Source organism: Arachis ipaensis, chromosome B8 (genome assembly GCF_059453495.1).
Source record: "Arachis ipaensis isolate K30076 ecotype BB chromosome B8, ASM5945349v1, whole genome shotgun sequence".
Lineage (NCBI taxonomy): Eukaryota > Viridiplantae > Streptophyta > Magnoliopsida > Fabales > Fabaceae > Arachis > Arachis ipaensis.
Window position 1 is genome coordinate 8,781,815 of NC_142443.1, and position 137,875 is coordinate 8,919,689.

Here is a 137,875-nt window from a genome sequence, read left to right on the forward strand (position 1 = left end):
TATCAGAGTCATGTATCCTCTTTAAAGAGAATAAGTTATTTTTCTTCTCGTGAAATCACCGTATTTTTAACCTATTTTATCTATGCCATTTTTTTTTTTTTTTGTCACTACTTTGATGTTTTTTCTCTGCGTCTATGTCTTTCAGAGTCTAATGAACCAACCACCATTGTCATTCGTTGCTTACCTATTTTCATGGATGTATTTTTCGTCACCTTTCAACACTTCATCATCTCCTGACATTTTATCATCTCTTCGCAGTTTGCCACCTTTTTTACAATTTTCGGGAAGTTCGCCATCTTAACTGACAATTTTCTTTGCGTTTTTCTTGTGACAATTTCATTTGGGCTTTTCTTGTGGTAATTTTGTCTGTGCTTTTTTGCGGCAGCTTCATCTGCACTTTTTTGCGTCAGCTTTGTCGCAGTTTTATCTGCGTTTTTTTTGTCTGCACCATATCTATCCGTTTATGCAGCTTTTTTTCTTTATTTTGTTATTTTAAATAAATTTTAAATTCAACTTGTTACTTGAATCTGAGGGAGATATTATAATATATTAAGATCAATTAGCATTATTAAAATTATTTAACATATTTAAATATTTATTATATGATATTACATCTTTCTTAAAGGGAACTAGTATCAAATAGCATACTTATTTCTGGTTTAGTTGTGGTAGAAACGGGCTAATTTTTTTTAATATGAGGTTGAGACGTGTGTTATGCTGAGTTATGGAGTATTGGGGAAATATACACAGTTGTGACGGCGTTCAATTTTTTGTGTCAGTGTGATACGTGCTTCAAATGTTCGTGATATGAAGAGTTCAAGTGTTATTTAGAAGATATTAGTTTACATTTTTAGAATATTTTAATTTAATGTATTTTGATTTTGTTTATTTAATTACTAGATTGGGCCTTATGTTTATGGGTTTTAGGGTTTTTCTTTGTTTTAACCTAATAAGAGGTTATAAATACATCCTTAGCTATTGTAGTCGTAGAATAGAATTTTTAGAGGTTTGAAAATTCCTTTTTGGTTTTGTGATGAAACCATGGTGTGGATAATTGAGGTTGAGGAGTCCCTCTCTTGTTGCATCGGGGAATTGAGTAGAAGGTTGAGGAGTCCCTTCGATTCAATTCCCAAACTATGGCGTTGACAAGTTAGGTTGAGGAGTCCCTTTCTTGTTGCGTCAAGAAATTGGGTAGAAGTAGAGTGATTCTCTTTGTATTCAATTTCAATCTATCATTTTTATTTCTATTTCAATTTTAATGTATCTTTTCATTCAGTTTGAATCTTTATCTTCTTGTTTTGTCACGGCCCAAAATGAGCCATGATCGGCGCTCAGGAAATAATCCCAAGCAAGCCTAACCGACTCATATAAGTTGAATAAGAAAATTACAAATATTTTAAATAAATTTACAATGTCTAAAATGAATAATTACATATTTTTAACAAACAAAAAATAAAATAAATATGGGTGGATCCTGCCTGTGACATATGGAGCAGATGACGTCTAAGAACTCAACAACGAATAGATACCCATTGCAGATCATTACTCTTGAATAGAAAGACTCACATAATCAAATATTTATTCCTGAAAAATATTTTTAGAAAAACGGAGTGAGTTTTGCAACCCAGTGACTAGATAGTACATCTATAATTCACATGAGACCATATAAATATAATTTTAGTTAGAAGATAATAATTTATATAAATAAGTGAATCAATAAGGGAGTTCTCATACAGAAATCAAATCAAAAGTCCACACTTGGGCGCCTCCACCTCTATGGGTAGCCCTTTCCTTTTGTGTGTCCTAACGGAATATCAGATCTAACGTGTGGCCTACACGTTAGGCTAGCAACACCCCTGCTAGCTGGAGTCTGAGTCAAATGAATCTAAGTTAACGTCATAACCGCCGTTAACTACGGTTTTCTAATACGAGCCAACCAATTCAAAACATATAGTTTCAAATACAATAAATCTTTAATCTCTCAAATATATAAGGTATCGAATCAAATCAATCAGATAATACTTTCTTATCAGAAATATTTTCAAATCATACTTTTTCAATCATAGAAATATATTTCATAATTTCAAAGTCAATAAGTACTAACAAATACTTCAATGCTTCAAAAGTATATATTCGAGTAAAATCAAATGTTCTAAAATAATATAAAACTTCATCAAATATATATATAGTCTCATGTAAAATTTCTAAGATATAAACTTCATAAAAATATTTTTTCAATTATAATAAATTAATTATTTTAATCAAATCAAAGTTCTTCAACAATAGTTTTATAAATGTAATTAGAAACTCAGAATAGCATAAACCAAAAAAATTAACAGTTATAAATGTAAAGCTTACTCACAAATTGGTCCCAAGGAACCGAAGAAACCAAACCAGAGTGCCAAGGAAGGTTGAAGTAGAACGGAATGAAAGAGCACGAAATTTGGACCGAGGTAGTAGCAACAACTTCGATTTCTCACTGCAGCAACCTCAACAACAGCCCTAGTATCTGTCACGACCCAAAATGAGCCATGACTGGCGCTCAGGGAAATAGTCCCCTAGCAAGCCTAGCCGACTCAAATATAAGTTGAATAAGAAAGTTACAAATATTATACAAGTTCTAAAATAAATAATTATACACTTATAACAAAACTAAGATAATTAAAATAGTTGGATCCTGTCTGTGTCATATGGAGCATATATACATCTAAGAACTCGTCAACAAATAAGTACTCATTGCAGATCGTACATCTTGAATCGAAAGCCTCACATAGACAAGTAATTGTTCCTGAAAAATGTTTTTAGAAAAACGGGGTGAGTTTTGCAACTCAGTGACTAGACAATACATCTATAATCGACATGAGACCATATAAACATTATATCAAAGTAATTTTAATTAGAAAATAATAGTTGATAATAATAAATGAATCAATAAGGGAGTTCTCATACAGAAATCAAATCAAAAGTCCACACTTGGGCGGCTTCACCTCTATGGGTAGCCCTTTCCTCTTGTGTGTCCTAACAGAATAACAGATCTAACGTGTGGCCTACACGTTAGGCTAGCAACACCCCTGCTAGCTGGAGTCTGAGTTAGATGCATCTAAGTTAACGTCATAACCGCCGTTAACTACGGTTTTCTAATACGAGCCTCCCAAACCAATTCAAAACATATAATTTCAAATACAACAAATCCTTGATCTTTAAAATATATAAGATATCGAATCAAATCAAATCATATTATACTTTCTCATCAGAATCCTTTCCAATCATACTTTTTCAATCAAAACACATTTTAAATATATTTCACAATCTTTAAACTAAGTAAATACCAACAAATACTTTAATGCTTCAAAAACAGATGTTCAAGTAAACTCAAACATTTTAGAATAATGCAAAACTTCATCAAAAATATATATGGTCTCAAAAACAGATATTCAGATAAGATCAATCAATTTAAAATAATGCAAAATTTTATCAAAAATATATATGATCTCATGTATAGTTCCGAAAGTATAAACTTCATAAAAATGAATTATTCAATTTTAATAAATCAATTATTCTAATCAATTTAAAACCGTTCTAGACAAATATAATGAGTATAATTCAAATATCATAATAGATATATGTCAAAATAATTATAGATGCACAATCAAACAATTATAAATGTAAAGCCTACTCACAACTTGGTCCCAAGGGACCGAAGATACCGAACCCGGGGTGCCAAAATCCAAGGTGAGGAGGATTGAAGTAAAATGGAACGAATGAGCGTAGGGTTTAGATTTGGGTAGCGACAAGGTGGAGCTGCGATAGTTTGGGTTATTGGGTTATTGACAGTAACGGTTCCATTACCAACCAAGGTTCACTCGAACGGCGACCGGTGACGGAACAGCCCTCTATTCACAGCGGCTCCTCTCGCACATTCTGTTTCTCTCTCTTCGAGCTCTCTCTTCTGTCTCAACAATGGCGACGCGACTTGGCATGGCGGCGGTTGAAGCTCAGCAGCAACGGAAGCAAGACGCGGCGGCTGTCCTTCCTCGTCTCCTCTCTCGCGCTCGTCCCCTCTCTCGGACGCATCTCTCGGTTCTGGCCTCTGAGGCGACGCGACGGCAGCGAGCTGAACGCGGCAGGCGGCGGCGCGACGGGTCACGAATGGTGAGCTCCAGGCCGGCGGTGACGAGGCGTGGCTCTCTCTCTCCTCGTGTGGTAGCTCGGCGTGGACAGCTCCCTCCTCCCTCCTTCCTCCTCCCTTCTCTTCTCGCGACCTCCCCTCTTCTCTCTTTCCCTTTTCTTTCTTTTTCTGTTGAATCTGGGTGTGTGTTGTGAGAAAGAGGGTATGAGGTGAGTGAAGGTGTGTGCGGCGGTGAGAGGTGAGTGAGTGTGGGGCTAGGGTTAGAGAAGGAAAAAATATACTTAGGAGTGGGTCCCACGTCTTATCTATTTTTTTTTCTGGTTATTACATTCTTCCCTCCTTTAGAAATTCGGTCCCCGAATTTCAACCAATATACTATGTAATATCGCGTGAGCAGTACAAGTTACACATATTTCATAGAATTATACATTGTTGCAATGAATAACAAATTTAGGAATAAGAGAAAAAGCAACATTGTGACAATCATGGAATTAAAGGGGGACACAGTGAATACACTAGCGACAAAGGAAAATCATTTTAATGATCATCTTTCTCAGACCTAAAACATTGTTGTGATAACTTGCTTATCAATTACTATAGAAGTTCAACTAATTACAACATAACCACACAATGCAACATATTCCTTCCGGTTAAAGAGATAAATACATTTAAATAGCTAATCTAAAACTCAAATCATATATCCAAGCTTCGTGAAAATCATATGATAAAGATAAATTTGCAAATTTTGGTATAAATTTTCTACTAAGATCAAAACACTTGTCATTCATCATGAAAGTTTTCCCATCAAAGAAGTACTTTGGAATTTTTATTTATTTATTTATTTGAAAATACATTTCTAATATCAAAACTTATTAATTAGTTAGGAGACATGGCCTAGATAAACAAATACATACAAAGATCGCTTCTAATTTATTTCTAATTTGAAAGGACACAATTTTTCAGTATCAAAAAAGAGAAAGAAGATACAAGACCTAAAGTCTATATCATGTATAGATCAAAATTGGAACATTAGGATCAAGAAAGTCACAAAAAAAAAAGAAAAAAAAAAGAAAGAGTGGCATCACAAGCAAGAAAACGAAGAGCAACACTCTTATAACCTAAATGAAATATTCACAACATTCATAAATCAAAACCACAAACAATAAGATAGAGATAGTAATAGAGAAGCAAAGTAAGACAATAAATTCAAGGCTTGACACCACATTTTAGAATATATAATTAATTAGTGATAAAAATGAAAACATTAACTGTCACAAAAATTAACCTGCTCTCTTTTCCTAATTTAGAAATCTCTAACTAAGTCTCTCGGAAATTGTTATTATTATTATTATCATGGCTTTAGTTATTAAGCATACTAATATAAAAATGGAAATTACTTGACTATAAATGAGATAGACAGTGTAAAACATGACAAGATGTTATTTAAGTACATTCAACTCATTTAAGTACAAAATCTTAGTTAAACCATCCAAGAAGAGGTCCTTCAATACTTCACATGCAAGAACAATTTAAGGCCCGCACAACAATTCATAACAATTGTAACATAATTCAGACCCCTCACAGCGTTCAAGCAAAATTCTCCAATTATGGTTAGTGTGACCAATTATGGCAAACACGTATAGAGAAAGGTGAAGATAAGTGAAAGAAACAGCTTGTCAAACTGACGTAAGACTAGATCAAACAAAAACACAAGGTGAGAACAAAGGCAAAGTTGAGTTGGAATATATATATATATATATATATATATATGTGTGTGTGTGTGTGTGTGTGTGTGTGTGTAGACAAAATCTTGCTCCTAAACCCCCAAAGTTAAATCTCCAATACACTCGATCGTTTAACTGCACAAAAACATGTTCGCAATTTAATTCCAATATCTCATCCAAAGAGAACACCACCAAAAAGTTAAAACTAAAATCAAATCCTCTTATCCTTGATAACCCCCGACAACCGATGCACCGCGTGATTTTGGTCAAAGATAGCTGGAAGCATAAACAACTATACCATTCATGTGATCAATTCCAATAACTTCTATGTGCTCGGTCAAAAATAAAAAAACAATAAAAAGCAAAATTGAGTATATATAATACAGTCAGCATATATGGTAAACGACGACCAATAAGTGTTCATTAAACACTTAACTCTCCTATCTTAAAAGTGTGTCAACAACTAGGATGGGGGAACAACAGGTTGGGCCTATCACCATTCTCAAAGCTACCAGTCAAAATCATTAAGAACAAAACACAAACTGCTGTACCAAGTTAGAAGTCACCATATATGAGTATGGTAGTCAAAAGTATCGATTGGAAGACAACACTGCAAAGGAACAAGAATTGACATGTTCATATTAAATACATGGAAAGAAAATAGAAGAGACAAAAGAAAAGATCTAGGGCATTCAAACTCCAGGTAAAAGTCACCAATTCCACATCTAAGTATCTAACTCGATTACATGGACAATGTTACTCAACCAACTCAACGAACATAGCGCTACAAGAAAACAACTTTAAATTGAACTTTGCACCAACTATTAATGCTAGAAAATGAATATGGCAGAAAAATTCAATAGAAAAGACAAATTTAATTTAGATCATGAGCCTGTATTATTTTTTGTAGAGCTTCTCTCTTTTTCTTTTTTTTTTTTTTTTTTTTTTTTTTTTTTTTGAAATCATATCTTCTGATAAAAAAAAAATTTTAATTGTTGCAACCAATGAAAAGCATTGGAGGTCATAACAAAAGTAAAATGACTACATAATCAAGTTATTTTTTTATAATATCTAAGGGGTAGAAAGTGAAAGAATAATATAACAAGGACATATCAACCTCGGAATCTTGAAAACAGTCTTGGTGCAATCCCATACCCTTCAATTGGTTCCCAAGGAAAAGAGAAACAAAAACCGATTTCCAACCACGAGAGAATAACGAAGGAAACAACACAAGTAGCAAATTTAAAATTGAAAAAAAGCAAAAATTAAACAAATGAACCAGGCAAGTACAAAAGCATATCACTAGGAAGCACTCAACACCCACAATCAGACAACACTACACGGGAAACCAACGACATTTTAATTCAAATGCTGCTAGCACAGTAGGTTGGAATGATCAAAAAGGAAAGAAGAGTTTGGAAAAACTGTTTTAGGAAACTAGATTCAATCCATTGTATTCATCGTGTTCAACAACCAGGCTACAATGCTACATAGAATATAACTACATTTTGATTCACATGCATTGCGAACCAAGCAAAACTTAAGCTAAATCCCTCTACATAATAATGATAAGAACAGTTGAAGAATAGAAGTTTCAGGGGAAAAGCAAGGGTAAGGAGTTCTCGGTTTCTTTGGATCTAGGCAAAAGCAGAATTCATCATCCAATCCCCAACAAAAAGCAAGCATTCCGTGGAAATAAAAAGGTCATGTTCAACAACACAGTACCGTAATAGAACAGATCATCAAATTAAAAGAATTCAACCAAACTTTCAGATCGAAAAAGATTCAATTCAGCTAACAGATTATCCAAAAAAAATCGCCACACCAAAGCAAAGAAAATCACAATTCCAATAAAAAAAAAGAAACAAGAATAACACTCCGTTCAAATGTTCATTGCGTAGTTCTTCTCCTTGAGCAACTGAATAACAGTTCAATTATTGTTTTGAAAGAAAGAATCACGAGTGGTTCAAAATTATGTAAGCTTTAAAGATCATTCACAAAAGAAGAACAAACTCCTCGTTTATCGAAATCCAAAAGAAAGCACCTCAATTCAACAACTAAGCAAATCCACAATTCACAAATCCGAATACAGTTTTACAACAGGAATCAGATAGTAATTCACAGCAAGAACATATCGAATCTTCTATATCATGAATGAAATCTTGAAATCGAGAACCATAGAGAAGATTAAAGCAAATATTCACAAAAGCGAGAAAGGGCAGAACCTGCTAAAAAAATAAGAGTCGCAAACCGGAACCAAAACTAAAATCATTGGAAAAGCAAGTTCAAGAAAAACTACCAAAAGATAACTCAAGGTTGGGTACAAAGAAGAGGAAAAGAGTGGCAAGAAGCGGCAGAAGTCGCATGATAACAACCAAAAGACAACAACGACATAACGGACAAAGATGACATCGCTATAGGCCTTTGATAGTGCCACAATTTGTACAAATAGGCGCGCTTCTATTTATACAATCGTGATCCTACCATAGGACACTTGCTCCACATTACACAGATTAAACCTAAGCTCTGATACCACTTTGTCACGACCCAAAATGAGCCATGACTGGCGCTCAGGGAAATAGTCCCCTAGCAAGCCTAGCCGACTCAAATATAAGTTGAATAAGAAAGTTACAAATATTATACAAGTTCTAAAATAAATAATTATACACTTATAACAAAACTAAGATAATTAAAATAGTTGGATCCTGTCTGTGTCATATGGAGCATATATACATCTAAGAACTCGTCAACAAATAAGTACTCATTGCAGATCGTACATCTTGAATCGAAAGCCTCACATAGACAAGTAATTGTTCCTGAAAAATGTTTTTAGAAAAACGGGGTGAGTTTTGCAACTCAGTGACTAGACAATACATCTATAATCGACATGAGACCATATAAACATTATATCAAAGTAATTTTAATTAGAAAATAATAGTTGATAATAATAAATGAATCAATAAGGGAGTTCTCATACAGAAATCAAATCAAAAGTCCACACTTGGGCGGCTTCACCTCTATGGGTAGCCCTTTCCTCTTGTGTGTCCTAACAGAATAACAGATCTAACGTGTGGCCTACACGTTAGGCTAGCAACACCCCTGCTAGCTGGAGTCTGAGTTAGATGCATCTAAGTTAACGTCATAACCGCCGTTAACTACGGTTTTCTAATACGAGCCTCCCAAACCAATTCAAAACATATAATTTCAAATACAACAAATCCTTGATCTTTAAAATATATAAGATATCGAATCAAATCAAATCATATTATACTTTCTCATCAGAATCCTTTCCAATCATACTTTTTCAATCAAAACACATTTTAAATATATTTCACAATCTTTAAACTAAGTAAATACCAACAAATACTTTAATGCTTCAAAAACAGATGTTCAAGTAAACTCAAACATTTTAGAATAATGCAAAACTTCATCAAAAATATATATGGTCTCAAAAACAGATATTCAGATAAGATCAATCAATTTAAAATAATGCAAAATTTTATCAAAAATATATATGATCTCATGTATAGTTCCGAAAGTATAAACTTCATAAAAATGAATTATTCAATTTTAATAAATCAATTATTCTAATCAATTTAAAACCGTTCTAGACAAATATAATGAGTATAATTCAAATATCATAATAGATATATGTCAAAATAATTATAGATGCACAATCAAACAATTATAAATGTAAAGCCTACTCACAACTTGGTCCCAAGGGACCGAAGATACCAAACCCGGGGTGCCAAAATCCAAGGTGAGGAGGATTGAAGTAAAATGGAACGAATGAGCGTAGGGTTTAGATTTGGGTAGCGACAAGGTGGAGCTGCGATAGTTTGGGTTATTGGGTTATTGACAGTAACGGTTCCATTACCAACCAAGGTTCACTCGAACGGCGACCGGTGATGGAACAGCCCTCTATTCACAGCGGCTCCTCTCGCACATTCTGTTTCTCTCTCTTCGAGCTCTCTCTTCTGTCTCAACAATGGCGACGCGACTTGGCATGGCGGCGGTTGAAGCTCAGCAGCAACGGAAGCAAGACGCGGCGGCTGTCCTTCCTCGTCTCCTCTCTCGCGCTCGTCCCCTCTCTCGGACGCATCTCTCGGTTCTGGCCTCTGAGGCGACGCGACGGCAGCGAGCTGAACGCGGCAGGCGGCGGCGCGACGGGTCACGAATGGTGAGCTCCAGGCCGGCGGTGACGAGGCGTGGCTCTCTCTCTCCTCGTGTGGTAGCTCGGCGTGGACAGCTCCCTCCTCCCTCCTTCCTCCTCCCTTCTCTTCTCGCGACCTCCCCTCTTCTCTCTTTCCCTTTTCTTTCTTTTTCTGTTGAATCTGGGTGTGTGTTGTGAGAAAGAGGGTATGAGGTGAGTGAAGGTGTGTGCGGCGGTGAGAGGTGAGTGAGTGTGGGGCTAGGGTTAGAGAAGGAAAAAATATACTTAGGAGTGGGTCCCACGTCTTATCTATTTTTTTTTCTGGTTATTACATTCTTCCCTCCTTTAGAAATTCGGTCCCCGAATTTCAACCAATATACTATGTAATATCGCGTGAGCAGTACAAGTTACACATATTTCATAGAATTATACATTGTTGCAATGAATAACAAATTTAGGAATAAGAGAAAAAGCAACATTGTGACAATCATGGAATTAAAGGGGGACACAGTGAATACACTAGCGACAAAGGAAAATCATTTTAATGATCATCTTTCTCAGACCTAAAACATTGTTGTGATAACTTGCTTATCAATTACTATAGAAGTTCAACTAATTACAACATAACCACACAATGCAACATATTCCTTCCGGTTAAAGAGATAAATACATTTAAATAGCTAATCTAAAACTCAAATCATATATCCAAGCTTCGTGAAAATCATATGATAAAGATAAATTTGCAAATTTTGGTATAAATTTTCTACTAAGATCAAAACACTTGTCATTCATCATGAAAGTTTTCCCATCAAAGAAGTACTTTGGAATTTTTATTTATTTATTTATTTGAAAATACATTTCTAATATCAAAACTTATTAATTAGTTAGGAGACATGGCCTAGATAAACAAATACATACAAAGATCGCTTCTAATTTATTTCTAATTTGAAAGGACACAATTTTTCAGTATCAAAAAAGAGAAAGAAGATACAAGACCTAAAGTCTATATCATGTATAGATCAAAATTGGAACATTAGGATCAAGAAAGTCACAAAAAAAAAAGAAAAAAAAAAAGAAAGAGTGGCATCACAAGCAAGAAAACGAAGAGCAACACTCTTATAACCTAAATGAAATATTCACAACATTCATAAATCAAAACCACAAACAATAAGATAGAGATAGTAATAGAGAAGCAAAGTAAGACAATAAATTCAAGGCTTGACACCACATTTTAGAATATATAATTAATTAGTGATAAAAATGAAAACATTAACTGTCACAAAAATTAACCTGCTCTCTTTTCCTAATTTAGAAATCTCTAACTAAGTCTCTCGGAAATTGTTATTATTATTATTATCATGGCTTTAGTTATTAAGCATACTAATATAAAAATGGAAATTACTTGACTATAAATGAGATAGACAGTGTAAAACATGACAAGATGTTATTTAAGTACATTCAACTCATTTAAGTACAAAATCTTAGTTAAACCATCCAAGAAGAGGTCCTTCAATACTTCACATGCAAGAACAATTTAAGGCCCGCACAACAATTCATAACAATTGTAACATAATTCAGACCCCTCACAGCGTTCAAGCAAAATTCTCCAATTATGGTTAGTGTGACCAATTATGGCAAACACGTATAGAGAAAGGTGAAGATAAGTGAAAGAAACAGCTTGTCAAACTGACGTAAGACTAGATCAAACAAAAACACAAGGTGAGAACAAAGGCAAAGTTGAGTTGGAATATATATATATATATATATATGTGTGTGTGTGTGTGTGTGTGTGTGTGTGTGTAGACAAAATCTTGCTCCTAAACCCCCAAAGTTAAATCTCCAATACACTCGATCGTTTAACTGCACAAAAACATGTTCGCAATTTAATTCCAATATCTCATCCAAAGAGAACACCACCAAAAAGTTAAAACTAAAATCAAATCCTCTTATCCTTGATAACCCCCGACAACCGATGCACCGCGTGATTTTGGTCAAAGATAGCTGGAAGCATAAACAACTATACCATTCATGTGATCAATTCCAATAACTTCTATGTGCTCGGTCAAAAATAAAAAAACAATAAAAAGCAAAATTGAGTATATATAATACAGTCAGCATATATGGTAAACGACGACCAATAAGTGTTCATTAAACACTTAACTCTCCTATCTTAAAAGTGTGTCAACAACTAGGATGGGGGAACAACAGGTTGGGCCTATCACCATTCTCAAAGCTACCAGTCAAAATCATTAAGAACAAAACACAAACTGCTGTACCAAGTTAGAAGTCACCATATATGAGTATGGTAGTCAAAAGTATCGATTGGAAGACAACACTGCAAAGGAACAAGAATTGACATGTTCATATTAAATACATGGAAAGAAAATAGAAGAGACAAAAGAAAAGATCTAGGGCATTCAAACTCCAGGTAAAAGTCACCAATTCCACATCTAAGTATCTAACTCGATTACATGGACAATGTTACTCAACCAACTCAACGAACATAGCGCTACAAGAAAACAACTTTAAATTGAACTTTGCACCAACTATTAATGCTAGAAAATGAATATGGCAGAAAAATTCAATAGAAAAGACAAATTTAATTTAGATCATGAGCCTGTATTATTTTTTGTAGAGCTTCTCTCTTTTTCTTTTTTTTTTTTTTTTTTTTTTTTTTTTTTTTTGAAATCATATCTTCTGATAAAAAAAAAATTTTAATTGTTGCAACCAATGAAAAGCATTGGAGGTCATAACAAAAGTAAAATGACTACATAATCAAGTTATTTTTTTATAATATCTAAGGGGTAGAAAGTGAAAGAATAATATAACAAGGACATATCAACCTCGGAATCTTGAAAACAGTCTTGGTGCAATCCCATACCCTTCAATTGGTTCCCAAGGAAAAGAGAAACAAAAACCGATTTCCAACCACGAGAGAATAACGAAGGAAACAACACAAGTAGCAAATTTAAAATTGAAAAAAAGCAAAAATTAAACAAATGAACCAGGCAAGTACAAAAGCATATCACTAGGAAGCACTCAACACCCACAATCAGACAACACTACACGGGAAACCAACGACATTTTAATTCAAATGCTGCTAGCACAGTAGGTTGGAATGATCAAAAAGGAAAGAAGAGTTTGGAAAAACTGTTTTAGGAAACTAGATTCAATCCATTGTATTCATCGTGTTCAACAACCAGGCTACAATGCTACATAGAATATAACTACATTTTGATTCACATGCATTGCGAACCAAGCAAAACTTAAGCTAAATCCCTCTACATAATAATGATAAGAACAGTTGAAGAATAGAAGTTTCAGGGGAAAAGCAAGGGTAAGGAGTTCTCGGTTTCTTTGGATCTAGGCAAAAGCAGAATTCATCATCCAATCCCCAACAAAAAGCAAGCATTCCGTGGAAATAAAAAGGTCATGTTCAACAACACAGTACCGTAATAGAACAGATCATCAAATTAAAAGAATTCAACCAAACTTTCAGATCGAAAAAGATTCAATTCAGCTAACAGATTATCCAAAAAAAATCGCCACACCAAAGCAAAGAAAATCACAATTCCAATAAAAAAAAAGAAACAAGAATAACACTCCGTTCAAATGTTCATTGCGTAGTTCTTCTCCTTGAGCAACTGAATAACAGTTCAATTATTGTTTTGAAAGAAAGAATCACGAGTGGTTCAAAATTATGTAAGCTTTAAAGATCATTCACAAAAGAAGAACAAACTCCTCGTTTATCGAAATCCAAAAGAAAGCACCTCAATTCAACAACTAAGCAAATCCACAATTCACAAATCCGAATACAGTTTTACAACAGGAATCAGATAGTAATTCACAGCAAGAACATATCGAATCTTCTATATCATGAATGAAATCTTGAAATCGAGAACCATAGAGAAGATTAAAGCAAATATTCACAAAAGCGAGAAAGGGCAGAACCTGCTAAAAAAATAAGAGTCGCAAACCGGAACCAAAACTAAAATCATTGGAAAAGCAAGTTCAAGAAAAACTACCAAAAGATAACTCAAGGTTGGGTACAAAGAAGAGGAAAAGAGTGGCAAGAAGCGGCAGAAGTCGCATGATAACAACCAAAAGACAACAACGACATAACGGACAAAGATGACATCGCTATAGGCCTTTGATAGTGCCACAATTTGTACAAATAGGCGCGCTTCTATTTATACAATCGTGATCCTACCATAGGACACTTGCTCCACATTACACAGATTAAACCTAAGCTCTGATACCACTTTGTCACGACCCAAAATGAGCCATGACTGGCGCTCAGGGAAATAGTCCCCTAGCAAGCCTAGCCGACTCAAATATAAGTTGAATAAGAAAGTTACAAATATTATACAAGTTCTAAAATAAATAATTATACACTTATAACAAAACTAAGATAATTAAAATAGTTGGATCCTGTCTGTGTCATATGGAGCATATATACATCTAAGAACTCGTCAACAAATAAGTACTCATTGCAGATCGTACATCTTGAATCGAAAGCCTCACATAGACAAGTAATTGTTCCTGAAAAATGTTTTTAGAAAAACGGGGTGAGTTTTGCAACTCAGTGACTAGACAATACATCTATAATCGACATGAGACCATATAAACATTATATCAAAGTAATTTTAATTAGAAAATAATAGTTGATAATAATAAATGAATCAATAAGGGAGTTCTCATACAGAAATCAAATCAAAAGTCCACACTTGGGCGGCTTCACCTCTATGGGTAGCCCTTTCCTCTTGTGTGTCCTAACAGAATAACAGATCTAACGTGTGGCCTACACGTTAGGCTAGCAACACCCCTGCTAGCTGGAGTCTGAGTTAGATGCATCTAAGTTAACGTCATAACCGCCGTTAACTACGGTTTTCTAATACGAGCCTCCCAAACCAATTCAAAACATATAATTTCAAATACAACAAATCCTTGATCTTTAAAATATATAAGATATCGAATCAAATCAAATCATATTATACTTTCTCATCAGAATCCTTTCCAATCATACTTTTTCAATCAAAACACATTTTAAATATATTTCACAATCTTTAAACTAAGTAAATACCAACAAATACTTTAATGCTTCAAAAACAGATGTTCAAGTAAACTCAAACATTTTAGAATAATGCAAAACTTCATCAAAAATATATATGGTCTCAAAAACAGATATTCAGATAAGATCAATCAATTTAAAATAATGCAAAATTTTATCAAAAATATATATGATCTCATGTATAGTTCCGAAAGTATAAACTTCATAAAAATGAATTATTCAATTTTAATAAATCAATTATTCTAATCAATTTAAAACCGTTCTAGACAAATATAATGAGTATAATTCAAATATCATAATAGATATATGTCAAAATAATTATAGATGCACAATCAAACAATTATAAATGTAAAGCCTACTCACAACTTGGTCCCAAGGGACCGAAGATACCGAACCCGGGGTGCCAAAATCCAAGGTGAGGAGGATTGAAGTAAAATGGAACGAATGAGCGTAGGGTTTAGATTTGGGTAGCGACAAGGTGGAGCTGCGATAGTTTGGGTTATTGGGTTATTGACAGTAACGGTTCCATTACCAACCAAGGTTCACTCGAACGGCGACCGATGACGGAACAGCCCTCTATTCACAGCGGCTCCTCTCGCACATTCTGTTTCTCTCTCTTCGAGCTCTCTCTTCTGTCTCAACAATGGCGACGCGACTTGGCATGGCGGCGGTTGAAGCTCAGCAGCAACGGAAGCAAGACGCGGCGGCTGTCCTTCCTCGTCTCCTCTCTCGCGCTCGTCCCCTCTCTCGGACGCATCTCTCGGTTCTGGCCTCTGAGGCGACGCGACGGCAGCGAGCTGAACGCGGCAGGCGGCGGCGCGACGGGTCACGAATGGTGAGCTCCAGGCCGGCGGTGACGAGGCGTGGCTCTCTCTCTCCTCGTGTGGTAGCTCGGCGTGGACAGCTCCCTCCTCCCTCCTTCCTCCTCCCTTCTCTTCTCGCGACCTCCCCTCTTCTCTCTTTCCCTTTTCTTTCTTTTTCTGTTGAATCTGGGTGTGTGTTGTGAGAAAGAGGGTATGAGGTGAGTGAAGGTGTGTGCGGCGGTGAGAGGTGAGTGAGTGTGGGGCTAGGGTTAGAGAAGGAAAAAATATACTTAGGAGTGGGTCCCACGTCTTATCTATTTTTTTTTCTGGTTATTACATTCTTCCCTCCTTTAGAAATTCGGTCCCCGAATTTCAACCAATATACTATGTAATATCGCGTGAGCAGTACAAGTTACACATATTTCATAGAATTATACATTGTTGCAATGAATAACAAATTTAGGAATAAGAGAAAAAGCAACATTGTGACAATCATGGAATTAAAGGGGGACACAGTGAATACACTAGCGACAAAGGAAAATCATTTTAATGATCATCTTTCTCAGACCTAAAACATTGTTGTGATAACTTGCTTATCAATTACTATAGAAGTTCAACTAATTACAACATAACCACACAATGCAACATATTCCTTCCGGTTAAAGAGATAAATACATTTAAATAGCTAATCTAAAACTCAAATCATATATCCAAGCTTCGTGAAAATCATATGATAAAGATAAATTTGCAAATTTTGGTATAAATTTTCTACTAAGATCAAAACACTTGTCATTCATCATGAAAGTTTTCCCATCAAAGAAGTACTTTGGAATTTTTATTTATTTATTTATTTGAAAATACATTTCTAATATCAAAACTTATTAATTAGTTAGGAGACATGGCCTAGATAAACAAATACATACAAAGATCGCTTCTAATTTATTTCTAATTTGAAAGGACACAATTTTTCAGTATCAAAAAAGAGAAAGAAGATACAAGACCTAAAGTCTATATCATGTATAGATCAAAATTGGAACATTAGGATCAAGAAAGTCACAAAAAAAAAAGAAAAAAAAAAGAAAGAGTGGCATCACAAGCAAGAAAACGAAGAGCAACACTCTTATAACCTAAATGAAATATTCACAACATTCATAAATCAAAACCACAAACAATAAGATAGAGATAGTAATAGAGAAGCAAAGTAAGACAATAAATTCAAGGCTTGACACCACATTTTAGAATATATAATTAATTAGTGATAAAAATGAAAACATTAACTGTCACAAAAATTAACCTGCTCTCTTTTCCTAATTTAGAAATCTCTAACTAAGTCTCTCGGAAATTGTTATTATTATTATTATCATGGCTTTAGTTATTAAGCATACTAATATAAAAATGGAAATTACTTGACTATAAATGAGATAGACAGTGTAAAACATGACAAGATGTTATTTAAGTACATTCAACTCATTTAAGTACAAAATCTTAGTTAAACCATCCAAGAAGAGGTCCTTCAATACTTCACATGCAAGAACAATTTAAGGCCCGCACAACAATTCATAACAATTGTAACATAATTCAGACCCCTCACAGCGTTCAAGCAAAATTCTCCAATTATGGTTAGTGTGACCAATTATGGCAAACACGTATAGAGAAAGGTGAAGATAAGTGAAAGAAACAGCTTGTCAAACTGACGTAAGACTAGATCAAACAAAAACACAAGGTGAGAACAAAGGCAAAGTTGAGTTGGAATATATATATATATATATATATATATATGTGTGTGTGTGTGTGTGTGTGTGTGTGTAGACAAAATCTTGCTCCTAAACCCCCAAAGTTAAATCTCCAATACACTCGATCGTTTAACTGCACAAAAACATGTTCGCAATTTAATTCCAATATCTCATCCAAAGAGAACACCACCAAAAAGTTAAAACTAAAATCAAATCCTCTTATCCTTGATAACCCCCGACAACCGATGCACCGCGTGATTTTGGTCAAAGATAGCTGGAAGCATAAACAACTATACCATTCATGTGATCAATTCCAATAACTTCTATGTGCTCGGTCAAAAATAAAAAAACAATAAAAAGCAAAATTGAGTATATATAATACAGTCAGCATATATGGTAAACGACGACCAATAAGTGTTCATTAAACACTTAACTCTCCTATCTTAAAAGTGTGTCAACAACTAGGATGGGGGAACAACAGGTTGGGCCTATCACCATTCTCAAAGCTACCAGTCAAAATCATTAAGAACAAAACACAAACTGCTGTACCAAGTTAGAAGTCACCATATATGAGTATGGTAGTCAAAAGTATCGATTGGAAGACAACACTGCAAAGGAACAAGAATTGACATGTTCATATTAAATACATGGAAAGAAAATAGAAGAGACAAAAGAAAAGATCTAGGGCATTCAAACTCCAGGTAAAAGTCACCAATTCCACATCTAAGTATCTAACTCGATTACATGGACAATGTTACTCAACCAACTCAACGAACATAGCGCTACAAGAAAACAACTTTAAATTGAACTTTGCACTAACTATTAATGCTAGAAAATGAATATGGCAGAAAAATTCAATAGAAAAGACAAATTTAATTTAGATCATGAGCCTGTATTATTTTTTGTAGAGCTTCTCTCTTTTTCTTTTTTTTTTTTTTTTTTTTTTTTTTTTTTTTGAAATCATATCTTCTGATAAAAAAAAATTTTAATTGTTGCAACCAATGAAAAGCATTGGAGGTCATAACAAAAGTAAAATGACTACATAATCAAGTTATTTTTTTATAATATCTAAGGGGTAGAAAGTGAAAGAATAATATAACAAGGACATATCAACCTCGGAATCTTGAAAACAGTCTTGGTGCAATCCCATACCCTTCAATTGGTTCCCAAGGAAAAGAGAAACAAAAACCGATTTCCAACCACGAGAGAATAACGAAGGAAACAACACAAGTAGCAAATTTAAAATTGAAAAAAAGCAAAAATTAAACAAATGAACCAGGCAAGTACAAAAGCATATCACTAGGAAGCACTCAACACCCACAATCAGACAACACTACACGGGAAACCAACGACATTTTAATTCAAATGCTGCTAGCACAGTAGGTTGGAATGATCAAAAAGGAAAGAAGAGTTTGGAAAAACTGTTTTAGGAAACTAGATTCAATCCATTGTATTCATCGTGTTCAACAACCAGGCTACAATGCTACATAGAATATAACTACATTTTGATTCACATGCATTGCGAACCAAGCAAAACTTAAGCTAAATCCCTCTACATAATAATGATAAGAACAGTTGAAGAATAGAAGTTTCAGGGGAAAAGCAAGGGTAAGGAGTTCTCGGTTTCTTTGGATCTAGGCAAAAGCAGAATTCATCATCCAATCCCCAACAAAAAGCAAGCATTCCGTGGAAATAAAAAGGTCATGTTCAACAACACAGTACCGTAATAGAACAGATCATCAAATTAAAAGAATTCAACCAAACTTTCAGATCGAAAAAGATTCAATTCAGCTAACAGATTATCCAAAAAAAATCGCCACACCAAAGCAAAGAAAATCACAATTCCAATAAAAAAAAAGAAACAAGAATAACACTCCGTTCAAATGTTCATTGCGTAGTTCTTCTCCTTGAGCAACTGAATAACAGTTCAATTATTGTTTTGAAAGAAAGAATCACGAGTGGTTCAAAATTATGTAAGCTTTAAAGATCATTCACAAAAGAAGAACAAACTCCTCGTTTATCGAAATCCAAAAGAAAGCACCTCAATTCAACAACTAAGCAAATCCACAATTCACAAATCCGAATACAGTTTTACAACAGGAATCAGATAGTAATTCACAGCAAGAACATATCGAATCTTCTATATCATGAATGAAATCTTGAAATCGAGAACCATAGAGAAGATTAAAGCAAATATTCACAAAAGCGAGAAAGGGCAGAACCTGCTAAAAAAATAAGAGTCGCAAACCGGAACCAAAACTAAAATCATTGGAAAAGCAAGTTCAAGAAAAACTACCAAAAGATAACTCAAGGTTGGGTACAAAGAAGAGGAAAAGAGTGGCAAGAAGCGGCAGAAGTCGCATGATAACAACCAAAAGACAACAACGACATAACGGACAAAGATGACATCGCTATAGGCCTTTGATAGTGCCACAATTTGTACAAATATGCGCGCTTCTATTTATACAATCGTGATCCTACCATAGGACACTTGCTCCACATTACACAGATTAAACCTAAGCTCTGATACCACTTTGTCACGACCCAAAATGAGCCATGACTGGCGCTCAGGGAAATAGTCCCCTAGCAAGCCTAGCCGACTCAAATATAAGTTGAATAAGAAAGTTACAAATATTATACAAGTTCTAAAATAAATAATTATACACTTATAACAAAACTAAGATAATTAAAATAGTTGGATCCTGTCTGTGTCATATGGAGCATATATACATCTAAGAACTCGTCAACAAATAAGTACTCATTGCAGATCGTACATCTTGAATCGAAAGCCTCACATAGACAAGTAATTGTTCCTGAAAAATGTTTTTAGAAAAACGGGGTGAGTTTTGCAACTCAGTGACTAGACAATACATCTATAATCGACATGAGACCATATAAACATTATATCAAAGTAATTTTAATTAGAAAATAATAGTTGATAATAATAAATGAATCAATAAGGGAGTTCTCATACAGAAATCAAATCAAAAGTCCACACTTGGGCGGCTTCACCTCTATGGGTAGCCCTTTCCTCTTGTGTGTCCTAACAGAATAACAGATCTAACGTGTGGCCTACACGTTAGGCTAGCAACACCCCTGCTAGCTGGAGTCTGAGTTAGATGCATCTAAGTTAACGTCATAACCGCCGTTAACTACGGTTTTCTAATACGAGCCTCCCAAACCAATTCAAAACATATAATTTCAAATACAACAAATCCTTGATCTTTAAAATATATAAGATATCGAATCAAATCAAATCATATTATACTTTCTCATCAGAATCCTTTCCAATCATACTTTTTCAATCAAAACACATTTTAAATATATTTCACAATCTTTAAACTAAGTAAATACCAACAAATACTTTAATGCTTCAAAAACAGATGTTCAAGTAAACTCAAACATTTTAGAATAATGCAAAACTTCATCAAAAATATATATGGTCTCAAAAACAGATATTCAGATAAGATCAATCAATTTAAAATAATGCAAAATTTTATAAAAAATATATATGATCTCATGTATAGTTCCGAAAGTATAAACTTCATAAAAATGAATTATTCAATTTTAATAAATCAATTATTCTAATCAATTTAAAACCGTTCTAGACAAATATAATGAGTATAATTCAAATATCATAATAGATATATGTCAAAATAATTATAGATGCACAATCAAACAATTATAAATGTAAAGCCTACTCACAACTTGGTCCCAAGGGACCGAAGATACCGAACCCGGGGTGCCAAAATCCAAGGTGAGGAGGATTGAAGTAAAATGGAACGAATGAGCGTAGGGTTTAGATTTGGGTAGCGACAAGGTGGAGCTGCGATAGTTTGGGTTATTGGGTTATTGACAGTAACGGTTCCATTACCAACCAAGGTTCACTCGAACGGCGACCGGTGACGGAACAGCCCTCTATTCACAGCGGCTCCTCTCGCACATTCTGTTTCTCTCTCTTCGAGCTCTCTCTTCTGTCTCAACAATGGCGACGCGACTTGGCATGGCGGCGGTTGAAGCTCAGCAGCAACGGAAGCAAGACGCGGCGGCTGTCCTTCCTCGTCTCCTCTCTCGCGCTCGTCCCCTCTCTCGGACGCATCTCTCGGTTCTGGCCTCTGAAGCGACGCGACGGCAGCGAGCTGAACGCGGCAGGCGGCGGCGCGACGGGTCACGAATGGTGAGCTCCAGGCCGGCGGTGACGAGGCGTGGCTCTCTCTCTCCTCGTGTGGTAGCTCGGCGTGGACAGCTCCCTCCTCCCTCCTTCCTCCTCCCTTCTCTTCTCGCGACCTCCCCTCTTCTCTCTTTCCCTTTTCTTTCTTTTTCTGTTGAATCTGGGTGTGTGTTGTGAGAAAGAGGGTATGAGGTGAGTGAAGGTGTGTGCGGCGGTGAGAGGTGAGTGAGTGTGGGGCTAGGGTTAGAGAAGGAAAAAATATACTTAGGAGTGGGTCCCACGTCTTATCTATTTTTTTTTCTGGTTATTACAGTATCAATAACATAGAGCAACCACAATAACAATGGCAGCGAATCTAATAGCCTACGGTGGTTTAAAACTAAGCAAAGACAAAAGGGACAACAAACATGATAGGACAGAGTCAATAATAGAACTTTATGGCAAGACAAGATAGAACAAGTTTAGTCTTACCAAAGGAAATAAGAGGATGGAGCATCAGCAGCTCTGGTGACCCCCCACTGGCAAGAACAGAACAGACAGAAGCAAAGCTGAGCTAGGACAAACTTGCAGAGGTTCCAACAGCGGCTTCCGGCGACGTCAGCGCGATCCCCGGTGACCAGAGGCGCGGTGGCGCAGCTTGCGACAACGGCGGAGGTGTACCAGCTCCCCCTCCTCGCGAGACTCTCCTCTCTCTAGTCATTGTGTTTCTCTCTCTTCGAAGCCCCATACCTGCAACCGCGACAGTAATAACGAAGCTCCACTTCCAGCGGCAGGGACGGTCTCCAGGGGCGATGGCGAGGACGGCGGGACAGCACCTCCTCTCTCGCGCCTCTTCCTTTCTCCTTCCCCCATTCCCTATTTCGAACTCCTTCTCCCTCTCCCTACTTGATCCGCGGCAGCGACGGCGACGTCTAGCCTCACCGGTGTCACCCCCTTCTCGCCCTCTTCTTCCTTTCTTCTCCCTCTCTGTTTTCTCTCGCTATTTTTTTTTCTTTCATTCTCAGCAGGGTATGTGTGTGTGTTAGGAGAGGGTTAGGGTTTAGAAAAGGGGTAAAGGGTAGTTTAGGTATTTTAATAAAATTAAAGGGTATATGTAAAATATTTTAAAACAAATTGAGATGTTACATGTTTATTTCTTATTTCTTTATCATTTGGTATCAAAGAGCTTAGGTATTAGATTAATTCTTTTTAATCTATATTTGTTCTTCTTTTATCATAAAAAAAAGAGCCTAGTGTTTGTCGCGTCTTTCTTTTTGTTCTTGTGTTATTGTTTTTGTTTGCGTTTCATTATTGTTTAAAAAAAAAAGAAGCATAAAGTGAAAAAAAAAAGAAGAAAAAACAAAAAAAAAAAGAAATTATCTTCTTTGTAATTATTGTCCTTTTCATATATTATTTTTTTTCACCTACAAGATTCGAGGACGAATCTTTTTGAAGAGGAGGAGAATAATACGTGCTTCAAATGTTCGTGATATGAAGAGTTCAAGTGTTATTTAGAAGATATTAGTTTACATTTTTAGAATATTTTAATTTAATGTATTTTGATTTTATTTATTTAATTACTAGATTGGGCCTTATGTTTATGGGTTTTAGGGTTTTTCTTTGTTTTAACCTAATAAGAGGTTATAAATACCTCCTTAGCTATTGTAGTCGTAGCATAGAATTTTTAGAGGTTTGAAAACCTCTTTTTGGTTTCGTGATGAAACCATGGTGTGGACAATTGAGGTTGAGGAGTCCCTCTCTTGTTGCATCGGGGAATTGAGTAGAAGGTTGAGAAGTCCCTTCGATTCAATTTCCAAACTATGGCGTTGACAAGTTAGGTTGAGGAGTCCCTTTCTTGTTGCGTCAAGAAATTGGATAGAAAGTAGAGTGATTCTTTTTGTATTCAATTTCAACCTATCTTTCTGTTTTTATTTCAATTTCAATGTATCTTTTTATTTAATTTCAATTCTTGTCTTGTTTATCCTATTATTTTCGTATCACAGTGGGAAGAAATCGGACCGTCCGATTTCATTGGAGAGAGAGAGGGACACAAATTGGACCCAGGGTTTTCTGAAATCGGATCCAGGGTTTTCATTGCAAAATTTTTTGGATACTGAAATCGGACCCAAGATTTTCTGCCAGTACACAAATCGGACCCAGAGTTTTCTGGAGGTACACAAATCGGACCCAGGGTTTTCAGTACCTCCAATCGGACGGTCCGATTTCTCTTAAACAGTCATCATACACCAGTAAATCACCATACACCCCCACATCCCAGCTATACACCATTCCTTTCATCATATTAAAAATAAAAAGTTCGTAGAAACTAGGCTTCTGCTCCGAAAATAAGTTGGTTGTTTTGGATATGAAATGGTTGCATTCTCACTGACAAGAAGTGTCACAATATCAGACATGCTTGGTCGATCATGTGGATCATCTTGTACGCACAGCAGTCCATTTGTGCACACCTGATGAACTGATTTGATTGCAACTTTCTTTTACAGATATGTCCATTAAGTCAGGCAACTTATCCTCTATCAATAGTCTCCATGTCTGCATTGATTTTTTTTTTTGGAAAAATTAATGACGAGAAAAATAGATTGCTGAAGAATATTGAAAGAAAGAAACAAAATAAAATAAAATAAAACAAACTAAACATATATACATAACCCATAAGGCTTAAAAATTGGTCGGACTGAGAATTCTTTGTTCTTTTTTCCAGTGATAATAATCTCAAGCACGGCTACACCAAAACTGAAAACATCCTAATATCCTATTTGGTTGAAAAAAATTCATCCATTGCATATTTAAAGATATATATCCACTGTAATATATTGATGAGTAATGATAACAACATAAAATTTTCAGTCACGCTATGGCGTATCTAGTCAACTTACTAAGCTTCCACTATTCTTTCTGTATTTGCTTCGTTTTCTTTGTCTCACAGGTCAAAAACTGTTGTTAAAGTGTTGTTTAAAGTTTTAGAAACAATTTTTCGATTTATGACAACGATTTTTTATCATTATAAAAATCCTTATTCATTGTAGTTAGTATATATTATTGAACACGATCTTTCGACATTTGTCCCCCACGTTACGATGATCTCCTGTACTTCCATACAAAATGTGGCTGTTAGTGTCTTATCCTCTTCTGAGAGCAAAAGTTAGAGAATGATTATGTGAAATTAGAATACCTATTAGTAAACTTTAGTCGTTAAGCACATTGCCGATGACTCTTTTGCCACACATTACTACTGTTATTACTTATTAGTCCTTCCAATGTTTTCCACGTAATTCTTTTTCATTTCACTTTTTTTTTCTTTTTTCAAAGAGAAAAAGAAAAAAAGTAAGGTCTTTAATTTCTTGTTTGGGTAGGTGCATAGGATGATATGCTTGTGTGATCAATCATCAATCATTCAAAAAGGAATGCAAATCCATCCCTTGAAAACTAATGTATAAGTAAGGAATGAAAATAACTGATTCTGATTGATGAGTATTGTTCATTCATCTGCTTAATAAAGTGTTAAAAATTTAAATTTTATTTTATATATACAATATTTTATTGACTAGCAGTAAATCTTAAAGTTCTAATTCGCGACAGATTAATCATTAGTTTAAAAACAGTTTTATACACAAATGATTAATTTAACCAGCAAAATTATTCTTGTTTTATTTAATTTAATTATTTTATATTTTATTATCAAGAGCAATCCCGAGAACAAACTAATCAAATAACAAACATTTGTTCCTTTATTATTATTATTATTTTGTTTAATAAACACAAACGTGTTACTTTCCATGTATATCCTGAACAACAAGGACTCTATATATTATGACTCAACAAATGAAATAAAACATACGTGATAATGATAATAAAGCATATCATGGCCAACGAATTATAGTTCAAATGGCATATTTTCTTTATACTCACTTAGAAATAGCCAGTTTCACTCCTAACTTTGGAAAAAAAATAAAATAAAACATATCATGAATATAAGTTTGCATAAAAACGCATGCCTAGAAAGAAGAAGAAATACGAAGCCACGCACTGTGCACAGAGCAAACTAGAAAGAAGAAGAAATAAACGCCTTGATCATCATGTTCTACCGACCTTCTAGAATGCTACTAGTACTATCAAATTGAATACTTGTTATTTCTGGTCTGCTGGAAGTTGTTTCAGGTTTACTTGAAGAAGTTGTGGTGGAGAGGGCTCTTCTGCCTCCAAAAAAAGTTGGTTGTTTTGGAGTTTTAATGGTTGCAGTCTCACTGTCAAGCAATGTCACAACATTTGACATGGTTGGCCTATCACCTGGATCATCTTGTACACACAAGAGTCCAATATGTGCGCATCTAATAAATTGATTCGCATTGCAACTTTCACCTAAAGACTTGTCCATTAACTCCAGCAACTTGTTCTGTGTCCATAGTGTCCAAGCCTGGAACAATTTGTTAGCAAAATAATCATGATACTAATTAGCTAGATTGCATAAAAGAAATTAAATGGAAAGAAAACAAAGACTTCAACATGTGAAACACAACTTACATAATCCAAAAGGCTTAGATATTCGTCGTATTGGGAGAATTTTGTATTCTTTTTTCCACTGATAATCTCAAGTATGATTACACCAAAACTGAAAACATCAGATTTGGTCGAGCAACGTCCATCTCTTGCATACTCCGGTGACATATATCCACTAAAAAATTTAGAATAAGTTGGTATAATTTATAAAAAAAAAACTATTTATTTTTGTATTGGAACTAATTAAAATTGTTAAGATTCTCAATAAGATGAATTAAAATTAACTTACTAAGTTCCTACTACTCTCTTTGTGTCAGTTTCGATATCTTTATTTGTGACTATTTTCGCCAATCCAAAATCTGAAATTTTTGGTTTCATCTCCTCATCTAATAGAATATTACTGGTTTTTAAATCTCTATGGATTACTCGCAATCTAGAATCTTGATGAAGATACAGCATTCCTCGAGCAATTCCAACAATGATGTCGAACCGGATTTGCCAATTCAAAAATACACTTTGTGTTGGATCTGCTTAGATGTTCATTTTCGATAAAAAGAAATCATGCAATTAGTAAACATGATATATTTGAAATGCACCATAAATAATGTTAATAAATATATTTGTAAACGAACACATATAGACACTATTTTTAGATTTTCATTGTCACACCATTTTTTTTCTCATTTAACTGGCATGATGTCAAAGAAATTAAGTGCAAAATTATGATATATGAAACTATAAATGAGTATTTATGTATTGTAATACTAACCGAATATAATCGAGTCTAAACTCTTGTGCCGCATATACTCGTAAATTAGAATTTTTTCTTGTCCTCTAATGCAATAGCCCCTTAGTCGAACAAGATTTCGATGTTGAAGTTTAGCGATCAAAACAACTTCATTTTTAAATTCATGTAAGCCTTGTGATGAAATACTTGAAAGCCTCTTTATCGCAACAACTTCACCATTTTGGAGCTTACCCTAAAATTAAAAATCAATAGATGACATCATCAAAATTTTGGTGAGGAATTCCATAAAAACAAATGGTTAAGAAGAAACTAAAGTAACTAACTCAAACAGAGATATATCGTATATTCACCTTATAGACAGGTCCATAGCCTCCACGTCCAAGCTTATTTGCATCTGAGAAGTTATCTGTTGCTTCTAATATACTTTCAAAATCAAAATAAGGCACCTCTATGCCTTCATTGTCTTCTTCTTCTAATCCCTCCTCCTCAATCAAATCCTTCACATCCTTTTCATTGTCAAATAAGCGCCCTCGATTTCTCTTATTGCTTTTCTTGTCTGAATTGAAATAGTAGTTAAATAGGCAAATAAAATATCCACTGTATTTGTGCTGATAAAACAAAAGTTTTCCAAACCTATTCAAAATTCTAAAGTAATTGAAACAGTTACCTTCCTTCCTTTTTCTGTTGCATAAGTAAGCAAAGATAATTGCACATGCCAGAGTAATCACGCTTGTAAGAGTTATTCCAAGAATCAAATATGTTTTGCCACTTGAATTTCCTTTACTAGGAACTACAGAAGAAGAAGAAAGAGAACGAACACCATATTTAAAAAAAAATGTAAACTACTTATCAAACAAACTTGTTTTCTTGTTATTTTAAACTATATAGAAACTTATATGTTATTAGTTTGATTACCTTGCTTACAAGTTAGAGAATCACCATCCCAACGATAATTGACATCGCAAATGCACCTCGTTCCATTTCTTGTTGCTTTGCAAGTTGAATGATTCCATCCCTCACAATTTTGTGAGTGAGTGCAGATTGGTTCATGTGGCGGTTCCCAAGTGACCTCTATTTCATCTTCGTCAAGGCAATCATTGGTCACACTAAATGGAGATCCAATGTGGAGACTTTCATCGCTGCTAAATGTCTCATATGTGCAGTAAGTGACTGAGGGGTCAACTTGAATAACGAACTTTTTGGATTCAACATCCATGCTAGTAACTTTATGATGGATAGTAGTGCCACTCGTGGAAGTTCTAGTAATGAATGTAAGCTGATCTGTTGAGCGGTTACAACTGAAGTTGAAGTAACTGGGGTCACCACAATTTGGCCCAGTGCTTAACGGATAAGGAACTGTGTTTATCCCACAAGGTTCACAGGTTCTTGTAGTTGGCTCTGCGAGCAGTGGTTAAATAACAATTTAGTTAAACATATCAAATCATCTGAGAGTTCTCAGTTAGACAAATATATACCTATATCTGATTTGTCTAGGCGGACGAAGAGGTTACGAAGGTGATCATCTTCAACATCTTGAACTGTATCTAATTCCTGTGTCCATATCCAACACCTGTAACCGTTGACATCAGCTTCAACATAGGAATACGCCTGGCAGTGACTACAGTTCTGAAGGCATCTTTCTTTGCATTCTGATTCATTCTCTGCAGGGTATTTTCCATCCGGGATTCCAGGTTTCACCTTAACTAACTCCAAGAAAGCACTTCTACCTTCTCCTCCGCCGCCACCACATGATTCTTCTGTGGCTGTCCTTCTAACACATCCGTTGTTCTCATCGCTAACTTCTGCTCTCTTGAAGCCAGGTAAGCAGTTACAAGGTTTGTAGTTATTACCGTTACAGCTTGTGAAGTGGCCGCAAAAGTTGTACTGGTCGCAGGGGCTCGCCGGAGCCTTCCACCGAACCAACCAATCGTGTCCGAAGCTGTCCCAAACCAGAAGCTTAAGCTCTCCGGTATTCTTCATCACCAACATGGTGTTGTCAAAGTTGTCAGAAGTGTTTGTTCCGGTGCTGAAGTTGGTGAGCATGTAAGATATTATGGCATCGAAATCTGAATCCAAGTGCTTCCCACTCTCCCAATAGCGTTGCCAATTCTTTAAGATAGCATAAGAAGGGTTGTACTTGTACTTGTAGCTGTAGTCATCACCGTCCCCGGCGATCTGAAAAGTGAATGATCCAGTTCTAGGATTATCATCGCTGCTCCAAGAAGTTAGTTTCACCTCCGAGTCCATTTTCATGCCGGCGAGAAACGTGTCTGTGGGGTGAAGGAAGCTTTGGTAGATGATGGCTTCGTCAAGTACCATCATCAGCACTAGGTTCCCAGAATCGAATAGCTTCACTGTCCTGTTTCTTGACGTAGAAGCTTCATTCCTTGAAGACCAATAACATGTTTGGCCAGAACCTGATGTATCTGTTACAGTGATTCTTCCATCATTGGCAATTCGAAACACTCCAACGTTGGGATTTGAAATAGGATTGTCTCTGTTGGCAACCCATATTACTGTTTGCGGTCCTGGATACTGTGATTGATTGTACCATATTCCTAGGTAACTTCTTGTAGGGCTTCCAGGAGGAGAAAAGAAGCCTAGTACGAATTTGTTCTTGGCTGAAGAAAGAACACTTGTTGTTCCGGTTATGTTTTCACCAACGTTCAAGAAATCTTTTGCTAAACATGAATGGAAAGTGCACAGCAAACAATGGAGGGAGAGAAAGGCTGTTCTGTATTTCATGTTGTTATTAATTATTAGCTAATAAGATCAGTAGTGACCAAATTTGTTGTAATTGTGATCCTTTTAAAAACTACTAAAACATTATGTGGATGCTTTATCAATCATATCTATGCATCTTTTAGTTTTTTTCAAAAGAGAAAAACTTTTGTTTTCAAAAAGTCAGAAACTGAGATTGAGATTGGAGAATTGGAATTCAGTATTGTATTTGGTGGTTAGATATTAAAACTAAAATTTCAGTCATGGGATACAAAATTTTAATCTCTTTAGTACCTCTAAAGAATAGTGATACAAGGACTAAAATTTATTAGGACAGAAGCTAAAACTTTAATAACATATCTTTTCAAAAATACTTTCATTTAATTTTTTAAATTCTAAATCTACCTCTCAATCTCCATATTTATCTTAAACTAAACATAATATTGAGATATAACTCAGTCTATTATATTTTATACCAAACACAATACAAAGACTTAATTTAATCTAAGTCTCTCAATCTCAATCTCTTTTCCAAATGCAGTCTAAAAGCAATGCTTCAGCTATTGACCGAGGCAAATTAAAGTGACTGCTGCAAGCACCGCACCAAACAATAATAATATTTCAACTCAAAAACAAACTTTTTACATTTTCTCTTTTCCTAACTTTCACCTTAAACTCTAAAAAAGATGTGTACATGCATAAGAGTGTAATTACACAGCTAACATTCATCTTAGAGTTTACATGTTACGTTCTTAAGGGGAAAAAAAGTCTATTTTTTACAGCAGAGAAGATTACTTTTTTAGTTTTTTTCTTTTTTATATATTTGAGCATTACCAACTTCAATGTTATTAAGGATATGCATAAGGAAAAGCCTTGTTTCTTCATGTTTTACCCTGTGAATAGTCTCAATACAATTTGAATAAAAATGCACCCCTTAGCAAGGCAATAGTTACGTCAAACATTGATCAATTTGGAGGTTAGGACTTGCTGCAAAGAAATGCAATAAAAATGAACCAAACGCTTTAGAAAGCAGATTCAGATCCACGGAAGACGCAAAAACATATCATTTGATGCCTTGAGCCTTCTTACTCTATCGACCTTCCTGATAATGAGTGGTACTCTCAAATTGCATATTTATTTCTGTTGATTTACTGGAAGAAGTTGTGGGTTGGCCTCTACTGGCAAAAAATGTTGGTTGTTTTGGGGTTGGAAGGGTTGAAGTCTCACTATCGAGCATGGTCACTACACTTGACATGCTTGGTCGGTCACCTGGTTCATCTTGGACACACAAGAGTGCAACATGTGCACACCTAATAAACTGATTCTCAGTGCAACTTTCTACTAAGCTCATGTACATTAAATCTATCAACTTATTCTCTGTCCACAGTTTCCAGGCCTGCAACAATCTTGAAAGAAAATAATAATAAGTAATCACACTTACATAGCTAAAAGAAATTTGAAGGGAAATTATTGGACTAGGGTGAGACTTACGTAGCCTAAAAGGCTTGGAACTTGGCTGGATTGATAAAATCCAGTGTTCTTTTTTCCACTTATAATCTCTAATAAGACTACACCAAAGCTGAAAACATCAGATTTGGTCGAAAAGAGTCCATCTAATGCATATTCAGGAGACATATATCCACTGTAAAAAGAAAAAATCGTCAGTAATTAACATGAGAGCAATCTTTAACTATGAATTAATAATATCATGCCAAAACATATACAAACTATCAATTTTCCAATCACTGGCTTCAAACTTACTAAGTACCCACTACTCTCTCTGTGTTCGTCTCAGTTTCTTTGCCTCCTACTATTCTTGCCAAGCCAAAATCTGAAATTTTAGGTTGCATCATTTTATCCAAAAGAATGTTGCTAGTTTTTAAATCTCGATGAATTACTCTTAGTCTGGAGTCTTGATGAAGGTATAATATTCCTCGAGCAACTCCTAAAATGATGTCAAACCGTATTTGCCAATCCAAATGTACACTTTGTTTAGGATCTTTGCAGAATTCCAAATTTGCATGCCAATGAAAGCAGTTACAGTTAGTAATTGAACTAGATATATTTGGAATGAACTAAATCATGCTGATAGATATACTTTGGGACTAACCGAAAATAAATGAGTCTAAGCTTTTGTTAGGCATATACTCATAGAGTAAAATCTTTTCTTCTCCTTTGATGCAATAGCCTCTTAGCCTTACAAGATTTCGATGCTGTAATTTGGCTATCAAAACAACCTCATTCTTAAACTCAAGTAAACCTTGTGATGAAATACTTGAAAGCCGTTTTACTGCAACAACTTCATCTTGAAGCTTACCCTGAAAAAACAAATAACATGTTATGTCATTCTCCGAAACTTAATTAGCTAGAAAGTAGAAAGTAACTAAACAAAAATGGACAGATAGATCTATATATATATGCCTCGTTGATCACCTTGTAGACCGGTCCATAACCACCTCGTCCAAGCTTATTTGCATCAGAGAAGTTATCTGTTGCTATTAGTATGCTCTCAAAATCAAAGTATGGTACTTCTATGTCTTCATGGTCTTTTTCTTCAAATCCTTCAACCTCCATCAAATCCTTCACATGTCTCTCACTGTCATAAAATCTCCCTCGATTTCTCTGAATTTTATCCTTGTCTGAAAATTTGTAAACAGGCAGAGATAACAATGGGCTTTTTTTTTTTTTTTAATTAAAAGCAGCTGATACAACTTTATGTGAATGAAAAATTTCTCAAATAGAAAAAGAGTTTAATTTTGATGCTACAGGTTCATTCAATCATATTCCTATTTTTTGAGATAATCATTCAGGCGATGATTGTGAAAAGTAATTATTTTTTATCCTATGACGATACATAATTAAATGCAATGCATTTGTAAAACTATTCTTATAAAGAAAGTTACCTTTTTTGTAAGTTATTTTCCTTCTACATAAATAAGCAGAAACTACAGCACATGCCAGAACAACCACACTTCCAAGAGTTACTCCGATAATCAAAGACTTTTGGCTTTTTGAGTTTTCTTTTCTTACCTTTTGTTCTGTACCACCAGCAATGGCTATTGCTTCTGCAAAAGAAAGATCAAGTAGGATGAATGCTTGAGTGAATTTTATACATAGTATGTTGAGTGAATTAGCAAGAATGAGTGATCAACAAAATAACATGCTTACCGTTACTATCACAATTAAGAGAAGCGTTATTCCAACGATAGTTTGAATTGCAAAGACACCTGTTAGAATCTCCTGTTTTTTCACAAGTTGAGTGGTTCCAACCCTTACAATCCACTGATTCATTGCAGATGGGTTCAGAAGGTGGTAGCCAAGTAACCTCTACTTCATCTTCTGTGCGGCACTCGTTAGTCACGTTAAACGGAAAATGAATTTGCAGAGTTTTGTCGTTACGAGTTTGCAGATTACAATAAGTTTCCGCAGAAGTGACTTTGATGACGAACTTTCTAGAATCTGCGTCAATGCTAATAACTGTGTAACCGTCACTTGTCGTAGTAGGTACGAAACTAAGGTCTCCTGTTGAGCGGTTGCAACTGAAAGTGAAGTACAGTGGATCACCACAATTCCGTCCAGTGCTCAACGGATAAGGGACTATGTTTGCTCCGCAAGGCTCACAACTTCTTGGAGTTGCTTCTGCAATGCCTCATCAAAACATCATAATTGGTTGTTGGAAATTAATGTATGAGTAAGAAAAAGCATGATATTGAAAGTATACCTATGTCTGATATATCTACCCGGACAGAGAGATTTCTGCCAAAGTATCCTTCTTGGAGTGTAATTAAATCGTGTGTCCAAATCCTGCAAGTAGAGAAACTAAGGTCACGCCTTGTAGTGTCCTGAGGAACACTATAAGAGTAGGCCTGGCACTTGGGGCACATTTGAAGGCACTTGTTCTTGCAATCACTTTCATTTGCTTCCGTGTAATATATATCCGGGTTTCGCACTTTCACCATCACCAAATTCAAGAACCTTATGCCTTCTCCACACCACGATGATGCCGCTGATTTTCTAGCACAATAGTTACTTCCGCTAACTTGGTTAAATCCCGGTAAACACTTGCATCGCTCCCCGTTGTTGTCTTTGCAGGTGGAGAAGTTGCCGCAAGCATTGTATGAGTCGCAGAAGCTCTGTGGAGCTTTCCAGAAAAAGGACCAATCACCTTGGAAACCCTCTCTTGTTCGAAACTGAAGCTCCCCAGTTGAATTCATCAATAGCCTTTTATTCTCGTAGTTCGTAGGACTCAGATTACCTTGTTTCGTTGAAGAGCTGAAGTTGCTCAAAAAGTAAGCTACAGCATCAAACTCTGAATCTGGATTCAAGTCTTCGTTTTGTCCACTACTCTCCCAATAGAGCTTATTGTTTTTCAAGATTATGTAACGAGGGTTGTCCCCTGCTGTTTGAGACATGATCTTGAAGGTGAAGTTCCCAGGTCGTGGATCACTGTCACCACTCCAACAAGTTAGTTCCATGGTTGTGTCCATTTTCATACCCGGAAGAAACGTGTCTGTGGGGTGTTGGAAACTCTGCCATATATTCTCATCGTTTTGGAACAATACTAGGTTCCCTGAATCCATTAGCTTCACTGTCCTGTTTCTTGATGAAGACCCTTCAAGTTCAGAGGACCAGTAATAACTCTTGCTTGATGATCCGTCTTTGTCTTTGACCACAAGGTTTCCATCACCTGCAATTTGGAACACTCCAACATGGGAATTCAAGATTGGTTTGTCTCTATTGGCCACCCATACCACTGTCGGCAGTTCTGATGAGAAGGTCTGTGATTGGTAGTACCATATTCCAAGGTAAGTCTCTGTTGGGTTTCCAGCAGGAGAAAAGAAGCCTAATACAAATCTTTGTCCAGCTGAAACAAGAACACTTGTAGTTCCAGTTATGTTTTGGCCAGGATTTAAGAAATCTCTTGCCAAACAGGACTTAAAGGAGCATGGCAACTGCAGATAGAAGAGGAAGAGGAAAGTGATTGTTCTCATGTTACCTGTTAAGGTCAATAATGGAGGTTTGGTAGTTTTATGCATGTCATGACAAAAAATGGGGTATGCTATAGAACATGTGGGTATTATTAATTTGTTATCCTCCTTCAGCTGCAATTTGCACACAAACTGCTAGGTTGATACAATTGTCCTTCTCCTACTACCACATTGGGTATTATTAATTTGTTATCCTCCTCCATCATAATATTCCGGTATGTACTTAGCTTTAGTTTCAACATGAATATATAAATAAAAAGTAATACTCCCCACAAGGACTCGTGACTTGCTGGCTGCCATGCTAGTCCAAGTCGTTGTAAATCTATGAAGCATAAACACGGACACGGACACGGGACACGACACGACACACGACACGGCGACACGCGGATTTTAAAAAATTGTCGGACACGGGGACACGCATATACTAATAATATAATATATTTAAATAGAAATATGTCTTAATAGAGATATTTTCAAAAACAACCATATGATATGCATTTTTTCTAAAGTGTATAGGTATTCAAAAGATAAAATTCTAAACTCCTATGTCTTAATAGAGATAGTAAGAATTTTGTACATCACATGTACACAAAAAAAAAAGTTATCTAAAGTCATTATTTCTCCATCATATATGGTTGATATCTTCATCATTAGAAAAAGTCACTCTTTCCAACTTCGGTTCATCAAGAGAAAGGTGAGCAACTTCAAGAACACCATTTTCTTCATCAATTGGTGAAAAAGCATCTCCAGCAATATCCCACATCATAGTTTCTCCTTTATTATATTGTGGAGTTTTTCTTGAAAGAAGACGAAAATTAGTGTGGACAAATACTAAATTTTCTGCACGATTAGGCTTTAACTTGTTTCTTTTTAGGGAATGGATAAAAAAATATGTGCTCCAATTCCTTTCACAACAAGAAGATGAAGATGGTTGCCCTAGTAGCCTAAGAGCAATTGGTTGAAGAAATTTTGCTTTACTACCATGAATTAGCCACCAAGACTTTGCATCAACTATGCCTCTATCATTCAAAGAGTCATAATCATCAAAGACACCTCTACCATCAGAAAAACTTGCAAATTCAATGTTTACCTTTCTCCTCTCTTCTTCATTAGGAAAATACCTCTTCAAGCATTTAACTCTCTCATTAGTGATCTCAATATCTTGATGAGGAGAAACTCGTGTAAGATCTTCTCTCAACCATTGGTGGCTATAATACCTATATAATTAGTGTTTAAGCATAAATTAATAATGATTCAATTATCTTTACTTATAAATAAAAGTTATAAACAATAAATGTAAAAAGTTACCTTGGATTCAATGAATGTGCTAAACAATGAAAAGGTGTGCTACTTTTTGTCCATCTTTGAACTAATATTGAGTGCACAACATCGTAGAAGGACGATGACTCTTGTTCATCTTTTCTTTCATAGAGATATATAGCACTTTTTACTTTCTTGATCATTGAATCCCACATCTCATGGACTAAATGAAGAGTAGGTGCATCTGTGTCTGTACTTCTTAAAACATCATAAATAGGATTTGTGAAAGCAAAAATATAATCAATTTTTTGCCACCAATTTTCACTCAAAATCTTTTCTGTAACAACCTCAGCTCTGCCAATATTACCTTCCTTGTATGAAGACCACTTCTCACTTATAACCATCTCTTTGAGGCCTTACTTTAACAACCTAAATCTTTTGAGCATCACAATAGTAGAAGCAAATCGAGTAGGAGCAACATTAAGCAACTTCAATGTATTAAATTCATTGAAAATAGATAACCTCATATGATGATTAACAATAAAATTTTTTATAAAAGAAGCATCGTCAGCAATTTGAGTAATCCATGAGCGTTTTTATAGACAAAATTATTCTTCTCTGTATGCTTAGCTGCACAAATGTCCTTTAAAGCAAGGTTGAGGGTATGAACAACACAAAGAGTCCAAAAAACAGATGAAAATTCAGCTTCAATCAATAAACCAGCCGCTTTACAAACCGGCGCATTATCAGTCACAATCTGCACTACATTTGAGAGACCGACTTCTCTTATCACATCTCTTATTTGCTTTGCAACATAATCCTTGTCTTTGATCTCATCTGCACAATCTACAGCTTTCAAAAACATAGGCCCACTTTCAGTTACATCCATAAAATTAAGAAGAGGCCTCCTTTGGAGATTGGTGTACGAATTGTAAATCACACTTTTCACATCTCGTACCACTAACCAGCAAGTGCACTGGGTCGTCCAAGTAATACCTTACGTGAGTAAGGGTCGAATCCCACGGAGATTGTTGGCTTGAAGCAATCTATGGTTATCTTGTAATTCTTAGTCAGGATATCAATTATAATTATCAGTTTGGATTGCGAAAAATAAAAGAGCATGAATTAAATACTTGTTATGCAGTAATGGAGAATATGTTGGAGTTTTGGAGATGCTTTGTCTTCTGAATCTCTGCTTTCCCCCTGTCTTCTTCTTCACGCACGCAAGGTTCCTCCTATGACAAGCTGTGTGTTGGTGGATCACCGTTGTCAATGGCTACCATCCGTCCTCTCAGTGAAAATGGTCCAGGTGCGCTGTCATCGCACGGCTAATCATCTGTCGGTTCTCACTCATGCTGGAATAGGATCTATTGATCCTTTTGTATCTATCACTACGTCCAACCCTTGTGAGTTTGAAGCTCGTCACAGTCATTCAATCCCTGAATCCTACTCGGAATACCACAGACAAAGTTTAGACTTTCCGGATTCTCAAGAATGCTGCCAATGGATTCTAGCTTATACCACGAAGATTCTGATTAAGGAATCCAAGAGATACTCATTTAATCGAAGGTAGAACAGGAGTGGTTGTCAGACACGCGTTCATAGATTGAGAATGGTGATGAGTGTCACGGATCATCACATTCATCATATTGAAGTGCGAATGAACATCTTAGATAGAAACAAGCGTGTTTGAATAGAAAACAGACATAATTGCGTTAATTCATCGAGACACAGCAGAGCTCTTCACCCCCAACAATGGAGTTTAGAGACTCATGCCGTCAAAGAGTATAAAGTTCAGATCTAAAAATGTCATGAGGTGCAAAATAATTCTCTAAAAGTTGTTTAAATACTAAACTAGTAACCTAGGTTTACAGAAAATGAGTAAACTAAGATAGATAGTGCAGAAATCCACTTCTGGGGCCCACTTGGTGTGTGCTGGGGCTGAGACTTGAGCTTTACACGTGCCTAGGCTGTTTCTAGAGTTAAACGCCAGGTTGTAACCTGTTTTTGGCGTTTAACTCCAACTTGTAACCTGTTTCTGGCGTTTAACGCCAGAATGCAACATGGAACTGGCGTTGAACGCCAGTTTACGTCGTCTATCCTTGAGAAAAGTATGGACTATTATATATTTCTGGAAAGCCCTGGATGTCTACTTTCCAACGCAATTGAGAGTGCACCAATTGGAATTCTATAGCTCCAAAAAATCTATTTCCAGTGCAGGGAGGTCAGAATCCAACAGCATCAGCAGTCCTTTTTCAGCCTGAATCAGATTTTTGCTCAGCTCTCTCAATTTCAGCCAGAAATTACCTGAAATCACAGAAAAACATATAAACTCATAGTAAAGTCTAGAAATGTGATTTTTATTTAAAAACTAATAAAAATATAATAAAAAGTGACTAAAACATATTAAAAACTACCTAAAAATAATGCCAAAAAGCGTATAAATTATCTGCTCATCAGGAATCACTCCATCCATCACTTACAATGCTCACTCCCTTTCCACTCCATGAATTCTTAGTAGGTTCTAACATTCTCTCCACATGTTGCTTCTCTTTCTCAAACAAAGTTGTCCTCAATTTATTATATCCAGGAGGAATATAACCATCAATATAATTATTGGCAGCATAAGAAAAAGCTTTGACAAAATACGGATTTTTTGCTAGATGAAAAGGTAATCCAAATGAAAAAAATATTCTAGCAATATGTAAATCTAGAGTCTCCCTTGCATTCACATTAAAAGCTTTCTCTAAAGGTCCAGTAGCTCTTCTTTTTCTTGAATCAAGTTCACTTGCATTAGATAAGGGTGGAAGAGGAATTGACTTAGCCTTTTTACTTTCATGCAACAATGTACTTTCACTATCAAGTTTCTTAAGTTCTTCAAGCTTTGTTGATGTAACTTTTGCACAAAATCTAATTTCTTTTCCTGAAATCTTCAATAAATGAGCACACTAGTCATAGCTTAAATTTGTGTGATTCCATTTTCTTTACATTTTATCTTTCTTTCTTTTTCTAACGTTTATTTAGCTTAAACCTTACACGATAATCAGCGAAAAGGATCATATCAAGATAAATTTCATGATCCAAAGAGCATCTTAAATTAATCTTTCAAAGAATTTTCTATCATATTTTAGTCTAATCCACCATGTACTATATCTATCTTCCTTCTTGATAACTGCTCTCAACTGGCATAGTTGTCTCTGGTTTGCTTGAAGAAGAAGCAGTAGTGCTCCTAGTCCTTCTAACTGCATAAAATGTTGGTTGTGTAGGAATAGGGATGGTTGCAATCTCGCTATCAAGCATTGTCACAACATTTGACATGGTTGGTCGATCACCTGGTTCATCTTGCACACACAAGAGTGCAATTTGTGAACACTTGATAAATTGATTCTCGTTGCAATTTCCACTGAAAGATGCATCCATTAAATCCGTAAGCCTATTCTCTGTCCATAATCCCCATGCCTGAGATAATGTCCATTATTGTAATCAAGTCAGCATAACAACAAAACAAAAGAACAATAACAAAGAGTACTGTAAGATACGAAAAACATACATATCCCAAAAGGGTAACAGTTTGTTTGAATTGATAGAATCCTGTGTTCTTTTTTCCACTTAGAATCTCTAATATGACTACACCAAAACTGAAAACATCAGATTTGATTGAGAAAAATCCATCCAAAGCATACTCTGGTGCCATATATCCACTGAAAAAAGATTTATTGTAACATGTCACAAAACTAATCTCCATGTGTAAATATCTTCTGATAAAATATGTTATGATTACAATTGCATAGTCTTGGAGAACTTACTATGTTCCCATGACTCTCTCTGTGCTTGCTTCAGTTTCTTTTCCTCCAAATATTTTTGCAAGTCCAAAATCTGAAATCTTTGGTGTCATATCCATGTCTAAAAGAATGTTGCTAGTTTTTAGATCTCTATGAATTACTCTTAGTATAGAGTCTTGGTGAAGATATAGCAATCCTCGTGCAATGCCCAAAATTATGTCAAATCGCATTTGCCAGTTCAGGAGCAGAGTTCGTGTCCGATCTACCACATGGATGTTCAAAGAAACAAGGTTAATAATTTATGAAAACAAAAATTAAGATTTACTTCCTGTAAGTTACATAATGGACCATGTGAGATATACCAAATATAAATGAGTCCAAACTTTTGTTTGGCATATATTCATAGAGTAAGATTTTTTCATCCCCTTTTACACAGTAGCCTCTGAGTCTAACAAGGTTCCGATGTTGGAGTTTGGCAATTAAAACAGTCTCATTCTTGAACTCCTCTAACCCTTGAGTAGAAACACTTGAAAGCCTTTTTACTGCAATGTCTTGACCTCCAGGAAACCTTGCCTAAATAACAGTTAATCCATGCATATGTCATGACAAACTCTTGCATAGCTTGATTGCTTAGTTTGCAAGAAATTAAAGTTAAATGAACTAACTAAATTACCTTGTAAACTGGTCCATAACCTCCTTGTCCAAGCTTGTTTGAATCTGAGAAATTATCAGTAGCTGCTACAATGCTTCCAAAAGTGTAAAATGGCACTTCAATCCCTTTACTGTCTTTTTCTTCTAAACGTCCCAAACCAATTAAAGCTTTAACATGCCTTTCAGTGTCATACAAGCTCTCCTGAATTTGAATGTTTTCCCTGTCTGAACTCAATACAGAGATGAATTATGATCATTATGAAGATGAGATGTGTGTGAATAATTGAAAGTGCAAAACCAAAAATTTTTACCTATCACTTTTTTTCTCCTCACATAAGCAAATACCATTGTGCTTGCTAGAAAAATCACACCAGCAAGAGTTACTATGAGAATCAAATGTACTCGGTCCCTCAAATGATTTTTTGATTTCTCATCTGTGCAATGAAGTAAATAAAATGCATAGAATAATTATAATGTAGAACCCCAAAATTTCTGGACTAATGTCTTAGCCTAGCAGCCTAGCATAAATGATTCATCTAACCTTGAGATTACATAGGATAGAAACCTAACCTTGCATACAATTTGAAATTGAGGAATTCCATTGATATTTTGGATCACAAAGGCACTTGTTTTTCCCTTCAATTGTTGGCATGCATCTTGAATGGGGAAAACCCCTGCAGTCATTAGGCTCGTTACAAGGTCGTTCGAGTGGCGGTTGCCAACTGATCTCTATTTGATCCTCTTTAAAGCACCAGTTAGTCACATCAAATGGAGGATCAGGTTTTTCATTTTGATAGATGTAATCACAATGATATGTATCATCCGTTTCGATGTAAAACTTTCTGGCATTTTCGTCGATCCAAGTAACTCTTTTCAATTGTCCTCCGGGCATCATGAAACTTACCTGCCCTGTTGAGTAGCTGCAATTGAACTTATAGTATTCCGGGTCTCCACAGTTTGGCCCTGTACTTAGCGGATAAGGAATTGTATATATTCCGCAAGGATTACATGCCACTGTTCGCCCTGCACAGAAATATATACACTTCAGGCTCAGTTCAACTTGTTACAATTTTGGTTGCCAAATCATGTAAAATTTACCTATATCTGAACTCTTGACAAGAACAGCAAGATCACCACCAGCGACTTGGTCTACTTGAAGAGTAGTTAAATCATTTGTCCAAATCTGACACGAAGAAGAAGTAACGACACGATAGTTGTTAGAAGTGTTGTATGCATAAGCCTGGCACTGTGGATGAGACATGTTAAAGCACAAAAACTTGCATTCTGCTTCAGTCTCTGTGTTATATTCCTTTTGATCTAACTCATCGAGTCTTATGTTAGGTAAATTGAGGAACACCATGTCTCTATTGTCGCCATGGGATTCTGACTTTCTCACACATCCTGGGAATTTCATCCCCATTTCATAGCTCTGAGTTTCATACTCTGAAGCGAGCCTAAACCCTGGCAAACACTTGCATGGCATCCAATCATGGACGTTGCAGCTGCTAAAGGTACCACAGAAATTGTGTATCTTGCATATGCTTGAAGGCTGCTTCCATTGCATGATCCATTCAGATTTTTCCCACTTCCAAAATTGTAACTCTCCTGTAGAGTTCATCACGATCCTTGTGTCTTGGTATAAATAGTACAACGATTTCGAAGTGTTTGTGTTGACATACTTGGATCGACGATTTTCTGCACCGGTGAAGTTTGTCAAGTAGTCAAGCACATCAGGGGACAAATCATCGGAATTGAGTCCATCATTCTCCCAGTGAAGTTGGTTTTGGCCATCCATGATTCTGAAACGGTTGTTTCCTGTTTGAGACATCTTGAAGGTGAAGAAGCTCTCTCTTCCACCGCCAATGCCGTCGTATCTCCAAGAAGTAAGTTCCATGGATCTGTCTATTTCCATTCCGGGAAGAAACGTGTCTGTTGGGTCTTGAAAGCTTTGCCAAATTATGTAGCTTGTTCCATTGCCATCATCATCATGCTGGAACAACACTAAGTTCCCAGAGTCGGTTAACTTGACTGTTCTGTTATTGGAACTGGATTTATCAAGTTTAGAAGACCAGAACGTTGACCCTGATTCATTTGTGACTAGAAGATTTCCATCTTGTGCAATTTGGAAGACTCCTCCACCATTGGAACCCAGAACAGGATTGTCTCTATTTGCAACCCAAACCATTACTGTTTTTCCTGGGTAAGTTCTGTTGGTGTTGTACCATATTCCGAGGTAACTTTGACTTGGGTTTTCCAGAGGAGAGAAGAAGCCTAGTACGAATTTTTCACCAGCTGAAGCAAGAACTTTTGTAGTTCTAGGTATGCTTTGGCCGGTGATTAGAGTATCTTGTGCAGAATGCGCCTGCAAAAAATCATAGAGGAGGAAGAGTAGAAGAAGAAGAAGAGTGATTGTTCTCATGTTAGTTATCATCATTTCATTTCATTCATTGATTGTCATGGAAACTACTTTGTTTTTAAACCTAACAGCACTCAACTGGGGGGACATTCATCAATGGTTGAAAAAATACTATTCAAAGTTCAGAATCTCTCATTATTTATTGGTCATTAATAATTATTTTCCTCCTATTATAAGTTTGATTTGTATATTTGTAATTTGTTTTCCACCTCATCAGTTAAGTATCTAACAAAGTATAATAAGTAATAACAATGTGGGAAAAGGTTCCATTTTTTTCTCTCCAAAATATCACTTTCACAATTGACCCATGTAGAAACAATAAGATACATAATCCTCAGTTCCAACTTTTCATATAATAATAACAAAATATACTTGTGACTTCTGAATCCAAGAAATTGTCTACGACATGTGTCTTTACTCCTTAGCTTTTTGCTGCCAATATAAATAAACAATTCAACAAGTTGACTTAGTCAATTATGACTGATACTATGCCTTACCTCTCTTGGTGCTATACAAATACAAGTCAAAGTCGTCGGGTGAGATGCTAGCAGCTAGCAAGTGTAGCTACAATATTTTATGGAGTAGTAAAAAATTAATTAGCTAAAGAAAAAGAAGAGATACTATTTAAAACAAGTATGCTTGCAGTGGCTAATCGGGTACCTAAATCTTGATAATAGTCTCAATCATTGATATATCTTAACCTTTGTAAAACCTCGTCTCTAGAGAGCTCTTGTTACTCCTTTGGAACTGTGCAGTTGACTAAGTTATGCTAGAAAAACAATGGTTTCGGTGTTCCTTGGTGAGAGGTTTTTCGTTCGATGAGTGCTTTTAACTTTCTGTTTATTTGAAAAAAGTTTAAGTGGCTTCAAAACTAGTCAATTTATTGGTGTTTACAACAAATTACTTGCCAAAAAAGATCTTACAATAGTATATATAACTTGAACCTGTGTTCTTGTACAAAATATGTTTTGAACCATTATACACAAACTTCCATTAGCTTATTTTCAACTATCTTATTTCACAGGACAATGAATCTCTTTGTATTAACACGTTTCACATATTATATTTCGGCAAATTCATACTAAAAGTTGATATTTAACCAATTACAGTTTGTTAGTATTTGCAGAGATAGAAGAGAAATGGCACAATGTGCCAAATATGTGGATTTCTGCACCTCCATAGGTTCCTTGCAGAGGAATCAACATTGCTCTTCTTATAAGCACACAGCTATAGCTTAAATTTTTCATGATTCTATTTTCTTTAAACCCTATATACCATAACTTTTCATGATTCTATTTTCTACCATATTAGAGTCTAATCCACCATGTACTATCTATCTCCCTTCTTGATAACTGCTCTCAATTTGCATGGTTGTTTCTGGTCTGCTCGAAGAAGATGCAGTAGTGCTTGTAGTCCTTCTAATTGCATAAAATGTTGGTTGCGTAGGAATAGGGATGGTTGCAATTTCGCTATCAAGCATTGTCACAACAGTTGACATGGTTGGTCGATCACCTGGTTCATCTTGCACACACAAGAGTGCAATTTGTGCACACTTCGTAAATTGATTCTCATTGCAAGTTCCACTGAAAGATGTATCCATTAAATTCATAAGTCTATTCTCTGTCCATAGTCCCCATGCCTGAGATAATGTCCATTATTGTAATACAGTCAGCAAAACAAACAAAACAAAAGAACAATAACAATGAGTTAGAAGATATGGTAAACATACATATCCCAAAAGGGTAGCAGTTTGTTTGAATTGAAAGAATCCTGTGTTCTTTTTTCCACTGAGAATCTCTAATAAGACTACACCAAAGCTGAAAACATCGGATTTGATTGAAAAATACCCGTCCAAAGCATATTCTGGTGCCATATATCCACTACAAAAGAAAAAAAAATCGATTGTTATATGTGGCAAACTAATAATCATGAGTAAATATCGGCTAATGAACAATATGTTTACAATTGCTTAGTCTTAGAAAACTTACTAGGTTCCCACAACTCTCTCTGTGCTTGCTTCGGTCTCTTTCCCTCCAAATATTTTTGCAAGGCCGAAGTCTGAAATCTTTGGAGTCATATCCTCATCTAGAAGAATGTTGCTAGATTTTAGATCTCTATGAATTATTCTTAGTCTAGAGTCTTGGTGAAGATAAAGCAATCCTCGTGCAATGCCTAGGATTATGTCAAACCGCATTGGCCATTCAAGGAGTAAAGTTCTTGAACGGTCTTTAATTTCAGTGTTTGAAAACACATCAAAAGGATCAAGGTTAGTACATTTATGATAACAAAAATCAAACTCTACTTCTTGAAAGTTACAAAATACAATATGTGAAAGTGAAACATACCAAATATGAAAGAGTCCAAGCTCTTGTTCGGCATGTATTCATAAAGTAAAATCTTCTCATCTCCCTTTATGCAATAGCCTCTGAGTCTAACAAGGTTCCGATGTTGGAGTTTGGCAATCAAAACAATCTCATTTTTGAATTCCTCTAAGCCTTGTGTTGAAAAACTTGAAAGCCTTTTTACAGCAATATCTTGGCCTCCGAGAAACCTTCCCTGAACAACAATAATCTATTGTCATGAAAAAATCTTGCACAGATTCATTGCTGAGTTAGCAAGAAATCTAATGTTAAATGAACTAAGAAAAATTAAATAACCTTGTAGACTGGTCCATAACCTCCTCTTCCAAGCTTGTTTGACTCAGAGAAATTATCAGTAGCTGCTACAATGCTTCTGTAAGTATAAAAAGGCACTTCAATGCTTTCACTGTGTTTGTCTTCTAAACCTCCCAAACCTATCAAACCTTTGACTTGTCTTTCACTATCATGCAAGCTCTCCTGTATTAGAATGTTCGCCCTGTCTGAATTCCATAGCTCATTTTGATTAGCATCTAAGAAGAATATAGTTGTGTGAGTAATTCAATGTTCAAAACCAAAATTAAAGTTCTTACCAATCTTGGGGTTTGTCTTGATTCTCCATACATATGCAAATATCACTGGAAATGCTAGCAAAAGCATGACTGTAAGAGTTACAACCAATAGCAATTTGTGGTTTTTTGATTCCTCTCCTGTGAAAGCAAGGAAAGAGGATAAAGATCATCAAAATGATGCAGCCAAAACACCTTCATTGACACGATGTACTACTTAACATTTTAGTTAAGCCGTTTCTCCAAGAAACATGAAAATTTCTTTCTGAAATTCTAAAAAGTGAAAATTGCCAGAGTTAAGAAGGGTGGCTAACCTTGAGTACAACTAAGAGTTGAGGCATCCCAGTGATATTTTGAATGGCAAAAGCACCTCTTTTCCCCTGGATGAAATTTTTGTCGGCATGTTGAATGAGGCCAACCATTGCAGTCTGTGAGGTGATTACAGGGGGGTTCTGGCGCTGGATCCCAACTGACCTCAATTTCATCTGCTCCGTAGCACCAGTTGGTGACATTAAAGGGAGGATCAAGGACTCTATTTTGACTGCTGGAATCACAGCGATAAGAATTGCTGGTTTGAATGTAAAACCTTCTAGTATTTTGGTCTACCCAAGTAACTCGGTACGATTCTCCACTGGGGATTGTGAAGTTAAGCTGCCCTGTTGAGTTGTTGCAGATGAACTTGTTGTAGGTGGCATCCCCACAGCTTGGTCCAGTGCTTAGGGGATAAGGAATTACGTATATACCACAAGGCTCACAAGATTTTGCCTTTGGTGCTGCACAACATAAATTATAGGAAGAGACACCCGTATGTATAAATCTTAACACTTTCTCTAACACAAAAACTTAAACTAACAGGATGAGACACATGAATAATTATATACCTATATCTGAACGGTTGACCAGAACAGAAAGAGAAGCAGTAGCAGCACCATCATCTTGGACCACTTGAAGAGTAGTTAAATCCTGTGTCCAAATTCCACATGTGAGAGGAACACGATCATAATCTGAAACAGAGCGATTATACGAATAAGCTTGGCACCGGGGAAGATGCATGTGAAGGCACGAAATCCGGCATTCATCTTCGCTTTCTGCGGGGGATTTGAAGTCTGGTGCGGTCACTCTCACCATGGTCAAGTTAATGAACATCATGCCTCTGCTGTCAGACAGTGATAGTGTACTTCTGTTACATCCTGGGAATCTGGACCCTCCCTCATCGCTCTGAATCTGATTCTCCTTAAACCCTGGTAAACATTTGCAGATCCTCAAATCATCTGCAATGTCGCAGCTACTAAAGTTGCCGCAAAAATTATATATATGGCACTTGTCCGATGGCTGGTTCGATAACATCGTCCATCCTGCACCTGTAGAGTCTTCCTCTTCCCACTTCAGATACTGTATCTCCCCTGAAGAGTTCATCACAATTCTTGTGTTCATGTATTTCTTATAAAAGGTTTCCCAGGTCCCAGTGCTGGATTTGTTCATAGTGGCTGAAAGTTTCATCGTCCGATTCACACCTTTCGTACGTGAAGACGTAGGGATATCGATCTCTGTCCAGTTAGTTAAATATTCGAGTTTGTCAGGGCTCAGTGCATCTGAATTGAGTCCATCATTTTCCCAATAGAGTTGATCATTCAAGTAGATGACATAACGCTTCTTCCGATAATTTTGAGTTGGAACCATCTTGAAGGTGAAGTTTCCACTCCTTAATTCCATGCCATCCATGTCCATCTGCATTCCCGGAAGAAACGTGTCTGTGGGGTGTTGGAAGCTTTGCCATATGTAATCTCCATCTTCTTCTTCATGGAACAATACCAGATTCCCAGAATCCATTAGCTGCACTCTCCTTGTTTTGTTCGTCGCCGTGGATGCAGAGCTTATTGATGTGGACCAATAGCGTCCTTTACTCGATGCATCTTCTAGTACAAGGTTTCCATCATCTGCAATATGAAAGACTCCAACATTGGAACTCACAACAGGAATGTCTCTGTTGGCAACCCATACCACTGTTTGTTTTCCAGGGTATTGTGTTTGATCACTGTTGTACCATATCCCCAGGTAACTTTCTGATTTGTTTTCGGGACGAGGAAAGAAGCCTAGTACAAATCTCTGTCCAGCTGAAACAAGAAAGCTTGATGAAGATTCTGAAGTTATGTTTTGGCCAGACTCCATAATATCTTTTGCTACAACCACTTGAGAAGTGCATTGCAGCAATGAAACAAGGAAAACTACAAGAGTAGTTCGCATGTTACTGCTAGTTCTGCTAGGAGAATAATGGCGAAATTTTTTATAGTGCTTGTGAGTTGTGATCCTTCATTGCTTATTGATTCTCTGGTGAAGAAATTATGACACAATGTTAATGATCCTTCCTAATACAGATGATGTATGGGACCACTTTTCAGTTTGCATGAAGGAAATAACAAAAAAACAAAATCATATTTAAGGACTTATTTGTAATTTCAGTAAGTTCAGTGGTGGACTAATCTATCACATGATCCAAGACATATGGAAGACTTGCTAGTAGACCTTGTTCAGCCACCCAAATTTATACGTGATGATAATGCATATATTTTCCACAGGTTTGAACGAATGACATGTTATGTGATGCATGCATGCCTGGCTGCTCACATTCAAATTATTTATATTTGAGACTAACTTTACATTGTAAATGTCAGCATCATACCTGACTATGTAGTAATTAATGACATTTATTGTATAATAATACTAGAAAAAATAATATATATTAATTATAGTGACAATTAATAAATATCAAATAAAATAAATTTAAAGTGTTTTGACAGAATTTTTTTTTCTCAAATATTATTGTTCATTTTATTTCTTACTGCATATTCCTCTAACGCAATTCTTATTCTTAATTAATGCAACCGCGTTGGACATGCACTAGTACTAGTCTTCGTGGGTCATATAAAATAATTAATAAATTGCCGCGACATTTAACCCCTGCATGCTTATGTAGAACTCATGCAAGCCCGAGTCAAAGTCTTCGTTATTTGTCAGCTTCTACTTGTTTATATTTGTGGTCTCTGTCTGCACTTCATATATTTACAATTTTCTCTTCTATTACGTACAAGGGTTTATACTTTATAGTTATCACTTATCATGGGAACCAGCTGGAATGCTATTGAGTAGTAATATGGAAAATGGCATTCACTATAATCGATCATCACCGTAACATAAACATCAATGGCTGCAAGCCTACAACCTTGATATTATGTAACAATTGAACTAGTCCTCTTTCAGAGAAAAATAAAATAAAAGCCAATGAAATGGTCCTTCCTCACAAATAGACAAATGATTTTGCTCATTATTGATCCATATTTTGGAGGAGCACTAAGTTTGTGCCTTTGTGCCTTTGTGGGGTGTAGTGAAAGGGTTGGGTCTAGCTTTTTTATTTGAAGCAAAATAGGTATTAAAATCGTGATTTGGCTAATTTGGTTAGAGACTAGGTCGATCCATATTTGTATTTACAATTATGCTATCTTGTTTACCAAAATCAGACCTACTAGTATAAAATATATGTTAAAATATAAATACACGTTGAAAATAAATTAAATCACACATATATTTATACATAAATATATTGGTATGTGATTTTAGTAATTGATTTTAGTATATAAATAATAATGAGAGGCAAATTCATAAAAAATCGGCCAATTCGACGCAAACCGTATGCAAAATCCAAACAATCCACGGTAGGTACACCAGCAGTCCAAATAACACATAGAAGGACGGCTCCTCCACCAATGCTCCATACGATTATTTTTTTTATCTTTATTTATTGATAACGTCGAATTGTATATTTGGTGAATGGTGAGTGTATGGCGTTCCATGTGAATTGCGTTGAGGTATATCATGGACTATCAAGAGCCCATTACATATACATTTTTCAATTTTTCTTTCCATGCTATTAGAGTTTTTTTTTTTTTGGTATTGTTTTTTTTTTTGGTATTGATGCTATTAGAGTATTAATTCTGCCTTTATGTGCAATGTTAGGCCTAGTTGCTCTAGTTTTCAAGCCCACAAACAGATTGGTCTAAGAAGGGAAAGAAGTAATGACCGAAAACAAAAACGGAAACACGTACAAGTAGAAGAGAGAAGAGAGGTATTAGAAGACTAGGAACCCACCCTATCCAAAGAAAAATACTATGAACCCCCAGAACTCCAGTCCAAAAAAAAAAAAATAGTAACCAGATTAGATGATTCTCTGATTCCAATGTTGATTATTGTCAATTCCCAATCCAATATGTGTGTGTTTCACACCCTGTTCTCCAATATAAAATAAAAAATCGATAATATTATTCTACTTTATTTATTATTTTCTTCATATTTTTATAACGTTAAAATACGGCTTCGGATCGGAGTCGGGACTTTACTTTGGCCATATTGTCATGTACTAAAAACTCATCCATGCTGAGAATTCAAATTAAAAGAAAATGACCCAAAAATTTGTGAGACACTATTCATACAAATGTATGCATCAGAAACTATCATCCTTGATTACGAATTTATCGATCATGATTTAATAATACGAGACATAGTGATACGGAAATAAAAGATAAATAAGAAAATAAGGATTCAAATCGAATAAAAAGATACATTGAAATTAAAATAAGAACAAAAAAGATAAGTTGAAATTGAGTACAAAGAGAATCACTCTACTTTCTACCCAATTTCTTGACGCAACAAGAAAGGGACTCCTCAACCTAACTTGTCAACGCCATAGTTTGGAAATTGAATCGAAGGGACTCCTCAACCTTCTATTCAATTCCCCGATGTAACAAGAGAGGGACTCCTCAACCTCAATTGTCCACACCATGGTTTCATCACGAAACCAAAAAGGGGTTTTCAAACCTCTAAAAATTCTATACTACGACTACAATAGCTAAGGAGGTATTTATAACCTCTTATTAGGTTAAAACAAAGAAAACCCTAAAGCCCATAAACATAAGGCCCAATCTAGTAATTAAATACACAAAATCAAAATACATTAAATAAAATATTCTAAAAATGTAAACTAAAATATCTTCTAAATAACTCTTGAACTCTTCATATCACGAACATTTGAAGCACGTATCATTCTCCTCCTCTTCAAAAAAGATTCGTCCTCGAATCTTGTAGGTGAAAAAAAAATAATATATGAAAAGGACAATAATTATAAGGAAGATAATTTTTTTTTTTTGGTTTTTTTCTTCTTTTTTTTGTTTTTTTTTCACTTTATTCTTCTTCTTTTTTTTTTAAATAATGAAACGCAAACGAAAACAAGAACACAAGAACAAAATGAAAGACGCGACAAACACTAGACTCTTTTTTTTTTTTGATAAAAGAAGAACAAATATAGATTAATAAGAATTAATCTAATACCTGAGCTCTGATACCAAATGATACGAAAAGAAAAGATAAATAAGAAAATAAGGATTCAAACTGAATAAAAAGATACATTGAAATTAAAATAGAAACAAAAAAGATAAGTTGAAATTCAGTACAAAGAGAATCACTCTACTTTTTACCCAATTTCTTGACGCAACAAGAAAGGGACTCCTCAACCTAATTTGTCAACGCCATAATTTGGAAATTGAATCGAAGGGACTTCTCAACTTTTTACCCAATTTCCCGATGTAACAAGAGAGGGACTCCTCAACCTCAATTGTCCACACCATGGTTTCATCACGAAACCAAAAAGGGGTTTTCAAACCTCTAAAAATTCTATTCTACGACTACAATAGCTAAGGAGGTATTTATAACCTCTTATTAGGTTAAAACAAAGAAAACCCCAAAGCCCATAAACATAAGGCCCAATCTAGTAATTAAATAAACAAAATCAAAATACATTAAATAAAATATTCTAAAAATGTAAACTAAAATATCTTCTAAATAACTCTTGAACTCTTCATATCACGAACATTTGAAGCACGTATCACATAGTCATTATAGAGTGGCTCAAAATTAAAGTGTCCGGCCTCATAATTGAACACGTTAGGACAAATTTGAATAAAATTAAATGTTATAAATATTTTTTTTAAAAATCATAAATATTAGAAACAAAAATATATTTTATCAGAAAAAAAAGTATACTATATATATATATATGTAAAAAATTAATCATCTATATAAAATATAAAATACATATTAAAAATACTTAAACAATACATATACTTATAAACAAATATATGATATAATTTAGTGATATTTTTTTGTGTATACATAACATTCTTTTATATATATATATATATATATATATATATATATATATATATATATATATATATATATATATATATATATATTATTTTTGCTTTTATGAATTTAAACCCATAATTATTGATTATAAAATAACAAATTTTACCGTCCAAAAAAATGAAAAAAGATCTTAGTGCCTTAAATACTTTGGTTAGACATTAAAATATCAGTGCACATTTTTTTCTTTAGATATAATTTAGTGCATACTTTTTCCTTTAAATATATTTTTTTTATTTCAATCATATTATATATATACTGTACTATATCCCTGTAATCTCGGACAAATTGACTCATACCTTGGTACGACTTATCATGAAAACGGCTTCATCTTAACTTATCGCTTCCCATAATCTTACTACCAGGATCTTGGACGTAACCAACGACTAATTTCACACTGACTGGGCTATAAATCGGGCACTGTACCGACGACATAAGACAAATAAAATTCATTCCAGTAACATACTATCAAATAGACGTCCCGATCATACGCACATTTTTGTTTTTAAGTAATTCCTTTACTGACTTGGGCATCGGAGTCCTTTTTGCAGGTACCACGCTCGGGTCTGAGTTCACGAGGATATTCCCGATTCGGTTCAATCTATTAGACACACTGGGATTGACGTGAGGCCGACGTATAGCTCGGGAGGAGTATCCTTACCAGAACATTTGGCGCCCACCGTGAGACCCTTGCCTCGCTTTTTTATTTTTATAACACCCTTATATCCGCCTTGTACTCTCTTTCTTTTCCGGAACTGAAGCATGACGGATTTCTCAGTGTCTTAAACTCCTCGAACCAACATTGAACTGATGGCTGCCAACGCCGTTCTACTAGCCGAAAACCAACGAATGGCCGAACTCTTGATGACAATGCAGAAAAATGGCGAAGGAAATGACTATAATAAGAAGGCAGACAACAATCAACACGAGAAAAACCTGACAGAATCAAATGCAAAGACAGGGAAAACACCCCCCTAAGACAGGAAGACGACGAACCAATCCTTTCTCGGAAGAAATAATGAGTTTTAAAATGCCTAAAAATTTTACACTTCCAATGACTTTGGCACCGTACAAGAGGATCGGAGATCCTAAAGTCCATGTCACAAAATTCGAATCCATGATGTTTCTTAATAGTGACTCTGATCCCATCTTGTGCCGATCCTTTCCGACCTTTTTGGATGGAGCTGCATTATTATGGTTTTCTAATTTTCCTGCAGGTTCCATAACCAGTTTCGACAAATTTACCAAGTTATTCAAAAATCACTTCGCAACATCCAAAATTTATGTGCGAGATTCAGATTACCTCAGCACGATCAAGCAAGGACAGCACGAAAGCCTAAAGGGTGACATGACACACTTTACAACGGCAGCTATGGAGATCCCTGACTTCAATCCAGAAGTACAGTTGCATGCCTATTAAAAGTGGTCTCTGACTTGGAAAGTTCCCGGAAGCTATAGCTGTGGCAAAACCGAAAACATTGGAGGAGTTCCGGGACAAGGCCACTGGACAAATCGAAATAGAGGAGTTACGTGAAACTCGGAGAAGTGAGAGACTACCATCGCGAAAAGAGGAAGACAAGACATACAGGCCCCATAATAAGGACTCTAAAAAATCTTTTAAACTAACTCCAAAATTTGATTCATATACCAGGTTTAATACCAAGAGGGAGGACAACATTAAAGAGATACTACACAACAAGCTAATAAAGCCGCTGAGCAAAGCAGGAACGTATCAAGACCAGAAGTACGTCGTCAAAAACAAGCATTGTGTATTTCACCAAAATTTCGGCCACACCACTGATGAGTGTGTGGTAGCTAGAGACTTGTTAGAAAGATTAGCAAGGCAAGGCTTACTGAACAAATATGTTACTTCCAGAAATAAGAGAGAATCAGACAGGGACATAGACAGGCCAAACTATAGTTCCGATCGTAAAGAGAAGGGGATATAGCGTGGCCCAGTAGAGACCCCTGCCTCCAAAGGAGTCATTAACTACATATCAGGTGCTTTGCTGGAGGCGAAGTCACTAACGCAGCCATGAAGAGGAACTATCGGACTATGTTGACAATGGAAGGATCTCATCAAGGCCCACCGGTTCCGACCTCAGCTACCCACATCAGTTTCAATACTGACGACTTCAAATCGCAGACGCCGAATTTAGACGACCCAGTGGTGATCTCGGTGCGCATGGGAGAACTAACCGTAAAGAAGGTCTTGCTCGATCCAGGAAGCAGTGCTGATGTCTCGTTCTACTCCACGTTAAAAAAGATGCAGCTAAGCAACAAGGCATTGCAACCATCAGGAGGAGAATTGGCAGGGTTCTCAGGTGAAAGAGTCCCTGTATCAGGTTACGTATGGTTATAAACAACACTGGGGAACCGCTAAACTTAAAAACACTAGACATCCAGTTCCTGGTAGTCGATTGTGTTACTCCTTACAATGTTATTTTAGGATGCCCGTCCCTCAACTATTTCGGAGCTATTGTCTCCACCATTCATCTATGTGTCAAGTTCCCTTTGCAGGATAACACAGTGGCGACGGTACATGCCGACCATAAGAAAGCCAGACAATGCTACAACGCAAGTTTGAAAAAAATCACAAAGGAGACCATTCCGAGAATCAATTATGTATACAATTCGGAAAGCATTCCCACCTTGGCTGAAATGGACCCTAGGGACAACAACAGTCGCCCCTCCCCAATGGACGACCTAGAAAAGGTACAATTGGGTGAAATAAATCAATATACTAACATCGGTTCGGCTTTCTCTGCAGGAACAAGACAAAATCTGGTAGGAATATTGAAGGCCAATGCCGACCTATTTGCCTGGACCCTTGCTGACATGAAAGGGATCGACCCAAACTTCATATGCCACAGGCTGGCGGTCAACCCTAATGCCCAACCTATAAGGCAAAAGAAACGTAACCTGGGCACATAGAGAAGAAATGCAGTAGCGGCAGAAACGTAAAAAATACTTGATGCAGGTTTCATCCGAGAAATCCGCTTTTTCTCATGGTTAGCAAACGTGGTCATGGTTAAGAAGAGCTCAGAAAAATGGCGAATGTGTGCATATTTCACAGATCTGAACAAAGACCACCCGAAGGATTCCTACCCGCTGCCGAACATTGACAGGCTAGTAGACAACACCTCTGGATATCAAGTGCTGAGTTTCATGGATGCCTACTCTGGATACAATCAGATACTAATGCACCCAGACGATGAGGATAAGACAGCGTTTGTAACCGATGAAGGTAATTTTTGCTATAAGGTAATGCCTTTCGGACTAAAAAATGCAGAAGCAACTTATCAGAGACTGATGGACAAAATCTTTAAAAATAAGCCGGACGAAACATCGAAATATACATAGAGAAACAGCACGAAGCCGACCTTCAGAAGATTTTTCAACAACTCTGAAGATACAACATGAGGCTGAACCCAGAAAAATGTGCATTTGGTGTACAGAAAGGGAAATTTCTCGGATTTATGCTCACAAACAGAGGCATAGAAGCCAATCCCAACAAATGCCAAGCCATAATGAACATGCAGTCCCTGAAGACAGTCAAGGAAGTACAACGTCTCACAGGTTGCTTAGCCGCCCTATCCAGATTCTTACCAGTTGCAGGCACCAGATCTATCGTTTCTTCAAAATCATGAAGAAGTCAGACAAGTTTGTTTGGACAGAAGATTGCAAAAAGGCCTTTTCTGAATTCAAATATATCCTGGCATCATCGCCTATACTTAAGAAACCGGAACAAGGTAAACCACTTTTTATATCCCTTTCAATTTCCGCTAACACTATCACTTCCGTGCTTGTAACAGAAGCAGGGAATGAGCAACACCCGGTGTACTTTGTAAGCAAGGTCTTACAAAATGCCGAGAAAAGATACCCGATGATAGAAAAGTTGGCATTCGATCTAGTCATCATTGCTCAACGGTTGAGGCACTACTTTCAAACACACCCAATTATAGTTCGAACCGGTCATCCCCTACGACCTAGCAGGTCGATAGAGCTCTCTGAGTTCGACATATCATATCAGACACAGGGATCACCTAAAGCCCAAGCATTGGCCGACTTCATCTCGGAATTCACGATTAAAGAGGAGACAATCAAAACATGGGAATTATACGTGGATAGAGCATCAAACGAAAATGGATGTGGAGCAGGAATCCTCCTGAAAGACGATACTGGAGTCCAGGCCGAGCAGTCAATAAAGTTTCTTTTCAAAACGACCAATAACCAGGCAGAGTATGAAGCTCTCTTAGCCGGCTTAAGGTTAGCCAAGGAAGTAGAGATCTCCAGCTTAAAAGTACACTGTGACTCTCTCCTTGTAGTACAACAGGTAAACAGTCATTTTCAGGTACGAGATTCGCTCCTGAAAAAGTATTTGAAATCAATCAAAGCCATGGTGAAATTTTTTAAAAATTTTGAAATACTACATATACCTAGAGAATAAAATTGTAGGGCCGATATTTTATCCAAATTAGCTACATACAGGGTAACCAACCAAATAGACAAATTGAATCATCTCACACTAATAGAACCAAGTTTAGATACCAAATCTGTTCTAAGTGTGTCACAGGAAAAAGACTGGCGAAGACCATTTATTCCCTACATAAAAAGTGGAGAAACACTGGAGGGAGAAAGCCCGAGGATATTCAGATACAAAGCAAACCATTATACCCTATTGGGGGAGGACCTATACAGACAAGGTGTTTCTAGGCCTCTGCTGAAGTGCGTTGGTCAAGCAGAAGCGGAGGCTGCCATGGAAGAAGTACATAACGGGGTCTGTGAACACCATACCGGAAGTAGGAGTTTGGCTACAAAAATACTCTGAGCAGGATACTATTGGCCGATATTAAGGAACGATTGTAGAAGTAAGGTACAAAGCTGCGATGCATGTCAAAGATATGCACTGCTCATCCACAACCCGGCCAAGCTACTACATACCTCAGATGTAAGTTGGCTATTTCACAAATGGGGGATGGACATACTCGGACCGTTCCCAATTTCAACAGGTTAGGTAAAGTTTCTTTTGGTAGCAATTGATTATTTCACAAAATGGATAGAAGCACAGCCTCTTGCAAAAATAAGAGCAGAAAAGGTACAAAATTTCATTTGGAAATCAATTATATGTAGATTCGGTTTACCCAGAGAGATCGTATCTGATAATGATAGACAATTCACGGATAAGAAAATTGCTTCATATTTAACCGACCTGCATATCAAACATCGTTTTTCCTCTGTCGAACACCCACAAACTAATGGGCTCACGGAGGCTGCTAACAAGGTTATCTTGCAGGCCTTAAAAAAGAAATTAACAAATGCTAAAGGACACTGGGCCGAGCTTATACCAGAGGTGCTGTGGAGCTATAACACAACACCCCAAACCACAACAAACGAAAGACCATTCCGACTAGTCTACGGCGCAGACTGTATGATACCTATTAAGATCAGCCAGGGATCCACTCGAACCGAATACTTCGACGAGCAAGATAACTCGGAAGCCAGAGCGGCCAAACTTGATCTGATAAATGAAGACCGAAGCCTAACTGAGCTAAGGCAAAAAGCCATGCAGGCAACAATGCAAAAGCAATACAATAAAAAGATGCGACCAAGAACCTTAAAAGAAGGGGACTTTGTATTAAGGCAAATGGAAGAAGTTTAGAAACCACCAGGACACGGGAAGCTAGATGCCAACTGGGAGGGCCCTTTCCACATCTCTAAGGTAATCGGAAAAAGAGCCTACTCTCTCGAGACACTAGAAGGAACAACTCTCCCCAACACTTGGAACATTTCATCTTTAAAGATTTATTACAGTTGAATACCCATTTTAAAAACGAAGTGGCCAGGTACTCTTTTTCCTGATCACGAGATTTTATCCGTAAGGAGGGTTTTACTTGGACAGGTTTTAACGAGGCCGACCATTTCACATCCTTCCAATCACTCTTGAAGGCAAATAAATTTATTACTATCACTCAGACTTTATACTTTCCGAAAAACGACAACATCAAACCAACAAAACAAAGTTGGAAATTGCATAAGCAGTTATTCAAACACTAAACCCGACTTTACATGTCGAGCAAGAGGAGTTCAAAAGACCGACTTCAAAATTGGTATCCAAGAATAAATCAAACAAAAATAATTCGGGGTCAAAATTACAAACAACGATACCCAACCTACCAAACAAAAACCTATTTTTCGAATACAAACAAACTCTAATAATGAGTTCCTATCCGTCAACATGCGCATCAATTATCACTATCTAATCAACAGCATAAAAGTTGGAATCAAAACATTCATCCAAAAGAAATTCATAACTTAAAACCGACGTAAAAAGTTGGATAAAATAAGTTCAAAATACTCCGAACAAAATCGGACAGCCACATACAGTACCAAAATACATACAGCAACAAAAAATTTTTCAAAGGGGGGTGGAATGTTCTCGGCATGCCCCTCGCTAGCTTCGTCATCTACAAGCTCACCATTAACAACTATCTTAGTCACGTTGAGTTTCCCCACATCAAAATTCGGCGAAAACAATGTGACTTGGCTAATAGCACGATCAAAACCAGCTACGAACATGTCCATCTTCTCCTCTTCAAGCTCAGCAAGCGGGAGATTATCTCACCCTTGGTCTTATCATTATCTTTAATCTCAGCTTGCAATAAACGAGTTTGTTCCTGAAGATGACAAACCTCATCTTCCTTCTCCTTCATCTTCGAGGTAATGCCTATGACGACCTCATCCTTTTCTTTCAAGGAAAGTTCAAGTCCTGAAACTTTATCAGCCATCACCTGCTGCTCTGAACCTAATAGCTCGGTAGCACGCCCAACGCACATCAAGCGAGATGTGACAATCTGTATGCACACAATGAAAAAATTCAGAGAAACAAAACAATTAAAGAAAGTCGGTAGATATAAAAACCAACCTGAATAAACTTCCCCATCCCTTCAACTCTAGTCCGACGAGTCAGGAGCATATCTCCAAGATACTGAGACACGCGATTAGCAAGCTCGGATATTGGGAATTGATCACTCCATACGGACTGAGAACTCGTCCCAGGTATAAAGCCATGCAGCCTCCTCTGCCTTTCAAAAACAGACTTCGCAATAGCACCATGATCACCTTCAGAAATCACCTCCAGAGACCTCTCCGACTCAATCCTCTTCCTTTTTGGAGAAGGAGGAGGCTAAGCAGAAGAATAAGCAACATCACCTCCTGCCTCTTTCACAACCGCAGAAGCGCTACTACCTTTTTCAACCTTCTTTTTCAGATAAGCTTGAAATTTGTCCGAACTCAAATTCGGAACCCTACCACCTGCAACAAAGAAAAACAGAAGATGAATAAACACAGCCAAACAAAGATTAAAGTATATAAAACCAATATTGCCTATATACAGTTCAAGCCCTTCTTTGTCATTTTTCTCTTCAAATCTCAATAACTCGGGAATGGATAAACATTCCCCATCAGCAAAATTATCAATCAAAAAGTTTAAAAAGAGGTCTTCCTCTTCACTCCTCTCATCGGATTTGAGGATTTGCAACGGTTCCAAACACCAATATATAGGGTATTTCTCTATCAGTTCACTATCTAAATAGAATGGATATACAGACTCCAAAGAGTGGACTTTCACAAACATGGATTTGAAGTTTTTAAAAGAAAACTTATAGAAAAGGAAGATGGAACGGCCCGGAAAACTACTCAGAAAGACCTAAAGCCCTTTCCGTACCCCTTTTGATTGAAACAAAGAAAAGAAAACATTAAGAGAATTAGGCAAATCCAGAAAATCCATCAGACATTCAAATGCACGCAAAAATGCCCAGGAGTTAGGATGTAACTGCGATGGAGTACAATTTAGCTGGGTTAAAACCTTACATTCAAAATCCGAAAAGGGAAATTTTACATACAACTCAGTCAGACAGGGAATATACATATAAAAATATCCCAAATCCCCCCTCCTCTCACAGACCCTCTCCTCACTAGTACAGGGAAGAAATTCCACACGAACACCAGAACCTTGCCTAACAAACTTCGAGGCTTCTAGCTCACGAAGCGACCCAGTATCGCAATAAGATGACGCATGAGTTTTTACATCAACATGAACCCAATGGTAAGGGTTCTCTTTGTTCACTTCGACAACTTTTAACTTCTCTTTCTCTTTTTCTTTAGCCATTTTTTCAGAATAAAACAAAGTAGACGAGAAGGAAAAAAGACGAAAAGACAGCACAAAGTCGAGAAGACTAACCTCTGGAAGACATGTCTTTTACTTATGAGATTTTGCAACTGAACCTGTATTTTGTGTCTTTCCAAAAAGAAAACGGTAAAGGCTTAATTACAACCCACTACTTTAGTGGGAAGTTGAAATAATAGTGGCACACCCAAGAAGAAACGATCCGCATCCAGCTTAGCTAAAAAAATTATTGTGGCCCAATTAATAAGGTAAAATTTTTTAACCATTTCTTACCCACTTATTTCATTTAAACCTAACAAAAGACATTTATTTTCTAAACCCAAGCTTGAAACGCACGTTGAGCTTGGCGGCTACGAGTATTTCACCTCAAAACACTGAGGTATAACTCTACAAGAAGAAGCTCAACTTGCTGAAACTACAACAAGTCAAGCTTGGGGCTGTGTACTGTACCCCTGTAATCTCGGACAAACTGAGTTATACCTCGGCACGACTTATCATGAAAATGACTTCATCTTAACTTATCGCTTCCCATAATCTTGCCACGAGGATCTCGGATGCAACCGACGACTAATTCCACACTGACTGTGTTATAAATCGGGCACGGTACCGACGATAGAAGACAGATCAAATTCACTCCAGTAACATACTATCAAATAGACGTCTCGATCATATGCACATTTTTGTTTTTAAGTAATTCCTTTACTGATTTAGGTGTCGGAGTTCTTTTTGCAGGTACCACACTCGGATCAGAGTTTACGAGGATATTCTCGGTTCGGTTCAATCTATCAGGCACACTGGAATTGACGTGAGACCGACGTATAGCTCGGGAGAAGTATCTTACCAGAACATATACTAAATAATTAGTCACTCCATATAGAATTATAGAATTATGTATTTAACTCTCATAAACTTTTTATTATACTATTGTATATAAATTTGATTACTCATCTATTATATATTTGATTATTTTGTTTGTTGGTTATTTAATTAAAAAAATGTTATAAATCAATATGCATGATAAATCTAAATTTGGTGCATTGTTATTATAAAATAATTTTATACCTATATTTAATTACATATTATAATATCAATAAAAATAATTATCATTTATAAAGATTACGTGAATAGTTTATCTAAAAGAAATAGTGTAATTAGATATTTATGTAAAACGTTTTATACTACCAACAAATCAAAATTTATCTCTTAATATATAAGGCTGATTTTTTTTTTATCAAAAATAAAGAGATTTAAATTCGTGACCTCTTAAATGAGTATGAAGAGATTATGTCATTTGAATTATAATTCATTGGAATAAGACTGATTGTTATATACTTGAAATATTCTTGTTTTCATATATATATATATATATATATATATATATATATATATATATATACAAAATAATTTTGGTATTTCTAAAATTTAAATGTAAGGCCATTTAATTAAATAATAATACTATATACATAGTAAAAATTAATTATAAAATTAGTTATTATATATTTATCTATAAATATATATTAATTTATTTTTTTTATATTTTATATTTTAAAAGATATTTTATACGAATGGTTGATTTCGTAGTCGTTTTTTTTATATATCTAATAAGATTGTAATAAAACAGTAGATAAATATATAGATACTATTTTATGGTGCTTGTTATTGTACATAGAAAAAATAGTGGCGAAATAAAATTCTCTTTGATATATTTTTCAAGATTCTCTTTGACTTATCGTTGGTCATCTCTCAACGTACACTAAGATTATTTTAAGCAATTCACTCACATAAAAATATTTCAAATGTTTTTTTAAAATATTTTTTAATAATTAAAATTTAATATATATAACTAATTAAATTGTGTTATTTTTATTAAAATTAGACCAGACAAATCAATTTAGTCGAATAACTAAAATACTCATATTATATATGTATATTGAAAATTCTAAATCATAACCCTATGACCATAGAGAAGAAAATGACTAAAACTTAAGATTTTTAAAATTAATATATATAATAAGAGTATTTTAATTATTTTATATAATAAGAGTATTGTAGTTATTTTCTATAAAAAATAATATTAATTTAGACAAATTTAAGATTTGATTCACCATTTTTTCGGTCAAATTAATTTATCTGGCATAATTTTAATAAAAATAACACGGTTTAATTGATTATATGTATTAAATTTTAATTATTAAAAAATATCTTTAAAAAAATGTTTTAGACATCTTTATCTGAGTGACTTTTTTATTTCAAATGAATACTTATATTTTGATAATATTTGATTAACTCAATGTAGATTGAATTTTGCTCTAAACTTATTTTTGGTGGAAGCAACAATTTTTTACTTTTCCATCCTTGAGAATTACCCTGAAATAATAATACCATGTTAATTATCTATTTTAACATTTAATATTAAAGAATGATATATTAGTCTCAAACATTCATCACTTTTTTTTTTAGTAATTTTGCATTTCAATGTAATTTTGGATAATATTATTATTCAAACAATATTTAGTTTTTTATAATAAAAAAACACAAATCACATTCACATTATTCTAATTTTAATCAAAATTAATTTTATAAAAGTACAATCATACTAACATCTATTTGCAAACGTTATTCTAAAATACACGATATACGCCACTTCATTCTCTCGGTATAATAATCTTTTCATTATAGATTTATCTTTATTTTATTATTATAATTAGTACAACACATAAAACGTGTGATGCCGTTACATTTTTGTGTCAATTTTCTTTTATCCTTTCCGATTTATAAATATAATATTTTAAATCTTTAAAAACTTTTTTAGTAATTTCTTTTCCATCTTAAAGACTTAGATAAATCCATCACAAATTCTTCCAAAAACCTAGTTATATCCTAAAGATAATAATAATAATAATACAGTCATGTTACACATCCATGTATTTAAGTTATCCAAGTTGGCCCAACTCAAACTCATTAACATGTATTAATGAAGCATGATTCCACGCGCCAAAGACATGAAACGCCTCTTGTTTCATTTACGTTTATTATGAAAAAAAGTTACTTCTTCCTCAATACGAAACCACTCATTCTCTTCGAATCTCTCTCATAATCACTCAAACTTCACTCACGTTCTCTGCGAAAACCATTACTGAAGAAGAATCGCAAGAAGATTTCGCAAAGAACAAGCAAAAACGAATGAAAATAGCAACAGAGACTGACCAAGGTATGAGAAAAACTACTGTTCATTTGAAATCTTACAATGTAGCATTTCTCCTAGTTGCATTTTAGGTTTACTAGATTGATTTGCTTCGCTTAGTAGATTGACGTATTCTAATTGCATTTTTACAGTGTAACTAGGGCTTTGAATAAAATTTGTTCTTATTTTCATACAGTTCAGTGGATAGTGTAACTAGCGCTTTGAACTTTATTGTTACTTTGTTCAGTTCTTCTTTTGCATGGAGAAATACTATTCTTGATGATTGAAAACTTATAATGATTCATTCACCACATTAATTGTGTTCGGTTCGGTGGCCTTGTTGATTTTCATTTACTTGATATTTAGTGTGTTCAGGGTTTAGGGTTTATTCTTATTGCATTTTTACAGTTTAACTAGGAGTTTGAATGAAATTTGTTCTTATATTTATTCGATTTAGTGGATAGTGAACACCATGTGTGTCCTCTCAATATTTGTTCTTATAACGATTTATTCATCACATTAATTGTGTTCGGTTCGGTGGCCTTGTTGATTTTCATTTACTTGATATTTAGTCTGTTCAGGATTTAGGGTTTATTCTGATTGCATTTTTACAGTTTAACTAGGGTTTTGAATGAAATTTTTTCTTAATTTTATTCAGTTCAGTGGATAGTGTAACTAGGACTTTGAACTTAGTTGTTACTCTGTTGAGTTGACTTCTTTTGTATGGAGAAATACTATTCTTGATGATTGAAAGTTTATAATGATTTATTTACCACATGAATTATGTTTGGTTCGGTGGGCTTGGTGATTCTCATTCACTTGATATTTAGTGTGTTCATGGTTTAGCGTTATTTTGATTGCATTTTTACAGTGTAACTAGGGTTTTAAATGAAATTTGTTCTTATTTTCATTAAGTTCAGTGGATAGTGTAACTAGGGCTTCAAACTTGATTGTTACTCTGTTCAGTTGACTTCTTTTGCATGGAGAAATCCTATTTTTGATGATTGAAAGTTTATAATGATTTATTCACCACATGAATTTTGTTCGGTTCGGTGGGCTTGGTGATTTTCATTCACTTGATATTTAGTGTGTTCAGGGTTTAGGGTTATTTTGATTGCATTTTTACAGTGTAACTAGGGTTTTGAATGATATGAATGCTTGTGCTTGTCAGTGTATTGATTGAAGTATTGACAAAATTTTTTCATTGCAGCAAAACTCAAGAAGACAATGGTGACAAAGAATGAGAAGCCGCGCTATAACGTAATCACGTTAAATATATTTATCTGCTTTCATTCGAATAATATCTATTTTGTATTATAAATATATCATCGTATTCTATTTCAAAACTTGCAGAAAACTCATGATTGCAGGTGCCAAACAAAGGCAATAGCAACAGTGTTCAAGAATATGAGTCAGGAAAAGAGAGATATAGTTAAAGAAATGGGATTTGGTGCCTCGGCACATGTCCCGAAAATGAATATCTCTCACGCCCTCTTGAGAGAATTGATTGATTGCTATGATGAGTATGATGGATTCCTGAAAACTCTCCAAGGTAAAATATACATAACTCCTCGCAAGGTAGCAGCTGCATTGGGCATAACCAACGGCGGTAATACGCTTTCCACTTCCTGCTTAATTTCAGTTCATTGGTTCCTTTAATTTCGGTTCATTAGGGTACAAAAAATTAAACTGAGCCTTTTTAGCTTATTTGTTGCTATTAAAATATTGTAGGGAATCATTTTGCAGAAAAGGTTGATTACGGTAAACTGAATAAGGCAGACAAGGTCTGTGCTGGATATAAGTGTTGAAGGAGAGGAGAACCGGCAAAAATTCAAGAGGAATTTTATCGTCTTCGTACAAAAGTGCTTCTTACTACCGACGACGGTAAGCGTGGCCTCCCCAATCCATAAGCCGCCTATCTTTCATGTGGACAACATCCGAGAGTGGGATTGGGAAAAACATGTGCTCAGCTTCTTGAGGAAAGAAATTGAAAACAAGAGAAAGGGAAATAAACAGTCCGTTGACGGCTGTGTTTTCGTTTTGATGCTGTTATACTTTCATGAGACCAAGTTTCTTCGCCCGTTCAGACCTGATGCTCCCCTGGCACCGTGGGTGGTCCATTGGACAAAGCAGATGATGCTCGACCGGATTTCGGAGGAAGCAACGGACACATTGGTAAATTAAACAAAAAATTCTCCCTAAAATTTCATTTTAAATGCTTCTAAAATACTCTGCTAACTAAATAAGCTTGTGTTTTAGGTTATAATTAATTTATTTCTCCTACTTGCAATTGTTAGTGTGTTCATTTGAATCTTTGTGCATGCAGAAACATTTTTCTTGATGATTAAAAGTTTGTCATGTTTTATTCACCATATGAATCTTGTTCGGTTCGGTGGGCTTGCTCCCTTTGGTTCACCTGATTGTTAGTGTGTTCATTTGAATCATTGGCATGCAGAAATATTTTTCTTGATAATTAAATGTTTGTCATGTTTTATTCAACATATGAATCTTGTTCGGTTCGGTGGGCTTGCTCCCTTTGGTTTACCTGATTGTTAGTGTGTTCAATTGAGTCCTTGTGCATGCAAAAATATTTTTTTGATGATTAAATAATTATCACGTTTTATGGCGATTTATTCAACACATTAGTATCGTTCGGTTCAGTGGTTTGCTCATGTTGATTTAGCTTATTGTTAGTGTATTTCTCATTAAATAAGTTTCTATTTTAGGGTCTTCTGTACAGAAAGCAAATAAAGAAGGAAAAAACAAAAACAAAGAAATTAGAGAAGAAAGAAAAAGCAAAGAAAGAAAAAAAAAAAAAGAAAATTGTTGATCTGGATTCTTCTTCAGAAGAAGACATAGTTTTTGAATCTGAATCTGAATCTGAATCCGACAAAACACCACTAGCAAAGAGAACAAGACAACAGAGGGTAGTTAGAAAACAAAAGCTTGTTGAGACAGATTCAGAAACAACAACACAAACTGAAAGCAGTCCCACGGATTCAAAAAGCAAAAGTGAATCCGAAAACCAGTAAGTTTGATCTTCATATTGATTTCATTTAACTTGTATTTGGTTAAAGTTGTTCTTATGTGCTTGTTCTTATGTATTGAAGAGAAGAAGAAATTGAAAAAACTGCCACAAAGAAAAGAAAACAACCACAGAAAGTGGTTAAAAAATAAAGCAAAAAAAAGGAAGCCTGTGTCGACAGATTCAGAGAGCACAAGCAAATCTGAAAGCTAGTAAGTATTATGTATGCTTGTTAAGTAAGTTACAAATGTGATATTGTTCAGTGGAGTTGCTCAAGTTGAGTTCTTTTATATCAAGAAATATTTTTCTTGATGATTGAATGTACGTTTTGTTCAGCACATGAATTGCTTTCGGTTCAGTGGTCTTTCTAATTTTCGTTCACTTGATTGTTTGCGTCTTCACTTCTCCCTTTGTAAGCAGAAATATTTTTCTTGATGATTGAATGTATATCACATTTTATTCAGCACATTAATTGAGTTCGGTTCGGTGGAGTCTGTCAGTTTCATTCACTTGATTGTTAGTGTCTTTTTCTTGCTTATATTTTTCTCCGGTATAAATTCGATGTGTTTGTCTGTGTTGCAGAGAAACAAAAATAAAAAAACACACATACTAAAAAGAAAACAACCGTAGAGGCTGACAGAAAAACAAACCAAATCTGACAAGGAGTAAGTTTCTCGAATCATATTTTCTTTTATTGATGCTTTCGTTTTAGGTTCCTTGATACTTATTTTATGTACTTTCAGAACTAAACAAGTAAAAGACAGCGCTGCGGAAAGAATAAGACAAGTGTTGGAGACGATAAGAGAAAAGAGATCAAAGAAAAGAAATGATGGAGCTCAGACAGCAAATGTTGCTCCGGATCGGTTTGACTTGACGGAAGGGCAAAATGATTTCTCTGATACGTAAGATTCGGTTTCTTATACCGAGTTATTTTTCTTCTTCGCTAACTTTTGCTAGAACCTTTTCTAATTCCTCTGGATTCAATTACTAATATTTATTTATCTTGCATAGACTGTCGACTGTAAATATGGGTAGCGAACCTCTCTTACAGACTCAGGCAAGCTCCACACCATCTGTAAATGCCCCGGACAATACCAAGTAAATTGGTTCATTGCAGGCTTTACTTTCGGTTCAGTGGTTTCCAAAAATGAATTTCATGTGTTTCTAGACGTCTACTTTTAATCTTGGTTTCTAATTATAATTTGTTATCTTTTTTTAGGAAAAATACCCCGGAAAGCCTGGTAAAATATTTTAGCAAAAAGAAAATCCATCCAAGAAAAAGTTTTAAAACTCCACCAGTGTAAGTTAAAAATATTTATGTTACTCTTTTAGATTTAGGTAATAATTTTTGTTTAATTAATCACACGAAAAACGTGTTTAAATGTCACTAGCACTACATTGAAGTTCGAGAAGAAACTCGTTCTGAACATTTGGAAATGTGAGTTTTTCAATGTGCATATTCCTGTTTCTCAGAACCAATTCTCATTATTCAACATTAACTTCTTCCTTGTTTACATTCCTTAGAGCTTCTCTTGCGTTGTCTCTTCCAAGTTCTCTTAAGGAAGAGCTGATAAAAGATAATTTTATCTATGTCCCTCCGGAAAGTCAAACACAACAAACTTCTGATAATGAGTAAGTTTACAACTATTTATTCACCACATGAATGTTGTTCGGTTCAGTGGACTTATTTATTTTCATTCACTTGATAGTTAGTGTCTTCAGGGTTTAGGGTTATTCTTATTGCATTTTCACAATGTAACTAGGGCTTTGACTGAAATTTGTTCTTATTTTCATTCAGTTTAATGGATAGTGTTTATGAGTAGATAGGATTTTTATTGAACTATTTTCTGTTTAATGCAGCAGCCTTGCAAAGAAGCACCGGCACAACAATCAAAACAACAAAAGCAGGCTGTTGAGAAATCTTCACCAAGGAATACGGAGCCAGAATCTCCAATGAATGTGTAAATTTTAATTAATATATTTTTTCTAATCTTCTTGTCTAGCTGGTAATTAGAATTCTTTTTAATAGTTTTAATGGTACAGGATAATATTTTTGCGTCGTTACTGAACTCTTTTCTGTTTAATGCAGCAGTCCTCCCAGACAACAACAGCAACAAGAAGCTCTGGTGGCATGGCAATTAGAAGAAGAAGCACAGCCTTATTTGTAAGTTTTATGCTTGTTCATATCTGAATATTTTTGGTTCACCACATTGATTAATTTCGGTTCACTACATTATTTAATATCATTTTTGTTTAATATCATTGTTTAATGTCTCTATCGTCTTGCAGTGTTGCTCATCCTAGGCAATGGGAAGATGATGTGCCTTCTTTTAGCCTTGGGATAAATCCCCTAGCATCTCAAGTAACTCCCCCCTCTCAACCAACTCAGCCCTCTGAGCCTACTGTTTCACAACTTGAAATCCTGAAAGAGGCGGTGGTAGATGCTGGGGTGACAACAGCATTGAAGTTTGCTGAAGCAACAACTGCCGAGCCAACCTTTCCAGCTGCTGAAGTTTACAAAACTCCGGAGAAAAAGAAGGAAATCACGGAGGAGTTGATCGAAAAGTGTTATCATTGGATGACGCATGTCAAACAGACCAAAGATAGTAGCAATAAATATGACGTCATATTCATCTTGAAGCATGAGGCAAATTACAAGGGGGTTAGACAACATTTCATGTCTCTAATGCCGAAAGAACAAGTGGAAAGCACTATAAATTCTTTACCAATTGTGTTAACGTTAATGATTTTTCCAAAGACTCTTATACATTATATCTCATAAATTTTCTTCCTGTAGGTGGTCACTATACATAGCATGATTCTTAACGAAATAAAAGGTCGCCGGTTTCAAGAACAAATATACATTGTGTAACTGGATATTGTGGAAAGCTAAATTTCTTATTCCCTGCCAATGGAGTTCTGTTCAGTAGAATTATTCATGTTGATTGGTTTGACTGTAAAGTGTTTAGTTTAGTCCTTTTGCATGCAAAAAATATTTTTCTTGATGATTTAATATTTATCAGGTTTTATTCAGCACATGATTAGTGTTCGATTCAGTGGAAATGTTCATATTGATTCACCTTAATATTTTTCAGGTTTTATTTAGCATATAAATTGTGTTCGGTTCGGTGGTGTTAGCCAATTAGATTCACTAGTCTGGTAGTTTGTGATTTAACCGATGTTCATTTTACAGATGTTTATGTTGGGAAGCCATGGCGTGGACTACACTGATCCAAGGACAAAGAAGGCCTACCGGTTCGATATCGATCAGTATGCCTACCACCGTCGTTTCCTTGACAAAAGAAAACTGGCATCGCATCCATTTGTAAGTTGTCATTTTTAAAAATTCTTCAATAATTTTCTTGTTTGCTATTATTTCGATTGAAATATTGTATCATTTTTTCAAACTTCAGCTGTTTGTACCAATTTGTAACGGGGGCATTGGTGGTTGTGGATTGCCGATGTCGGGAAAAAGAAATTCTATGTGCTTGACCCTGTCAATAAGAAGAAAAAATATATACCTGAATTGAGAGTGAAACTGAACAAATTTGTTGTAAGTTATTTTGTTGTAAATTATTCAAATTATTCAGTACATGAAAGGAGTTTGGTTCAGTGGTTTTGCTTCTCTTTATTCACTTTTTATGTCCCTTTCAGGGATTAATAATTTCCCAGATAAGGGTTTACGCCGGGGCGGAACCTTAATGGAGGACGGAGAGGGAGAAGAAGCAAAGTATATCGCGCTGAATGGTCAACGTACAGAGTAAAAATCTTTCTCTTCTATAGTTCTATTTTTAATGTATTTTATTTTGTATACTATTAACCGTACTATGCTCAATTCTTACTTAGCTATGATTGCGACATATACGTCATGAAATGGCTTGAAACAATTGATCCACGAAAGATCAAAAGTGGGAAGAGATATCAATATAAAGCTTGGACACAAGTAAGTACTTTCTAAATTAATAAAGTTCTTTCATTTCTTATTTCGGTTGGTTTCATTTCTTATGTAACTAATTCCTTTCGATTGAAATGTAGGAAGAGATTGACGACTTCAGGCACGAATATGGTCCGCATATCCTGTTACACAAAATGAACAAAATCAGAGACCAAGTGATTCGGACATCTAAAGCAATAAGACTCTCAAAACCATCTGCTGCCCTCTCCAGCCTTTGTTGTAAATTCTCATCTGCGAATTTAGAGAGTAAATAGGATATACTATGATTCACTGGTTGTAATTAACAATATTTTGTTTAAGTTGTTTAAAAAAGCAAACAATGCTTCTTTCATTGTATTCATGTGAATATTAATGTAAATGTTAATCTATATATCTAATCTTAATATCAATGTATATATCTAATGTTAATATTTTTATCTGATTCAAGATGGATTGCTCCTTGTCCTATCGGTCTGAGATGTTAATCAATATATCTGTTGGAACTATTTGGCTGCTATTTTGTTCCAGCTTCACAGTGAATGGAATCAATGTATTTATCAAGTTATTAATAACCCCGAAAAACACAATGAACCGAAATTAATACACTTGATAAACCGAAATTTGCATATATCAATATAGCATGGAGCTAATTATAAAAAAATGTTTCTATCAGTATTCAATTTTAGAAACATCTGAACTCTTTGACATAGCACAATATATTAACCATTCAATAAAGAAAAAAGTGACTTTTGAATAAAGAATTTCACAAAAGCAAATATCAAAAACAAAAAAGTGACTATTCATTAAACACTAAAAATAGTCAGAAATTAACCTTCATATAACCTCAGTGAACCGAAATTTGCTCATGGGTGAAAAGAAATTTATATTAATAAAAACTAAAACTCCTATAATCCTCTCTAGGATAATTCATATCCGGTGCATTGTAAAGGTTGGAGCTTGACTGAATTATTGATCCGCCGTCTAAAAGGTTCAACTACAAAAGACATAATAAAATTGTATATTAGCAAAATGCACAAATAAAATTTTCCCTAATCGAAAGCAAATAAATTTTACCTCGCTGGGAGCTGTCTTTTTCTTTTTCTTTGTGGCGTTTGAGATCTTTTTTTCCAGGTTTGATCCAAGTCTGTTCTTGGGCCGGCCTCTTGTTTTGATGCATGGCGGGATTTGAAGGTCGTTAACGTCGCTCAACGTCGCTTTTTTATGAGATAACGAACTTTTTCCTTTGCTTCTCTCTTGATATTCTTACATTTCGGCCATGACCTTGTCAAACGCCCGGTGCAGAAATCCGGTCAGCTCCTCGGACTCGGATGCAAATTCGCATATATTGTGTGACCGAAGCATCAAATCGTCGAATCTCTTACTTCTTGGCTCTAGTAGAGGCTCGTCTTGGCTGCTCTTGATGTGTGTGTGCCTCCTCTTTATGTTCTTGCTCCACCGTTCCAGTATGTATTTCGGTGCCACGTTATCCACTCGCTCAAAGCTTAGGATCAGGGAATGGCGGCACAGTATGCCCCTTGACTCGAACAGCAGGCACTGGCACTTTATCTCTCGTGATATTGCGTTGTAGGTGATGAAAAACTTGTTGAATGTGGAGTTGGAAACTTTCTCTACGACTTCGTATGTTATGAAACCTAAGGTGGAATGCATTGATCTTGTGATGCAGTTCACTTTACTTCTGAATTGTGCTTGAACTTCTCGTGGGAATACACGTGCTGAAACTGGGCCTCTATTGCTGATTTTGTTGCACACGGTATCATGGTGTGAAAATCTGCAGCGTCGACTTCTCTCTCTCTTTGCTCTCTGCTTGTTAGGAAATTGTTGTATTGCTTCACGAATTGTCTCAGGGAGCTGTAGCGTGTGATGAACTTATTGAAAAATGCGTGTATGCTCTTGCTCCTTTGTGTGCTTCTCATCTCGGCCCAGAAGTGGTGATCCAGGTAAACTGGAATCCATATATAGAGATCCTCGTACAACTCTGCAGAATGAACCGAACTGGTTAGCTGTACTAAACCGAACTCTGTGCATGTTTTGACACCAAAGGTAAAGGCATGAAAATAATTCGAATTAAAACCTCGGTTACCTGAAAGCCACTTGTTGCCTCCGAGACCGAACTTTTGTGATGAAATCGTTCCAGTTTCTGTCGAATGCATCTTTTGTGAATGAGTTCCAAACGACGTGGCTCGTCTTTTGTTCGATTTCTTTGTGTCACTTGTAGCCGTTTAGTTTGTTTGGAATCTTCTTAATGATATGCCAGATGCACCAGCGGTGAATTGTTGTTGGCATGCACATCTCAATGGCCCTTTGCATCGATGTGCATTGGTCAGTGAGAATGCCTTTTGGTGTCTTGGCTCCCATGCAACGGAGCCAACACTCGAATAGCCATTTGAAGGATTGGATGTCCTCATTTTTCATCAGCGCGCATCCTAGAAGTATCAACTGACCATGGTGATTCACGCCCACAAAAGAACCAAAAACCAGATTATAGCTGCATAAATGCACACTCTCACGAATTGGTGAACCGAAATGTGTACATAAGGTGAACGTACAAACTTACTTTGGGTGAACCAAATACCTGTTTGTGTTGTATGTGGTGTCGAATGAAACGACTTCTCCAAAATACTCACATGCCGCCCTGCTTCTTGCGTCATCCCAGAATGCATGTTTGATGGAGTGATCACCTTCGAGGTTGAGCTCGAAAAAGAAATTTTGGTTCTTCTCTTTCATTCTTAATAGGTATTTCCCGAATTCTTTGGCGTCGTCTTGTTCGGACACATTTCGTACTTTCCGTGTGATGTAACTCCTCACATCTTTTTCTATATAACTTAGTTCACGGTGACTGCCGGCTGCTGCTACTAATGAGTGGTAAGTTTTGCTAGGTTTAATTCTGGCTTCCTTGTTGGTTTCAATGTTGCGACGCACGAACATGCTTAGCTCCCTGTGTTGTTTGAGCATCTCTACCTGGTCTGGACAGCCGGGGTGTGAGTGATTCAAAACAACTTTGAAAATTGTCCAAAGACCCACGTCCTTCAATATGTGTACATATATCCTGGCTGGACAGTTTATGCCGGCTGAGGGATTTGTCTTCAGATGAGGATATATCTTGGATTTCCACCTCCTCTCTCTGCTGCATACAATTAGTTGATTCATTACAAGAAAAAGCAATATTTGTAACAAAAAAATTGTTACAAAAAATCGATATTTTGAAACAAAAGGATTTTGTAACAAAAAAAGGGGTCGTTGCAGTATGTCCCATTACAAAAAGTTTTTGTAACAAAAAATGGAACTGTTATAATTCAAAGTGATATTTTGTAACAAATTTTTCTGATACAAGAAACTAGAAGTCGTTACAAAAGTGGTAACAAATTTTGATCTTCAAGGTATTTTTGGTGACAATCTATTTTTTCCTATCATAAAATTGTTACAAAATGTAACTTGATTTTGTAATGTTTTTTTTCTTTAGTTACAAAAGCAAAATAATTGTTTTGTAACAAATTTTTTTTAATACAAATTGCATACATAATTTACAAAATTATTTTTTAAATTAACTAATATATTAACTATTTTAATAAGCAAGTCTACATTTATATAATATGCAAAAACATACATAATTCAAACATGCCTCATTCAGACCAGCAGAGGCAGTGGACGAGGCACAAGGCAGGATGAGCAGAGGAGTATAAACTATCCTAAGACCCTACAATGTAAAAAACACAAAAAAAAACTAACAAAATTTAATCAATATTTCTTTGCTAATAAGGATAATGTAGTTACCTAACACACTAAATTCACAAACACAAAAATTTAAGAAAACAAAAAGTATCAAAATCCCCAAAAAAGTGCAAAAAATAGAATCAAAATAATAAAACCCAGAAATAAAAAATAGAATAAAAATATCAACTCTCCAAATAACCAAAAAATCATATTATCAACCATATTACGCAACAATATTTTCAACCTCAACAACATCAGTAGAATTAACTAACAATATAGTTATCAATACTCAAATAAACTGCACTTACCTTCAGCAGAGAAGCAGTCGGACCAGACCAGACCACCAGCAGAGGGAGGACAGCCGAATCAGACCAGCAGAGGCAGCCGACGAGGCAGGATGAGCAGAGGAGCATAAACTATCCTAAGACACTACAATGTAAAAAACACAAAATTACAGACAAAATTTAATCAATCTTTCTTTGCTAATAAGGATAATATAGAAAGAAAAATCACTAAAAAAGAAAGAAAAATATCAACTCTCCAAACATAGAATCAACTGAGCAACGAAAAAAGAACACAGATATAAAATCAAATTAATAGCAAATTAAGTTTTGCTAATAAACTAAGTTTTACAAATAAACTATAGCTCAAATATCAACTATCAACTCTCCAAATAATAGAACACAGATACAGATTTTTAACCAAAATAATAAAACACAGATACAGAAATTAGAATCAAATATCAACTCTCCAAATAACCAAAACTAAGATTATCAACCATATTACACACTAATATTTTTAACCACAACACCAGTAGAAACAACTAACACTAAAGGGTTCAATATTTCAGCTAAAATCAGCAGTTTATCAACTAAAAATGTAGTTAACAATACTCAAATAAACCAAAGCTTACCTTCAGCAGATATGTTATCGGACCAGAAGCAGAGGCAGAATACGAAAAGAATAGAGAAGCAGAGCACGATGAACTACACGGAGAAGCCGAGCTGATGGTCAGCACGAACAGTGACGGCGACCACCACCACGAAGACCACCGCGACGAAGACCACGAGGCCGCCGCACACGACACAATGGCAGAGGAGACGGTGATAGCAGACGAGACGACGACGGGGAGAACGTTTTTCGGGGCTACGCCGGTACTTCTTCTTCCGGCAGGATCTCCATCGCGCTTCGTGGAGTGGTAGATGGCGCAGCAGGGGTTCGTGGAGTGAGGCTTGAGGGGGTGGGAACTTAGGGTTTTTACTGCACTACTCTACTTCTTTTTTCTTCTACTTTCAGTAATGTCGTTTTTTTATATTTATTTATTTTTATTTATATTTATACTTTAATAAAATTTCTTTAAGTTACATGAATTATTTTTTAATTAATTTTAAAATTTGATTATTAATAAAAATTATATATTAATTTTTTATAAAAATATAAAATAATATTTATAATTTTTAAAATTTAAATTTTTGAAACAATATAAAATTATTTTGAAAAAAATATATACACAATTTTTTTTATTCTTAAAGTGTTTAACATTTTGAAAAAAATTGTTGTAAAATATACTTATATTTTATGACAAATAATTAACTTGTTACAAATAATATTAAATTTTGTGACAAATTAAATTTTTGTTACAAAATATTTTGAATTTTTGCAACTTTTTTTTTGTTACAAAATATTACAATATTTTGTAACAAAATACCATCTCGTTACAAAAACTAACGTAATTTGTAACAAAATAAAACAGGTTGTTACAAAATGTTATCATGTTTTATAATAATGCCATCAATATGTGTAATAATGCCATCCATATCCATATTAAATTTACAAAAATAATAATGCCATCAAAATTTATTGGTTTTAATCTCACTTAGTCATTAACTCAATTTATTTAATCTAGTTTCTTAGTATAGTAATTTAATAATATATTTTATTCCATACTTTTAAACATTATAGCTAACTGATGAACAAAAACATTAAATTATGATAGTGGCCTAGTATTTCTCCTAAAATTGAGTTTGAAGACTAATAATAATGACCTGAAAATATTTCTTGTCCACATTCATATTATTTTTAATTTTCCATAAATATGCAATAATGGCTCATTAAAAAATGGAGACTTGCTAATAAACGTGAGTCTTGAATAATGAATACACAGGGACAAGAAAGCATGCATGAACCAGCTTTCATTCTCAAGTCAGTGTGCTCAAAACCACCTTAAGTGGGTTTATATAAACCTCCCCTCAAAAAAATATTAAAACATATCTTAGACTCTCATCACTTTACTACAATGAAAACACCACCCACCATTAAATCACCAAAAAGTGAAGCTGTTACCCCTAATCACTTTACTACAATGGAAACACCACCCACCATTAAATCACCAAAAAGTGAAGTTGTTACCCCTAAGTTGAGAGATATGCTGAACATTGATGTTGATGCTAATAATGTTGTTGCTCATCCTCCGAACTCAATAACTACACTCGATGCACTTCGTAAATATTTTATGGTATCCTTTGACCTCAATCAACCTGCTGCTAAACTTGATCAGTGTGAAAATGAAAACTTTATGGTAATAAATTAGTGTTGAATGGATGCATCCTATATTTGGTTTTTACAATTATTATTTGGGTGATACTATACATATGTATTTTTTGTAATTAAGTCTAAATAAGTTGGCACAAGTCTAGAAAAAAAATTACATGCGTCACACATTTGTATAGTATAAAAAATTTTGCGGAATGTATTTTGTTGGTTTCGTGAGTCAGTGTCCTAGGTATGTAGTCGTTTAAAATTTTCTATGTTGTGCATCAAATTTATATGTTATACAAATTTTGTTGGTTAAATATCAATATTCTAGACACATGATTTTTCAAAAATTTACACACAAATTTAGGCGTTGTGTACCAAATTTTTTATGTTGTGCACCTTAATTTTTATGCTTTGCATATTTTGTTGGTTGAATGTCAATATTATGGGCATACGGTTCTTTAAAAAATTCTGTATTGTGCACTAAATTTCTGTGTTGTGTATATTTTGTTAGTTAGACTTTAATGTTTTGGAGATATAATTCTTTAAAAAGTTAGTTTACTGGACATATAAAAAAAGAGGGAAAAAATGCATGCATGTGACTTGGTTGAAAAATAGTTTAGCCAGCTAGCTTTATTGTTATTCTTTGCCTTTTTCATTGATTGATTGTATCTTTGAAGGTTGTTGAATCATCAGCTGCTAAGGGAAAAGAAAAGAAAAGCAGCAGCATGAAGTTTATGAAGAAGAAAGCAATGATGAGAAATATGAGAATATCATCAAGTTCTGAGAATGCTGATATGGAAAATGATGAAGATGTGGATTCATTGATTGTGATGGGATGCACTTATTGTCACATCTATGTGATGGTATCCAAATCCAACCCTGAATGCCCAAGATGCCAGAATCCCAACCTGTTGGATGTGCTTGAAGTGATGAACTTTCCTAAGACTGCTAAGCCTAACAAGAGAATGAGGATCAGTCGAATTTAATTTGGCATCTCTCAAATATATCTCTCTCTTAAAGTTTGTTAATTAAGAGGCTTGTTCTTATTATGTCTTTTTAATTACAACCTTTTTGGCTTATGGTCTTGATCGAGTCGTGGTCTGTTATGCAGAATAAAATTGAATTATGCTAATTCAATAATAAGAATAATTTTACAATAATAATTTTCAGCATGCAGTATTCATAATACTTTAACTAAATTTTCAATAATAATACCAGCCACTTGTTTAAGGATTAAAAGATTTCATACATAACAGTGAAAATAAAAGATTATAGTTGAAAGGTATCCAATTTAATCACCCAACAGATATCATGGATACATAATCTCCCAACAACCACCTAAAACAAACACTCAGAGCCCAACAACAACATCAATGCTAAAGCTAAAACATAAAAACCAAAAACACAACAAAACCGAAAAAACAATCCCAACATGAAAGACACCAACTACAACAGCACCCCTGCCAAAAAAAACCACTACCAAGATATCCCAACCTCAAATATGTAAAACCTTCCAAAAGTAACACAAAGCCAAAATAAAACATTGTCCCTCTCAGTATAAAGATGAACCAATAACAACCAAACATAATCACTCCTAATAACATATATCCTCTTGTCCCATCTTCTTTACTCCACCATCCCCCATATTTTTTACTTGAAATCTCCTGTAGATTGGTTCTAAAAACTCTACCACCAAGAGAAAGAGAGGTAGCAGGGAACATATGTACCACCAAGCATCCCCAATAGCCAGATGAAAACATCAACAGCACTGGGTGTGAGGCAAAACAAACAAACTAACTTTAGCTGACTGCACATACTTTATCATGTGCAATCTCAATATTCTTAATACTCGTAACATCAATCCTACTGTTTGACCTTTGAAAATTTACGGGACAAACTGAGAATTGTTATATGCCAATTGGTCTAATTACAAGAGTAACAACTAAGAGAATAAAAGAAGATTTTGTAAATATGGCTAAATCATTTGTTCAGAAGATGCATCAAGAATTAGACAAGACAATGACTAATAGTTATAAAAAGTCAAATGTCATATTATTTACAAGATGCATTAAAGACTCTTATTAATTAAAATGAATTATATATGCATCACTTTTTTTTTGTATACTGGAGGCCCTAAGGCCAGGAACAAAACAAAAAACAAAACAAATTAACGGGAAAAGAAACCCCACTTCTATTAGCAAATCAAATTAGAGTGGTCTCCATGGGAGATTGATCCCAAGTAGCATGCTCCCTATTTTGATTTAGTAGCAAATTTGCAATTTCATAAGCTAATTGATTAGCCTCTCTCTATATATATGTCATATGTGCACTTGCCATTCCCTGTTGAGAAGCTCTCTGATCCTTCTGATTGGGTGGGTTAGAGTTGGGTGGCATTTTGGAGGGTTCTCCATCAAATTCACAGTTTCTTGAGAGTCTGTTTCTAGCTCAATCCTTCTAAATCTTTTCTCCCATGCTATCTTCAGTCCCTTCCGTATTGTTGCAACCTCCGTTTCTATTGCCTTTGCATAGATCAGACGTCTGGCATCCAATAAATCCAGCCACTATCCGCATTTCTGAAAATTTCAGCGCAACTACCTTGTCCAAGGTTACCTCTTGAGGCCCCATCTGTATTTAGCTTGATTCAATCCTTTTGGGTTGGTTGCCAAGATACTGTCAGAGACTCTTCATGCTGATTATTCTCTATTCTTCTTCTGGCATCCCTAATTTCTCTTGCTAAGTTCTTTATTTTCATCTCTTTGATTCTTAAGGAGGTATTTATATTAGAATGTATATATTCATTCCTAAATTTCCATATAAGCCAAACTGCTATGACAAAAATATCCTTCCATTCCATATCATCATCAGACCCCATGTCCACAGTCATATTAGCAATAATCCACTCTTTCAAATCAAGATTATAAAACATGCCAATATTTTGCAGTTTCACTCGGCAATTCCACACTGGCGATGACATGGGACAATCTCGAATAACATGAAAGGGAGTCTCAATATCATTATCACAACTCATGCAGTTGGGATTGTTCTCTCTACCCCATCCCACAGTTCTGGAAGCTGTTAAGACAGCATTATGAGCCAACTGCCAAAGGAACACCTTCGCCCTTTGTAACCCTTTTCCAATCCCAAATCAATTTCCATAATCGATCTGAGTCGTGGTCGCAATGGGAAAGAAATTGATAGGTATGTTTGATAGCAAACTCACCTTTAGGATTGAGTCGCCAAAAGAGGATATCCCTGCCATCTTCTATTGAAGGAGGGAGAGTGCTTCGAATTTTATTAATGATACTGCAGGTAGGAGGGTATTTAGCTTTTCTATTTTTCATTGTCCTTCTTCATCTATATAGTCACTCACTGGACAATTTTCTTCCTTAAGTGTCAGGATTGGGGATGTTAAATTAGCTAGTAAGTTATAGGGTTCCAACCAAGCGTTTGTTCAGAACTTCCTTGCCTCACCATTTCCAAGTAGGTAACCTATGTTTTCCTTGATGATGTGCCATTTGGCTATAAGACTTTTTCACAATATAGAGTCACCACTGATAGCCACCATATTTTGCATAGGATTATTCCCTCTCCCAAATTTTCCAATCATAATTTGAACCCAAAGAGAATTAGGTTTGGTCACAATTATGGGCATCATTTTTTTAGTATTTATTTTATGTTTATTTTATTTTAGTTTGTTTTGTTTGTTTTAAGTCCAGTTATGATTTGTCCCATTTTTATTTTAGTGAACTTATGAGTTAAGGTTTTAAACTTAAAAGGTATAAAAACCTTCCAAAATCTGGTAGTCACTTTTTTCCTTAATTTAGATGAATATGAGAAAAGGACAAAACCATTTAAAAATACTTTTAAATCCCCGACCTTCACAAAACTTGGATGGATGAGTCCCTCCATCCAAATGCCTCTGTCAAACCCAATAGAAAAGTCTGACGTGACTCCCGTTCTGATAACCTGGCGTCACGGGTTGACACGTGGACTGATAAGTGGAAGGGTAGTTTCAAAAATTGGACAAATAAGTCCCTCAACCTAAAAACTACGTCATTTCGCATTTGGCCATTTACATACACTCTCATCCCTTCAGTTGTATACAATACCCATTACACCCATACCACACTTACTGAATTACATTAAACCCTAAGAATACCAACGATCACCATACTCTATTTCTCTCTCCAAAGAAATCACTACCCAGGCTGAGACGGTTGCGGTGTACAGTGGCTGTCCAAGAGGGAGAACCCTCTATTGTTGTCTGAGTTGCTGTCTTCATCACCGAAGGTAAGAATTCATTGCGTTGCTTAGTGAGTGGACTGTCAGATTCATTGCTTATGCAAGTTAGAACTGTATTGTGAAAGAACTGAACGTGCATGTTGATAGAGTTGTAAAAAAAGTATTGGGGTTTTTCCTTTGAAATTGATTAACTGTTAGGGCAAAGAAATGTTCTGGGGTGATTTTCGTTTCTGTTTTTGAAGGACATTGCTTTTTAATATGTGAAAAGAGTACTTCTTGATCATTGTTTTTTGTTTTTTTTTTTAGAGGGTCGATGTGCTTGTGGTGCCGGTTTTCCACCATGGAGGTAATTTTGTGAGAGAAAGTAATGGTTCTCTGGTTTATAAAAATGGGAAGGTAGAGAAGTTTCCCGAAATGGACCTGGATTTTGTGAATTTCGGAGACTTGATCACACTGTTCAAGGACTTGGGGTACCAATCATACAAGACAGTTTATTGGTATGATCCAAAGAGTGCTCATGTTGAGTTTGGGCTGCATATTTTGACAGGAGATGCAGGGATTAATGCAATGCGAGAGAACAAAATGAAGAATACAGAAATGGACGAGTTTTACCTATTCTTTGACAACCCTGTTGATGAGCCTGAGATTGTGGAGGATGCTAGAAACCAAAGTAACAGCCCTGTCTCATAAGAGGTTTTGGTGGATCTTCAGAGTTCGTCATCTGATGATGGGTACGAGAGTACGGAGGATGAGCCCTACAAACCTCCACCACCCGGGTTTGAAAGTGACAGTGACGAAGATGATAATAGTGCTGATGACAATGGTAGTAAAAGGAAAAGAGTAATGAAGGGAAAGAAAAAAGATGTGCCTCCAAAGAAGCCAACTGCAAAGAAGACAAGTGTCAAAAGAAATAGGAAGACGTGGAAGAAGAAGGGACAAAGTAGTGGACTAGGTGCATCTAATGTTACTAGAAGGCAGCAGGCTAGGGCAGGACCCAATGAGCAGCAGGCCAGAACTAATGTTGGGCCTGGTCCTAATGTGCAGCCCAACAGAGACCCACAATCCAACCAAGACCAAAATGTTAAGTTCTATGTGAGTGAAGTCCAAGATGATGATGATGACTCGATATATGATTATGAATCTGAGAATTTACATACACCTATATCATCAGATGATGAATCTAGCAAGCATAAATTCCCTGAGCTTGATGATGATTATGCTTTTGGAGAGGGGACGTTTGAGTTAGGGACTAGGTTTGCCACCATAGAGAGATTTAAGGAAGTTGTGAAAGACTCATTCATTGCTGAGGGTGGTTTCTGACTCTACTCCGAGAGGATTTGGGGGATGTGCAGACTTATGGTTGGAATTTTATGTCCGACTAATAAAAGGTAAACTTCATAATTCTTTAACTACTTGGTACTTGTTCACAATTGAGTTCTGTTTTACTTATGCACTTATTTACTTTTAGCTTCTATTTTAGAGTTAGGTAATTGTTTAATGTTGACTGTTGTTGAATACTAGGTTATGTTTTAGTAGCTATATACAATTGTATGATGACTGTTGGTTTAGTTAATATGAATGTGCAACTGCTAATTAATAGTTATGTATTGACTGCTGGTTTAGTATATGATTGGGCAACTACTATGTAGTGGTGTTGACTGTTGTTTAGTGCTAGGGTTCTGTTAGATATTGACTTCATTGTATACTGTGTTAGGGATTGCTACCTGCATTAAAATCAGTGATGCCAAATGCCCATCACCAAAATTGTGTGATACACATTTGAAAAAAATTTATCAACCGGTTTAAGGATTCGTGTATTCGGGAGGTGGTTTGGGACTGTGCTAAATGCACCACCATACCAGAATTCAAGGAATAGATGGAGAAGCTCAAAGGAATTAGCCAAGGTGCATGAAAATATCTGTCGAAATTTGAGCCAGCAACTTGGGTGAAGGCCTATTTCTCACATGGACTAAAAGTGGACAACCTCACAAATAACATGTGTGAGGTATTCAACGCAAAGATAGTAAACTATAGAAGCAAGCCTATTCTCACAATGCGTGAAGAAATTAGGTGCTATCTAATGGGGAGGATGGTCAAGCATAAGGAGTTACTTGAAAATTATCCTAGAAAGCTCGCACCTGTTCAGCAGAAGAGGCTGGAGCGTCTTATAAGGCCCAGCAACAAATAGCTTGCAGAGTGGATAGGTGACGACGAACGTAAGAGATTTGAAGTGAGTCATAAAAATACAAAGGTGGACATGGATCTTATCAAGCAAACCTGCTCATGCAACAAATGGCAGCTGAGTGGTTAGTTTTAATTAATTGTTGAATATTTTCTCAATTATATGGTTTACTTGCTACTAGTCCATGATGTTGTTCTGTTTCAGGCATGCCATGTATCCATGCAGTTACAGCAATAAGGAAGAGGCATGATCATCCAGAGGAATATGTGCATCCATGGTTATGCATGGAGTCAATCCATAATACATATGCACATTGTATTCAACCTGTGCCAAGTCAGGAGTTTTGGACAAGAAGTGAGTATTCAAGGCCAGATCCTCCCATCATAAAGAGACCAATAGGCAGGTCAAAGGTGCACAACAGACAGAAGGATCTGGATGAACCACTGATGCAGCAAGGTGACAAGTTGAAGAGATCATTTAAAGTCACTTGTAGTAAATGTTGTGCAGCGGGATATAATTATAAGACATGCAAGGGTGCTCCATCTGACCCCAACTGGAAACCTAAGACCAAGAAGTCTAAGAAAGGTGGCACAAGTTAATAAATAGTAGTCCTTCCATTATCACAATCAGCACCAAATAATAATGTAAGTACTGTACTTAAGTAGTAATCTGTTTAATTGGTTTTGCTTCGTGATGTATGTCTCTGTTTAATGCAATGTTATGGAAGTAATATAGTAGGTTCTAATTGGTCAACATAATTGGACAGGATACTCCTAACACCCAAAGTGCTCAATCTAGCCAGGCTCCGTCTAGCCAGAATCACATTAACAATAGCCAGCAACACACTCCAGCTTTAAGTTAATTATATTATTGTAAAATGTTGACCTCTCAAACTGTTATGTACCCTAAATTTCATGAATACTTTGTTATACATAACAACTAGGTTTCAAGTGTTGTGAATCCAACTCCTTCTATATCTGTGGCAACAACACCAAGGCCTACAACACTGGTATGCGAAATTGCTATTCAGGTTGTGAATTGTTGTTCGAAATTGATTCCCTGGCAATGGCACCAAAAACGGATGCGCAGGACCATGGTCTAAACATATCTTTACAACTTCGCATAACTAACCAGCAAGTGCACTGGGTCGTCCAAGTAATACCTTACGTGAGTAAGGGTCGAATCCCACGGAGATTGTCGGTATGAAGCAAGCTATGGTCACCTTGTAAATCTCAGTCAGGTGGATATCAAATGGTTATGGAGTTTTCAAAAATAATATAATAAAATAGGGATAGAGATACTTATGTAATTCATTGGTGAGAATTTCAGATAAGCGAATGGAGATGCTTTCGTTCCTCTGAACCTCTGCTTTCCTGCTATCTTCATCCAGTCAGTCTTACTCCTTTCCATGGCTGGTTTTATGTGATACATCACCATTGTCAATGGCTACTTTCGGTCTTCTCTCGGGAAAATGATCCAAATGCTCTGTCACGGCACGGCTAATCGTCTGGAGGCATCACCCTTGTCAATGGCTTCATCTTATCCTCTCAGTGAAAATGGTCAACGCACCCTATCATGGCACGGCTATTCATCTGTCGGTTCTCGATCATGCTGGAATAGGATTTACTATCCTTTTGCGTCTGTCACTAACGCCCGGCACTCGCGAGTTTGAAGCTCGTCACAGTCATCCAATCATTGAATCCTACTCGGAATACCACAGACAAGGTTTAGACCTTCCGGATTCTCTTGAATGCCGCCATCATTCTAGCTTACACCACGAAGATTCTGGTTAGGAGATCTAAGAGATATTCATTCAGTCTAAGGTAGAACGGAAGTGGTTGTCAGGCACGCGTTCATAGGGAATGATGATGATTGTCATGTTCATCACATTCAGATTGAAGTACGAATGAATATCTTAGAAGCGAAACAAGATGAATTGAATAGAAAACAGTAGTACTTTGCATTAATCTTTGAGGAACAGCAGAGCTCCACACCTTAATCTATGGAGTATAGAAAATCTACCGTTAAAAATACATAAGTGAAAGTTTAGGCATGGCCGAGAGGCCAGCCCTCAAACGTGATCTAAGATAGCATACAACTGATCAAAGATACCTAATACAATATTAAAAGGTCCTATTTATAATAAACTAGCTACTAGGGTTTACAGAAGTAAGTAATTGATGCATAAATCCACTTCTGGGGCCCACTTGGTGTGTGCTTGGGCTGTGCTTGAGTGTTGCACGTGTAGAGGTCCTTCTTGGAGTTGAACGCCAGTTTTTGTGCCAGTTTGGGCGTTCAACTCTGGTTTTGGATCCTTTTCTGGCGCTGGACGCCAGATTTGGGCAGAGAGCTGGTGTTGAACGCCAGTTTGCGTCATCTAAACTTGGCCAAAGTATGGACTATTATACATTGCTGGAAAGCCCTGGATGTCTACTTTCCAACTCAATTGGAATCGCGCCATTTCGAGTTCTGTAGCTCCAGAAAATCCACTTTGAGTGCAGGGAGGTCAGAATCCAACAGCATCAGCAATCCTTCTTCAACCTCTGAATCTGATTTTTGCTCAAGTCCCTCAATTTCAGCCAGAAAATACCTGAAATCATAGAAAAACACAAAAAATCATAGTAAAGTCCATAAATATGAATTTAACATAAAAACTAATGAAAACATCCCTAAAAGTAACTAGATCCTACTAAAAACATACTAAAAACAATGTCAAAAAGCGTATAAATTATCCGCTCATCACAACACCAAACTTAAATTGTTGCTTGTTCCCAAGCAACTGAAAATCAAATAGGATAAAAAGAAGAGAATATACTATAAATTCCAAACTATCAATGAAACATAGCTTCAATCATATGAGCGGGACTTGTAGCTTTTTGCCTCTTGAATAGTTTTTGCATCTCACTTTATCCATTGAGGTTCAGAATGATTGGCATCTATAGGAACTCAGAGTTCAGATAGTGTTATTGATTCTCCTAGTTCAGTATGATGATTCTTGAACACAGCTTCTTTATGAGTCTTGGCCGTGGCCCTAAGCACTTTGTTTTCCAGTATTACCACCGGATACATAAATGCCACAGACACATAATTGGGTGAACCTTTTCAGATTGTGACTCAGCTTTGCTAAAGTCCCCAATTAGAGGTGTCCAGGGTTCTTAAGCACACTCTTCTTTTGCTTTGGACCTTGACTTTAACCGCTCAGTCTCAAGTTTTCACTTGACACCTACACGCCACAAGCACATGGTTAGGGACAGCTTGGTTTAGCCGCTTAGGCCAGGATTTTATTCCTTTAGGCCCTCCTATCCACTGATGCTCAAAGCCTTGGGATCCTTTTTATTTGCCCTTGCCTTTTGGTTTTAAGGGTTATTGGCTTTTTGCTCTTGCCTCTTGGTTTTAAGAGTTTTGGCTTTTTCTGCTTGCTTTTTCTTTTTCTTTCTATATTTTTTTTTCGCCCTTTTTTTTTCTGCAAGCTTTGTTCTTTGCTGCTTTTTCTTGCTTCAAGAATCATTTTTTTTTCAGATTATCAAATAACATGTCTCCTAGTCATCATTCTTTCAAGAGCCAACATATTTAACATTCTTAAACAACAACTTCAAAAGACATATGCACTGTTCAAGCATACATTCAGAAAATAAGAAGCATTGTCACCACATCAATATAATTAAGCTAAGTTCAAGGATAAATTCGAAACTCATGTACTTCTTGTTCTTTTGAATTAAAACATTTTTCATTTAAGAGAGGTGATGGATTCATAGGACATTTATAACTTTAAGACAAAGTTACTAACTACTAATGATCATGTAATGAAGACACAAACATAGATAAGCACATAACATAGAAAACGAAAAACAGAAGAAATAAGAACAAGGAATGAATCCACCTTAGTGATGGTGGCGTTTCCTTCTTGAGGAACCAATGATGTCCTTGAGCTCTTCTATGTCTCTTCCTTGTCTTTGTTGCTCCTCCCCCATTGCTTGTTGATCTTCTCTTATTTCATGGAGCATGATGGAGTGCTCTTGATGTTCCACCCTTAGTTGTCCCATATTGGAACTCAATTCTCCTAGGGAGGTCTTGATTTGCTCCCAATAATTTTGTGGAAGAAAGTGCATCTGAGGCATCTCCGGGATCTCATGGTGATGAGCTTCATACGCCTCTTGAGCTCCATGAATGGGCTCTCTTGCTTGCTCCATCTTTTTCTTAGTGATGGGCTTGTCCTCTTTGATGAGGATATCTCCCTCTATGTCAATCCCAGCCAAATTGCATAGGTGGCAAATGAGGTGAGGAAAGGCTAACCTTGCCATAGTGGAGGACTTGTCAGCCACCTTGTAGAGTTCTTGAGGTATAATCTCGTGAACTTCCACCTCTTCTCCAATCATGATGCTATGGATCATGATGGCCCGGTCTATAGTAACTTCAGACCAGTTGCTAATGGAAATGATTGAGCATTGAATGAACTCCAACCATCCTCTAGCTACAGGCTTGAGGTCCAATCTTCTTAGTTGAACCGGCTTGCCTTTGGAGTCAATCTTCCATTGAGCTCCTTCTACACATATGTCCATAAGGACTTGGTCCAACCTTTGATTAAAGTTGACCCTTCTAGTGTAGGGGCGTTCATCTCCTTGCATCATGGGCAAGTTAAACGCCAACCTCACATTCTCCGGACTAAAATCTAAGTGTTTCCCCCGAACCATTGTAACATAGTTCTTTGGATCCGGGTTCTTACTTTGATCATGGTTCTTGGTGATCCATGCATTGGCATAGAACTCTTGAACCATTAGGATGCCGACTTGTTGGATGGGATTTGTTAGAACTTCCCACCTTCTTCTTTGAATTTCATGTCGGATCTCCGGATACTCATTTCTTTTGAGTTTGAAAGGGACCTCGGGGATCACCTTCTTCTTGGCCACAACATCATAGAAGTGGTCTCGATGGGCTTTGGAGATGAACCTTTCCATCTCCCATGACTCGGATGTGGAAGCTTTTGTCTTCCCTTTCCCCTTTCTAGAGGATTCTCCGGTCTTAGGTGCCATCAATGGTAATGAAAAAAAAAAGCTTATGCTTTTACCACACCAAACTTAGAATTTTGCTCGCCCTCGAGTAAAAGAAGAAAGAATAGAGGAAGAAGAAGAAGAAATGGAGGAGAGGGAGAAAGTGATGTGGTTCGGCCAAGAAGGTTATAGAGGGTTTGTGTTGTGTGAATTTGAAGAAGAATGGAGGGCTTTATATAGGGAAGGGAGGGGGGAAAGGTTTCGGCCATATGGGTGGGTTTGGGTGGGAAATTGGTTTTGAATTTTGAAGGTAGGTGGGGTGTATGAGGTAGGTTTATGGGGAAGAGTGGATGGATGTGAGTGGTGAAGAGGTGATGGGGAAGAGAGATTGAGGTGATTGGTGAAGAGTTTTGGGGAAGAGTGTTTATGGGATTGTGTGAAAGAGGGGTGAGAAGAAGTGAGTGGAGGTAGGTGGGGATCCCGTGGGGTCCACAGATCCTGAGATGATCCTGTGAGGTCCACAGATCCTGAGATGATCCTGTGGGATCCACAGATCTTGAGATGATCCTGTGGGGTCCACAGATCCTGAGATGATCCTGTGGGGTCCACAGATCCTGAGGTGTTCAAGGATTTACAACCTTGCACCAAATTAGGCATGTAAAATGCCCTTGCACACAACTCTGGGCGTTCAGCGCCAGGTTGGTGCCCATTTTGAGCGTTCAACGCCCATTTGTTGCCATTTCTGGCGTTGAACGCCAGAACCATGCTTGTTCTGGGCGTTCAGCGCCAGAACCATGCTCTGTTCTGGCGTTGAACGCCAGGCAGATGCTTCCTCCAGGGTGTGATTTTTCTTCTGCTGTTTTTTATTCCATTTTCAATTTTTATATTTATTTTGTGACTCCACATGATCATGAACCTATAAAGACATATAACTAAGAAAAATATAGTTAGATAAATAAAAATTGGATTGCCTCCTAACAAGCGCTTCTTTAATGTCAATAGCTTGACAGTGGGCTCTCGTGGAGCCTCACAGATGTTCAGAGCATTGTTGAGACCCTCCAACACCAAACTTAGAGTTTGGATATGGGAGTTCAACACCAAACTTAGAGTTTGACTGTGGGGGCTTGGGTTGACTCTGCTTTGAGAGAAGCTTTTTCTGCTTCCTCTCCATGGATGCAGAGAGGGATCCTTGAGTTGTAAACACAAGGTTGTCCTTATTCAATTGAAGGACTAATTCTCCTCTGTCCACATCAATCACAGCTCTTGCTGTGGCTAGGAAAGCTCTTCCTAGGATGATGGATTCATCCTCTTCCTTTCCAGTATCCAGGACTATGAAATCAGCAGGGATGTAAAGGCCTTCAACCTTTACTAACACGTCCTCTACTTGTCCATAAGCCTATTTTCTTGAATTGTCTGCCATCTCTAATGAGATTTTAGCAGCTTGCACCCCATAGATTCCCAGTTTCTCTATTACAGAGAGGGGCATGAGGTTTATTCCTGAACCAAGGTCACACAGAGCCTTAAAGATCATGGTGCCTATGGTACAGGGTATTATGAACTTTCCAGGATCCTGTCTCTTCTGAGGCAATGTCAGTTGATCCAGATCACTTAGTTCATTGATGAACAAGGGAGGTTCAACTTCCCAAGTATCAATGCCAAATAATTTGGCATTCATCTTCATGATTGCACCAAGAAACTTGGCAGTTTGCTCTTCAGTAACATCCTCATTCTCTTCAGAAGAGGAATACTCATCAGAGCTCATGAAGGGCATAAGGAGGTTCAATGGAATCTCTATGGTCTCTAGATGAGCCTCAGAGTCCTTTGGTTCCTCAGAGGGAAGCTCCTTATTGATCACTGGACATCCCAGGAGGTCTTCCTCCTTGGGATTCACGTCCTCCTCTCCTTTTTTGGGTTCGGCCATGGTGCTTATGTCAATGGCCTTGCACTCTCCTTTTGGATTCTCTTCTGTATTGCTTGGGAGAGTACTAGGAGGGATTTCAGTGATCCTTTTACTCAGCTGGCCCACTTGTGCTTCCAAATTTCTAATGGAAGACCTTGTTTCATTCATGAAACTTACAGTGGCCTTAGATAGATCAGAGACTAAGTTTGCTAAATTAGAAGTATTTTGTTCAGAGTTCTCTGTCTGTTGCTGAGTGGATGATGGAAAAGGTTTATTATTGTTAAACCTGTTTCTTCCACCATTATTAAAGCCTTGTTGAGGCTTTTGATCCTTCCATAAGAAATTTGGATGATTTCTCCATGATGAGTTATAGGTGTTTCCATAAGGTTCACCTAAGTAATTCACCTCTGCTATTGCAGGGTTCTTAGGATCATAAGCTTCTTCTTCATAAGAAGCCTCTTGAGTACTGTTGGATGCAGCTTGCATTCCATTCAGACTCTGAGAAATCATATTGACTTGCTGAGTCAATATTTTATTCTGAGCCAATATGGCATTCAGAGTATCAACTTCAAGGACTCTCTTCTTCATAGGCGTCCCATTACTCACAGGATTCCTCTCAGAAGTGTACATGAACTGGCTATTAGCAACCATGTCAATGAGTTCTTGAGCTTCTGCAGGCGTTTTCTTTAGGTGAATGGATCCACCTGCAGAAGTGTCCAGTGACATCTTTGATAGCTCAGATAAACCATCATAGAATATATCCAAGATGGTCCATTCTGAAAGCATGTCAGAAGGACACTTTTTGGTCAACTGTTTGTATCTTTCCCAAGCTTCATAGAGGGATTCACCTTCTTTCTGTTTGAAAGTTTGAACATCCACTCTAAGCTTGCTCAGCTTTTGAGGAGGAAAGAACTTAGCTAAGAAAGCCGTGACTAGCTTATCCCAAGAGTTTAGGCTATCTTTAGGTTGAGAGTCATATTCTAGCTCTGTCTCTTAGAGCAAAAGGGAAAAGCATGAGCCTATAGACTTCAGGATCTACTCCATTAGTCTTAACAATATCACATATCTGCAAGAATTCAGTTAAGAACTGAAAAGGATCTTCAGATGGAAGTCCATGAAACTTGCAGTTCTGCTGCATCAGAGAAACTAATTGAGGTTTCAGCTCAAAGTTGTTTGCTCCAATGGCAGGAATGGAGATGCTTCTTCCATGTAAATTGGAATTAGGTGCAGTAAAGTCACCAAGCATCCTCCTTGCATTATTATTATTATTTTCGGCTGCCATCTCCTCTTCCTGTTCGAAAATTTCTGAAAGGTTATCTCTGGATTGTTGTAATTTAGCTTCTCTTAATTTTCTCTTCAGAGTCCTTTTAGGTTCTGGATCTGCTTCAACAAGAATGTTCTTGTCCTTGCTCCTGCTCATATGACAAAGAAGAGGGCACAGAAAAAATAATAATAATAATATGGATCCTTTATACCACAGTATAGGGATCCCTTTGTGAGTGGAAGAAAAGAGGGAGATAAAGAATGTGATGTAAAGAAAGAAACACAACTGTGAGGAGGGCAGAGATGTGAGATGAGATGTTAGTAAATGAATAAATAAATAGAATAAGATGGGAGAGGGAGAATTTTCGAAAATAATTTTTGAAAAAGAGTTAGTGATTTTCGAAAATAGTTTTTGAAAAAGGTTAGTATTTTTTTTTCGAAAAATTTTTTTTAAATCAAAAATAAAAATAATTAGTTAATAAAAAAGAAATTTTTGAAAAAGAGGGAAGATGTTTTCGAAAATTAGAGAGAGAGAGAGTTAGTTAGATAGTTTTGAAAAAGTTAAGAAACAAACAAAAAGTTAGTTAGTTAGTTGAAACAAATTTTGAAAAGATAAGAAGTTAGGAAGTTGGAGAAGATATTTTGAAATTAGATTTTTGAAAAAGATAAGATGAGAAGATACTTTTGAGAAGATATGATTGAAATTAGTTTTGAAAAAGATTTGAATTTTAAAATCACAATTAATGACTTGATTCACAAGAAATCACAAGACATGATTCTAGAACTCAAAGTTTGAATCTTTCTTAACAAGTAAGTAACAAACTTGAAATTTTTGAATCAAAATATTAATTGTTATTGTTATTTTCGAAAATTTGATACAAAAATAAGAAAAAAGTTTTTGAAAAATATTGTTGGAATTTTCGAAAATAACTAAGAAATTTGAAAAAGATTTGATTTTTTGAAAAAGATTTGATTTTTGAAAAAGATTTTGAAAAAGATAAGATTTTCAAATTGAAAATTTGATTTGACTCATGAGAAACAATTTGATTTTAAAAATTTTTGAAAAAGTCAACTCAAATTTTCGAATTTGATGAGAGAAAAAGGGAAAGATATTTTTTTGATTTTTGAATTTTTTTTTATGAGAGAGAAAAATTAAAAACATCATTTTCATGTTTTTCTCTTTTACTTTTGAATCAAAACAAGGGATGCATGCAAGAACACTATGAATGTCAAGATGAACACCAAGAACACTATGATGAACATCAAGAACATATTTTTGAAAAATTTTTAATGCAAAGAAAACATGCAAGACACCAAACTTAGAATTCTTTAATGCTTAGACACTAAGAATTCAAGAATGCATATGAAAAACAAGAAAAGACACAAAACATGCAAATGCAAAGATCAAACAAGAAGACTTACCAAGAACAACTTGAAGATCATGAAGAACACCATGAATGCATGAAATTTTCGAAAAATGCAAGATGCACATGCAAATGACACCAAACTTATAACATGAATCAAGACTCAAACAAGAAACAGAAAAATATTTTTGATTTTTATGATTTTCTAATTTTTTTGGATTTTTTTTTTTCGAAAATTATTTGTAAAAGAAAAAATAAGGATTCCAAAATTTTTAATATGAATTCCAGGAATCTTGCCATGTTAGTCTAAAGCTTCAGTCCAGGAATTAGACATGGCTCACTAGCCAGCCAAGCTTTCAATGAAAGCTCCGGTCCAAAACACTAGACATGGCCAATGGCCAGCCAAGCTTCAGCAAGATATCAGAATATACTGCTCATTACTTATCAAATATGTAACTTGCCTCTATGCTGATGGTTTGGAAGCCTCAGTCCAAAAGAATTTAGACATGGCTTTACAGCCAGCCAGGCTTCACATGCTTCATGAAACACTAGAATTCATTCTTAAAAATTTTGAATCTAATAATTTTTTTTTTCGAAAACAGGTGAGAAAATTTTGAAATATTTTTGAAAAATTTTTGAAAAGAAAACAAAAAGAAAATTACCTAATCTGAGCAACAAGATGAACCGTCAGTTGTCCAAACTCGAACAATTTCCAGCAACGGCGCCAAAAACTTGGTATGCGAAATTGCTACTCAGGTTGTGAATTGTTGTTCGAAATTGATTCCCTGGCAATGGCACCAAAAACGGATGCGCGGACCATGGTCTAAACATATCTTCACAACTTCGCATAACTAACCAGCAAGTGCACTAGGTCGTCCAAGTAATACCTTACGTGAGTAAGGGTCGAATCCCACGGAGATTGTCGATATGAAGCAAGCTATGGTCACCTTGTAAATCTCAGTCAGGTGGATATCAAATGGTTATGGAGTTTTCGAAAATAATATAATAAAATAGGGATAGAGATACTTATGTAATTCATTGGTGAGAATTTCAGATAAGCGAATGGAGATGCTTTCGTTCCTCTGAACCTCTGCTTTCCTACTATCTTCATCCAGTCAGTCTTACTCCTTTCCATGGCTGGCTTTATGTGATACATCACCATTGTCAATGGCTACTTTCGGTCTTCTCTCGGGAAAATGATCCAAATGCCCTGTCACGGCACGGCTAATCGTCTGGAGGCATCACCCTTGTCAATGGCTTCATCTTATCCTCTCAGTGAAAATGGTCAACGCACCCTATCATGGCACGGCTATTCATCTGTCGGTTCTCGATCATGCTGGAATAGGATTTACTATCCTTTTGCGTCTGTCACTAACGCCCGGCACTCGTGAGTTTGAAGCTCGTCACAGTCATCCAATCATTGAATCCTACTCGGAATACCACAGACAAGGTTTAGACCTTCCGGATTCTCTTGAATGCCACCATCATTCTAGCTTACACCACGAAGATTCTGGTTAGGAGATCTAAGAGATATTCATTCAGTCTAAGGTAGAACGGAAGTGGTTATCAGGCACGCGTTCATAGGGAATGATGATGATTGTCACGTTCATCACATTCAGATTGAAGTACGAATGAATATCTTAGAAGCGAAACAAGATGAATTGAATAGAAAACAGTAGTACTTTGCATTAATCTTTGAGGAACAGCAGAGCTCCACACCTTAATCTATGGAGTGTAGAAACTCTACCGTTAAAAATATATAAGTGAAAGTCTAGGCATGGCCGAGAGGCCAGCCCTCAAACGTGATCTAAGATAGCATACAACTGATCAAAGATACCTAATACAATAGTAAAAGGTCCTATTTATAATAAACTAGCTACTAGGGTTTACAGAAGTAAGTAATTGATGCATAAATTCACTTTCGGGGCCCACTTGGTGTGTGCTTGGGCTGAGCTTGAGTGTTGCACGTGTAGAGGTCCTTCTTGGAGTTGAACGCCAGTTTTTGTGCCAGTTTGGGCGTTCAACTCTGGTTTTGGATCCTTTTCTGGCGCTGGACGCCAGATTTGGGCAGAGAGCTGACGTTGAATGCCAGTTTGCGTCGTCTAAACTTGGCCAAAGTATGGACTATTATACATTTCTGGAAATCTATGGATGTCTACTTTCCAACGCAATTGGAAGCGCACCATTTCGAGTTCTGTAGCTCCAGAAAATCCACTTTGAGTGCAGGGAGGTCAGAATCCAACAGCATCAGCAATCCTTCTTCAACCTCTGAATCTGATTTTTGCTCAAGTCCCTCAATTTCAGCCAGAAAATACATGAAATCATAGAAAAACACACAAACTCATAGTAAAGTCCAGAAATGTGAATTTAACATAAAAACTAATGAAAACATCCCTAAAAGTAACTAGATCCTACTAAAAACATACTAAAAACAATGTCAAAAAGCGTATAAATTATCCGCTCATCAAACACCAATTCTAGTGGCAGACAAGTCAGGCCAGGTCCTATAACCAGAAGGACACCATTTAGGCTCCCACTTCAAGTTTCATCTACAACCCACCAAACAATTCAACCTAATCCATCAAAAATGAGGCCCAAGCAGAAAATATTCAGACCACCTGTTCCACTTTGCCCCAGTTCACTCCCACCTCCAAGTCAGCCTGCACCACCACAGCCTCAATCTCAAGGTGCTCTACCTGACCCACAACCATCTCAAGTCAGACCAGGACCAAGTACAGCAGCTACCAAGGAGACATTGGCAACACCAAGCACAGCTACAACAAGACTGTTCAAATTCATCCCTAATCCACCCTCCATCAATCCAAAGAAGTGAAGAAATATGTTATCTTGGACATCCCACTATGCCTTGTAATAGCTTTTAGGAAACTTGACTGTGGCAACATTGTTTTTTTGGAAGACTTGTTTTTTTTTTTTTTTTGAAAAGCTCTTAGGATTTTATAAACCGTGGCAAACTTGTTAGGGGTTTGAGGCTTACTTTTGTGATGTTAAACTTCATAAAACTATACACTTTAGGAGATTTGTTCTTTTTGGTCAGCTTTTAGAAAACTTGATTGTGGCAAAGATATTTATATAACTTTCAATCTATGTTATGTGTTTATGTATGCAACTTTTAAGCCTACTTTCTTCAACGTTTCAATGTTTTTTTAGTTATTGAAAACATAATAGGAGTATTGTAGTTATTTTCTATAAAAAAGAATATCAATTTAGACAAATTTAATATTTGATTCACCATTTTTTCGGTCAAATTAATTTATCTAGCCTAATTTGATAAAAATAACATGGTTTAATTAATTATATGTGTTAAATTTCAATTATTAAAAAACATCTTTAAAAAAGACGTTTTAGGTGACTTTATTTAAATAGCTCCTTTATTTCAAATGAATACTTGTGTTTTGATCATATTTGATTAACTCAATGTAGATTGAATTTTGCTCTAAACTTATTTTTGGTGGAAGCAACAATTTTTTACTTTTCCATCCTTGAGAATTACCCTGGAATAATAATACCATGTTAATTATCTATTTTAATATTTAATATTAAAGAATGATATATTAGTCTCAAACAGTCAAACATTCATCACTTCTTTTTTTATTAATTTTGCATTTCAATGTAATTTTGGATAATATTATTATTTAAATAATATTTAGTTTTTTATAATGAAAAAAAAACACAAATCACATTCACATTAATCTAATTTTAATCAAAATTAATTTTATAAAAGTACAGCCATACTAACATGTATTTGCAAACGTTATTCTCAAATACACATGATATACTCCACTTCATTCTCTCAATATAATAATTTTTTGAGTAAAGTATTATTTTTGTCCCTAACGTTTGGGGTAAGTCCTAAAGTTGTCCCTAACGTTTCAATCCTCCTATCTAAGTCCCTAACGTTTCAAAATCAACTCAATGTTGTCATGCCGCTAGGAATTCATTAACATAATTGATGGTGGGACAAAATTGAGACGATTTTGAAACATTAGAGACTTAAATAGGACGAAAAAGTTGGGGACAAAAACGATAGATAGAAATAAATTTTAGTTTTATCCTTTAATAATATCAATCTTTTACTGTACATAGTATTCAATTATTTTTTAATCATGTCTAAGTAAATTACACTTAATCACATTACTTTCATTCTAAATAAATTTATTCTTTATAATTTTACACTTAAAGTTATATGTTAATATAAAAATATAAAAAATTATTTAAAATGAAAGTAATGTGATTAAGTGTAATTTAATTCGGTATAATTAAAAAATAATTGAATATTATGTACAGTAAAAAAAATGATATTATCTATTCTATTATATAAAAATCAAATTTTTGCATTTAATAATGGAGTTGATGTGGCATGCTTCTAAGAGTGTTTCCTGATTTATTTCTTTTAATTCTGTAAAGCAAATCAATTATAACTAACGAATAATATCAATTAATTAATTTGATTAGACATTTAAATCTCACCATTTATTATAATTTATATAAATTAATTATTTGATTTGATTTGATTGGAGTAAATATCAAATTATTTTAGTAAATAATAAATATGATAACGAAATATATGAATTAATTTAATTATTTTATTTTTTCAATGTCATCTATTTATACGAGATCATAATGTGTTTTTTACTCATTTGTTCTCTCTTCTCTTTTTTCTCTCTTTCTCTCTTTCTCTCTTCCTCTCTCTTGTGTTTAGGGTACAATTTTTGTAATTTATTTAATTTTTTTCTTTTATCTCTACTTATACATTTTATTTTTTTATATTTTTTAAAAAAATTTGTCTATTTTAGTTGCTCATTATTAGGTGTATATTTTTTTCCTTCTAACTTTTGATTAACAAAAGAGATGTATCTTTTTTACGATGTTTTTAAATAATTTTATTTGTAATATTCTCTTTTGTCATGTGTACTTTATGTGTTTAAGGAGTTGACTTAAAGTTATAATATAATATATAAAATTATAATATAATTTACAGTATACTAAAATATTAGGGCAATATCGTATAGATATTTTTGAATTTGTCCATTAAATTGTTAATATAAAATATTAGGACTAATTTAGTTCACGATATTTAATTTTAAAGACTAAAATAAGTTACTTGATACAAAGTCAGAAATTAATTTAGTATATAGATAGATAAATAATATTAAAAATTAATGAATCTTAAATACTTTACTAATACATTAATTTTTTTATATTTTATCAGTTTTTATTTAAACTTACATATACATAAATCTAATATAATTTATTACATTCATATTACACACAATTTACATAAATTATTGACAGAGAATATATACATAAATTATTATATATATTTATCCTTTATTCTAAGAATTAGCTACATATATATGCATGTTAATTACAGAAAAAAAAATAATTCTTTTGATCATCTACTAGAAGCTCCTAACTAATTAAAGCTTTTACTATAGAAATTGAAATAATATTAATTAATTTATTTAGGAGAGAGGCTGAAATTTAAAAGAAATAAATTTAAATTAAATTTTTGTATTATGTTTAAAATAAAATATACAAAATTCAGTTATAATTTAATATATTTTTTTAGAATTTGTCTTATTTAATATTTATTTCTGTAAAAATTACTTTTTGAAAGAATATAGTTTATAATATTTTTTTTTACTATTTATTTCAAAAAAATCTTAATTACTTAACAATCTTTATTTTTTAAATTCAATATATATAACAATTTTACTTTTTTTTTTTTTTTGATAAAAGTCTACTTGTGATGCTAATTCTTCTAATAGTGTAAATGTGGATAGTTATATTTTTGTTTTTTGATATAATCGATATATTATTAATAATGAATAGTAATTAACCCCTCATATTTTTAATCAAAGTATTTTGACGATAGTTTCTATTTATTAATGTTAATGATTGATTGTTTCTTTAAAATAAAATGCATTATAATTTTAGGTTATTTCATAATTAACAATAATTCTTGATTATTTCTTTAAAAATAAATTACATTATAATTTTAGGTTATTTCACAACACATAATTAATGTTCATAATATTAAATTACTCTAAATTTTTTATTTTCTATGGTTAGTAGTTAATCCCAAATTGAAAAGATTATGTTGAATTGTTGAATAGTCCAAGTATAATTGAGGTAATTAATTTAGTTTATTTGTTTATTAATGTATTTGATCGAAAGCATGAATGATAAATAAGATAAGAAAATAATTAAAAAAATAAAATATTAATAATTACTTAAAATAAATAAAAAATATTAAGTTATATGGTATTATTTTATTTAAATTATTAATAATTAGAAGAATAGAAAGTCGATAATTATTTTAAATAGACATTGAATTTAGTTTTATGGTACTAATTTATTTGACTTGTTAATAAAATTTTATAATTTTCAGATTTATATTTATTCAATTTATGTATTTTTTTATTTTACTTTAATAGAAAATTAAAACGTGTCTTTTTAATTATTTTTTTAGAAAGTATAGTGAAATGAGTTATATCAATTATAATTAATTATCTAGAATTAAACTAATTGATTGTGTTAATTTGTAAGATGAATGACACATAATAATTGGTGTAAAATTAATTATAATAAGTTAATAATTAATAAATAAAAAACTAAAAAAGATTTTTTATTATTATCTTTTGATAGCTACATATTTTTATTCGTTCACTTTTTTTATGTCTTTCTTTCACATTTATTTCTTTTAATTTATTAAACCAAATCAAGTATACTAATTATTTGTATTAACTAATTAAGTATTTTTTTTAATAAATTTTGCTAATTATGCTCTTAAAGCATAGACTAGAAACATTATAAAAAAAATATTTTATAAAAATTATTTAAAAATAAACATTTTTAAAATATATCCTTATAAAATAAATATAAATTATAACTAAATAATTATATTTGATTTGATTTTATTAGAATAAATAATATTCCATCATTTAATATTTTATTTGATTCATTAAATTGCATCAATCATAACTAATCCAATATTTAACTTAATTAGAATAGATAACAAATTATTTAAAATTTTGTTTGATTCATTAAACCACATAAATATTAAATGATTTAATAAATAATATATAAGGCAATGAAATAAATGAATTCATTTAATTTAATTTATTATCTTATATAATAATAATAATAATAATAATAATAATAATAATAATAATAATAATAATAATAATAATAATAATAAAACGAGTATTAATTAATTGATACTTAAATAAATTGTTTAAACTGGTCACATATATTTTTCAATTGCTCTCTCATTAGTACGGTAGAGTAAATAAAACGGGTAGTAATCATTGTAGTGAATGAATATTTATTATTTTTAAATGAATTCATTTAATTCATTTAAAAATATTGAAGGATTCCAATTCTATATACTACGATTTTATTTTATTATTAATGTATATATACTTCTATATTATATATTCTATGATTCCTATATTCTCAGATAATATTTTCAAATTTTCTTTAGTTTAATTTATTATTTTTAGTCATCAAAATTTATTGTATTTAGTCATTATTTTTAGTCATCAATTCAATTTCTTGAATTTAATAACTCAACATATTTTAATTATATATAATTAGAATGTGCTTTCTATCCTTTTTTCCTCTCTATTTTGTACTTCGGGTGTAATGTTTGTAATTTCTTTATTTTTGTTTTTTCTATTTTAATTTTGCTAAATATTTTTTATAATTTTGTTTTATATTAATTATTTTTTATGTATTTTGATTAATATAATTATTTTATTTAAAGACATTTTAAATTTTTTATAATATTTTTATAAAAGTTGATTAATAGATTCTTCTTTAAATTTTTTTTCTTGAAATTTGTTTAATGAGATCGTATTTTAATTTTTTTTCTTTTATCTTTTATATTCATTGATTATATTAATCTTTCATTATAATACATTTTTTATTTATTCCACACATTATTTGTTTTACCTTTTTTGTACTTCTTTTAATTGTTCTCTTTATTTTATTTTTTAGTTTTTATTTTATTTTTACTCCTCATATAGTCATATATAAATTTATTATAATTCATCACATGTACGTTTTTTTTTAATTTAAGTAATTTTTTTAGGTTATATTTTACCATTGATGCTATATGTTATTTAGTGTGTTTGTTTTTAAATTTTTAGTTATCTGTAAATATATTTTTAAAAATATAATTTCATTTTGTCCAATATTTATTACTGTGTTTAATAGATAAATAACAAAATTTTTATTTATTATTATATTAATTGAGTTTGAAGATTTTGTTTCTACTTTTATACATTTGTTTATATTGTATTATTTGTATTTGTGTTGTACTAGAATAGAGACTGAAATTCAATATCATGTTTATTGGCCCAAAGACTGGTATTAAAATTTCAGTCTATGTTCCCAAAATTTCAGTATTTCAGTACTTTCAAAAAGTGGGGATAGAGGACTGAAATTTTTTAGAATGAAAATTGAACTTTAATAACATTTTATATCTAAAATATCTTCATTTCAATTAATTAATTCCAACTTTACTCTTTATGCAAATTAAATTAGAGTTCATTCTTATTTCAGTCTCTATCTCTCACTTTACACCAAACACAATATTGAAACTTATTTCAGTCTTAGTCTCAGTCTTTCAATCTCTGTCTCTTTTCCAAACACTATCTTAACAGCATCATGGTTCATACATTTTAATATTTGTGTAACAAATCTTATAAATTACTTTTACAAGTTATAGTTCATTTTTGTTTTATTTAGATGTTCAATTTTTAATAATAATTTTTATTTATTTATAAATATATTATTTTCTATTTTTATCTAAACAAATTATAAGATAGTAAATATAAATTTTTTAATTTTATCCTTAATATTTAGTTTTAGTTTTATTCTTGATATTTCAATATGTTTTAGTTTATACTACTAGATAAATAACATTAAGTATAAATAATTAATTATACTAATTATTTGATTTGACCAAAATAAATATTAAATTATTTAATAAATAATAAATAAAAAGATAAAATAAATGAATTTAATTTAAAACTTTCACACACACACCTATATATATATATAATTAAAATGTACTTTATACTTTCTTTCTCTTTTTTTTTTATTTCTATTATAATCTTTGTAATTTATTTATTTTGCCAAAATTTTCTATGATTTTATTTTATATATTTTTTTTATGTATTTTAATTAATAGTTTTTAAGGATGTTATTATTTTGTTTATTAATATTTTAATTTTTTTGTAATATTTTTTTAGAACTTTATTAATAAATTCTTTTTTATAATATTTTTTTTGAAATTTTTTAATAGAAACATATCTTGATTTTTCTCTTTCATATTTTATATTCATTGATTTATACTAAATTTTTCTTGCAATGTATTTTTTATCGACTACATGTATAGTCTTTGCTGCCCATTTCTATTTCTTTTAGTTGATTTTTTTATCTTATTTTTAATTATTTATTTAACTTTTACTCCCAATGTGTTTATTATATTTCACTTCGTCTTAAATTCAATTTCATGGTTATCTTTCAATTGTGTAAAATTAAATTGTTTCTTTCAAAAATACTTAAATATATTATCTATTACAAATAATTATTATAATAAACAAACAAATATAAATTGAATATATAATTTAATTTTAATTTTAATTAAAAATTAAATAAATTAGCAAAAAATATCAACAAATTTTATTTTTAATTTCTCTATAGGTTTATTTAATGGTAAATATCTCTCTATAGTCACTAACATCGTCGATACAAAAAAAAAGGTATAAGTTTCTATTAAGTAAAATAAAATACATATAAGATAAATAGCATATATGTAATTTCATTATTAATCATAAACTATAGAAATTTCTAAAAACAAAATCTTATGAATCAAAGAGTAATTTTTTAATATTTTTTATTTTTTTTTAAAGTTGTTCAAACTTATCGATATTTTAATTTATAATATAATTTCACAAGTTATAATATGTGATATAAGCCATTTTATATATAGAGTAATACCCCCAAATAGGTCCCCAAGAAATTTACCATCCGACAGTTTTGTCCCCCACAAAATTTAACTAAGATTTCGACCCTGAGATTTTTAGATATCCACCAGATACGTCCCCAAAACCGTTTGATCCGGTTAAAGTGGTGACGTGTCAGGTTAACTGTGACATGTCACTTCCAGGACATTTTGGTCACATCCACGCTGGACAAAGTGACGTCGTATTGGAATTAGGGACAAAACGACGTCGTTTCGGAGAGGACAAATTCGTCCCCACTTAGACAGAGAATGCAAATAGCGCCGTTTTCATGTGGGGACCTATTTGCCTTATAATAGTATATTGGCGGACCTATTTGACCTATAATTCGTGATGTTAAAAGAATCTATATTTACTTCAACGCAAACCTTAAAAACACATTGACATGGGTCTGTTTATTTATCAAAATGGTAACATAAACCTGAGAACCTAAACATGTTAACCACACATATATTTGGCTTCAATAGCAACACAAATCAAATCAAGTCAAAAGAAGGTTTATTTTCTTTAACATAAACTAAACGAAACCATTCTAAACAACGTAAAATCTTCTTCCTCCAACGTAACAAAAGGTGGTAACATAACTAAGACAACAACTTTCACACTAATTCTTAGAAGTATCATTTCTTAAAAGACTGGTTTAACCCTGGTGTTGGAATAAATTTGAACAACTTAGATAATGTGTCACTGGTTGCAGCTGATATTGTCTCAGCACTAACACTCCCTGAATTTTTGGCCCTAATTACTGTCTCCTTTGAACGTCTAAAAGAAAGCTGAGCTTGGAAGCAAAGGAGAATATCAAATTCAGCTTTCTTTTAGACGTCCAAAGGAGACAGTAATTAGAGCCAAAAATTCGGGGAGTGTTAGTGCTGAGACAATATCAGCTGCAACCAGTGGCACAGCATCTAAGTTGTTCAAATTCATTTCAACACCAGGGTTGAACCAGTCTTTCAAAAAATGATGCTTCTAAGAATTAGTGTGAAAGTTGTTGTCTTAGTTATGTTACCACCTTTTGTTATGTTGGAGGAAGAAGACTTTATGTTGTTTAGAATGGTTTCGTTTAGTTTATGTTGAAGAAAATAAACCTTCTTTTGACTTGATTTGATTTGTGTTGCTATTGAAGCCAAATATACGTGTGGTTAACATGTTTGGGTTCTCAGGTTTATGTTACCATTTTGATAAATAAACAGACCCATGTCAATGTGTTTTTAAGGTTTGCGTTGAAGTAAATATAGCTTCTTTTAACATCACGAATTATAGGTCAAATAGGTCCGCCAATATACTATTATAAGGCAAATAGGTCCCCACATGAAAACGGCGCCATTTGCATTCTCTGTCTAAGTGGGGACGAATTTGTCCTCTCCGAAACGACGTCGTTTTGTCCCTAATTCCAATACGACGTCATTTTGTCCAGCGTGGATGGGACCAAAATGTCCTGGAAGTGACATGTCACAGTTAACCTGACACGTCACCACTTTAAACGGATCAAATGGTTTTGAGGACGTATCTGGTGGATATCTAAAAATTTCAGGGTCGAAATCTTAGTTAAATTTTGTGGGATGGTAAGTTTCTTGGGGACCTATTTGGGGTATTACTCTTATATATATGAAAAATTAATTTTAAAATAAAAAATTACTTTTTACATCATATTATAAGATATTGTAATCATTCATTTTTTTAATGGCAATTATTGCCAAAAATGATATAAAAATAGAGAAAAATATATTTACCAATTTAGGAATAATAATTCATTTTTCAATGGAATAAATCATATATTGAATAACAAAAGTTATTATAGTTTCTTTTTACATAAACTAATACTCAACGACGGTAGTTTGGTAATATTATTAAGAAATATTAATAAATTTAATAGTTTTTGCAATGACATAAGTTTATAAATTTAGAAACTTGAAAGTCATGTCATAAAATATAAAATTTTAACTGGTAACAACGTTAATCATATTGTTTGACATAATTTGAATGAATATGATACTAATAAATAAAATTGTCACAGTTAAATGTCAACAAAGACAAATCTCCATAAGTATGCTATCATCAATGAGAATTGTTCTACTTTCAAGACAAATACTATTTTCTTTCACTGTATTTTCCAACTCGGCAGGTCGAGAACTAATCTTTCACGGATTGAAGCTCCATTTATTAACGGTCTGCCGCTAGCCAATGAGTTGTTACGTACACAAGATGGAATTCAAAAATATAATACTTTAGATGAGTGAGATGACCACTCAACAAATCTAAATCAATTAAGACAAATACTAATTATTTTTAATATTTTTAACATTAAAAAGAATTAAAATTTAATTTTAATTATAATTTTATAAAATATTTATATTAATAATTAATATATATATTTTGTTTAATCTTTTTTAATAAAAAAATTTATATATTTTTATTAATTATCCCGCATAGTATATGGGAACATATACTAGTTGAAGGATAAAATTAAAATTTATTTCTATGTATCGTTTCTGTTCCTAACGTTTTCGTTCTATTTAAGTCCCTAACGTTTCAAAATCGTCTCAATTTTGTCCTGCCATCAATTCTGTTAATAGATCCCTAACGACAGGACAACATTGAACAAATTTTAAATCGTTAGGGACTTAAATAGGACAATTAAAACGTTAGGAATAACTTTGGAAATTAATCCAAATATTGGGGACAAAAATAATACTTTACTCTAATGTTTTCATTATAGATTTATCTTTATTTTATTATTATATTTACTACAACACATAAAACGTGTGATGCCGTTACATTTTTGTGTCAATTTTCTTTGAGTAATACCCAAATATGTTACAAAAAATTTGGCGGTTCAATAGATTTGTCCCTCATAAAAATTAATTAGGTCTCAGGTCCCAAGATTATTAGATATATGCTATATAGATTTCCAAGCCAGGTTGAACCGGTTAACACAACACTCTCTCTCCTACGTGGATGTTGTAGGTGTGACGTGTCAGGTAAAGCAACACGTGTCGCACTTAGAACAGATTAGCCCTTGGACACGTGGCTAAAACGACATCGTTTATTTTGGAACAATGCCGAAGACGCCATTTTGAGAGGACAAGTTCGTCCCCCCCCCCCTTTGTTCCCTGGTTCTCAAAACTTCGATGTTCTAAAGTCAAATAGGTCCCCTAAAATTTTTGTTATAAGTAAAAAAGGTCCCTGTTTTATAGTATATATGTCAAATTGGCCCTCTCGAATTAAGCAACTAGAACCATAATTAGAATCAAATCATGATGAAATTATCTAAAGTATGTCAAAATATGCAATCCCAAGCACATGAAATGACATATCTCAAGTATAATTACAGTCAAACAATTAGAATTCGTCAGTATCCTCATTTAGCATCATGTTCTTTTGTAGAATTTTGATATCTTTTTATGTTCATTAATTAGGTGAATACCAGATTCCAAGTTAGCAGAAGTGGGATCATACTAATATATTGCCTTGTGGTTATGGTAACCCAAGTCCAAATATTTCTATAGGTCAAAGAAACAGATCAAGTCAATTTCTATGGAAGAAATTTTTTGACTTCTCCATTAATGTACACAAGTACCACTTTGTGTCTTTAACAAAATTTTCACCACAATGAAATACAGGTACTATGTGTTTACTCATCTAAATACCAAAAAATAAAACTCTGTCACAAGTTAACCAAGTAACCAACGCAATACAACAACATCATAATAGAATAAAAAAATTCAAATACTTAAATTGTTTTTGTTATTATCAAATATCAATCCGTAACCACTTCACAACTCTCACTTAAACTACACCTACAACAAACTGTCTTTGATCTACCCTAAATATACATCACAAGCATGTTCATCATACGTCACTCTTTACTGCCAATTTAATACAGCAAAAACTAACTTAACTTATCTCGAACAATGGTGATGTGCACGACACACCACCACCAAGCAGTCCTTGTACACATTGTCAAAGCACCATTACGAATTTGGATAAATGTTAATGGGGGTGAAGAATATGAAGGGTTAGGTCGTAAAATCTAGGTGAGGGTTTGGGATACTTGTCATTTTACAAAGAGAAAGGGAGAGGGTATGTTTTCTTATACAAGGTACCTACTTAAATTCATGGACCTTTTTTACTTATAACAAAAATTTTAGGGGACCTATTTGACTTTAGAACGTCGAAGTTTTGAGAACCAGGTAACAAAGGTGGGGAAGAATCTGTCCTGTCAAAACGGCGTCATTTGGCGTTGTCCCAAAATGACATCATTTTAGCCACATGTCCAGGGACTAATCTGTCCTGAACGTGACACGTGTTGTTTTACCTGATACGTCACACCTACAACCTCCACGTAGGAGAGAGAGTGTCGTGTTAACCGGTTTAACTTGGCTTGAAGACCTATATGGCATATATTTAGTAATATTGGGGATCCGGAACCTAGTTAATTTTTCTGGGAGACAAATCTGTCGGACTGCCAAAATTTTGGGACCTATTTGAGGTATTACTCATTTTCTTTTATCCTTTCCAATTTATAAATGTAATATTTTGATTCTTTAAAAACTTCTTTAGTAATTACTTTTTCATCTTAAAGGCTTAGATAAATCCATCACAAATTTTCCAAAAACCTAGTTAGATGAAAGAATTTTTTATCTATTAGTATTTAGTAGCACTCATCAATATGTGTAATAATGTCATCCATATCCATATTAAATTTACAAAAATAATAATGCCATCAAAATTTATTTTGTTTTAATCTCACTTAGTCATTAATTCAATTTATTTAATCTAGTTTTTTAATCTAATAATCTAATAACATATTTTATCCCATACTTTTAAATATTATTATGGCTAACTGAAGAACAAAAATATTAAATAATAATAGTCGCCTAGTATTTTTTCTAAATTTGAGTTTGAAGGCTAATAATAATGCCCTGAAATTACTTCTTGTCCACATTCAGATTATTTTTAATTTTGCATAAATATGCAGTAATGGCTCATTAAAAAATTGAGACTTGCTAATAAACGTGAATCTTGAATAATGAATACACAGGGACAAGAAAACATGCATGAACCAACTTTCATTCTCAAGTCAGTGTGCTCAAAACCACCTTAAGTGGGTTTATATAAACCTCCCTCACAAAAATCTTAAAACATATCTTAGACTCTTATCACTTTACTACAATGAAAACACCACCCACCATTAAATCACCAAAAAGTGAAGCTGTTAGACCTAAGTTGAGAGATATGCTGAACATTGATATTGATGCTAATAATGTTGTTGCTCATCCTCCAAACTCAATAATTACCCTCGATGCACTTCGTAAATATTTTATGGTATCCTTTGACCTCAATCAACCTGCTGCTAAACTTGATCAGGGTAAAAATGAAAACTTTATGGTAATAAATTAGTGTTGAATGGATGCATGCTATATTTGGTTTTTACAATTATTATTCGGGTGATACTATACATATAAGTATTTTTGTAATTAAGTCTAAATAAGTTGGCACAAGTCTAGAAAAAAAAATTGCATGTGTCACACATTTGTATAGTACAAAAAATTTTGTTTTAAATGTATTATGTTGGTTTCGTGAGTCACTGTCCTAGGTATGTAGTCGTTCAAAAATTTTTTATGTTGTGCATCAAATTTATGTGTTATGCATATTTTGTTGGTTAAGTATCAATATTCTAGGCACATGATTTTTCAAAAATTTACACAAAAATTTAGGCGTTGTGTACCAAATGTTTTATGTTGTGCACCTTAATTTTTATACTTTACATATTTTGTTGGTTGAATGTCAATATTATGAGCATACGATTGTTTAAAAAACTTTGTATTGTGTACTAAATTTCTATATTGTGTATATTTTGTTGGTTAGATTTTAATGTTTGGAGATATAATTTTTTAAAAATTTAGTAGTTTATTGGACATATAAAAAAAGAGGAAAAAAAAAAAAGCGCATGCATGTGACTTGGTTGAAAAATAGTTTAGCCAGCTAGCTTTATTGTTATTCTTTGCTTTTTCATTGATTGATTATATCTTTGAAGGTTGTTGAATCATCAGCTGCTAAGGAAAAAAAAAAGAAAAGAAAAGCAGCAGCAGCATGAAGTTTATGAAGAAGAAAGCAATGATGAGAAATATGAGAATATCATCAAGTTCTGAAAATGCTGATATGAAAAATCATGAAAATATGGATTCACTGATTGTGATGGGATGCACTGATTGTCACATTTATATAATAGTATCCAAATCCAACCCTAAATGCTTAAGATGTCAGAATCCCAACCTGTTGGATATACTTGAAGTGATGAACTTTTCTAAGACTGCTAAGCCTAATAAGAGAATGAGAATCAGTCGAATTTAATTTGACATCTCTCAAATATATATATCTCTCTCTCTTAAAGTTTGTTAATTAAGAGCCTTGTTCTTATTATGCCTTGCACATTCATACAGAGTAATAAGGAGATTTGCCTTCTTGTGATAGACTAGGGAGCAACAAGGCTAGCACATAAGAATCCAGCATGTATGTATAATATTATACTTCAAAGCTCAAAACGTGTGATGTTTAAATATCAACAAGAGTGTTAGATAAATAATGATCATCTTGAATAATATGAACAATTATCAATTAATAAAAATATATTATATTCTAGTTTAATATCACTAATTAAATTTAAAATTAATTTACTCGTTTAACTCTATTAATTCACATTATTTACACATTGTTCAAAAATATTGTTGATTATCTATACTTTTTCTTAGTAAAATTTTATAAAAAAATGAATGAAAGTCCAAGTAATAATTTCGACCACCAAAATAGTGTCATGTGTAGTTAACGCAATTCCTATTAGTGTATCAGTGTATCCCATATTGTGTCCTACATATACGAAAATAAAAATAAAAGCAACACACACGTTAGCTATATACGAGAAACAAAACGAATGAATTATATATATCGTCCTCGCTGAATTGCTGATACAGTCATGCACTCATGCTTCATCATGTGCATAACTTGCAAGACAGGTCAATAGATACATACAGACAAAAAGGTTGTATCAGCTGGGGAAGTTCAAATATAATACTACTTCAGTAGATTCGTCAATTTCCTTAGCAATCGAAGCTGAAATTACCACATACACCCAAATTATTTGCAAGTAGAATAGAGGAAAACATAGGGGGAAATGGAGAACCAAAATGAAAAAAAAAAAAAGACGAAATTGGTAGGACTGAAAATATGAAATCTGAACGGGAGAAGCTGAAAAAGTGATGAAGCATAGTAGTTTATTCCATTGTTGACACACAATCAAAGTTAGGCATTCTATGGCTTGAATTCAATATACACAGGTCATGAATTATATTCTAATATATTCACAAATGTTATACATAATTAAAAGAGGCGCATAACCTCAAGTCTCCGTGCACTAGCAAGAGTTGACGAACCAACGTTGAAAAACGGCTATTCTAGACTTGGAATCGGTACTACACTACTACTCCATTCTCATTACGAAAACGGCGTTGTTTCCTCTCCATCACCGCACACAGAATAATAATTAATAATTATATTAAGAAAAAAAGAAGACGAAATAAAATAAAACACACCCACAAGAGCATGGGGTGTGGTAGACTGGTAGCTAGAGGAAGCAGCGGAGAATACTGGAATTAACCAATGGAAAAAGCAAAAAAATGCCATAGACTCATAGACCACGTGGGTGTGGGTCCCACAAGAGCGCGTGACTGCAGTTTCCAAAATCCGCGAGTGCGTGTGCGAAATGAATAAAAGGAAGGGTTGGAGTTGGTGATGATAAATTATGGGTTGGGTGTGGTCGATGATATAAGAGAGAGAGAGAGAATCAAATCAGGTGGAGAAGAGCACATCCATCCATCCACATATATCCCACATGGCCTAGTGTGAACCCAGTGAATAAAATCAAGCCACGCAAGCAAATCGGAATCTCCACGATGCTTTGCTTGCCACGTGGCGCCACCGCGTTGCTTCCAAATTTGCAAGGCTATAAAAATATCGCCAACATCCGAATCCGAAAGAGGTACGTATGATATATATGAGGCTCTATCACCACACAACACAAAAGAGAAACAGAAAAAGCATTTTTGTTCCCTCAAATGAGACACCTGGCATCCCCTTTCACCACATAACCTACACACCACGTCACCATCACCTTTGCTTCTTCCTTCATTTACTTCTACACTTCTACTATTCCTCTCTACTACTAGTACTAGTATTTTACTGTAGATGTAGATGTAGATGTAGAAACTATTTTCATTTTTTTATTAAAATTAAAATACCCCTATGACATTGCCATTTTGCCATCGATATTTCTATGTTTCGCGTAGCTCACAAAATTACTACTTGCTTGACCGGAAAAAGAATTTTATTTCTTTAAAATTAAAGAAATAACAGAATTCCAAATTAGCATGCATTTGTACACATACACAATAATAAAATTATAATTCTTTCCTCAAAAAAAAAATGTATAATTCCTTTTATGAAGACAATAATTTGAATTTTTTATGTTAGGGATGAGCTTCAATTATGCTGTATATAATTGTTTGGAATTTTGTCAAAAAATTGCTTCGTGATAAACTGATAATGATCAAGCCACCGTTTGAATAATAAAGATTTACGTCAAAATTATATTAAAGAATCTTGTCCTTTTTTCATAAAACGAATAGAGAAAACACGCTAAATCTTATAATGCATGACCAAATTCAGCTAATGTATAGCACAAACTTTCATTACTGACGAGACCTTTCTTTGCATTAAGTCCACATATAATATGCCTATGATGGCTATTGGCTATTATAACCTTACTATTCTTTCTTGGCCGGCTAATTATGGCTAACAACAAATTACGGTACCATTAAGCCCTCAACCATGCATGACGGTGAAGATGTTCACCACACATTATAAAATAATATGTGTATTATTGAATGGTTTTATTGGATCTTAAAAAAATTAATAAGATCACAAATAATTGAGTGAGCTACTAAAAACACAAGTACTAATCATTTATTTCCAAAACAAACAATGAATGCATGAGTGCATATTTTCTAACATTTGGAGAGCCCCTTGCTACTCTTCTACTTACCATAATATCTAGTATATTTTAATAAAGTTAACCAAGACTACTCTAACACTCTTCAGTTATTTATAGTACTAGTAGGTAAACTTGAAGTATTGAGAATTTATATTACCATGCCGTAGCAATACTCGCCAACTAAAATTTTGTGGAGCTATTTCCAAATTTATTGGTTGATCATATGAGTAATCAATATATATGATAACTCCGTAAAACTAGAACGCATTTGCTGTAGTGTAAATGCGAAGGATAGCGACGGTTAATTAGCAGTTGTTTATCAAATCGTCACAAATCGATAAGATAGGAATGGTAATAATAACAGTTTATAGTTTTACTACAAAAGAAATTAAGATAGCGGCAGTTAGCTTTTTAATTGTCGCAAATCAAATCAACAAGAGAGTCAGCGTCCTAAGTATCTCTTCATCCACTCAACGAGAGATCTAAAGTTTTAAATTCTGAATTACTCTCCCTTCTCCAACCCTAGCTTCTCTCTTTGATCATCAACGTAATGTTACCATCAATTATCATTCCCAGCGTCTCTGTTTGAATTATATAACCACCACCTTTATCATCATTATCATCTTTTTCTTCTTCTTCTTCTACTTTCGCCGAACAATCACTGCAAATATCTTTTTTCTCTTCTTCTTTCTCTGCCTCCTTTCTTTTTCGTCTCTTAATTGGATTATTAATTAAAAATATTTTATAAAAACATATAAAACTTAAAAGACTAAATACGATCATAAAAAAATATAATTTCTCAATTACATTTTTAACCATAACGCAAAAATTATAATTTATTATTTCAGGTGAATAGAAAATTAGAATATAAAATTATATTTATATTTAAAAAAAAAGTCAAACAAAAGTTAAAACGTCCAAAATAATTATACATATTTTATGTGATTTTAGAAATGTTTGATAATAAAAAATAATTAAAATTTATTTTATTTAATATTTATTAATTATTAAAATAAATTTTGACTTTTTTTTCTCTAACATTACCGATGTGATTTAAATGCTAAACTAAACACATATACGCTCATTCACGGCTAATTTGTCTTTACTCAGTTGAATACTTGATTATTAACATGTCCTTAATTTATTTCTAACATTCCTAAGATAGTGAATAATTAAAGGGTGTTCTTTCAAATTAAGCCGTCAATATTATACTTTTTAGATTTGACTCTATCTTATTTAACGTAATAAAATACTTATATATACCGAATTGTAGTTCTTTTATGCTTAAGTTAAACAAATTTAAATAAGTTCAAATTTTAGAATCGACCACCAATGTATTTATCAAATTAAGCAATTTATATCATATTTTTGGAATGCAGTATTTACCATAAATTACTTAACGTAATATATTTGTGGATCGAACTGTTCTTTTATACTTAAGTTAGACATATTCTAATTTAAATCAAATACTATCATTATCATTATCGAAACATTATATAATTAAATTATATGTTTGGGAAAACTTGTTCTTACATTAACACAAAAATTACATTTTTAAAGTTCTTAATTCGCTTCGTATATTATGATTTGAAAAATTGTATTTAAAGATTTAATTTTAATATTTTAATTCTTTAACATTGTTATTCAACAATTTTTTTTATTTAGATGATCATTATTTAGTCGTTGAATGTATAAATAATTAATTTTTTATTGGTATATATGACAAAAACATAATTAAATATTGTTATAAAAATTCTCAAATTAATAATTAAATTTTATTTTCAAACCCAAATACAACACCATACATTATTTAAGGATGATTAGAGTTCCAATGATGAATGAATAAAACTAAGTATATTATCGATGATCTTTAATATATTTTTATACTGATATTTAGCAGTCATCTAAACAAAATTGGATACGGATTGCATATGATGTCAGTAAAAAAATAAAAAATAAAGCTTCTAGATATACAATAATATAAAATAAAAAATATTATTTTTAATGACAAAATTTGATTCACATATAATATATTTATTTAGATTTGTATGTATATTTATATATCAATCTAACAGATTAAATTAGGACTAAAATTAAAAAATAAAATTTAATATAAGATATCAACCATAAATACTAAAACGTATGTCGTTTTATTTAAAATGTCAGCTTAAATATAATAATATAATAGAGAGAATAACAATAATAAAACAATTTGAGACATTGAAAAAAAAAAGATATTGTTAATTTTATAAAATTACTTAAGAGTATCTTAAAAAAATTATTGAAAAATTTAAAATTTTAAAATATATTATAAAATATTTAATTTTAATGTACCGTTAATATAAAAAAATTTTATACATATATTTAGTTATGTATTATTATGCCAAAAAATAATTATTTAAAAAATAAATTTGAAGCATTAAAATTAAAAATTTTATTATTAATGTCAAATTCTCATATTTTTAATAATCAATTTCGTTAGGGGACAATGAAAAATTTAAATAATATGAACAATGGACTCCGAATTTAGTTCAATACAAAGGAAAAAAAAGGTAAGAAAACTCTTCAAATTACCTAAACAAAAAAATTCACACAGTTATTTTAAAAAATTAACCATCCCAATTCTAATTTATCAAAGGAATTCACCCAAACATCCTCTTCTCCCAAATCGTCTATCAACCCCACCCTCATCAATTATCCCACCTCTCTAGCGTTTGAAGCTCCCTCACCGGCCATCATCGTTCACCCCTACAGCCTCCTCCCCCATTGTGGAATCGTCATCAAACAACCATTCACGTAATTGTTAAAATAATTATTCGGCTACCTAATAAAATGACCATCCAACATTTGTTAATTGTATATACTTGAATCAAACAAAATAACCATTCAATTAAGAATTAAAATAACCATCTACATACCTAGTGAATTGAACATCCGGCACATTTGCGGGGTGGAGAGAGTCGATGGCGACACATGGAGGCAAGGGAGGAATTCTCGTCAGTGAATAAAGATGGGACAGTAAAAAGTAGTTCAACCAATTCAGACTCTATTTACGTGGATGTGAGGGACGATGAACGTACGACAATGCAACCATGTATGACGATGTATGTTGAACGGATTAATCGCGGATGGTGACGTTAGGACGGAGAATGCAGTAGGCTGCGACGGAGGCTGCACGGCCAACGGCAGGTAGGCAGTATGAAGGAGGCTGTTGTATGGGGCTTGTGCAGCACAATCGCACGTTTGGGAGAGGTTGGGCGGCATCAACTGAAGGATGGGCAGCTGTGACTGGAGTCTGGGCGATAGTGGGCTATGGGGGAAGCTGCACGGCCGTGATGAGTGGGCAGCGCGAAAGAGATTGTACGGGGTTTGTACGGTGCGATCGGACGTTCGCGGAGAAGTTAGGCGGCAGTTGGAGTCTGAGTGATGTCTGACCGAATAGTGGAAAAGTGAAACAATGATTATGTTATTCTACAGACCAGAGTTTGCGAATAGAGGAAGGAGGTTAGGATGATAACGAGTGTAACTGCACTATTTATGATTTGATTTAATTTAAAATTTTTATTTTTTAAATTTCAAAATCTAAAATTATTAATAATTAATTAATAAAAAAATTTATAATTTTAATTCTATTTTTTTATTCTATTATTCACATGATTTATCATCGTCATCGTTTCTCTGTACTTTTTCTTTAACAATTTTTAGTATTAAATTTTGATGTAGGGTAAATATAAAAATAATTGTTAAAAGTAAAAACAAATGCTATTGAATGAGTTTTATAATCTATAGGAAGTGGATCCTCTCTAGTGAAGAAAAAACTGGATGGTGTCAATTGTGATCTCTCACCCTTTATTACTTTCTCTCTTATATTTAATTTTAGTCCCATTTATGACATTAATGATGAGAGATCACACTGCATTTTTCTCAAGTGTTGAAAAAACTAGAGAAGATCCATTTCCATAATCTATACCTCAAAATTACAGAAATTAATTTAGAAATGGAAGAAAAGATAGTGTTATGCAGTTAAAGTGTATTTTTTTTGGGTGACTTAAATTAAACTCTGATTTTTTAACAAGTATCATAACCATAAACAGTAGGCGTATTTTATTTATTTATATATACTCATCAAGTTGCACCTTCAATTCTCTTCTCTTCCCTTCTAACCCATACCGTACCTGCAGACCAAGAGAGAGAAAGAAAGGAAACCATTAACCATATATCCCGGCCACACACACACATACAGTTACAAACAGATAGAGGAAGAGACCAAAACCATACCAAAGACGAAAACCGTAAGACTCAAAATTCCCATCATTCTCTTTCATTCTTCTTCTGAAATAGCAACAACGACTGCAGATGAAGAGCTGCGAGTTGTGCAAGGTTCCGGCCAGGACCTTCTGCGAGTCCGACCAGGCCAGTCTCTGTTGGGACTGCGACGCCAACGTTCACGGTGCTAACTTCCTCGTCGCCAGGCACACAAGAACCCTCCTCTGTCACGCCTGCCAGTCACCCACGCCCTGGAAGGCTTCCGGCGACAGGTTAGGCAACACCGTCTCGCTTTGTGAGATGTGCGCCGGCGGCAACAAGGTCTCCGCGGAGGAGAGCGAAGGAGGCAATGACGACGACATAGACACCGAGGACGACGATCTTGAAGACGAAGAAGAGGAAGAGGATGATGACGATGACGAGGTTCCCGCCGACGACGAGGAGGAAGAAGACGGGGACAACCAGGTGGTGCCTTGGTCCTCTACGGCGCCGCCCCCGCCGGCTCCGAGCTCATCCAGCAGCGAAGAGTCGGTCAGCCGCCGGTGCAACCACGCCGACGAAGAGGATTTTTCTGAGGCAGTTCCCTTAAAACGGCATCGTCACGATGTGGATCATGATGATTTTCTGGTTTGTATTCTTACTCCTTTTTTAATTCTTTTTTCTCTTCCAAAATAAGTTACTTAGAAAAAACAAAAGAATAATTTTATACATCTATTACCGTTACGGATTTGGGGGAAAACAAGGGGGACTTATTAGTTATTACTGATTATTCTTGAAAATGATGATTTCTTCTTTCATTTTATTTATCTTTTGGTTTCTAATGTTTTGTTAGGAGGGTTCGAAAGCTTGGAGATATAAACGGAGATACGGGGGGGAGTGGAGAAAGGAGGTTGGTTGGTTAGGATACGGCGGCGGAGCACGGCGTTGAGCACCGGAAGGAGTAGCCCGGCGGCAGCGTTGTCGATGGGGAGTTTTGATGGACCACGCGGTTGCAGGTTGCTTGCAGTTGCTGATGCGTTGGTAGAGCCTCCGAAACCGTTTGATCAGGAGAGCACGTGGCGTTATCTTAGCCGCACGATCTTTTGGCGTTGGTACTATAAGAAATTATTTGTGCTTCAGCTCTTTGATTAACACCCTCTAACAGCACTCATGACGGTTGCCCTTTTTTTTCCCCTTTTTTGTATGATGATGACTATGACCATCATCATGTACGAGTCTGTTTTATTTTTTAATTTTTTTTTTTATATTTTTAAAGATTAAGATTGTTATTGAATCCGGTGATGATATAGCTTCTTTCTCTTTTTCCTTTAAATTTCCTTTGTAAATGCAATAGTCTTTTTTTTCCTATTTATTTATTATTATTGTTATAGATTGTCAGAACGACTTGTTTCTTCATTATTCAGGACTAGCGGCTCAACAGGCACTATCGTGCCTGTTCAGCCGCTTTTCTATTATTTTTAAAAAATTAATTTTATTTTTTTGTTAATATATTATTCCCTCTTTAAATTTATTAGATAAGTATTTTTTATTTTAATATTGACGTGACCTTATTTATATCATATTTTATTAAAATTAAAATTACTATAATTTTTTTTAAAATATTAAATTATAAAAGCTCGCAATAAAGAAGTATATATATTATCAGAAAAAATATAGTTTAAAAAATGATAATAACATTATCCTAATTCAAAAAGAGTATACATAAACCAAAATATATGTTAGTTATTTACAAAAAATAATTTTTACTTAAATGTCATGAATATTCATATTTGTCTTCATATATTTTAAGTGGTAGGTCAAAATATGAATCTGAATATAAAGAGGCCTTCAATTTTTTATAAATAGTGAAAGATAGAAGAAATGTGAGTGCTTATTTTTTTTTTGTTTTAAATATCAAACCGTAAGAATAATTAATAAAAAAATAGGAGAGTATAAAAATTATGTATTTAGAAAAAATCATTCATAATTCATCATACATCTCCTTATCAATAACTTTTCGAGTTTTGAAAAACTGTCAATTTATTGACCATAAAAATAATTATTTAAACACTTCAATATTATTCAATTAAAAATTATGTGTAACAAAATCAAAATATAAATTTAAAAATATTATTTACAAATTTAATATTTATAAACGTTATTAAGTAGTTTAATTATTTCTTTTTAATAGTATTTAATTTGAGACCGACATAAAAATTTATATTCAAAAGACTCTTTATCTTCGTGCATAATTCCAATTATTAAAAAATATTTTATTTTTTTAAATTTTATATTTAATTTTTAAATTTTTTTAATCTCATTATTTTTAAAATTTTTAATTTATATTTTTATTATATCCCCTTACTATATTAAACATTATTCTTTCTCTTATTATCTTTCTCTAAACACATACTTATCATTATCTGATCGCCATTATTATATTTCCTTATTTTCCTTTCTCATTTTTTCCTTCTTCTTCCACCTTCTCTTCACCCGACCGTAATTAATTATTACCAAGTATTATTATCGTAATTTTTAATCTTGTCTATCACTTTGATTTATAACCATCTATTATATTAATTTTTATGAGTTGTTAAAGTTTCGCTAAAAGAAGTAAGACATAAAGCATTTAAAATTTTTATCCAAATTATCAAATTAACTTTTAGAACGTATAAAATTTATAAATTTAAATTAAATAAGATATTAAACAAATTTAGTATGTTGTTATTATAGGTAACAAAATCAAAATAAAAATTTAAAAACATTATTTACAAATTAACTATTTATAAACGTTATTAAGTTTAGTTATTTATTTTTAATAGTATTTAATTTTAAGTCGAGATAAAAATTTGTATTTAAAACACTATTATTTATCTTCATGCATAATTCTAATTGATAAAAAATATTTTAATTTTCTTTTTAATTTTATATTTAATTTTTTTAAATTATCTTTAATTTTGTTATTTTTTTAAAATTATTAATTTATATTTTATTATATCCCTTTATTATATCAAACACTTTTTTTCTTATTATTATTCTTTATACACATACTTGTCATGGTCTCATCGCCATTATTATATTACCTTGTTCTCCTTTCTCATTTTTTTCTTCTCCTTCCACCTTATCTTTACCCGACCATAATTAATTATCACCAAGTATTATTATCGCAACTTTCAATCTTGTCTATCACTTTGATTTATAACTATCTGTTCTGTTAACTTTTATGAGTTGTTGAATTTTTGTTAAAAGAAGTAAGATATAAAGCATTTAATTTTTTTTTCAAATTATCAAAATTTGATGTCAATAATCCTAAAAAATAATATCAACGTATATTACTTTTAACCAAAATAATAAAAAAAATACATAATTGTAAGTTTTTTAACTAATAATTATAAATTTAAGTCGCAATTTAATATAGTACATTGGGACAAAAGGCAACCATTGCTATTCATATTTGACTGCTACTATCTAAGTTTTACATTTATTTTATTGTGCACATTAATTTAAGTGCACTTTATTATTTTATTTTACATGTTTTGAAATAATGCCATTGTATTATAAGGATGAGATTAACTTTCATAATCTAATGCGAATCTTTTTATTATTTTGTTTGTTATTTTGTTTGTTCATAAAATAATTTTAAAAACTTTTAGATTTATCGTTCTGGTTTGCTTCTTATTAATCCTCATTTAATATACTCAAATTTAATGGCTTTAATGGTAGTGAATTTTTGTAATTAGTTAAAAAAATTTAACTTTTTTTCTCTATCTACGATTTTGAACAAACTCAATTTTATTATTAAATAGTTTTTTAAATTCGGAATATTTTTAACCTTTTGTATAAAAATTAGACTTAATAAATTACCAAAATTCAAACCTATTCTCTTGAATTACTTTTTGATTGTATAATTGGAATTGTTTAAACGGAAGATCATTAGACCCCTAAAGTTTTTAAAGTAAAAGAAAAATATAATAAAATAAATTAATTAAAATATATATATATATATATATATATATATATATATATATATATATAAATTAAAACTTACATGGCTCATGAATTAGAAACATAAAGAGAAGAAAATAATTATAAAGGTTGAAACAATAAAAAATGTATAACATAGTTTTTATTTTGCCACATTTAAATGTTATATGTAAATCTAATAATTAATAAAAAATAATATTATCTAATATAAAATAGATTAAAAATAAAAAAGAGATTAACAAAATCAATTAACAAAATTCTTATCTTAAGTCACCAGATCATTTAAAAAATCAATTAACAAAGTTTTTATATTGCTACATTTGTTGTGTTATATGTCAAACTAATAATTAATAAAAATAATATTATCCAATGTAAAATAGATTACAAATAAAAAAAAAGAAGTAAACAAAATATGTGTGAAAATTTTTCATTCTACTGATAGGTGTAGGCTTTTTTTTATCTGTTATATGTTAATTATGTGACAAACAAATAATATAAAATTAACTAATTTTTTTGCAATACAATTTAGGAAATTAATAAATATCAACCATAGTACTCTATATAATTAAATATCAAATCCAGTACTCTATATAATTAATAGCTTAGATAGTTTAGGAAATTAACATATTAATGTTTTTAACGAATCTTTGATGGGTGCGAATTTTCTTGCGTCCTATATATATATGCCAATCATATAACTTAGCCAATATGCAAAATAAATAATATTGTGGTAGACAAAATTAATAATTTAATTTATTTTCAAAGTAAATATTTATGTAATCAAATTTTGAACATAATACTCTACATAATTAATATTTTAAAAAATTTAAAAAATATTATTACAAAGTAATTTAAAAAAATAAGTTAACAAAATATTTATGGAACTCTTTCATTCAATTAGTGATAGGTAAGGACATATAAAAAACATAAAACACATATCAAATAAAAAGAAACTGTTTTCTTTCTGCATCAAATTGATAAGACAAAAAAAAATATTTCTTTCTACATTAAATTGATTAAAAAAAAAGACATAGTAGTATTTTCATACGTCAAAAATTGAGAATAAATTAAAAAGGCAGAGGAATGCTTGAAAATATAGATTAGATAAGTAAACTAAAGAGAAGAAAAAATATAAGTGGATGTTATATGTGAAAGTAGTAACCGTTGTAAAACTGAATGAAATTAACAACCGCAGTTGATGAAGGCAATGGAAGAAGACGAAGGCGAGAGTGTTGAAGAAAGGAGAATAACAGAACAGCAAGAAAAATACAAAAAAGTAAAAACTAAACTATTGAAAGGATAACGTACTCAAAACAAAAGGATATAAATTAAAATTAATATAAAATTAAACAAAATATGAACATGATAAAGAATGCGAAGATATTGACAGAACAAACTATATAAACTAAAACTAACATAGAATTAAACAAAGCATGAAGATATTGATAGAACAAACGATATAAACTAAAACTAACATAGAATTAAACAAAGCATGAAGATGATAAAAAATGTGAAGATATTGATATTTATACCAGTTCATTTTCTTTTTATTTATTAGCAATTTGCAGATGTCTTACATTTTTTAAAACTGTCATTTTAGTAGAAAGTTATTGGATTTTTCAAAACAAATTTTATGTCTATTTTGTCCTTATAATTTAGTTTCCAAAATAGTTTATTGTAGGATTAATATAGTCCAAAAAATTAGACACCAAAGTCATAGTCAATTCTCTATATTGACTCTATATATTGTTGTTAGACGTATAATATATATGAAAAATAATAAATTAAAACTTACATAGCTCATGAGATAGAAAAATAAAGAGAAGAAAATAATCATAAAGATTAAAACAATAAAAAATGTATAACATAGTTCTTATCTTGCCACATTTAAATGTTATATATCAATCTAATAAATTGATAAAAACAAAAGAAGATACAGTACTGTTTTCATACGTCAAAAGTTGGGAATAAATTAAAAAAGCAGAGAAATGACTGAAAATATAGATTAGATAAGTAAACTAAAGAGAAGAAGAGATATAAGTGAATGTTATGCGTAAAAGTAGTAATTGAATAAAATTTGTAACTGCAGTGGATGAATGCAATGGAAGAGGATGGAGGCGAGAGTGTTGAAGGAAGGAGAAGAACCAAACAGCAAGAAAAATATAGAAAAGTAAAATACAAACTGTAGTGGATGGAGGTAATAGAAGATGTGTTGTTATATTTATAGAAGTAACAGAACTGTTTTCATTTTAGTGGGAAGTTAATAGAAGTAACAAAACTGTTTTCATTTTAGTGGGTAGTTATTTGACTTTTTTGTGGGTTAATGATTTTTAATTAAAAACAAAAATGTATTTTTACTATTTTGTCCATAATTTTAGTTTATAAAATAAATTATTTGAGGGCAAATGATGTCTACCAAAATTGGACACCAAACTCTGATATTGCCTTTATATATCGGTATAGATATTAAACACTGGAAATATGCATTTACTGTTGATATGATTGTATAATAACAAAAGTGAATGTAGTAAATATTTTAAGGAAATTTAGCTAGTAGAGGGCCTGAAAATTTGGTATTGGTGAATTTTAAATTTTTAATGTGTTTAATTTTCTAAGATATGTAATTTAACTTACTAGGAAAACCCAACAAATTACTAACGAGGCTTGAAAGCTACACCCGGTAGTTTAAATTCCAATTTATGAATTGAAAATAAATTAATTGATGTAGGGATATACTTGGTTACTTATTTGAATCCGGAAAAGACAAAAGAAAGGAGTTGTAGTGGTAAGAAAATGTTACGACCAGTTGTTAAACACGCCAGACGCATGAAAACTTGTGGTTGTGGCTATGAATCGCAATGCTCTGTTTCTCTTTCCTTCTATGGTGTGCTAGCAAGGAAGGACAATTACTTGGTATTTGGATTCTCTAAATTTTAAATTTTATTTTAGAAATATAAGTATGAATTATCACCATTTATTTCATAGGTAGAATCAAGAAAAAATATGAGAAAGAAAGCATTTAATGATTTGAAAATTTAAAATTTAGAAGATCCAAATTCAATTCCTTGAGAACTTGTGATTATGTGCTGGATACATTAAGAATACACCATTTATTTGATATTTGATTTGTTTAACAGATATTTTTTGTCTAATGGTCTCTTTTAAAAAGTAAAAAAAAAAAATTAATACGTTTAGATATATTTAAATAAAAAATATTATTTATATACTAAAATTAATTATTATGAATTTGTATATAAATTTTTTTTTGAATTTGTATATAAATATATCGTATTTAATTTATTTTTAAAATATATTTTATTTTTAATATATATTTTATACTAATAATTAATTTTAATGTATACTTAATATAATTTATTTGCGTATAAAAGTATGTCAAAGTGTTAAATCTTACTTTCGATGTATTTTATTAAAATGAGTTTTAATATAATATGAAATATTAATTATAAATATAAAAATAATTTAAATTATTTTATATAATTAAAATTTATTACAAAGATTAAAATATTATATAATTAATATGTAACATTTTTCTTATTTTAGGTATATATCATGAACAAAAATTTAAAATTAACATATTTATGTGTAGTGTTCACGAAGTTCATGGCACCTTCTTAGGTGGTGTATGCGATGAAATTGCTTTCGTAGAGCGGTTATGCTATTGCCTATCTATCTATCTACCTTAGTCCTTAGATTAGTCACTTGCCTTACAACGACAAACACATGAATTACGAAATCAATGGGAACTCCCAATTCTTATGACCACTAATCCATGCTTATTTCACGTGCCATGTTCCTGGAATTGCACCACCTTCCTTCCCTCTATTCTTAAATTAAGAATATCTTATTTCCCATCTGATCTCACCAACCAATTAATAATATAGTCCTACAAGGTCAAGTCATAGTAGTGCTCCTATCCACATTGTAGATGTTAGTATAGTATATAATATAATATACAATTATTTTATGTGGTAGATATTTTCGTTTTCTTATTTAGTAATTAATGTGGTTGTGACTTGTGGTAGCCAAATATCTGGGAGCTAGCTTATTAACCTTGTGGTTGTGGTCCAGTTGGATTAGCATGATTATCGTTATAATAATGTACTTAATTTAATACAACAAATAATTAATCAAATATCAAAGCTAAAAAAGATTGATTGGCTTTGCATGAATATGCTACTTTGAATGCACATTGGTAGAACATAAAAATAAAAATAATAATCATGGGTGGTGTGGCCGGCCATCACATCAAGTGGATGAAAAGCTTTATACAATAGAGGGAATTCAACTTTATTGAAATGAGATACAAAAACCTGTTACTTGTACTATAATATTTTAAGAAGCACACAAGAAGGGTTCATTAATGAATTATATAATAATAAAAAAGAAAGTCGTACTAAGCGAGTAAAGGTATCTTAAGAGCCTCAGAAAGAAGTTGTGGCTGAGGGAGGCTCTCCCAGAAAATCAGCCAGCCATTCATCAAACAACCATTCAAATTATTGGAATTGAAACACATGGTAAGGAGCGCGCGTAATAATTAATCTATTAATCATCCTCTAGCCTAGTCTAATAATCACATTATTTTAATTGAAACAACGTTGAATTTTAACCAAGGGAGCTAGCTAGGGGATAAAAACGAGGCGCTTGCAGCTACAAAAATAATTACATTACATAAAGTATAAAAAGTAACTCCGCCTATGTTACACTTGCGGTACATAGCCGGTCCCAAGCCCGGATAAAGGAGGAGGGTTGTGTTAGGTCTTCGGCAACCAACATAAAAATATAGCCGAACCCCCATGATATGAATCAAAGATATTATTGCGCTAAAGCTAGGTCGTTGCCCGGAAGCAACGCGCCGTATGGCTCGAGTACGGTGTCGAAGCAAGAGCCGCTGCATCGGTGCCCGGATGTAGTGTTAAATGAGCAAGGGTTCTCGCGTTTTCGTGAACGGACGAGAGTAAATAAGCTAGTTCACAAAGGAAAAGGTAAAGGTCGAAGTGACAGAAAGTTGAGATTTGGGACATGGAACATAGGCACTCTAACAGGAAAGTCCATGGAGGTGGTGGACACCATGACAAGGAGGAAGATTAACATTATGTGCCTACAAGAAACGAAATGGGTTGGTGCAAAGGCTAGGGAGTTGGATACTTCTGGTTTCAAACTTTGGTATACAGGAAAGGTGAAGAATAGGAATGGGGTTGGAATAATTGTGGATAAGCAGTGGAAGAAAGACGTAGTGGATGTCAAGAGGGTGGGAGATCGGATCATCTCTATCAAACTTGTAGTGGAGGGAGGTGCTTTCCATGTGATTAGCGCCTATGCACCGCAAGTGGGTTCGGACGAACAACACAAGGTAAGGTTTTGGGAGGATCTAGAGAGTTTGGTTCAAGGCATACCTTTGGGAGATAAGATTTTCTTAGGAGGAGATTTAAATGGCCATGTTGGGAGAGAAGTGACTGGATATGGGAGTACTCACGGAGGCCATGGTTTCGGGGTGATCAATGCCGAGGGTAAAACTATTTTGGACTTTTCCTCAACTTTTGATCTTCTCATCGCAAATACATGTTTTAAAAAGAGAGACGAACATCTTATAACCTATAAGAGTGGCATGACAAGCTCTCAAATCGACTTCTTCTTGTTGAGGAGAGTCGACCGGAAATTTTGTATTAACTGTAAAATTATCCCGGGAGAGAGTTTGACAACACAACATAGGGTGCTCGTCATGGATTTTCGCGTTGAGCAAAAGTTGAGGAAAAGACATCATACGAAGAACCCAAGGACGAGGTGGTGGCGGATGAAAGGGGAGGAACAAAGAAGCTTCCTAAGACGGGTAGGAGAAGAGGCAAAGTGGGATGGGAATGGAAGCGCGGAAGAGATGTGGAGGGAGATGGCAGAAGTTATTAGAAGAACAGCAAAAGAAAGTTTTGGTGAATCTAAAGGAATAGGACCAAGAGACAAGGAGTCCTGGTGGTGGAATGCGAGTATACAAGAAAAGATAAAGATCAAAAGGGAATGCTTTAAAGAGTGGTCTTTATGCCGCAATGCAGATAACTGGGAAAAATATAAGGCGGCTAAGAAAGAGACAAAAGTGGCTGTAAGTGAAGCAAGAACAAGAGCGTATGAGGGTCTCTACCAGTCTTTGGGCACGAAAGAAGGAGAAAAAGGTATATATAGAATCGCAAAGAGTCGGGAAAGAAGAACGAGAGATTTGGATCAGGTTAAGTGCATAAAGGATAAGGATGGAGAGGTGTTGGCTCAAGAGGAGAAGATTAATGAAAGGTGGAAGAGCTACTTCTACGAGTTATTTAATGAGGGACAGAAGACTCTTCCGAGCCTGGATCGATTATGCACAAGGGAAGAAGATCAAAACTTTAACTACTATCGAAGGATTCGAGACTTCGAGGTAAAAGAGGCTCTAAAGCAGATGAAAAATGGCAGGGCAGTAGGACCTGATAATATCCCGATTGAGGTTTGGAAGGGTCTTGGAGGAAAAGGCATCAACTGGTTAACCAAGCTTTTTAATGAGATTTTAAGGTCAAAGAAGATGCCTGATGAGTGGAGAAAGAGCACCTTGGTACCTATCTACAAGAATAAAGGGGATATACAAAGTTGCGGAAACTATAGAGGGATTAAGCTTATGAGTCATACTATGAAGTTATGGGAAAGGGTGATAGAACGGAGGTTGAGAAAAGAGACACAAGTAACAGAGAACCAATTTGGATTTATGCCAGGCAGATCTACCACTGAAGCGATATACCTATTAAGAAGGATGATGGAGAGGTATCGTAGTAATAAAAGGGATCTACACATGGTGTTTATTGATTTGGAAAAAGCGTATGATAGGGTACCAAGGGAGGTCTTATGGAAGGTTTTAGAAAAGAGGAGAGTAAGGATCGCATATATTCGGGCAATTAAAGACATGTATGATGGGGCCACAACTAGTGTGAAGACTCAAGGTGGTGTGACAGAGGAATTCCCTATTGGTATAGGATTACACCAGGGATCATCCTTAAGTCCATACCTTTTCACATTAGTCTTGGAAGTACTCACAGAGCACATCCAAGAGCCTGTGCCATGGTGCATGCTTTTTGCCGATGATATCGTCCTTATGGGAGAGTCAAGGGAAGACCTAAATAAGAAGTTGGAGTTATGGAGAGAAGCTCTAGAAGTGTATGGTCTGCGCATAAGCCGTAGCAAGACGGAATATATGGAATGTAAGTTCAGTCTGAGAAGGGAAAACTCCAATATAGAGGTGAAGATTGGAGAAAACATCCTGCGAAAAGTTAAAAGTTTTAAGTATCTTGGGTGCATCATACAGGATAATGGAGAGATTGAACAGGATGTAAATCATAGGATCCAAGCAGGTTGGTCAAAATGGCGGAGTGCATCTGGTTTTATATGCGACAAAAAAGTGCCTTTAAAACTTAAAGGTAAATTCTATCGCACCGCTATAAGACCGGCTATGCTGTATGGTACGGAGTGTTGGGCGGCTAAAGGGGAGCACGAACATAAGTTGAGTGTGGCAGAGATGAAGATGTTGAGATGGATGAGTGGTCATACGCGATTGGATAAAATAAGGAATGAAGATATAAGGGAGAAAGTTGGAGTAGCACCCATTGTGGAAAAGATGGTTGAATCGCGTCTCAGGTGGTTTGGACATGTGGGAAGAAGACCGATAGAACATCCAGTCAGGAGGGTGGATGAGATGGAAGATGGACAAAGGGCGAAAGGCAGAGGAAGACCTAAGAAGACCATCCATGAGGTGGTCAAACGAGATCTACATGTAAACGGTCTCTCTGTAGACATGATACATGATAGAGCACAATGGCGTCGTTTGATTCATGTAGCCGACCCCACTTAGTGGGACAAGGCTTTGTTGTTGTTGTTGTTGTAAAGTATAAAAAGTAATAAAATAATAGTTGCATGTGTATATAGTAGTGGGGGTAAGTTCATGTGGTGGAGAATGATCGGTGTTTATATACGGTGGTGGATGTATGTATGTATGTGTGGATTTTTCTCATATGCTTTGTTAAGAAGAGTGTTTGTGTTGATTGAGGGCGAAAGAGGATGGATCCTGATCCGTTACGATCTGTGTGTGTGTGGTGTCTTTATTGTCCTTAGATGCATCTCGCGTACGCGCTGACCAATGCCCTCATTTTCCTCTTAAAACGACAATCGAATATTTACTGACTTTTCACCCATTCCCTATTCTTTAGTCCTATACAGTATCCATTATCTAAGATTTTTTTCCCCCTTTTTTCTTTTTCTATTATTTTCTTCTTTGTTCTGCTTTCTTTTTCTTTTGGACACGTTCAACCTCCGGTCGCATGGTCAATGTCATTTCGCGTTTTGACCAAGTTCATACGCTACTCTCTCCTCGTCTCATCCATGATTTATTAAAATTGATATTTAAAAATAGTTGGATAATTTAATAAATTTAATTAAATTATATTTAATAATTTTAATTATTAATTTTACATAAAAATAATTATACATAAATTTTTATTTTTAAAGAATGTATGTAATTTTTTTTTTACAATTTATATTATTATACTTTGATATTTCATAGCATAAAAATGGGATTAAACTTTATAAATTATAAGGATCTTGTTAATTTGCATTCTAAGAATATATTTTTAAAAATATTATAAATAATTTTTTAATATATTAAATATATTGAAAATAAAAAGTTCTATTATTATATTTTTAAAATAAGTTTTTAGAACACAAATTATCAAATTCCAAATCATAATTATTGGTTTATTAATTAATCTTGTAGAGCTAAAGTAAAGAACTTGGATGATAGACTCATAGTGCTAGTTAACATAACTTGAAGCATCGGAGAACCGTGAATTGTTATATAAGTATTAAATTTCTTCCTGATTGATAAGTGAGCGGTGCAAATTTAATAACATAAACAATTCTCGTACGGACACGGTGCTATATTCAAGTTCTCACCAGGTATACATCAAACGTTAACCTCAGAGAGTTGGATCTCTCTAGCAAGTACAGCTACAATTTGACCTAACTTATTCTATAAGTAAATTAAGTTAGAATATTTTGAAAAAGAAAAAAAACCGCGATATTTATTATTAAAAAAATTACTTTTAACTGTTATTTATTTTATTTTTTGTGATAATAGAAATAGTTGTTAATATATTTATTGATAATTAGTCATTAGTCATTTTATATTTTATCGTTAAAAAAATTTAGTAAAAATTATACAATTATCGGTAAAATATTTTTAAAGACTGTAAAAATATATAATTATTATTATAACACGTAGTAATAGTAACAAATATATAATTGTCGTAAAACATAAGTTAAATAGGATATATAATTATCATTAGGGTGTCCATAGATCGGATTGTATCCGCAGATTCGCGGTAAATATTCGCATCCGATCTGAAAATTGCGGATACGATCCGATCCACAAATTGATCGGATCGGATCCGATCTGATCCGCACCCTTTGCGGATTGGATCGCGAATATCTGCTCTACATCCGCGTATCCGATCCGCAGATCCACACAATAATAATTAATATATATATATGTTTGGTATTATATTTACTTGTTTGTATGTTTTAGTTAGTAATTATTATTCATATATTGTATTATTTTATTTTTGTTATTTAGAAAGAGCTTGATTAAAAATATTTTAGGAATAAATAAGTTTAAAAGTATGAAAAAAATATTTTTATTGAATTTTTTTACATAGAAATATGATTAAAAAGAGAAGGTTTAATCATGCGGATATATCCGATATCCGATATCCGATTCGATCCGGCACTAAAAAGCGCGGATATCATATCCGATCTGATCCGATGGAAATTGTGCGGATCAGATTGAATTTTCAGCCATATCCGATCCGCGGACACCCCTAATTATCATTATGTAATTATTACTAAAAGTTTGTCGTTAAAAGTAATTTTTGTTGTAGTAATTTGAGAGTTGAAGTGCCGCAGAGTGGAGCCGTCAGAACATTGGCTCTTAAAAAAGATGCTATGTTACAAGTCTCGTGAGACCAATACTTGAAAAAGAGTTCTATACACTATAAGAAATACAGCTAAATACCGTCAGATTTAGCTTCTTACATTAGCGTCAGTTTTACCGGCAAATTTATTGACAGTTTTGGTGTCGAATTCATCAGGTAAAATCATTACCGGCGGATTTACGCTTTCGACGGTGAATTCGCCAGTAATAATTGGAAGAAAAACAGAAAAAATAGGAGCGAAATGTAGCGTGGGATTAAAATCTGCCGGTAAACCCAATAGTGGAACACTGCGTTTTGGTGACCCACAATGCGTTACTGTCGGATTTATCCGCCAGTAAATCAGATGGTAACGAGCCCTAATATTCGAAGAGCCAACCAAGGACGGACATACACGGGGCCTCGCCCCAATTTTTTTAAAAAATTAATAGTAATAAATTATTAAGTATGATTTAATTTTTTAAAATTTATTTAATATTTAGTCTATTATAAATAAAAGTCCAGTCCAACCTAAATATTAATGATTTCTAATATCTAAAAAGTAAGTAATAATATTAAAAAAAATCTGAAAAAGATATTATTACTAATATTTTTTAATTAAATAAAATTTTTCAAATCCTATGGATTCTTTTTCTTCTTGTGACCGTCTTTCTTGATTCATTTGGTATTAATTTTCTTTGTTTCAATAACTGAAAGATCTTTTTCAGCTATGAATATTGTGAAGAATGACTCAGAAATAAAATGAAAAATAAATTTTTTGCTAATTGTCTTTTACTTATATTAAAAAGAAAATTGCTGAAAAATTTGACACAGATTCTATTATCGATGTATTTTATGATACGAAGAATCGACCACTTTGTTAGTAAAAAGTACACACATATATTTTGCACTTTAAAATATATTCTCTATCGGTATATTTTTGTAATATATATTACATTATATAATTTTTTGCAAAATTTTTTAATATTATATATGTTATTAGCCCCCTATAATAACATTTCTAGATCCATCCCTGGCGCCAACCCTCTCCTTCTTCATTTCGAAATCCCCTCTCTCTATTTAACCTCTCTTCTCACACACACTCTCTAACCCTCTCCTCTCCTTGCCAACGCCGGCGCCTCCTTTCGCCGCCTCCTCTCCCCTCACTGAAACCAGCCCCTTTCTCATCTCCCCTCCGTCAGCCACAACTCCTTCTCTTCCTCTCTATTCATGTCTGGCTGTCTAGCATAGCCGTAGCGCTCCACCAGCAACGGCTGTCGCTGCCACTGTATCTCGCTCTCTTGAATTTTTCTTCCTCTGTTCAAAGTTCAGGTTTCATGATCCTTTTCTTTGTTTAAGTTAATTTAGGATTTATTTATATGTTAATTTGTAGTTAGTAAGTGGAATTGTTATTATTAGTTATTATATGCTAATTGCATGCCTTAGAAGAATGAAATGTTAATGAGTGTAAAGATTTCATATTTAACATTGAGAAAATAGGGCAAACAACTCTTCATCATGGGTTTAGGCCATTGAAAATAAATCTCCTTTTCAAAGCCTAAATTAATAATTAGTATTTTTTATGTGATTATTCAAATATTATTTCAGCTATTAAATTTAATTTACTTGCTTATGATATTTGAAAATATAAAATTAATATTATAGAAATTATATTAATTATACATGGTATCTAAATCATTATATATTGTCTATACTGGTATTTGTGTCTTGCAATTTATGCAATGTAATAACTTTTGTAAATTAATAAGAACGTAAAGGATTAGTTTTAATTAAGTATTCGTTATGTTAATCTATATGAATGCATAAAAAATATGAAACTATTATAAATAAATATGAAGTAATATATTATGAAGTTATTATTGCAAAATAAATCTCATGATGATTGGATAAACATGTATAACAATTATTTTGCTGAAATTTTTTAGCATAACTCCAACAAAAATGTTGCCTTTTCAATTTAATGTCCCCATTAAATAATCTTATTACACAACATAATTTATAAAGTAGGGATGAAAATTCGTTAAATCTAAAAATTTTTACTTCCAACTTAGGTCTATTGCTCATCATAAGTTTTGTTTTAAGAACAAGTCTAGTATCTCCACTTCTAAGATTGGTCTATCAAAAGGTAGCCTGAAGAAATTAAACATTATAGATTTAGGTTTTCTAAATTTACATATGTGTATAAACTAATTAAGATTTTTTTTATAAATGTTATTATATATGACACCCTTATAAATGTATACAATAGTATAAATAAGTTAATATATTCTACTGGAAATGTTGTGAATTTAGTTGAGTTTTGACTGATGTTGTATATTGAGGTTGGTTGGATTTGTAGGAACTGTAAATGTAGATATATGTTTAGGAGAGGTTATGTCAATTTTTTTAAAATAATATAAATGTTGAAGGATTTGTCTTGTATATATGCTGATCAGTATTAATTGGTATTCTCTTTGCAGACATAACGACAAGTAGCAGATGTGTCACGAGGGGTCTTGTGGTCGTGGTAGAGGGAGAGTTTCCACCGGTACCCCAGAGACTTCTCAGTTATCGCCCTCTACCCCGACTATCTCGTCGACCCCTATGATGTCACAGGCGGGTCTACCGAATCAGCAGTTCATCATGGTCCAGAAAACCCAACTACGTGGCTCATTCTGCTACGCCCCCTCCGTCCTCTACAGCTCCATCGATAGAGCCCACAGTGGGTGATTCCTCTAATGCGTCCCAGTCAGATGTCTCTTTACTGCCACTCGTCATACGGATAAGGATTTGGCCTGATGATATGCAGACATGAGTATATACTATTTTAATGTCTTTTATCCACAATCTATTTTGAATTTGTTAAGTTTTATGTGTTTTTATGTGTTTGATAATCTTAAGTTTTTCATTGATAGGTTTGCACCAAACAACAATGCATGTACACAAGAGATCTCCAATGTAATTAAGTCCATGTACGATAACCCATGGCCGAGTTACACGAAGATTCTTGTTGAGACCAGAGAGGGGTGATTTCAGAAGTGGGCGGTAAGAACACAATATTATTGAATTAACTGTATTTTATTTGTATTTTATTTCGACTAACTAATATTGTTGAATTACTTTGTGCACGAGAAATTCATATGGGATAAGGAACATGATATCTTGATCAAGAAGATCTACGACCACCAGATAGCTAGGCGACTTCAGCAGATGATGCAGGACGTTCGTCAGGGGCACGACCACCTCACAATTTAGCTCCATCCAAATATTAGGAAGGAACTGGATGTCCATTTTAGTACTGATAAGGAGTTCAAGTGTTGTCGTCTGATGAATAGAACTAACAGAGCTTGCCCGAGGTCATCGAAGTATACTGGTGGGTCGGCGACTTTCATGAAGACGAAAAGCAGGCTGGTATATAGCTTGCTAATCTTTGTTAATTATTACTTAAACTAATTGTTACTTGATTTATTTTATTAGTTGGTTTCAATATGTGTACTCTAAGTCGTTAGAACGTGAGACGACATTAGCGGAGACTTTCAAGTATACCCATACGTTGAAGGCTAACAATGAGATATTTGCTTATGAGTGGTCTGCGGCTCATTATATGAGTTTCAATTAATTCTAAGTTTGAAATGTATTCGATATAAAGTCAATTAGCTATCATCCTAATCACAATGTGTGTTACACAGGAGGACTACATGCAGAGATTGGAGGTCGCGACCCAACAATCTCAGCCTAGTGGGACGACTCTTGCTCCGATGTCTCAGTCGTAGATCCTGATAGGGTTTGGCGTGAGACCACCTCTGAGCCCTACAAGAATTACGTCTATGGGTTGAGGTCATTCTTTACCAGCGGCCTTCGCACCTCCACATTAGCGGCTTCATCTGCCTCTGCCACTACCACTAGCCCTGCCGATTCCGAGAAAATTGTCGACTTAAAGGAGGAGGTGTAGAAGCTCACACAGGAGCTTCACCAATAAGCTAAGCAGTATGAGGAGAGGTACAACGAGTTTCTTGCATGCATGGGAGATACTGTTGCCATCAAGTCGAAGCTGATGAAGAAGCTGGAGCGGCTAGAGCGTTTGTGAGACCAGATGATACGTGCTTCAAATGTTCGAGATATGAAGAGTTCAAGTATTATTTAGAAGATATTAGTTTACATTTTTAGAATATTTTAATTTAATTTGATGTATTTTGATTCTGTTTATTTAAATACTAGATTGGGCCTTATGTTTATGGGTTTTAGGATTTTCTTTATTTTAACCTAATAAGAGGTTATAAATACCTCATTAGCTATTATAGTCAGAGTATAGTATAGAATGATTTAGTGGTTTTCAAAACCCCTTTTTGGTTTCATGATGAAACCATGGTGTGGACAATTGAGGTTGAGGAGTCCCTCTCTTGTTACATTGGGGAATTGAGTAGAAGGTTGAGAAGTCCCTTCGATTCAATTTTCAAACTATGGCGTTGGCAAGTTAGGTTGAGGAGTCCCTTTCTTGTTGCGTCAAGAAATTGGGTAGAAAGCAGAGTGATTCTCTTTGTACTCAATTTCAATCTATCATTTTTATTTCAATTTCAATGTATTCTTTTTTATTCAGTTTGAATCCTTATATTTTTGTTTATCTTTTTATTTCTTTATCATTTAGTATCAGAGCTCAAGTATTAGATTAATTCTCATTAATCTATATTTGTTTTTCTTTTATCATAAAAAAAGAGTCCAATGTATGTTGCGTCTTTTTTTAAGTTCTTGTATTCTTGTTTTCGTTTGCGTTTTATTATTGTTTAAAAAAATAAAAAAAGCATAAAGTGCAAAAAAAAAAAACAAAAAAAAATTATCTTTCTTGTAAATTATTGTCCTTTTCATATATTATTTTTTTCACCTACAAGATTTGAGGACGAATCTTTTTTGAAGATGAGGAGAATGATACGTGCTTCAAATATTCGAGATATGAAGAGTTCAAGTATTATTTAAAAGATATTAGTTTACATTTTTAGAATATTTTAATTTAATTTGATGTATTTTGATTCTGTTTATTTAAATACTAGATTGGGCCTTATGTTTATGAGCTTTAGGGTTTTTTTTATTTTAACCTAATAAGAGGTTATAAATACCTCATTAGCTATTGTAGTCAGAGTATAGTATAGAATGATTTAGTGGTTTTCAAAACCCCTTTTTGGTTTCGTGATAAAATCATGGTGTGGACAATTGAGGTTGATGAGTCCCTCTCTTGTTACATCGGAAAATTGAGTAGAAGGTTGAGGAGTCCGTTCGATTCAATTTCCAAACTATGGCGTTGGCAAGTTAGGTTGAGGAGTCCCTTTCTTGTTGCGTCAAGAAATTGGGTAGAAAGTAGAGTGATTCTCTTTGTACTCAATTTCAATTTATCTTTTTTATTTCAATTTCAATGTATTCTTTTTTATTCAGTTTGAATCCTTATATTTTTGTTTATCTTTTTATTTCTTTATCACCAGATGGCGGTGTACAATGACCAGATGCACGCTGGAGGCAGCGGCGCTGCTTATGGGGCACCGACATCAGCACCTAGTCCACTGCCTCAGCAGGGTGAAAAAGGCGGCGACGATTACTAGGATCAGTAGGGTTTAGGGATTTAATTTATTTTATGTCTATTTCATTGTATTATATTTTTTTGACTTTGTATTATATTCAGACCCTCTTTAATAAAATCGCTAGTTAATTTCTGGTAATTTTGAATTTGTGCCCTAATTTGATAAACAAAAATTTTAATTTGACTACTAATTAGTAAAAAAAAAAAACATGTCGTCGAATTTATCGACAAAATAATCTGACGGTAATTGGGCGCCATAAAACATAATATGGCGCAAAACATAATCCGACGGTAACTAATAGCTTTTTTGGTCACATTAATTGCAAAATTCGACGCAAAATCTGCCGATAATTAGCGTCGGATGAAATAATCCGCCGATAAAAATTTTTCGGTGCCGTTTATACTGTCAATATCAATCCGACGGTAAATTAATTACCGGCAAACGATTTATAATAAATCTAAAGGTATTTAAAATTTTTCTTGTAGTGATATCGAGGGGTCAATACCTGAAAAGAGCCTTAACAAGGGATAAACAAGAAGATAATAATTGAAATTGAATAAAAAAGATAAATTAAAATTTAAATAGAAAAATGAAAGGGACAAATTGAGAGTGAATACAAAGAGAATCACTTTATTTTTTATCCAATTTCTTGACGTAACAAGAAAATAGAGTCACTCGAGTTAATTTGCCCACACCATAGTTCGAAAATTGAATCGAAAATAATCACTCAACTTTTTACCAAATTCTTCGATACAACAAGGGAGAGACTCAGTCAACCTCACTTGTCCACACACCATAGTTTCATCATGAAACTAAAAAATACTTTGGCACTCTTATATTCTCTCTAGTTATGGCCGTTACAATAGTTTAGGAGTTATTTATAATTTTTTATTAAGTTAAAATAAAAAAATCTTAAACCCACTAACATAAAGATTAATCTAATAATTAAATAGACAAAATCAAAATACATAAAATTAAATAATTAAATATTTTAATATTTAAAAATATAAATTAATAACTAATAAATAATACTTAAACTCTTCTTATCATGAACATTTCAAACACATTTGATAAGAGTTTGGGTTCTCCCACCATATAAGTTAGCTTTTTGTAGTGATGGTTTTTCTAAAATCTTGTAACTCATTACATTGGTGTCTTCAATTCTTCATTGAGAATTGGCCAACCAAAAAAGACTACCTATAGAGACTTCTGATCGGTGGATGATTTTAACTGATAAAAGATCAAGTAAAGTACCACTGAATAAAATATCGTAGAGTAAAATGATTGGGATGTCAGCTCTTAAAGAAAGATACTATTTATAAGTTTTGTAAGACTAATACCTAAAATAATTTCACATGAAGAGGCAACACTTGAAAAAGAGCCTTATAAGATCTTGAGTTTTTTTTTATCAATATAAACTAACTTTTGTAGTAATAACTTTTTTAAGATTTTGTGGTTCATTACGTTATCATAATTATTTGTTTATTTAAGAGTTTATTTGAGAAGTTTTAAAAGCTAATTTTTTAATCTTTTGACTTATAAAAAGTATCTAGTATAATTTTTAAAATTAAATTGTAGTTTTTTAAAAAATTATTTAAATATTTATAAAAAAATAAAAAAAATAATTTATTTCATAATAAAATTTTTTTATCACATTTCTTTTAAAATAAACACTTTTAAAACCAAAAAATCAAATACAAAATAACTTATTTATAAACTATTTTTAATATAAATATTTATTATTTAAACTATTTTTAAAAAAAATTTAGTTTAGCTATTTACCCAAATTAAACCTTAATCATTCAAAAATAATTATATATAAAACTAACAAAATAATTTTTTTTAATTAGTTCCAAACTAATTAAATAATTAAAGACAACACATAACAAATTTTAAAGAATATATATGTACTATTATAGATAAAAACGAATAACGTCATATAACAAAATGTTATATTTATATTACAATCCATCATTAAAATTAGTTATTATATATTTATATATAAATATGTATATTATTTAATTAATTTTTAATATATATTTTATATTAATAATTAATTTTAATGTGTATTTAATATGATTATCATACAAATACTATTATTTGATCTCTAGATGTGTGATGTATGTTATTGTCGGATCACGTGATATATATCACTTTATAAAATTATTTGATCTCTAGATGTTATGTTGTTATTATCTTTTTTTTGGTGACGTTATGTTGTTATTATCTGATCAGCTGAAATATATCACTATAAAATTTTATTATATATAGTTCAATCTCATCTCATACATAATGTATAATTCCATTGTTTATCATGAGCGATGAAGGGTGATGATGATATGGATTTACATGACGATAAGACAAAAGAAAATAAATTGATATATGATTCATTTAATGCCACCATAGAGATCTTATGGCCCATAT

The 137,875-nt window shown here is 33.8% G+C and overlaps 10 protein-coding genes and 1 non-coding gene across 15 annotated transcripts; 4 read left to right on the forward strand and 7 right to left on the reverse strand.

Annotated features, from left to right (window-relative positions):
• Positions 1 to 25,629: 25,629 nt before the first annotated feature.
• On the reverse strand, positions 25,630 to 29,874 carry LOC107612577 (G-type lectin S-receptor-like serine/threonine-protein kinase At4g03230). Of its 2 annotated transcripts, XM_088496393.1 has the most exons (9): positions 28,505 to 29,874; positions 27,945 to 28,427; positions 27,697 to 27,819; positions 27,380 to 27,585; positions 27,051 to 27,261; positions 26,571 to 26,808; positions 26,306 to 26,456; positions 25,828 to 26,198; positions 25,630 to 25,779 (listed from the first exon to the last, which is right to left on the reverse strand). In XM_088496393.1, exons 1-8 carry the CDS (start codon positions 29,772 to 29,774, stop codon positions 25,866 to 25,868), a joined length of 3,015 nt encoding a protein of 1,004 aa, XP_088352519.1. In that variant the 5' UTR covers positions 29,775 to 29,874; the 3' UTR covers positions 25,630 to 25,779; positions 25,828 to 25,865. The 2 variants fall into 2 exon arrangements, with proteins under 2 accessions (XP_088352519.1, XP_016169751.1); XM_016314265.3 differs by having other exon boundaries at positions 25,630 to 26,198.
• Positions 29,875 to 30,611: 737 nt separating this feature from the next.
• On the reverse strand, positions 30,612 to 35,054 carry LOC107612581 (G-type lectin S-receptor-like serine/threonine-protein kinase At4g03230). Of its 2 annotated transcripts, none has more exons than XM_016314272.3 (8): positions 33,472 to 35,054; positions 32,919 to 33,389; positions 32,654 to 32,815; positions 32,184 to 32,389; positions 31,861 to 32,068; positions 31,512 to 31,749; positions 31,242 to 31,392; positions 30,612 to 31,146 (listed from the first exon to the last, which is right to left on the reverse strand). In XM_016314272.3, exons 1-8 carry the CDS (start codon positions 34,784 to 34,786, stop codon positions 30,841 to 30,843), a joined length of 3,057 nt encoding a protein of 1,018 aa, XP_016169758.3. In that variant the 5' UTR covers positions 34,787 to 35,054; the 3' UTR covers positions 30,612 to 30,840. The 2 variants fall into 2 exon arrangements, with proteins under 2 accessions (XP_016169758.3, XP_088352517.1); XM_088496391.1 differs by having other exon boundaries at positions 30,612 to 31,156.
• Positions 35,055 to 35,363: 309 nt separating this feature from the next.
• Positions 35,364 to 36,417, reverse strand: LOC148547128 (uncharacterized). Its single transcript, XM_088496396.1, has 2 exons — positions 36,047 to 36,417; positions 35,364 to 35,955 (listed from the first exon to the last, which is right to left on the reverse strand). The coding sequence occupies exons 1-2, from the start codon at positions 36,400 to 36,402 to the stop codon at positions 35,364 to 35,366; spliced, it is 948 nt and encodes a 315-aa protein (XP_088352522.1). The 5' UTR covers positions 36,403 to 36,417.
• A 2,587-nt stretch (positions 36,418 to 39,004) lies between these two features.
• On the reverse strand, positions 39,005 to 42,977 carry LOC148547129 (G-type lectin S-receptor-like serine/threonine-protein kinase At4g03230). Of its 2 annotated transcripts, none has more exons than XM_088496394.1 (8): positions 41,530 to 42,977; positions 41,002 to 41,454; positions 40,743 to 40,865; positions 40,454 to 40,656; positions 40,143 to 40,353; positions 39,805 to 40,042; positions 39,549 to 39,699; positions 39,005 to 39,457 (listed from the first exon to the last, which is right to left on the reverse strand). In XM_088496394.1, the coding sequence occupies exons 1-8, from the start codon at positions 42,863 to 42,865 to the stop codon at positions 39,152 to 39,154; spliced, it is 3,021 nt and encodes a 1,006-aa protein (XP_088352520.1). In that variant the 5' UTR covers positions 42,866 to 42,977; the 3' UTR covers positions 39,005 to 39,151. The 2 variants fall into 2 exon arrangements, with proteins under 2 accessions (XP_088352520.1, XP_088352521.1); XM_088496395.1 differs by having other exon boundaries at positions 40,743 to 40,787; positions 41,530 to 42,969.
• Positions 42,978 to 43,863: 886 nt separating this feature from the next.
• LOC107612578 (G-type lectin S-receptor-like serine/threonine-protein kinase At4g03230) lies at positions 43,864 to 48,145 on the reverse strand. Its single transcript, XM_088496392.1, has 8 exons — positions 46,655 to 48,145; positions 46,088 to 46,546; positions 45,798 to 45,914; positions 45,505 to 45,707; positions 45,193 to 45,403; positions 44,836 to 45,073; positions 44,577 to 44,727; positions 43,864 to 44,486 (listed from the first exon to the last, which is right to left on the reverse strand). The coding sequence occupies exons 1-8, from the start codon at positions 48,015 to 48,017 to the stop codon at positions 44,181 to 44,183; spliced, it is 3,048 nt and encodes a 1,015-aa protein (XP_088352518.1). The 5' UTR covers positions 48,018 to 48,145; the 3' UTR covers positions 43,864 to 44,180.
• A 4,934-nt stretch (positions 48,146 to 53,079) lies between these two features.
• LOC107610452 (uncharacterized) lies at positions 53,080 to 53,974 on the forward strand. The gene is made up of 2 exons (XM_016312502.1): positions 53,080 to 53,424; positions 53,468 to 53,974. Exons 1-2 carry the CDS (start codon positions 53,080 to 53,082, stop codon positions 53,972 to 53,974), a joined length of 852 nt encoding a protein of 283 aa, XP_016167988.1.
• Positions 53,975 to 71,619: 17,645 nt separating this feature from the next.
• LOC148547130 (uncharacterized) lies at positions 71,620 to 74,501 on the reverse strand. The gene is made up of 5 exons (XM_088495313.1): positions 74,397 to 74,501; positions 73,982 to 74,071; positions 72,950 to 73,401; positions 72,853 to 72,862; positions 71,620 to 72,225 (listed from the first exon to the last, which is right to left on the reverse strand). The coding sequence occupies exons 1-5, from the start codon at positions 74,499 to 74,501 to the stop codon at positions 71,620 to 71,622; spliced, it is 1,263 nt and encodes a 420-aa protein (XP_088351439.1).
• A 1,874-nt stretch (positions 74,502 to 76,375) lies between these two features.
• On the forward strand, positions 76,376 to 77,719 carry LOC107612469 (uncharacterized). Of its 2 annotated transcripts, none has more exons than XM_016314162.3 (2): positions 76,376 to 76,666; positions 77,304 to 77,719. In XM_016314162.3, the coding sequence occupies exons 1-2, from the start codon at positions 76,385 to 76,387 to the stop codon at positions 77,610 to 77,612; spliced, it is 591 nt and encodes a 196-aa protein (XP_016169648.1). In that variant the 5' UTR covers positions 76,376 to 76,384; the 3' UTR covers positions 77,613 to 77,719. The 2 variants fall into 2 exon arrangements, with proteins under 2 accessions (XP_016169648.1, XP_020965909.1); XM_021110250.2 differs by having other exon boundaries at positions 76,376 to 76,603.
• A 1,548-nt stretch (positions 77,720 to 79,267) lies between these two features.
• Positions 79,268 to 79,654, reverse strand: LOC107610450 (uncharacterized). The gene has a single exon (XM_016312500.2). The coding sequence runs from the start codon at positions 79,652 to 79,654 to the stop codon at positions 79,268 to 79,270; it is 387 nt and encodes a 128-aa protein (XP_016167986.2).
• Positions 79,655 to 90,718: 11,064 nt separating this feature from the next.
• On the forward strand, positions 90,719 to 90,826 carry LOC148547131 (small nucleolar RNA R71). The gene has a single exon (XR_015897129.1). It is a non-coding gene; the product is annotated as a small nucleolar RNA R71 (small nucleolar RNA).
• Positions 90,827 to 115,806: 24,980 nt separating this feature from the next.
• On the forward strand, positions 115,807 to 117,244 carry LOC107614112 (uncharacterized). The gene is made up of 2 exons (XM_016316341.3): positions 115,807 to 116,559; positions 116,765 to 117,244. The coding sequence occupies exons 1-2, from the start codon at positions 116,023 to 116,025 to the stop codon at positions 116,858 to 116,860; spliced, it is 633 nt and encodes a 210-aa protein (XP_016171827.1). The 5' UTR covers positions 115,807 to 116,022; the 3' UTR covers positions 116,861 to 117,244.
• The last annotated feature ends 20,631 nt before the right edge of the window (positions 117,245 to 137,875 follow it).

Bases quoted from the DNA above. Each gene is read 5' to 3' on its own strand.
- LOC107612577 (XM_088496393.1), bottom strand. From the start codon at position 29,774: ATGAAATACAGAACAGCCTTTCTCTCCCTCCATTGTTTGCTGTGCACT. The intron at 28,428-28,504 runs GTATATATTTGT...CACTGCTCGCAG, and splicing joins CCTAGACAAATCAGATATAG to AGCCAACTACAAGAACCTGT. The intron at 27,586-27,696 runs GTAACTGTTTCA...ATTTCAATTCAG, and splicing joins CAACAGAAAAAGGAAGGAAG to ACAAGAAAAGCAATAAGAGA.
- LOC107612581 (XM_016314272.3), bottom strand. From the start codon at position 34,786: ATGCATAAAACTACCAAACCTCCATTATTGACCTTAACAGGTAACATG. The intron at 32,069-32,183 runs GTGATCAACGAG...TTGTTTTTTCAG, and splicing joins GTTATGGACCGGTCTACAAG to GGTAAGCTTCAAGATGAAGT. The intron at 31,393-31,511 runs GTAAGTTTGAAG...TTCTTTTTACAG, and splicing joins GAGAGAGTAGTGGGTACTTA to TGGATATATGTCTCCTGAAT.
- LOC107612578 (XM_088496392.1), bottom strand. From the start codon at position 48,017: ATGCGAACTACTCTTGTAGTTTTCCTTGTTTCATTGCTGCAATGCACT. The intron at 45,708-45,797 runs GTAAGAACTTTA...TATGGAATTCAG, and splicing joins CAAGACAAACCCCAAGATTG to ACAGGGCGAACATTCTAATA. The intron at 45,404-45,504 runs GTTATTTAATTT...ATTGTTGTTCAG, and splicing joins GTTATGGACCAGTCTACAAG to GGAAGGTTTCTCGGAGGCCA.
- LOC107610452 (XM_016312502.1), top strand. From the start codon at position 53,080: ATGACTTTGGCACCGTACAAGAGGATCGGAGATCCTAAAGTCCATGTC. The intron at 53,425-53,467 runs GTACAGTTGCAT...TGACTTGGAAAG, and splicing joins TCCCTGACTTCAATCCAGAA to TTCCCGGAAGCTATAGCTGT.
- LOC148547130 (XM_088495313.1), bottom strand. From the start codon at position 74,501: ATGCTCCTCTGCTCATCCTGCCTCGTCGGCTGCCTCTGCTGGTCTGAT. The intron at 74,072-74,396 runs GTAAGTGCAGTT...TTTACATTGTAG, and splicing joins CGACTGCTTCTCTGCTGAAG to GGTCTTAGGATAGTTTATAC. The intron at 73,402-73,981 runs GTATGTTTTTGC...CACATATTGAAG, and splicing joins ATGAGGCATGTTTGAATTAT to GACGTGGGTCTTTGGACAAT.
- LOC107612469 (XM_016314162.3), top strand. From the start codon at position 76,385: ATGAAAACACCACCCACCATTAAATCACCAAAAAGTGAAGCTGTTACC. The intron at 76,667-77,303 runs GTAATAAATTAG...GTATCTTTGAAG, and splicing joins GTGAAAATGAAAACTTTATG to GTTGTTGAATCATCAGCTGC.
- LOC107610450 (XM_016312500.2), bottom strand. From the start codon at position 79,654: ATGAGTTGTGATAATGATATTGAGACTCCCTTTCATGTTATTCGAGAT.
- LOC107614112 (XM_016316341.3), top strand. From the start codon at position 116,023: ATGAAGAGCTGCGAGTTGTGCAAGGTTCCGGCCAGGACCTTCTGCGAG. The intron at 116,560-116,764 runs GTTTGTATTCTT...ATGTTTTGTTAG, and splicing joins TGGATCATGATGATTTTCTG to GAGGGTTCGAAAGCTTGGAG.
- LOC148547128 (XM_088496396.1), bottom strand. From the start codon at position 36,402: ATGGTTATAAGTGAGAAGTGGTCTTCATACAAGGAAGGTAATATTGGC. The intron at 35,956-36,046 runs GTAACTTTTTAC...CTAATTATATAG, and splicing joins GCACATTCATTGAATCCAAG to GTATTATAGCCACCAATGGT.
- LOC148547129 (XM_088496394.1), bottom strand. From the start codon at position 42,865: ATGATGATAACTAACATGAGAACAATCACTCTTCTTCTTCTTCTACTC. The intron at 40,866-41,001 runs GTTAGGTTTCTA...TTCATTGCACAG, and splicing joins AATTTCAAATTGTATGCAAG to ATGAGAAATCAAAAAATCAT. The intron at 40,043-40,142 runs GTATATCTCACA...TCCATGTGGTAG, and splicing joins TTTGGACTCATTTATATTTG to ATCGGACACGAACTCTGCTC.